General features: G+C 32.8%; 5 protein-coding genes across 7 annotated transcripts in view; 3 read left to right on the forward strand and 2 right to left on the reverse strand.

Moving 5' to 3' along the window:
- The window catches only part of Ts (Thymidylate synthase), a 2,551-nt gene extending 1,431 nt beyond the window's left edge, over positions 1 to 1,120 (forward strand). The window contains exon 3 of the mRNA XM_072524882.1: positions 835 to 1,120. Within this exon, the coding sequence (XP_072380983.1) occupies positions 835 to 1,044 (210 nt within the window). The 3' untranslated portion in view covers positions 1,045 to 1,120. The remainder of the gene's footprint in view (positions 1 to 834) is intronic.
- A 7,466-nt stretch (positions 1,121 to 8,586) lies between these two features.
- Positions 8,587 to 22,505, reverse strand: LOC140437444 (transmembrane protein 245). Its single transcript, XM_072526979.1, has 2 exons — positions 21,717 to 22,505; positions 8,587 to 14,804 (listed from the first exon to the last, which is right to left on the reverse strand). The coding sequence occupies exons 1-2, from the start codon at positions 22,408 to 22,410 to the stop codon at positions 12,841 to 12,843; spliced, it is 2,658 nt and encodes an 885-aa protein (XP_072383080.1). The 5' UTR covers positions 22,411 to 22,505; the 3' UTR covers positions 8,587 to 12,840.
- Positions 22,506 to 23,076: 571 nt separating this feature from the next.
- LOC140437445 (mitochondrial S-adenosylmethionine carrier protein) lies at positions 23,077 to 63,755 on the forward strand. 3 transcript variants are annotated; one of them, XM_072526981.1, is made up of 8 exons: positions 23,077 to 23,455; positions 23,545 to 23,701; positions 39,893 to 40,002; positions 49,676 to 49,792; positions 54,524 to 54,683; positions 55,486 to 55,627; positions 59,082 to 59,164; positions 63,497 to 63,755. In XM_072526981.1, the coding sequence occupies exons 1-8, from the start codon at positions 23,405 to 23,407 to the stop codon at positions 63,529 to 63,531; spliced, it is 855 nt and encodes a 284-aa protein (XP_072383082.1). In that variant the 5' UTR covers positions 23,077 to 23,404; the 3' UTR covers positions 63,532 to 63,755. The 3 variants fall into 3 exon arrangements, with proteins under 3 accessions (XP_072383082.1, XP_072383083.1, XP_072383081.1); XM_072526980.1 differs by having other exon boundaries at positions 23,080 to 23,455; positions 59,082 to 63,755; XM_072526982.1 differs by lacking the exon at positions 49,676 to 49,792 and having other exon boundaries at positions 23,078 to 23,455; positions 59,082 to 63,755.
- A 4,595-nt stretch (positions 63,756 to 68,350) lies between these two features.
- On the reverse strand, positions 68,351 to 73,136 carry Jra (Jun-related antigen). The gene is made up of 3 exons (XM_072526984.1): positions 72,962 to 73,136; positions 72,262 to 72,765; positions 68,351 to 69,594 (listed from the first exon to the last, which is right to left on the reverse strand). Exons 2-3 carry the CDS (start codon positions 72,640 to 72,642, stop codon positions 69,328 to 69,330), a joined length of 648 nt encoding a protein of 215 aa, XP_072383085.1. The 5' UTR covers positions 72,643 to 72,765; positions 72,962 to 73,136; the 3' UTR covers positions 68,351 to 69,327.
- Positions 73,137 to 73,823: 687 nt separating this feature from the next.
- LOC140437446 (dyslexia-associated protein KIAA0319-like protein) lies at positions 73,824 to 119,810 on the forward strand. The gene is made up of 11 exons (XM_072526983.1): positions 73,824 to 74,202; positions 86,190 to 86,429; positions 86,486 to 86,674; positions 89,473 to 89,843; positions 90,759 to 90,972; positions 91,067 to 91,237; positions 92,787 to 93,022; positions 101,175 to 101,478; positions 103,686 to 104,101; positions 105,953 to 106,418; positions 108,331 to 119,810. The coding sequence occupies exons 1-11, from the start codon at positions 74,049 to 74,051 to the stop codon at positions 108,483 to 108,485; spliced, it is 2,916 nt and encodes a 971-aa protein (XP_072383084.1). The 5' UTR covers positions 73,824 to 74,048; the 3' UTR covers positions 108,486 to 119,810.
- The last annotated feature ends 3,241 nt before the right edge of the window (positions 119,811 to 123,051 follow it).

Here is a 123,051-nt window from a genome sequence, read left to right on the forward strand (position 1 = left end):
CTAATCAACACATCTTTAAGAGCTAGATGTATATAAAATTTTATACAGTCATATTCATTGTTTAAAAGTAAAGCTCTGACAAAAAAAATGGAGAATAATATAAATAAAAAAAGTTACTAAGAAGATCTAAACCTTCGAGCTGTTGAATCAGGTTTATGTCTTAGCATAGTAATAAAAAAAAGTAAATAAATAAAAAAAATTAAAAGTAAAACAGTAAAAACAGAGTAAACAATTAGTAAGTTTCTAACATTTCATCTCTTAACTGTCATTGCAATACAATAGTTTTAAATGTAGATACTAACCCTATCTTGTGTAAAGAGAGAACTCACAAATTAACTGGCCAGTTGGTTGTTAAAACCACTGTCAATAAAACACACACACACACACACACTTATTTTAAACATAAATTAATAATTTATGTTTATATTAAATCAATAATTAAATAAAAATATAGCCTTAGTCCAAAATATTTACCCTATATGCCGTATATAGTTACTATGGTGAATATCATTAAATTTTCACATAAGTAAAAGTTCTAGCATTAAGTGATATCAAGTTTTATAGATTCTTTAATCTTAACACATAAAAATTTTAAAAAACAAAAAAGAGACTTAAAGTAGAATTTGCAAATACCTACTAGATTTTTCAAATATATTGGGAACCAAAATGCCATTTTTATACAAAAAGACATATAAACCGTTTGAAATGTTGTTAAAATATTTCTCTTGAGAAAACAATATTTTGAATGAACCATAGTTGTGACAGAAAATTAATTTTACAAAACTTAAGAAAACTTTTTAGTGATTTGTTTCATAACTATTTAACATTTTTCAGCCTGGTGATTTTGTCCACACATTAGGAGACAGCCATGTATACTTAAACCATGTAGAGGTCCTCAAAGAACAGCTCAAAAGAGAACCTAGGCCTTTTCCTAAATTGATCATTAAAAGGAAAGTGGAAAACATTGAAGATTTTACTGCTGATGATTTTGAAATAAAAAATTATAACCCACATCCCAAATTGAATATGCCTATGGCTGTATAAATGTTTTGTTGATATTTTTTTATTTGAAAGAATTGGTATATATATTTTAGTTTTTACAAATACAAAGTTTTTTTTTTTCATAATGTTTTATTTATAAAATTTTACCCTTATTCCATATTTCTATTTTGTGAACAAAAGTTTTAAAACCTCAAAAATTAATACTAAATATTTTAACCCATGCTAAGTAGAACAAATATAAAACTTTAGGACAGACTGTAAAATCAAATTATTTATGTTGATTTGGTGGAAATCACCTTATTCAAAAATGCTTCTTATTGGAGATATAGTTCTAATAATTTTGTTAAAATTTCTAGTGTAGTAGTTCTTATAAGAAACTTAATTATCAGTGAGTGTATAATATGAGTGCCAACCAGGGGGGTGGTGAAACCCCCCAAATTGGAACTCAACCCTCATCCAAAGGTGACATAGATGTCCCAAATATTTGGGATATGGACGTAGAATCAAATCGTAATGTATTAGATAAAACAACAATAGAAAATATCAATAGTCCAAATGTAAGTACAATAATTAATAATTCTAACGTAAAACATACGGAGACAACAACAGATATAAACGAAAAACCAGTACGTATTCCAAGTTTTTATAATAATGTAGATATCGCTCCTTTTTACGTGTATGTTGAAAATAGTCTAGATAAATTTGATGGTAAATTAAACGCAATTAGGATAGGAGATATTTTGTTCAAAGAACATCCAGAATTGGATTCCAAAATTAATTGCATAGATTCGATAGGGCGTAATAGGTTGAGAATTAAATTAAAAGACTATAAATCGGCAAATAATTTATTAAAATCGGTTAATTTAAAGAAATATAATTTGTTGGCATATATTCCTAAATTTATTACACATAAATTTGGCATAATACGAAATATAGATTATGAGTTTGATGAAGGGTATGTTAAAGGGAAAATAAATCCAGTTGATATGCATTGTAAATTTAGTGTTGAGGCAGTTAAACGAATGAATCGCAAAGTAATTAAACCGGACGGTACTAAACAATACAAGCCTACAAAAACCTTTTTTGTTACTTTTAAAGCATCTAAGTTACCACAATATATATGCATTAATCATGTAAGAATCCCGGTAGAACCCTACGAGCAAAAGGTCCTACTATGCTTTCATTGTTATAGATACGGTCATTTAATAAAACAATGTAAAAGTAACGTTCGTTGTTTAAAGTGTAAAGAGGGACACGAGACAAAAGACTGTAAAAAAAATTTGGTAGAAAAATCATGTTTCTATTGTAGTGGAAAACATTACACAAATGAAATAAAAGAGTTTCTATAAAAAAGTATCTTCCAAACAGTAATTGTCTTTTAAATGTTCGTTTATTTTGTGACGTGTAACTCTAAAATACAGCAAAAATAGGATTCTTTAACTTGTGAATAATTGTGTGCAATGATTAAGTGGCATGTTTCTGCTGTTTTATTCATGACATTTTTGACCTAAACTTCATCCTATACATTTACTATTTGTGATCTTTTTATTAAACATTGCTTTCATCTGAAGTTCCATTTTGTAGTAAGGGCAAAAACAATGATGGCAATTAAGCATGCCATTTGTTTTTACCTTTGTAAACTTTCTTTCCAAGTAACTTTTTTTTCAATTCCTAATCCATTTTTAATGATTTCATCTGTATAGATCTGTTTTTGTGTTGTGTTTTAATCAGCCATCTGCTTTAGTGCACCATAAGTACTTGGAAAGATACCTATACGAGAGAGTTGTCCAGTGACAACTCTTTTTAATCATTATAATAGTTTTCATTTTAACACAAATGTTGGCTTCCTCAATTTACTTTTAAATCCAGGACTAGCTTTGTTAAAAACTAAATGGCATACAAAATTTAAATAATTAAACAACTACTACCTAAGTATTACATATCCACCTTTGAAATTTGCTGTATGCCTATAATATACATTCATTTCCAATGATAATAATCAAGAAAATAGCAGATTCCATAGTCACATAAATGTTGACACCAGTAGGACAAAAAGATTGATTATGTTTCATATATAACTAGGGCCCCTTGGTGTTATAGTTTTAGGAAACCATCGACACATTAGATTAAAGTTGACCAGACTGAAATTGTTAAAAATGCCTAAGATATTTTTATGAAAGAAAAAATAGCGACCTATCAAGCTATTCTTGGGCTGTTTTGTTGCTTACATACTATTAAGTATAGAATACATTTCTAGTATTTATGATCTTGGTATTTCATGGTTTGGAGCAACCCTATAATTGGATTTCCTAGGACCAAATTGCATATTGCATTTCAACAATAGTAGCTTGTTTTCAGAAGAAAGTCAAATTTTGGTTTTAAAATTAAATTCAGTTGAACTATATTGACTATGGAGTTTCATGTTAATATTTTATCAAGTATTACACCCAAGGATTTTATTGCTGTCTTTTCTAGCAATTATTTGCCATTTATGAATGCTGCATAACATTCTCTTTTGTAGTTAGTGGAGATCACTTTGATTTGATCTCATTCTCTTTCAATTTGTTAAACCAGATTTCTAATTGGTTCAGATGATTTTGTATATGCGTAGATGCAGTTATAGAGTCACTTATATAAATAGGTATATTTGTGGTATATATTATGATTTAATAGAGAAATATGCACAAGTCTTCACATATGACCATCACATTCTTCAAAATGAGATTTTAGGATAACATAGTAAGGAATTGGAACGATATGTTTGTCAAGTTATGGACAGAAGACTTATTGGATGATACGATAAAGATCTATTTAAAGCATTGATGATTCATTAAATCTACATCTTTTAAACATAATGTTGATTTTTGCTGAGTTCTTCGTCTTTAACAAAATTCTCATATTTGTTTCTGATCTCAAACATTTTTCTTTTTTCCCCAGGCAAAGATTGCACACATTTTAAATTGGAAAGCTTACTGTAGCGCTTTGTAACATTATTATAATAAATAAAAAGGGATTCTAACCACATTAAATTGTATGAAAACAGTTTTATTAACATTTTATTTTATAAAGTATAAAACAAGCAACGTGTATATCAAATAATTTTGGGAATAAATGTATAATAATCACATCCTTATCAATAAAACATATTAACTCTGTATTTTAACACTAATAAAATATATTCGGGAAGCAGGATTTTCATACAAAGCAGTAATATTCGAGATATTATACTTTAAATAAATTTTAAGTTTGTAAGGGACAAAAAACTTTTTTATTTGACACAATTTTTTTGAGCTGTGTTGTGAGAAGTTACTATGTTAATCGCCAGCTAGGAAGAACCAACGACCGCGCATATTAATGTAGCTGAAAAGTGGTTAATGAATGGATATTTTTAACCACATCGGTCGGGTTGAAGCAATTCGAAAATGAGGATGTCTGGTTCTTTCTAGCTAGCATGTATTAATGTATAAAATATAATATAATGTTTATATATATATATAAACTATACTTTTATTCCCCAATATTTGATATTTGTAAATGCAACAAGGAAAATATATTTTAACAATGTATTAAAAATTTAGTGATGCAATAAAAATATTAGTAAAAACAATTTTATAAAATATCTAAAGCTCCTCCTAGATAAGTCACAATTAACATCGATATATTACACAATATTTGGTTGTTTAATATTACTAACCGTTTGGTAATCATATCTATCCATCGTGTTCATAAAAAAATAAGGACTTAATAATTATTGTGCAACCTATGGCTTGTCACGTGCAATCTTCAAAAGCATGTCACATTACATTACTCTTTTTTTAATTTCTGTCTTATTATTCTTCACTAAGTGAAAACAGTGGCTTCCACGTGAATGAAGATTAACGTTTCATCCCTGGATAAGTTGAATTATGATTTTTGTGCGCGAATCCCCTTCCCAAATGTTGGTTTTCACAACTGAATAAGTTGAGTACTTGAGTTCACGTGACCAACAGTCTACCCTTCCCCTGAAGAAACTACCAAGTCGTGTAACAAAACGTTGAGATGAAACCACGCATGATTCGCCCAGAAAAGGCACAGCCAAACCCGAAAGGGAATTAGTTGTGCAAAAAGTAGCTAAGTCTATGTTTTTCTTTAATTGAGTTAAGTGGTGTCATCTATACAAACACATTTATACTGAAGCTTATTAGTTGGCGAAGTCAGATTTGTAACAAAAAGCGTCCTACTGGTTAAAATTCTGTATGTTGAAATTTTAATCAATCATTTCAGTGCAAGAAGTCGCTAAGTGTCAAAATCTAAGTCTACGTACCTACTTGACAACTTTTGCTACTGACAATTTAATTTTTATCTGTTTTTTTTTTAACAAAAGCTAGTATAAAGTCTATATTTAAAAACATTTTTTCTTATAAATAAATAATTTCTAATTATGTGGTATATTATGTTAATATAGTCCGTCTAGAAAGTATCCGAAATTTTAAATTTTTCCTAATTTTAATAGATTTCCTTTTTGTAACATTTTAAGACAAAAGTAATGCATCAAGTAGGTTATGGACAAAATCGCATTACAACACTATCTGTCAAATATTGTTGTTTGTAAACAGACTTAAGATTTGTGAAATAATGTAGCAAGTAGAAAAAAGAAAAGTGGTGGAATATTTGTATAGAAAGGGTATCCGAAACGTTAAAAAATTAGTGCAATTAACTGAACTCGGAAAAAGTGCAGTCAATGAGAAAATAAAGAGGATAAAAAATGGCATGGATATGAGACATAGACCAGTTTCGGGTAGACCGCGTAAGATTCGCGGAAACAATTTAAATGCTTTAGTGGCTTTAGGATGACAAAATCCGCGTCTAGGGTTTCGAAAATTAGCGAACAGATTTGGAAATCAACGAAGAATAAAAGTGTGCACATAAACTGTCCGCATGTCACTGAATAAGTAAGGCTACATATCAAGGAATTCAAAAAAAAAATCCCTACAATGACACCTCTGCAAAGGCAACGAAGAATAGATTTTTGTCAACGTTTTCGAGAAGATAATTTTAATAATGTCTTTATATATGATGAAATTTGTTTCCAGCTTGGTGCAAATCATCTAAAAGTCAAAAGAGAAAATGTTCAAATTTCCCACTAAAATAATGGTTTGGGGAGCAATATTTCAGCGTGGTGCTACATCTCTCTGTATAGTTGCTGGTACTGTTGATAGTGCGAAATATTGTGACATCTTAAATGGTTTTCTTCTTAAAACGGCTCATGTTTTATATCCAGAGGGGTGGCGTTTTCAGCAAGATAATGCAAGATGTCAGATCTTAAGGGGGCTAAGATCCAGATCTTAGCCCCATTGAAAATATATGGGGACTGATGAAGATTGTAGTGGAACGAGCAGCGCCACGAGATAAAGAAGGTTTGTATCGGTCAGTTGTACAGGCCTGGAACACCATTACCGAAAATTATGGCCTTGGCCTAGTTTCGGGTGTACCTTTACGTTTAGTTAAGTGTTTAGATTTAAATGGAGGTTGTATAAGTAAATGAGATGAATTATTTGTTGAAATTCTATATTTCCAGTGATGAAATAAATACCGTAAAATTATAATTCTGCTTTCTTTTTTCCGGATACTTTCTAGACGGACTATATATAACTTAAATGAGTATTTTCTAGTTTAGAAAAATTACACGTGCTGGTTTTTAATAATCTAGATGTGGAAACCACTTGAAACTTTTAAACACCCACATATAACTCTGAAATATAAAAATATGACAACCACTTTTTTGCACTGACCCCTTCAATAGGGTTGTTCTCTTGAAAAATGTATAATACTAATGCAATATCCATAAAATTTGTTTAATTTTTATTCCACCTATTAACTGTAGAACATTAGGCCATAAAGTAAACATATTGTACGATAATATTACATTAGCGCAATAATTGACCACAAAAGTATCAATGATTGTGCAATATATTGACGTTGTTGATCATCTAGGGACTGTTTCTTTGAATTTATGTGAATATAATTCTAAATCGTCGTAGTATAAAAGAGATTCTTTGTAAATATTGTTTTGCTATTTAACGCAACACTTTTAGTACCATCTAATACTTCAACACACCATTATCTTTTTTTGGATCTCGGAAGACCAAAGAGATTCGAGTATATTTTTGCTAGAAACAGTTTAAGGACAAAACTTTATATTGCAAATTTAATATTTAATAGAATTAAAATTTATAACTTTTAAAACATGGCAAATGGGTTCAGTTCCCGCAGTCATCACAAAGAAGGAAAAAAAACTTTTATAACAGAACTGAGAGCTGTGTTAAGATAGGCAAGGATATCAATGTCCGTTTAAAGTTAACGCAGCAGATCTGTTTAAGGACCTTACTGTTTAAAACTAAAGAAAAAAGAAAGTATAAAAATACTTGAGTTGGAGAGTACTGTTTGTATATACATACTCTCTTATTTACAGACAACCAGGTAGTGGTTGTTTTCAACGAAGAATATCTTGGAAGCCTACTAACTAATGTGAGTATGGAATATACACAATGTAGAATTACACAGGAAAAGCGATGCTTATAAGTGTTATACACAAAGCAACAGTAGAACTAATCGCAACTCATGTTATCGAGTATCGAACCATGTCAAAGAGAGAAAAAAATGAAAAGGACTACGTCAAAAGATCATGTATATTGTAGAATTAAGATATAGATTATTTCTGTTTAGACAACTCCTGTATTATCAATGACAAAATATTAGTAGGTAAAATTTTCTCAATAACGCCGAAAACTTTAATCTTACGTGACTATTCCGAGAATTCATGTATGTTTAAGTAATATCCCATACCTATTACTGAAAAACAAAATTAATTGTGATTACTTTTAAACAATATATTTATGATCATCGTGACGAATATAATTCTGACTCAGTTAATATAAACTGTACAATATGAAAACGATTAATGCTTAAGGATCAATAACAAATATACCGGGTGTGCCAAAAGAAGCGAGACAGTCATATATTTTGCGAAATTTTCATTTTATCGAAAAACTGAAAACACTTGTCCAATTTGTTTCAAAAATCTATCGAATGACACCAAACCCGATCCCCTATTACCACCCTCTTTTCGTAGGGCGAGAGAAAACTTTAAAATATTAAATAAATCCCAAATTTTTATTGCAGATTTGGATTTCGCATGAAAAAATAAATAACTTTATAAATAACGGACTAGTTTTTCGAATTGTTGATAGATGAGAATATACAGTGATAAGTGCCTTAAGAACCGGCAAAATAACGCAAAAGATAGAAAACATAATACGTTGTGACATAAAAAGAGATGAAAGTAGTAGAGGTGGGAAATTATCGATAGAAACCTCTAATTTACATTAAATTACATTAGGACTATCGATAGTTTTCCACCTTTAGACGTTAGCTTATGGGCTAGTTGACTTCAGTCATAATATTACAAGTATGACGTCGAACATCAACCATCTCATAAGCTAACGTCTAAAGGTGGGAAATTTTCGATAATTCTAATGTAATGTAAAGTAAATATAGGTTAATATCGATAATTTCTCACCTCTACTACTTTCATCTCTTTTTATTTCACAACGTATTATGTTTTCTATCTTTTGCGCTATTTTGCCGGTTCTTAAGGCACTCATCCCTATATATGAGAACTATATATGAGAAAAACGATTTATCCTCATACCCTAGAAAAATGATGAAAACGGTCTAATATCTCGATAAATAAACTTGGAAAACCCCATTTTTGATCGTAGATTCAATGAATAAACAAGTCTTATCTGAAAATTTTTTTTGATTCGCGAAAAAAAATTTGCATCGCAGATAAACAAATACATCACAAAAAATTTATTTAAAATCCTTTATAAAAGGTATATATGTAATTAAAATACCCAATCGGGCTATATCACAAAACGTTTTCGGAATTTGTATTCCATCATCAGTGTTTCCTAGAAGTATAGAACCACTTTAATTAAAGAGAACGTGAAATTTAAATTTTGACCAAGGTTAATACAAAATGTGATTAATTTTTACTAGGTGTACATGTTTTGAACCACAGAAGCTTCTGTCAAATTTAGACATATACCTTAAGTTATACTGACTGCTTTGTTCCGATTTCCGTCCAAACATGTCGATATTGTCATTTCAATCAGTTGCTATCAACAAGTCCTCGTAGACACTTTGTCTCAGGACCAGCAACCTCACGTTGACATATTATAAATTCCACTGGCAACTTTAACATCTTAACATATAAGATCGAATTATGTAATCTAAATTTAAACTAATAATAACATTTAACGAGTTTTTAGTAAGTATTAACCACATTTTGTATTAACCTTGGTCAAAATTTAAATTTCACGTTCTCTTTAATTAAAGTGGTTATATACTTTTAGTAAACACTGATGGTGGAATACAGATTCCGAAAACGTTTTGAGATATAGCCCGATTGGGTATTTTAATTATATACATTATATAAAGGATATATACATATTATATAAAGGATTTTAAATAAATTTTTTGTGATACATGGTATACAGCCTCCTACAGGAACTTAGTTTCCTTGTGGAAATACATATCAGATGTCTGCAAACGGTAAAATTTTTCAGGGCATACGCTTCAGTAGACAAAAATAGTATTTTTGAGAAGGCTATCTAATAATACGACATGAGCCGATAGATGGCGCTCTAATTGCAAAAACAATTCGTCCTCGTATGTGAAAATATTTCTACAGCTAATATGAGATTAACGTCTTTCGTTGATTTTGTATCTAACTTTTACTAAAAAACTACGTTAAGCTTAATCGAGAAACAACGAAATGGATGTATTGGTTTTTTGTTGCTTTTGGGGTGCTTGTTTTTAGTGAGTCCTCTTATTTATCGGCAGTGGCAGACACCCGAGGGGCGGAGACTGGGGAAATTTCCAAGATGGTCCAAAATTAAACAAAACGTATTATTTATGTCTTTTATGTAATTTGGGTTTAACTTTTTTATGTCTTTGATGTTGGTGTTTCATTGGTAAGTTTCCCCTTCCAAGGCATATGTCTAGATCTGCCACTGTTTATTGGGGTGCTTGCTTCAGGTGATAAGATACGCGAGTACCGTTGCTTCTCACAATTGGCACCAATAAATTCATTGCAGTAAATGCTTTAAATTGTGCACCGTTTGCTTGCTGGCAGTGAGTTAATCGATGGTAAACAGATTCGATGGAATTGTTTAAGTATTCTGCAAATATTTGGGCAGCTACAAATTATTCTCTGACGCAATTCATCAAAATGTTTAGGTTTTATTCCGTAAACCCGATTTTTAAATAACCCCACAAGGAAAAATCAAGTGACTTTCAATCTGGAATCTGGCAGGCCACTCGATCGAACCTCTTCATCCAATCCAACGATCAGAAATATGTTCATCTAAATAATTAGGAATGTTACATCCGTAATGACTTACAGCACCGTCTTGTTGAAACCAAACGTGCTCCAAGTTATAACCAGCAATATCCCTTATTGCTGGAATTATTTCATTTCGAAGCATGTGTTCTTACCTTTGAGCAGTAAGATTATCATCGATGAAGAATGGCCCAATTAAATGAATATTTATTCTTCTTTTTTAAGTTCCATCTTCTATCGAAGGTTGGAAATCATCATGGCTATGCGGACTCTGTTGACTGCCGCTCTAAAAAGTTCTGCACTACACTGCATTGCACTACTGCTTCTACTATTCTTCGTCTTCACACATTTCGCTTTCCTCGGATTTTGCCTTGCATAATAAGTTGTAATAATGCGTATTTTTGCCCTCTCATCACAAGTCCTAAGTACTCAAGTTTTCGAATATTTATTATTCCAACCCAAACGTTTAATAGATATTGGGTTTTGCTCTCTCGACTCCAATGATGATTCTTGCCTGTCCAATATTCAATTGAAATGTTGCTAATCTGAGAATACAATGTTGCAAAGAAAGTCTGGAGTTAGAGCATGGAGAAGAGTTGCCAAAGACAGGAGTGAATGGAGGATTGTTCTGAAGAAGGCTTTGGCTCATAAAGAGCTGTGATGCCACTTATGATGACGATGAAAGAAAGTCTGGATCTTGATCTATTTTAAGCATCATGTCCTCACAAAATTCTAAGCGTCAGTCGAAATTATCTTCATTTATCTTAAGAACAAGTGTAGCTTTGTCAGGATGCAACTTATTTATTACTTTTAAAAATCCTGCGGACTGAAAATGTACCAATTTCTTGAGCTTGGGTAGTTCTATAAAGACTACTGTGAGGATTTGCCGTAAATGATAATAAAAGATTCAACGCTTCTTCTTCGTTTGTTGTTGTAGCTTCAAATCTTGAACTATTCTCTTCAGAGACGATTTGGCGATATAATCCATTTCAATTCGAAAGGTATCATGGAAAATATCTCTTGCTTCCGAGTATGACCTTTTCCTATCGCTTCAGCCTACCATCATTAGTAATGATATTCTTTCTTGTTCATTCAGATGAACCATTTTGAAAGAAAAAATACTTTTACAAGTCAAATTTTTTATGAAAATACTGTTGGTTAATTACAATATTGCATTAAAATATTGAATATAATATTTTAATTATTTTAAATATTTTCATCGAAAAAATTTATTTTCTCTTTAATTTTAATTCTGACAGTGAGTGGAGCTGAAAATTTTTATAATACTGAATACAGTTTATTACTGCTCACGTAGAATCCGTAATAAAAAATGGGAGTTTCCATTTAAAGATTTCAAAGTTGCCCCCCGCCCCACCCCCAGTGGTTGGGGTATCGTTTTTAAGGTCATTCAACAGATTTTAAAAAAATATTGAACACGTGTTTTCCAGTTTTTTGATCGGATCTATATTTCGGGAAATATTCGACACTCCCGCTGCTTTTGGCACACCCAGTATATGCTATTCTGAAGCTATTTTCTTGTAGCTCTTAATACAATTTACTATTTTTACTGGGAATTTTGATTTAAAATATTTAGAAAATATTTTAAGCAAAAATTGTGAATTCCAGTAAAAATAGTAAGCAAATAATTATATAATAAATATAATAAATAAATCTGATAATGCCCATGGGCAGTTAAAGTAAACAAAGAAGAAATTGGTACAAATGTCTGTGATGTGATGAATTAATAAACTTCTTTGGTGCGTGTCATAGAACTTAAGGCCATCTTTAAAAGTGATGTATTTTTAACTGTACTTGGAATAGTTTCAAAGTAAATCATTCATTACAAGATATTTAATATCTAAAGTATGACGTTGATAGAAATACCAATCCCTTGGCGATGAATAATATTATCAATTTATTGGTGGTATGATGTTGAATGGACTACTAGTTCTTATGTGGTCAATAATATCACTATTAGTGATATTACTGACCGTCAAGATTTAGTGATTTGAAGTATGAATTATTGAAACATCCTATCTATTAGCCATATTTGGCTCCATCTGATTTCCATCATTTCCAGATCTTAAGAAAATTATGGCTAGAAACGTTACAAATTAGCTTTTCACTACTAAGCTGAAAATTTTATATATTGACCTCATATGATAATAAAGCAATGAAATTAATGGGGAGAAAAATTAATTAGATTCGAATCTAGAAATATGGATATCAAAACAAGAAATCAATATCCAACATTGAGCTTGCAGAAGACTGGATCGCGATAAAGTAGGAACGAAGTGTACAATGTGAACCTCAAGTTAGAGGTATATCTTGTACATTGCGCGTAAAAAGTGATAATTATAATCATTGTAATTTAATATACAATTTTTTTTCTTTAAAGCTGTAAGTAGTGTAAAAGCCTTATTTTACCAAAAATCAAAACGAGATACAAAAACTCAAGTGCTTTGCAAATGCCTCAACCTCAAATTCATTGCCTCGTCAGAAGGCGTTTCTTTAAACAATGTGGAAGATAAGTCTATAGCTACATACAGTCCACACAACAGCATCGGGCCTATAATAGCCCCTTCCATTCCTAAACAAAATATGCCACCTGCTATAGCTAAACCGGTTAAGTAGGGATGACCGCCCCCTTTTATTTCTTTATAAATGGTAGTGTCAACAACAGAGGTGGGTAAAAACTGTACTCCAGCAAAGATTATGGCCTCTATTCCTCTATCTTGAGCTAACCAAAGATCCAATACTGCCGGTATACACGCCAAGTAAGTTCCAAGAAAAGGTACCGCTCCTAAAATACTTGCAAAAACTGTAGGTAAATACACGATTTTAACGCCGAACAAGTTATGGATGAACCACGTCCACATGCCATAAAATGCTGCCATCTTGAGGGAGGCCGAGAAAACTCCTATAATCGCTCCTTCCAAAGCATGCCCAAAACGTTTCCCACTCGGAGAGAAATTTGTCAATAAGGCAACAGGTTTATAGAGATCCCCACTACAATTCAAGAGGTAGAACAGAGTTGTTAAAAAAACTACTACATTTAAAATAAAATTCAGTACAGCAGTACCGCCACCTAGCAAAACCGAAACAAAAGTACTGAAAGATCCTAGAATCAGACTTATGTTTCCTTTCAAAATGCCCCACACAGATTCCATTAAAGACATTAAAGTACCAATATTTTGTTTGCCAAAATCCATTATACCGTTCAAGTTAAACATCTCAGGTGATTTTTGAATGTCTTCAACAAAATTGTTCCATGTAGTCTGTACAGCATCGTCAGTAACTTTAGGGCCGTTTGAATCATTCGTAGACATCCAGTTTTGATAGACTCTATCCCACAATTCCAGAACTTGTTTCTCTAATTTCTCTGACTTAAGAGGATCAACATCGGACACCAACCCTTTGACTGTTTTGGATATACCCTCTCTGCCATACAAATAAGCGTTATCTAAAATCGAGTCAACAGTATCATCCCAAGCAGGTGGCAGAACTTGTTTCAGTTCTGGATTGTGAACAACAGTTTGGTTAATAAGAGAACCAGTCATTTGAACCAACATTATGGCTTCTGCGTAAATTTGTACCGTAATAAAAAGGAGAGCACAAGCTAGGAAGATAATTAAACCGAAGATAACAACGCAGCTAGCAACAGTATCTATACTATCTTTGACTGCGTTTTTTAACAACTGGTTTACTTTGTGTATAATGTGGTATAAGCCTCTAATTGGCACAGGTACTAAGGCATCGTGCCTTTGGTGGCACCAAGATGCTACTATCTCAAATATATCACAGCATTTTTCGTACATGTAATTCCATAAGCCAATATAATAACCCACGTATTTAACAATGTAAAATAAGATGGGAATTGGTAGAAGGAACAATAACATAATGTTCTTCCAAAACAACATTACAACGCACGCCCACATAACTGACATTAAGTAAAAATTACTTTCATAAGTCTGTGTATCAATAAGACTTGAATGGGAGTATCCTATTTTCCTACCGAATTTGAATGCGGAATCACTAGTACCCTTAGAAGAAAAATAAGGTTGAGATAACGATCTTTTTAGAGGAGGTTTAGTCTTAAATATATTATCTTGTCCTTTCTGAGAAGTACTGCCTACTGAAGTACCATTGTCAAACAGATCTAAAGATAAAGGATCCCTAGGATTATTAGATGTAGTTCCTTGTTTTTCTTTTTGGCCATCAGGTTGAACAAATTTTGGAGGTTCTGGTAGTGCAACAGTGTCAGCGATTTCTTCCGGGTTTTCTTGCTCTATCGTCTCGATTTCTTCATCAGCTACTTGACGTTCATTCAATACTGAAGATACCGATTCTAGTAATGTGACGGACTGACCTTCTTTGTTCATACAACTGTAGTATTCGTAAACTTCCGAGATAAACCCTTAAACAATAAAATCATAATTTAAATGCGGAAAATATGATACGGTACGAAAACTTAAAGAAAAATGTAAACTTAAACAACGAAATATCAAAATTGAATTTTTTAATCGAATAAGTCTATGAATTAAATGCACAATGTACAAAGTTTGGTTAAAACTTTTCTCTTTTTTTCTTTATATGATATTTATTGAACTCTCGAAATCGGTATTTTATTATCGGTATCTTTTATTACAAATTTCAAATGATACGTGCAGGGATAAAAATAAAATGACAGTTAAAGAATTTAAGAAAAACATACAAACAATATTACGACATACATAAGAAATTTATATGTTATATTTGTAACAAAATGTACAACATGACAGCAGGATCAACTTAATATAATATTGAATTATTTTTAAATTTCGATATTAATATAATACAATTGGGAAGATATACAAACATTTTGAGGCAAGGATCAGGTAGGATTTTGAGTGGATAGATCACTTTTACTCTGTTTCACAAATAACTGAACAGACGATGGCTTGTAATCAAGATCTGCACGCGGTATGAAATATATTGACTTAAAAAAGGGATAAGATTCCGTTTCGCGAATAAAACTTTGTGAGGCTCTCGAGCTAAAGAACATAATCGTTCATCTAATAAAAGCACTGCGACATTTATATATGGACAGCTTTGCTCACGTTAAAATAAGAACCAAGATAAAGTAGGGTGGCTGTCTGTCACCAACATATTTGGAACAAGTACTAAAGACCTGTGGATTTTTTTATATACAAAAATTGGACTTATATGTCTTTATTGTTCTTGGTTTCGTTCATGATAATACACGCCTAAACAACTATACCTGGCACATACTAAAAGTAATACAAATAATAGAAGAAAATCAGATTTTTGGGAAAAATCAATATTGTTTTTCAAAGTATTCGCCTTTTAGGGAACATCCATAAACTCCGTCGTAGATTAGAGGGAGTGGGGACTTTACTTATTATGATTGTATACGATAGAAGGGAGGATGGCCTGAGTTCATATCCGACGTCATTTTTCTACTAGAGGACCCAATATTAATTACTAAATATAGAGAAGTATCTGAAGTTTTGTGCCTTGTGAAAGATTCTGATGAATCTGAATATTTAGAATGGATTGACGTAGAAAATATAGATCCTAAAGTAACTTTTCCCGTAGAAAATAAAGAAGAACAACAAAATAATATTAATAACATCGGCGAATGATTGGGATAAGACTTTTAAAATTATTAATTTATATGTTTGCTATATTATTAAGTATGTTCTTCACTAAATACTGTGTTCATATTTTTTTATTAAATTAAATTATTAATCTTAATTAATTATTCTTGTTATGATACATTCGTAAATAAAGTTTTATTGATAATTTTAAAACTCCAGGAATAACACTAAATTTAAAAAAAAATCACTGAAAAGGGGGGCCATGAGTTGAACTTGCGATGTCGACAGGAGGGAGCGCCTCTACTGTAGACGACGTTTTACGACGAGGGAGATGGAGATCTTTGTATGCTTCGACTGCCTCATCTGGCATCTTAAAACGTTTTTGATTCTCGTGAAAGCAAATATATTACACGGTGCTAAGACAGGACTTTATGCAATATGGCCCACCAAATCAGTTGTTTTTGCTAAATGTGATAGCTGATATTGTCCTGGTGTAAGAGGGTGCGACGATTCCAGTTGTTGTTTTTGGTAAATGTGATAGCTGGCATTGTCCTGATGCAAGAGGGTGCGACGATTCCGGTTGTTTTTACAGTGCGCATCAATCACTCCTGACAAACAAATAGTTAAATTCAGCATTGATGTCCTGTTTTTTCCAAATAAACTAGCGACCATTTGTTTACCAACACTGAGAGGGCATACTACTTTTTTTGGCTTTGGTTCGTCTTGAAACACTCATACCGTTGATTGGTTTTTCGTTTTGGGCTCATAACAATATATCCGTGTTTTATGAGTATGGCGCGGCACAAATTTACACGTGCCTTCTTATGGGCAGCGATGAAATGATAAGGAATCCAACGACTGCACATCTTTCTTACTGCCAAATAGTCGTGCAAAACTGTTTATATTTGACTCATGCCTATGTTCAATGATGCACGAATCTCATGATAGATACCTTCTTCATAGGATAGGTCTGCTTCAATCATGTCGCGTATCAACGTATTCCGGAGCTCTAGCCGGACGGCCTTCACGGAATTCGTGGCTTACGTTGGTGCGTCCACGCTTGAATTCTTTAAACCATCTGTGAACACTTGGTAATAGTCTGGTGCCTTATCACAAAAATCAAGACGAAGTCGATCGACTCATTGTAACTTAATTAGGGCAACTTTAAAATCGTATAAAGTCATCGCACGAAAATGTTCACGAGAGATTTCCATTTTTTCAAGAAATTGTTTTGAAAATTTGTTGCTGCTAAACCATGCGATGGATTTTCAATATGCCAATGTTATTTATCATAAGAAATGTCAAAATTTACAAAAATTGAGTAACTTCCACTAGATGGCTATATACAAATCTTTTAGTAAGCCCCGTATTCTAGTATTCCCACAAATTTTTACTACAAAATAAAAATATTTTTGTTAGAAAACGATTTATATGATAAAATACTACAATTTAACAAGTTATTACTTCCTATGAATATGTACAGCTATTAAGTTTAAAGCAGTTTCTAGGTTACAATTATAATTTGCTATATTCATTTTTTATATTGTTTTTCTCCTTGAGTTTTATTCTACTTGTTTATGATCAGTAAATAAAAAATTATGACACTGCATATCTTGAATGTTTTTCTTTACCATATTATTGCGGTGACATTACCATATTATACAGGGTGTTACAAAGTATGGCACTAGATTGTGTCAGTGTTACAAATATATAATTTTCAGAATTTAGTGTTTTGAGATATAATTGCGTATTGCCTCTAAAAGGGCCACAGTATCTCGTGGGATACATTAGTGTAGTAAGTTTTAAATGCATTACGAAAATAACTGCGATAAAGATAATGCCAACATAAATGTATAAGTATATTTACATCTTCAAAAGTAATAAATTTAAAGCAAAATTAGATGTTACAAAATTTGAAAAGACCTGTGTAAAATAGTCCATTCGAGATCTTTAAAAATAGCAGAGGCTTTGGACATTTTTATTTAAGATTTCTCTGCTGGCCCTTTATTATGTATGCCATTATTCGTGAATTATTTTTATATGATATCTCCTTTCTAGTTACAGAACCCAAACTAGTTAATAGAATACCACATATGATGAAGGACAGTGATTGATACCTTGAATTTTGAGATTGACAAGGTCGAAATGACACAAAATTTTTTATTATAAGTTAGTAGTTATCATATTTTTCAAATTCATTTTGGTTCTTTGAAGTTGTAATTCTTTTCATACCTTTTGAATGATTAACCTTCATTTAATGCTGTATATATCATATAAAATAATATTCAAAAATAAATTAAAAGCATGCTTGATCCAATTATGCGTTTACAACCTAAATGATTATTTTGACTTAATAAAAGACTACAGGGAATGAGGACCGACGGGTTCAGAGACGCTCTATATCGCATATCTTTTTTTTATATATTAATCTATATTTTATTGATTTTGTTTTATGTAATTGTCCTATATAACTTGTTGATCATGCTTTATGTACTATATGACTTGTCCTATATCACAATGTGATCTGATGGGATTAATAAAGAATATTCTATTCTATTCCGCTAGCTAACTCACGTCGTTTCTGTAAAATTTTGATGAATTTAAGTTTGTCGATCTTGTAAGCTACTAATGTGTCACGTCCTGAAAAAGCATGGAGAAACAGCAAATTCTCTGCAATGACGTGGCCATATATAAAATTTGAAGGACACTATAATTGATGCAACTTACACCCTTTTTAATGCTATGTTAAACAACATTGGACTGCTCCCTTCCTAATGCCGTGAGCGAGACAAGAATGTCAATGTCCTCTGCTACGACAGTCACAGTAGCATAGACTTGGAATGTAGCAAGCGCAGAACGGATGATGACTGTATCTGCGCCAGATTCAGCCTGATCGACACTAAAACCCACTTCTGATAGAGCAGTTTTGAGAAGGTCTATTAAGTTTGTTTTGCTTTTTTCATTACAGTAGAGTGTCTTGCCATATTTACATACTTGCATATGTATTTATATCTTTAATGACAAATAGAAATGAAACAAAAAAGTGCAGTCTTTGTAACAACACATATTCTAGGTACAATATTGAAGAAAATTAAAGATTTTTTAAGCTTTTAGTTTTTTAAGGACAGGTCTTTTTCATTCCAACATCGATGAGTTGGGGCGTTATCAAGAAGTAATAATTTTGTCTCTCTTTTGCCACTTTTTAATTGATGGGCTTTGACAGAGGGTATAAAAGTTTCTATATATGGAAATTGTACTATCCGTCCAAGCATTCTTTTGTGAAGTGTAAATGATAGGCATAGCAGACACATTAATGTATTTAAAACAACATGGTTTCTTGCTTTTACCAATGACTAGCTTGGGCAATCAGTGGCTGCCAGTCGCAGTAACACAAGAAAAGGTAGTGATATGATCCTTACTTATTTTAGGTCCAGGTGCTGCTAAATGACAAAGTGGCACAAAAGTTTTCATGGTACAGCTTTCCAATTGAGCCCAGTTTCCCCTGCATTATAAACGTTTTGGAGGGCATAATTTACTTCCTTCAGTAACTCCCTTAATTTAATTTTGAATTAATCTGCTGCTGATGAATCCGCACAGTATTTGAAGCTCAGGAATGACATGTTTCTACTTAAATCGTTTTAACCAGCCTGTGCTTGCTTGACAATTTGACAGCTCTCCAGGTTTTTGGTTGAATTGAACTGCTTTTTCATGCAGAATCAGATCAGAAATAGGCTCTCCCTGGAATCTTCTTTGAGTAAACCACTTAGATACAGCATCATCTAGATTCGTGTTTGAAGCAAATTTAATCTATTTATGGTTTGTGATCCGTCAGAAGAATCAAGCTGGGACACTAAGTTACTTATGCTCGTCTTTTTTCGGAAGTCGGGAGTTCAGATAAGCGGTCGTTCAGTTGATTGAAATTCGGATAAACTACGCTCTACTGTAACAAGAAATTTATCTTGGAATAATATTGGTACGGTGCTCTTATTAAACTTTATCTCTGTCCATTGGTGCTTTTTCATGCAACGCAAGCGCACAAGGTAGGGTAAGTTTTGTAGTAACGGAATAGGTTGATAATAAATTAATAATAACATAGGAATGTTAAGAAAATAATAAATTGATTTAAAATGATATGAATAAAAAATATACATAATAGAACACTAAGTCTAATGGTTCGTTTTTATTTTATTCTTACAAGTAATCAAGGACCCAGTCAATTTAACAACGCTGTAAAACCCAGAAAAATTAATGAAATTATACAAATTTGTAGTGAAAATGATAAGTTGCAAAACCCTCTATAATTGCTTTGACATCATTTTGTTGTAAAATGACTAGAAAAAGTTAAGGCCAAAAGAAAATTTGTTCAAAAATTTTTAGTTAATTTTTGTTAACTTTTTTATTTTTCATCTTACGATAAAAAGTAATAGGAATAAATTTGTAGACAATTTAATTTGCTACAAACAATGTCTGATAAAATTTTCTGTAGTCTTGCTGGTTTATGAGATACAGTGCAAAAACCCTTTGCACACCTTATTCCAAGATAGCAAGTATTCAAGAACACAGCTAATTTCAGTGCCCTGTAAAATCAGGAGAAATTAATGAAATTTAATAAAATTGTAGTGAAAATTATTCCACAAAAAAACCTTTTTTGATATTGCTTTGCTGTAATTTTATCGTAAACTTAATTGCCAGAAGAAAAGTTATAAGTAAGTAAGACCCAAAAGAAAATTTTTTCCAAAATTTTGTTATTTTTGGTTATAACTTTTTTATTTTCCATTTTACGATTTAAAATAATCAAAATAAAGTTGTAGACAATTTAATTTGATACAAATAATGTCCGATAAAATTTTTTGTATGGTTGCTGGTTTAGGAGATACGGCACAAAAAAACATTTCCCCCTTTTTTGCAAGATAGCAGCTGGGGGACAAGGACAGCGACCACACAAACTTGAACTTATGCTTATACTTACTCTGTCAACACATCAAAAAAATAAAACTGCGTCGTCTAGGAAAAGCATGCTAAGGCATAAAAAATGTAACCTTTCAATGGACTATTTTGCAAATATCAAGGTTGCAGACATAAATTAAAAAGTTAAAAAAGTGAGGAAAATTTAATGTTTTTACAGTTTTTTATTAATTATTGATATTTTACAATCAGAGTAAATGTTTTTAACATAAACATGTTTTTACCATTTTAAATAAATTTATCTGGACTTTAAAATGATACCAGATAATTAAGCTGTAAAAATAATACAGAGATGGAAACCCCCTAGCCAATAGGACAAAATGAAGGCCCTGTAAAAGGTGGATAGACGATATAAAGGAGAATCTTAAAACCACAAACTACAGGCAGTGGCAAAGGAAAATATCTGACAGGGCAAAGTGGAAGAACATTGTTAAACAGGACAAGACCCACAAAGGGTTCTAGCGCCATTATAAGAAGAAATAAATTTATCTTATGTAAAAATAAGTCCCAAAACCTTTTTTAAACTTTCTTCTAGCAGCAATACCTTTCCAGTGATAAATTATTAAAACACAAGAAATATGGTTTTTTCTTTCTGTAGTGGTAGATTGTGTGATAGGAAAATTGTAATGAAAGTGGTCATTCACTAATATATCACCTTGGTCATTCTATATAACCTTGTTAAAAAATTATTGACATTTATTTCAGCAGATTTTGTAAATAAAGTATAAATGAAAAATAATTAACAAACTTTCAGTTTTACTTACCTCCAAAAAATATTATCTGTGCTACAATAAAAACAGGTAATTGATAGTAGTTAAATTGTTTGGCTAGACAGCTTGAACACAGCAACCATATCCCTATGGAAGCATAATGGAATTTCTTATTGTTATCAGGTCTCCACATCAAAAATACTATAGAGATGTATCCTATCAGCACAAAGCTCACTAACCAGAAGGAAGATATATCTATCAAAAAATTAAGGGAGCTAAAAGTATACAGCACTAACTGCCATAGTATTCTTACAATTAACCTCGGAGTATAATTGTAAATAAGAACAAAAATAGGAAGTGTCACCCCTATTAATATAATTAATTTTAGACGTTTCCATATATTTTCTCCAATAAACTCTGAAATATCATTTACAATATTTATTGGTACAAGAATTATACCAAACACAATTGGAGTATTATTAGCTTCTAAAGTTTGAAACCATGTTTGAAATTTATCCCGTAGATACCGTTTCATAGGATGTAGAGCTGATCCAACCAGAACAGCCCACATTAGGGGCTTTACGAAGGGTTCTAAAATCACAAAAACTGCATATCCTGCTGCACAACACACGCAGAGTAATAAGAGAGCTATTGCATTGTAGAATGCTTGTTTTAATGGTTTATCGTGACCCTGAGGTAGACTTCTAATTGCACTGAATATATTTCCTATTGCTGATCTTTGATCCATTTTTAAATTTTCAATATTAATAACTTTTAAATGACTAGAATCGACAGAAGAGTTTTGTTTACTTATTTTTACCTTACCTCATTTTTGACAGATTAAATTATGTTGGTACAACCGATATTCAGTAGAAATTTTTGACACTTAGGTCTTCTCATGGTACAATGAATACCATGAATCATTCATGAATACAAATACACACTTCTCATCGAGTTTAGATTCTAACTCGATGGTCCTTCTCCTGTCTAATAGATGCACAAATCAGATAGATATCATGAGATAGATGTAAATAAAAAGGGTTTGCTTTATTATTTTCTCCATTTGACCTATTTTTTTTTAATTTTCATGTTCTTTTAATTTTCCTCTTCACATTTATTGATGTTTTTCTTTTTTTTTTAGTTAGCGAATAAACCCAATATATTTAACTCCAAAATTAAACAAAAATAATTATTTTCTTGTCTATTGCACTTTCTTATGTAAACCCTTGAATAATTGCTGCACCTATAGAAAATTGTGTTAACAAAATCATATCGCCGTAGTCTATTTCAAAATTATTATAATCCTACAATATTAATTTTGATCTTTTTATAAACCTATAATTTTTTATCCCCTCTCATCAGCGCTTGATAAAATAATATGTTTTTATATTATAATAAATAATGACAGTATCAGCATATCAGTATTCTGTGTTCTAGTTTCTAGTGTTGGTGAGTTGGTGACACTGCTTTATTCTTTCGGCATGTTTTAAAAGCAGCTGGTTAGAGGCAAAATTGAAATAGTTTTTATTTTAAATTATTTTCAAAATGCAGCACGCGTGGTTAGTAATAGATAAGTGTGTAAAGTAATGTAGTGCTTTTTATCTTTGTATCATCACAAATATTTATATAATTTCTGAATTATCTTTTCCAAAATTCACGTGTACTTGTTTATGTACTAAAATTATAAACAAGTTTTACTAAAGAATGAAATTTTTTTTAATAATTAAAACTATATTAACAAGATGGATTTGAAACCCAAAGATGAAAAAAAATTGTACCTGGCTTCCTTCGTTGTAAGTAAAACCTACTTTTTTGAGAACATTAATGAATTTGACCTCCTTCTAAAGGTCTAGGTCAAATTTTGCATTCTTTCCTTTTTTAGGGTGGAGGGGTGGCAGGGTTGTTTGTGGATATGGTGTTATTTCCCCTGGATACTTTAAAAACAAGATTACAAGCACAACAGGGTTTTACAAAAGCTGGAGGTTTCAAGGGAATATATAAGGGTATTGGGCCACAAGCTATTGGAAGTGCCCCTCAAGGTAGGTATAGCTGAATGTTTAATTATTTAGTTTTACTAATTATCTAATATTTTCTTGTTCCTGTATTTTATTCTATTAATTTAAACTGTTTCTAAAAAGCCTACTATAGTCTGTTCGCTCAGCTTGGGAATATTTTGACAGGTTCAGTGTCAGAAACATTCAACACAAAAATTACTACATCTCAGTATTAATAGCTCAAATCAACTGTTGCAACTTTTTTCAGTGAAAAAAGAAGAATAATCATGAATAATGGGAGTGTATACTCATTAGTTTTCATTAAAAACTTGCCATTTATAGTCGGTTCACTATTCCCAGTCCGAACTGTCTAGTGAATTTAGTTATTATTTTTTGCGAAGTTAGTTACTTTTTGACAGACTAAAGGTGGCTGGAAATTACTATACAACCAAGCACACTTACTCATAGCCAATATTAATAGTAAACAAAGTAAATAGTAAATAAAATAGAACTTTACGAATTACCAACAATCAATATTTATGTATCTGCACCATATAATGAATAGTTATGTTAAATTATAACAACTGAAATATATTTTTTAAATATATACTACCCAAAATTTTATGGGTTTAGTATACACTTCCATTATTTATACTAATTCTTCTTTTTTTAATGAAAGAAGTCTGTAATAAAAGTTTATTTAAGCTGTTAATACTGTGAGCTAACTTAAAGTTGGCCCCTGTGATCAACAGACATATCGTCGTTGCGCGAGCAAAATCTGCTATGTACACTTTTTGGTGAAATTGAGTTATGAACACAGAAATTCCCAAAATTTAATTTTTAACACATTGGTATAATCTGCTCTAGGCTATGAATAGAATTAACCAAGTTATAAACTTATGGTTAAAATCTGCTATGTGTTCAGGTGAGGTAAAATCTGCTAAGTACTAAAATTGCATATAACCGAAATTGCTCTTTGTAAAAGTTGAGCGACTACGTGCACTTAACAGATTTTAACTTTATTAAATTCTCCGCTGTAACTATATTTTAGGCACTTGTATATTAAAAATACATTCTTTTGTGTTAATTTCATTATGAATTTGACTGAGTATGTACTTTTTACACACAATGCAGTATTATACGGGCGATTTATAAACTTTTCGCTGCCGTCCGCGTTCGCAGTTGGCGTTGTATTGGAATAGTCCATTATTTATAAACTCTAGCGGCCGTGCGTCGCTACCACGCAACACAACTTATCTGTTCTATGGTGCAGTGTGTGCATATTGTAATAACTTGTTTCTTTTGCATTCTTTCGCAATTTTAAAATTAGTGTTTCTCTTCAGTTTATAATAAACTATTTCGATAGGGAACTTATAAATCAAGGTTTGTATTAATTTTTTAATTCATTTGCTAATAAAATCATTTCAAAATTTTATTTTCTCTTTTGAGGTTAGGTGCATCATGAACTCATATTATAGCCTTGTTATACATTATTTTTCTCAGTTACTCAATTATTAGGCTCCGAACTAAATTATTTAATAATTAAATTATAATATAAAATTATGCATAAAATTTATTATGACCATTGTTTCAGGACAATGGCTCATAGAAGCAATGGTAGAAGGCGTTTTTTAACCTCTGCTGAAATGGAACAAATTTTGAATGAAAGTACTACCGACAACGAAGATTTTAGCTCGGATGATGACTATAATGATCCAAATTGGACGCCAATCCTAACCACTTCTGTCCAAGTACACTCGCGTCCAAATTCTGCTTCTATATATATGGGGGAAACAACTTCGGTCAATCAGCCCCCAGACAAACCAGCTGTCGACAAGCCTGAGAATACAACTGCGGTCTATCAGCCCCAGGATACGACTGCTGTCAATCAACCTAAACACACGCATATGGTAAACCAACCTCTCGACACAGCTGTGGTCGAACAGCCCCAGGACACATCTACGGTCGACCAACCCCAGGACACACCTACGGTCGACCAACCCCAGGACATAGCTGCGGCCGACCAAACTGAGGAATCCATTACTAGGTTATCCAGGAAAAGAGCACCAGCTTATAAAAGACGGACAGCTAAAAAGAATCGATTGATGGGAAAAACATACATTGGCTTCGAGAAAAATGAAAAAGGAAAGATAACTCAGGCAGTAGAAAGACAGGAGAGAGGTGTACTGCCAAGATGTAAACATGACGATGTCCAACAGAAAACAAAAAGAACTCATTTATGTGCCCAAATAACAGACGACGAAAGAAAATAGATTAACATTATGTTTTGGAATTTAACAAGTTGGGAGGCAAAAAGAGTTTTCGTACAAAGTAATGTTGACATACACTCTCCGAAACAAAGAAAAAGAGGTAATCAAAACAATGTCAAATCGAAGAAAGACTGTTCACGTGATTGACATTTAAAATCACCTTCGTCAGGCAATCGAATCTTTGTGTGTCGAATGTTTTTTCTAAACACACTTAATCTTAGTCGTGATACATTTTTACGATGGACGGCACCAGCAAATACTACAGGCACAAACGATGTAACAGAGCCAGCTGTAGAAGAAGAAAGCAACTCTGTATCAAATCAGAAATTAATCGTAAAAATGTTGAAAGTTGGATTGAACTCTTACCGAAAGTTCCAAGTCATTATTGCAGGAGTCAGACAGAATATCCGTATGTTGAAAGTAATTTTAAATCATACAATAATATGCACAAAATCTACAAACACTGGTGTGTAGAAAATAATATTGATTCAGTGTCACGTAAGATTATGTGCCAAATATTAAATAAAAATAAAATCTCCATACATCATCCTCGCAAAGACCAATGCGACAAGTGTATTGAGTTTGATACTAGAAATATAAGCAAGTCCGAGTATGATCTTCACATTGTAATGAAGAATGAAGCACGTGAAGCCAAGGCAGCTGCAAAAGAGTCTGCTTCAGAAACAAGACTTGTAGTAACGATGGATTTGCAGTGTGTTCTATTGAGTCCAAAACTGTTCGCATCTCTTGCTTACTATAGGCATAAACTTCAGTTGCATAATTTTACATTATATAACCTGAAATCAAGAGATGTATTCATGTACGTATGGCACGAAGCCGATGGCCAGGTATCATTAAACGAATTTACGTCATGTATTGTGGACTTCATTCGTAACTGTCCGCGTAGTTATACAGAGTTCGTTTTGGTATCCGATGGTTGCAATTATCAGAACCGAAACAAAGTTTTGTGCAGTGCTCTAAGTGATCTGGCTAAAGAATTGAATATCACAATTGAGCAGATCATACTTGAATCTGGTCATACTATGATGGAAGTAGACTCGGTTTACTCGACACTGGAATCTGTGTTCATAGCTCCAATATGGACGCCATCTCACTATATAACACTAATGAAATCAGCACGACCGCGCCAGGCTTATTTTGTGAATCAAGTACATTACGAGTTTTTTTTAAACTATGAAAGTGTCCCATCAAATTTCAACAGCATAAGACCGGGGAAGTCTGTAGGAGATCCACGAGTTGTCGACATACGAGCACTCAAATACACTCCTGATGGGTGTGTATACTTCAAACTTCGACATCCTGAGGACTATACCTAAGCTTTACAAAATGTTTCAGTAAATTTAATGTTTCGTTTAGAAATTTCTAATTTTTGTTTCTGTTTTTGTTTAATTCTCAATAAATATAGTTGAATATTCATTTGTTTTATTTTTAAATCAATAATAAAAGAAACAATTTGTTTGAACATGTTAGGCAAAATCTGATATTTACTAAAATCTCCCAAGTAAAATCTGCTATGTAATTTTTTTTTTCACAAAAACAAAAATAAATCTCAGTGCCTATTTCAGACTTAGTAAAATACGCTTTTACATTAACCATATGATTATTCTACATATATCTTCCATAAACAACTATCTTACACAACGTACCATTTTCAAACAAAACAGTTTTATGTCTCCCCTGTAAAATTTAGTTTTCTACACATAGCAGATTTTGCTCGCGCAACGACGATATAAAGCTCTCTCCAGAGATATTCAACGAAGATGCCGAAAAGACAAACAAGAATACATCTCTGAAATCTGTCAAGAAATAGAAAATCACGGATATCAAAATGAAACCAAAGACTTCTTCGGGAAAGTGAAAATTCTTGCGAGAGAATTTAAACCCAAGAACTATGCAATAGAGGACAAACATGGTATTATCATAAGTGATATCGACAGAGTGTTGGAAACATGGAAAAACTATTGTTCAGAGCTCTACAGGGAAGAACACGTAAATCTAGGCCACACTTCAGCCCTCGAGAACATCGCATACAACCCTGAACCTGAAATTCTGCTGTCCGAGATTGAAGAAGCTGTAACTCACCTCAAGAAGAATAAATCCCCTGGCTGCGATGATATCACGGGAGAGCTCCTTCAGAACATGGGAGATAAAGGATGTTACATAATGTGGAAACTTTGTAATAAAATTTGGAGATGCGGAAAGTGGCCCAGAGAATGGCGCACATCATTGTGCATACCAATCCATAAAAAAGGAACAACTACAAAGTGTAGTAATTATCGTACCATCTCACTGATTTCCCATCCAAGCAAAATATTACTAAGAATCATTAAACGCCGTTTGCAACAATAAGACAAACAAATTCCCCAAGAACAAGCAGGCTTTGTCAAAGGGAAGGGTACGAGAGAGCAAATACTTAATATGCGGCAGCTCATAGAAAAGGCCCGCGAATTTAAAATTCCAATAATAATCTGTTTTCTAGACTACCAAAAGGCATTTGATTGTGTGAAGTGGGAAGTTCTCTGGACAGTTCTTTATGAGATGGGAGTTCCAGATCATTTGGCAATATTAATTAAAAACTTATACGAAGATAACTCAGTTAAAATAAGAATTGAAAACCAGCAATCTGATACCTTCAAAACCAGCAGAGGTGTACGACAAGGGTGCATACTATCTCCAGACCTGTTCAATTTATATGGAGAATACATAATGAGGAACGCACTCGATGGATGGAGAGGCGGCATCTCCATTGCAGGAAAAAAGATCTCAAACTTAAGATTCGCAGACGATACAACACTGATAGCAACATCTGAAGAAGAGATGTCGAGACTGATAAAGAGAGTAGAAACCGAAAGCAACAAGTGTGGGCTCAAGATTAATAATCAGAAAACAAAAATCATGATTGTGGACCACGCGAATATCCTCCAAACAACAGGCGCCCTAAATCAATTCGAGAAAGTAGACGAGTTCACGTATCTAGGATCTTCCTTAAGCAATGCAGCCTCCTCCCATACGGAAATTCGCAGAAGAATAGGGATGGCCAAGAATGCGATGAGTCGACTGTCAAAAATATGGAAGGACCGCTCTTTATCCAAAAAACTCAAAATGAGACTGGTACGGACACTCATTTTTTCAATCTTCAGTTACGGTGCCGAAACATGGACAATAAAATCAGAGGATAGGAAAAGGATTGACGCATTCGAAATGTGGTGCTGGAGACGAATGCTACGCGTCTCGTGGACGGAGCACAGATCCAATCAGTCGATTCTCGAAGAGCTAAACATTCAGACCAGACTCTCCTCTCAGTGTCTTGCAAATGTTTTAAAGTTTTTTGGCCACATTGCGAGAAGAGACAATGACAACTTAGAAAGACTAATTGTGTGCGGAAACGTAGAAGGACGTAGAGGCAGAGGACGCTCACCTATCCGATGGTCAGATCAAGTACAGAAAGCCACCGGAGAGACGTTTTCCGAGTCCATGAGAGCAGCCCAAAATCGCAAGAGATGGAGAGAATTGACAGCCCGCATTGTAGGAAATCACGATCCTCAGCAATGAGGAAACGACAAGAGAGAGAGACTGTGACCTAGGAACTTTTGTGTTGTAGGTTTCCAGCTATGAATCTGTCAAAATATGCCGGAGTTGAGCTAGTGGACCTTATAAGTACTAATCTATAAACAACTATAGAATTAAAAAAATAAACTTTTGTTTTAATTGAACAGTTTTATTTTGTTAATAAACTGCATGTGATTATTTTTTTTGTTTAAAATATTGGCTATGAGCATGTATGCTGGATTGTGTACTAATTTCCAGCCAGTCGATTAAAATTTAACCAACTTGACAAAAAATAATTATTAAATTTACTAGGTAGTTGCTACTGGGTTCAGCAAACTGAGTATAATAGCCTACATAAAAATACATCTCCACAAAGAATTTTTTATTTTTCGTTTTATTTCATTCATCTTCGTCTAATTTCATTTTCAACAATATTTTAATTGGTAATTTTTGTGTGTATAATAATTTTGTGAGGCTCATGTTGGTTTTGACTTGTATTTCTAACATCTATAAATTATTTTTAGCTCTATAAGATGCCTGAAAACTTTCTTTTCCTCTTTTTCTACTTGTTATTAGTTAGTCTAGTTTGGTTAGAATAATATCTCAAGTTAATCTTCAGACTTCCTTTTAAAGAATAAAGAAACATTAATCACTGAATCTTTGGAAATATGTACAGAAAAGATAATAATCATGAACACCAACATTATTTTAAAAGAAAAAAATTGCAGCTTGTGTATAACATTTTTGAAAAAAGCATGGTTGAATGTGCAGTTTAATGACAAAAGTATTGTACAGAAACTTTTGTTATTCTGTTGAATTGTTCATTGTGTCTGTCTTACATCAAGTAAGTAAGTATTGCATTGTCTCTTTGGTGGAGAGAGAAAGAGAGAGTGAAAAGTTTCAATGCACTAAAAGGGAACAGATCGAACAAATGCAAGAGCTCTTGTTGTCAGTATGTGCAGCTGGTATGCTTGTCTATGTTAATATATATGTCTATGATTAGATGCTCAATTAAAGCAATGGTGGCAAGCGTGTTAACAAGTGAAGAAATGTTTTACTTGTTATCTTGCATGATTGCTAACTTATGTGGTTTTCTATCCCACTTGAAATCAATTCTTTGTGACCAAGTAAACAAACTATTATCAAGGGCTGTGGGATGTTGTACCTCACTTGATAACTTGATAAAAATGAAGCTTTCTACAATGTGTACATCAAATCAGTCATTATCTTATATAACTTATTTTCTCTGATCATTCATACCAAAGAACCATTCTAATGCCTTGTATCATGACTCCATATTTGCTGTTTTGCCATTTTGTTGTTAACTTACACATCACCTCCACTTTCCAACAAGGTCACATAAGTGGTGATCTAACCATTAATACCAATTGCCCTTCATTCTATAGAATCTTATTTTTTTTTTATTTCTGTATATTCCTCTTCATCTTCCTTTCATTTGTTATGTAAGTAATATGGTTTTTTCTAATCTTTTGCAACAGATCACAACACCTGCTTTACTATTTCAAGGTTCATTAATACCAATGATACAATTGATTACTCTTTTGGGTACATACAATATTTACTTTTCTATGTTGATACATTCCTTTTCTATCCACTTTCATTTAATATCTGATAGCCTTTCTCTAATAATTTGTATTGAATAACCCTTTATAACATATTTTTTCACAATGCTGTCTTTGCTTTTTCCATGTCATTACGAGTATACTCTCCTATATTTTGATACGTCATAAGCATTTTTCTGATCATTTATACTGAAGAACCATTCCTTTTTGGCATGGGGAAATATTTCTTCTATGTCTTTATATTTCCATCTTCTCCTGTGTGATTTAAAATTTCAAATTCCATTATTGAATCAATGAGATTGAAGAACCACACAGCCTTTCTGGTATGACATAGTCTTTGTTTTTCCATGTTATTATAGTTTCAGACTATATTATTATGTCATTAGTTATGTCATACACTTTTCTTTTTATAATATTTCCTCTCCCTTTGATTTGATATGTCTAATCTATTTGGGTCATCTCTATTTAATTCTTGCACTGAATTCATTTTGTAAGGATGCCTTTTATGTTTATTATGTACTTTATTATTGAAATTTGACTGGCTGATGTCATGATTAGAGACCAAAGTTCTAGAACTTACTTGTGGACTGTCTTGTGCGTCTATTAGCATGTTTAGTTGTAAAATTTTGTTACCTTCTGCCTTGTTCCTTCTGCGTTAAGGGGGAAATAGTGACAAAGAATAATTATTGAATTATCTAGTTTATTATTAACTTTATGTCATAACTGTACATAAACAACAATGGAGAGAATTATATTTTATACAATTTTGATAGGTATATTTGTTTTTTGCTAAAATCAATATTTAAGGTTGTACATAAGCGGTAAGGGCGCGAGCGAAGATCTTGCAGAGATTGGTTTATTATTAACTTTGCGGCATAAATGTACATAAACAAAAATTAAGGGATTGGAGCGAGTAGTGTTATGTGTGGAGAAGCCACAACCGAAAATAATGTTGTTACAGTGAAACAACGTGGTGTAAACTCTTTTATTTTGGTGGTGATATCAAAATTGTATAAAATATAATTGTCTCCATTTTTGTTATGTACGTTTATGTCGTAAGTTATAATAAACGGTATAATTCAATAATTAAATTTTGTCACTATTTTCCCCCTTAACTCGGAAAATATCGACCGCACGAAAAAATTTGCACAGAAGAAATTGTAGGAAATTGCATTTGCAACAATTTCACTTCTCACAATTTTTGTTAAAAAGTTAAAAATGGCTGAGATATTTAGCCAAAGCGATTTTCCTTTAAATTAAAGGGTGGCGGCTAATGCGGCGGCGGAATTCAGTCGCGATTTTAAATTTACACTCGCCATGCAAGGTCAAATGACATCCCGACTGGACTAAGAGGAATTCAAACTTTAATTCAAATTACAAATATACAACCTTTCTATTTTATTATTACGATGAAATTCCATTTTATGCCAAAAAGATGGAAAGGTAATTTTTCATAAATTTCGTAAATAACTTTCATTGTGATGTGATGACGTACTTGTTAAGAAGGCTGAAGTAAACTGTGTGAAATATTTTATACGAGTTTTTAGGTTTCTATGTCACTCGTGTAACAATTAAGTTTGCATGGTAAGATCGCAATGTGTGGTTGATAATAATGGTACAAGTTAGGATTTCTTAAAATTTTTAAATTTTGGAGGTCAATCTTAGAGTTATCATTGTAGGTTTATGTTGATAATTAAAATAGTTAATAGTAACATTAAGGAATTTATTTACATGCCAAAATAACAAAGATAAGTTAAATTATGTTGTTCAATCCTTGCCGAATTTTAAAATATTTTGGAATTGGCAAAAAAAACCAGCTTACGTCAGATATTTGGACTATCATAAGAAATTGAATAACAAAATTTATTTTATATCACTAATCCTACAATTGCCCAAAAATGGTGAATTGGGGCAGCACTATTCCAAAATTCGCATTTTTTAAAGGAATTAACTTTGTGTGATCATTTTATTGGAATTGTTTTTGTTTCTCTGGATTTTTTTGAATTCTCAAGGCAATTAGGGATACAAGATCCTTGGAAATAGAAGTAAAACAGAAAGAAAAAAGGAACATTCTAGTGCTTTGAACCTATCACCAAATAATATGGACGCATATAGAAGGACGTTTGTCCATTTCAAATGGGCGATTTGGTCACGGTTATCATACTTCAGAACACTCTTGAAGAGGGCGACTGCATAAACTCAAAATGTGGCCGTCGGCTTAAAACTATATCATGAAAGATAGACTTAGGTAGACTTCTCCCACTAGAGAAGTGGGAAAGGAGTTGTCCCCCTACGAACGAAGCTATGTAACTTATGCATCAACGATTAATAAAATTTCGACGCCAGTGATTTGCAAACTGTTTTTTTTTCAGGGCTTCTACATCAGTCGCTCTGACGAATCTTGCTAATACGAAATACGTATAAGTGGATAGTAAAGGAACAATACGTGACATCAAATCTTAACTGTCCTTTCTATGTTTTTTTCATAATAAAATCTTTATTTTTATTATATTAAATTATTTTTAATTTTAAAATATAAAAAGGTATGAAAATTCCAAAATTTTAGTATTTATTTTTTATTACATGTAAATAAACTTTGAATTAAAAATAGGTTTAATTATTCAAAATTGTTTCAAAATATGTATATTCAACTAAAAATTTCATATTTCTCAAAACTTTTCGTTAAAAGTTTAGACTATTTTCGAAATTATTTCATTGAACAATTGTTCTGTTCAAAAAAGTATTCAGTAAAACTTTTTACTAAATTTTGAATTTTTCTATTTCGCCGACATCCAAAATCTTTTAATAACAACTAAAAGCATTCCAGGATTATTTTTGAAATATTTTTATTGAAATATTATTGAAACAGTATCTTTTCATAAACACTCTATGTGAAAGTTTTCACGCTGTATAGGTACTATTTAATAAGGAAAAGACAGTTAAGATTTTATTTCACGTATAGGGAGCTTGCGCATCCGTTTATACGTATTTCAGCCCAATAGGCATCATCAGAACGGCTTTCGCAAGCGCTCTGAACGTGAAATAATTCTTCTCTGTCTTAGGAAGCAACTATAACATGGCTTCGTATAGACGCAATGTAGCGACATCTGATAATAAAATCGTAGACTAATTTTCGAAACCAAATTCAAGAATTCCGCTTTAATCTGTGCCTTCTAAGAATTGCAAGGCAAAAACAGACGTTGATAAAGGTGTTAAGAGAGACATGGGGAATCTAAAACTTGCATTCCACAACATATCTTTTCAACTAAGCAAAATTCTTAGCGAATTGGTTTCTAGTACTCGTACAGAGTATATCGAAATAACAAGGAAAAGACAGTTAGGATTTTATTTCACGTATAGGGAGCTTGCGCATCCGTTTATACGTATTTCAGCCCAATAGGCATCATCTACTATTTAATCTTCATTTAAAATAACAACTACTAGTAAAACATAATCTTCTTAATGTCTCTATACTTAATTGAATATAAACTGATGATATTAATTACAATTAAAATAAATTTTATATATAAATGTATCACATTTACTAAAATATAATCTTCATAAATGATTTTTTTATTCATAGATGAATGAATGAATATATGAATCAATGATGGGTCCTTTAATCGCACCTAAACAATATTCCAGGTCTGCCTGATATGTTTCCCAATTTATTTTACGATAAGTTTCCTTGATAGGCTCATTTCCTGTTATTTCAAAATGTGTCGATAGTCTAAACAAGATACCTCATCTAAGACATGCCATTTTTTAACACTTTGGTGTTTCTGTCTTTCTGGTGTGTCACTCTTTCATATTTTAGAAGCAGTAGTAGCGCTCCCTAGTGGTACGGTAAGGAACTAAAATATTTTTTAACTTATTGTATCGTTTTTAAATAAAACGAGCGGTTCTAATTTATATAAATATATTAATTTATAAGTTTACAGCATGAAAATATCTTATCAACTAACAAAACTGTCCTCGTTACTATATATATATATATATATATATATATATATATATATATATATATATATATATATATATACAGTATACTCCCTCTATAACGAACACGGTTATTACGAGGTTTCGCTTATAACGAGGTACATTAGATGTCCCGTGAAATTTCTATTGCACTATAACCCTCTATAGCGAGGTAAATTTGCTTATAACGAAGAAAATAAGATTGAAAAACGTGTTTTTTACGTTTTGGCCCGGCCGTAGCTATAAATAAATACCCTTTTTAACTGCGGGCCGCCCGCAATAAACTTCTTACAATTTATGATTCTTAGTCGGAAATGTAAAATTTATGATTCACAAGTGTCATTGTAGAGGGTTGACCATTCACACCTAATAATATGGGTCCTAATAGACAAGATGTGGAGAGTGTTTAAAGGTTGTCAGAAACTTTATCCAAGGACAAAACGCAAATGAGGAAGCATAAAACTGTTTCACATCTTTAGAAAATATGATAGATAGAATACTGGACAATTTAAAGCAGTCAAAAATGACAAAATAACTTTATACGCTTTATACCTATTTACAGAATACAGATTTTTTGTTTTAACGTATATCATTGACAGTAAAAGTAAACAACTCTTTTTTGTTATAATGCATTTCATTGACAATAAAAGTAAACAACTTTGTTTTAAAAACGCCATTCAAACAATATTTATTAGCATCTTATATTGCTCCGAATGGCTTCACTATAGAAAGTTAATGTTTTAGAAAACTACATATTCATATATATGCACAGTATTATTGTTGTTGGATATAACGAGATCCGCTTATAACGAGGTAATTAGTTTGCCATTTCAGTTCTCGTTATAGAGGGAGTCTACTGTATATATATACAGGTTATGTACTAGAATATTCTGGAGTAGTCCACCTCTATTCTTCACGTGGGAAGCGCATCTTCTCCATGCCAACGATCGAATAGTCTAGATGCATACTTCTAAGAACTGTGACACGTACCCGCATCGGAGATGGGTTATTTCGTTACATTATGTAATTTCAGCCGAGACTAAAAAATGAGAGTGAAATGTCCTTCTATATGCGCCCATATTCTTTGCTATCAATATTCTATTTTATTATTCCTCCCCACCATCGCGAACTAGACCCTATTAATTAAACTTGTTTAAGTTTAGAGAAAGTTTAAAAATGATTCATTAAACTTGTTCTCGTAAGTAAATATAATATATCTATAAAAATTATACATACAAAATGTAGAAATATTTTATTAATACGGTTTAAATAAAAATATGTGCAAATGCCATTAAATGTCAACAAGAAGCTTTTTTGCTTTACAAAAGGCAGTCAAATTTAACTAACTATTTAAAATATAAAAATCCAGTAGCAATCGCAAAAAAAATAATATTACAAAGCAAAAAAGATTCTTGGCAAAATTTTTGTAAACAACTTAACAGAAACACACCTATAAAAGATATATGGAAATATATAAAGAAAATAAAAAATACATTTAATCCTCCAAAAAATAGGATCCAGGTAGGGGAGTGGGTAGAAATGTTCTTCAATAAAATTGCTCCAAGTTGGGTGGAAACAAATATTCGGCCGATTAGTTCACTGAGCACGGATGATATAGATAGGGAATTCTCAAGTATGGAAATAAAACAAAGCCTTAAAACTAACAATAATACAGCGCCCGGAGTTGATAACATTTATTATAAAATGCTCGCTAGTTTGTCAGAATCAAGTATAGAAATGTTTCGCAAAATAATAAATACAACATGGAATCGGGCAGAATTTCCAACAAGCTGGAAGGAATATTCAACAATCCCAATTCTAAAGCCAAATCGAGATGCGGAAGATCCAGATTGATATAGAGCAATTTCTCTAGCTTCTTGTGTCTTAAAAACTTTAGAAAGAATGATCAAAGTCAGACTAGTTCATTGGCTTGAAAACAATAAAAAATTACCTAAATTACAGTTTGGCTTCAGAAGAGGATGTTCAACCATTGAAAATGTAGGTAACCTAGTAAGTGATATAAATATCGCTTTTACTAACAACAAATCATTTCCAGCAATTTTTGTAGATATAGAATCAGCATATGATAATGTAATATTAGACATTCTCTATGAAAAAATGGGAATTTCTCAAGCTTTGACCTCACGTATCAGATTACTATATTCCGATAGAACAGTTTCAATAAATATAAATGATGAAATATTGGGCCCTAAAACGACCAATATTGGGTTACCACAAGGAAGTATACTAAGCCCTGTACTATACTTAATATACACAGCAGATCTGGAATGTAAAATTAAATCTGAGAACATTTCTATACTACAATTTGCCGATGATATTTGTATATATTCACCATGTCAATATATTGAAGAAGGGTGCAAAAAATTAAATATAGCTTATAAGAACCTCAATAAATGGTGTAATGAAAACGGTCTAAAAATTTCCAGGAAAAAAACAGAAGTTTGCATTTTCACGAGAAAAAGAAAAAACATTCCAACCGAATTAACATTGGATACAACAAAGTATAGCATACGTGCATCAGTAAAATACCTAGGAATGCATCTAGATAAAAAAATGACATGGAAAAATCACATAGATTATCTAATCAAGAAAACAGAAAAAGGAGTTAACATCTTACGGTCAGTATGTGGAACAAAATGGGGATCAGATCCAAATGTAGCAATCCTTCTGTACAAATCCTACATTAGGTCAATACTGGATTATGGTTGTTTCTTCTACGACCAAGCTTCAAAAAGTCAACTAGAAAAAATAGACCACGTAGTAAATAAGTGTCTAGGACTATGCCTAGGGGCTTTAAAAAGTACACCAATTGATTGTTTATTTGCAGAAGTAGCGGAAACTCCACTAAAATATCGCCGAAAGATTTTAGCTTCCAATTTTATAGCTAAATTAAGCTCCAAAAAAAGCGACTTAGTCCAAAAAATTAATATACTGTTGACATCGGATCTTACCCACAGTTATTGGAAGTCGAAAAAAAGTTTAACTATTACAGAGTCATATTATGTAATACATAACGTAATAGAAAAAATACACTCTTCAGATATAGATCCATTATATAGTATAAATATTTACAACATCCATCCAATGAACTGTGTTTTTCTCCAAGATTATTCAAAATTTCACCCAAGAATTAGACAATACATATTTAAGCAAGATTTAGAAAAGTATCTTCCCAGATGTCGCTATATATTCACCGATGCATCAAAGAGTAACAATAAAGTAGGTTGCGCTATATTTGATTCACATAATAACATTAAAAAATCTTATAAATTAAATGAAAAACTAACAATATATACGGCAGAATTAATCGCCATATTAGAAGCTCTTCTATATATAAGTAATATGAAAGTTACAGAAGAATCATTTGCAATTTGTTCAGATAGTAAAAGTGCTGTTATCAAAATAAAAAATATCCACCAGGTCAATAGTAATTATATTTTTACCAAAATAATTACTAAACTTCATGAACTACTATCTCAAAAGATTAATGTATCACTTGTTTGGATTAAAGGGCATTGTGGAATAAAAGAAAATGAAGAAGTAGATGAAGAAGCTAAAATAGGAAGTAGAACAGGAAAATATTTAAAGTATAAATGTCCTCACAATGAAATTGCTTGCCACGTAAAGCCCATATTACTAACAGAATGGAGAGAAATGTATAGAAGCAGTCCAAAAGGAAAATTTTATAAAAACATAGTTACCGAGCCTCCTAGCCAATCTTGGTTCTCAAGACTGTCGGGAAGTAAGCGGTTTTTCTCTGTATTGTGCAGATTAAGGTTCAACCATGTTTTAACTCCGCAGTATAAATATAAAATAAAATTAAGTGATTCTTCTAATTGTACATGCGGAGAAGAAGGTACAACAGAGCACATGATATTAGGCTGTTCTAAAATAAGTAATGAAGTAAAAGTATTAAGTGAAGAAATAACCAAAATACCCAAAATCGCCAAACCATATAACCTAACCCAATTATTAAGTTCAGAAGATTTTACTATTTATCAAATTTTGTATAAACATATTTTATGTATTAGATTAAGTTTATAGCCTATGTTTTTTTCCCTTCGTGCAAAGCCCTAAGTCCATCCGAGGTCCACCTGTCTCGTCTAAATGCTCTGATCGACCCCTGAGCATCAAATTGTATCCTAGTCTAATATCCCAAATTATATAAGATAAAAAGATAAGAAAAAAAAACAAATAAATAAATATATGTGCATATATATATATATATATATATATATATATATATATATATATATATATATATATATATATATATATATATATATGTATATATAAAAAAAAGGAACACAACAAAAGGAAATAATTCAAAACAAGCTGAATAATATGTTATAAGAGAAATAAAAATCTAAGGTATAATTGTAAAATTAGATATATAGGAAATATTTCTTTGTAAAATTAGAGCAGGACTATGATTGTATAGCAAACGAGTAGAAAGCAAGGGTCACTCCTTTAGAGCTTCCGAATAAAAAATACAAAATAATCCCATAAAGGTAAGATGGCGAATGGACAGAGACTCCGAAGCCAATAATGCACAAACACACACACACACACACAAATAAAAATATTGATCTAGTGAATTATCTGACTTTAAAAATGCAGTTCTAAAATATATTTCAATTGCATTCGGACGTTTTGCAGAGTCAGGAAGCAAATAAAGAAAACTTGGGGCGAATGGCAATATAAATGAGAGCGACCGATGGCGTCTTTTATGCCTATTAAGTTACTAAGTTAAGGGTATACATCGGCATTATTGCAAATGAAAATTTGATAAAAATATTTTTCGTTTGTTGTAGCTGCTCTTTTCTTCCTCACCTATGAAACTATTAAACATTATTCAGAAGGGATAGTACCAAGCTACGCGGCACCAGCAGTACACATGTTTGGAGGGGGTGTTGCCGAAGTGGTGAGTATAATTATTAGTTACTTAAGTCAAAAATACAGTCGACAAGGCATAGTACTGACAATTTTACTCGGCTAAAAACTCTTTCAAACACTCTCCATCATTTGTTGTGTTGCAAATCAAATGTAGAGAAATAAAGTATTGTACTTTCGTGGTATAGGCTGTTCTATACAAGTGTTAATCGCTGAAAACTCTTTTGAAATAATTGGTCATACTGGTCATTTTGGAACCAATAGAGGTCATTTTTGTCAGTAACTACTCCAGCTATAAAAAGATGACGATACACGCCGTACTTCTCTATTTGTACTCTGTCCATCGACAAATATCTTGACTGATTTCATTTGCGGCAAAATGCAAAGAGTAAATAAAGAGTAAAATAAGAGTAAATTTTGTTTAAAAAAATGATTTCAAGCGCTGTTTCTGAGAGAACGGTTCATTCTACACAAAAAGTTTTAATAAACTTTTTTGTTCAAAATTATCTCAGCTACATTTCTTATTTGAAACATTTTTTTCTAAGGCGTGCAGATTCTTGGTAAATCGATGTTTTCCGTTTCTCCCCTACGAGGTAGGTTTTAGAGGACGTTGTAGGAGTGGCAAACTTTTTTGCATTTTTTTGTGGTCCCAAAATTGACATTCTGAACAAAAGTCAGCTTGTTCGTATCGTTTTTAGACGACTGCGCTATTTGAAACAGATTTGAATCATTTGAGATATTTCTTAGCTGCGGGATTGAATTTTTGTATTAGAAAATGAATAATATTTTCAATTGGACGAAGAGTACCCATGTGCATTTTAGAAAATAAAACTTTTTGGAATAACAGATTTTTTATAGTCTGCACATAGGTTCAACTATACCATCACCATTGATCGACTACAAAAGTTATATTTGAGTAAATGATGAATTTTTGTAATTATTTTTGATTAACAATGAAAACGAAAGCTCTGTTCTTAAAAAATATAAATACTGTAAAAACGTAAATATAATATTATCTAATAGTTGTATTTAATGTCGAAACATTAGTCCAATAATTAGCCTTGTCACTTTATTATTTATAAATATTTTAATACGTAACAATTTTATCTTTTATTTTAAGGATAACATTTTTCTATTTGTCTTTCCTTAATAAACCTTAAAAATTAACGAGATGTTTATATTAAAGTTAGATTATTGTCAAATTAGCCGTGTAATTGGCAGAATGTTACACAATTTTCTCCACGTGGAAGCATAGGCCATAACACAAAAATGTGATAACTATAAAGAAATTTACATAAAGATTATAGATTCTACAAAATTTATTACTGTTTAACTTTATTTGGCTATAAGCTTAATATAAACTGAGATAAGTATTACTATTTTAATTGGGAAAAAGCCACAATTTAAGTTTAAAATAAGTTTATTGACGTTTCAATTTCCACTTCGAAAATCGTTCTCAAAATACTGAAGTGATTTCCGAAGTGGAAATTACAGCGTCAATAAACTTATTTTAATTTTAAACTTAAATTGTAGCTTATTCCCAATTAAAATAGTAATTGCTTTAAGATGCCACAAGATAATAGCTTCAATACAATATTATGTTATAACTTATAACTCATTAAAGGTGAAAATTTCGTATTTAACAAAACATTTTAAAACATATAATAAAAATAATTAATTTTTCAATAGGCCAAGATTGCACACATTATTTTTCTTTTGAGGCCATTATAGAAAAAGTTGATAATTGATTTTTTTAGAATATTAAAAGACTATATGTGGACATAAATGTGTATTAGTATTTTAACGATAAGGCTACCAACTAGAATTGAAATGCTATTATAAAAATAATACTTCAATCAACCATGGGAGCTTATCGTCTATGCTTCTCCTAGCTCAGTCTCAAGTGTAAATTCGTCTTGTCTTAAACTAGGAATTAAACCATGAACCCTCAGCTGATAGCAAGTAAAACAATTATTTAACTAGACATATTTATTTAAAATAAAAAAATAATATTTAAGTAGCAAAAAACAACCCTGCCAATGCTTTACAGCAAATAAAATTTGGACGATTCTTATGGTATCATGGCATCGATGGGCTGCTTGCTACCAATTATCTGTGGCCTCCCAATTAGACAATTTGGTCCTCCTGACAGCTGCAGTTAGGTCCTTCAGAGCATGTTATTCCATATATTTGTGTGGTATCCCAATTAGGTGGTTAGGTCCTCCAAATAAATTCTTCAATAATACAGCCAATAAAATCTTGAATACAGCCAATAAACCCAAGAGAATTCTGCAGACCATAAAAATGAAGCTGATAATAATTTTTGCCTTCTTTTATAAATTTCAAAAACAGGCAAAAAATTATATTCCACTACGTTAGAAAATTTGATTGACAGAAATTAGGGAGACTAAAATGAAGTTTGCACAGATGACATAGGACGTATGCCCATGATGGAATTAGCTCTTCTTGTAACAAAAACAAATGAGGAAGGATGTAACAAAACAAATAAATTAAAGCTGGCTAGCTGAATGTGCCGGAGAGTGACTACTTAACACTCAAAAGAGGATTCGGCAAATTTGCATGCCCTACAGAGACCGTAGAATAAAAAAATGAATGACAAGGTAATAAACAATCTATAGGTATATAACTGAGGTAAATAAAAATGATTATAGAAGTTGCTCCAAAATGTGAGTGGGCGCCAGGAAAGTATTAACATAAACTTTCCAAGGTATCTTGTAAAGCTATTTGCTGAAATACAAAAAAAAGGATACAGGTATGAATTGAAATATTTAGTTTTCACCAAAAATTTAATCCCTATCCAATATACAATCTAAATTTACCCTAAAATACCCACCACCAATTATGTACAGTAAACTTAGTTAATTATCTACAAAAAAAAATAAATGCCCTAGTTGTACGCAACTGATCCTTGATGATCTAAATTTACCAATAATAAGATATAGAAAAAATTGTAATGATTGACCTAAAAAGGTAATTACTTGCCTCAGAGATGCAACTCTGTCATTTGGCTTTCAATCGAAGGTTGTAATAAAGTAATGAGGACAATATCCTGAAGGGATAAATGTCCAAAGGTTTGAAAATATAATAATAATAAAATCTTAATAAGTAACTCTCTGATTAGATGTGTACACATTAAATCTCACAAATTGAGTTAAATGGGAGGATTTAAAACTTCGACCTGGACGTGACAATTTTACTGCATATATATTATAATTATTTAGAAAAAATGACGGGTCTTTATTATTAAATGAAACAGTATGATTTAAGATTGGAAACAAAATATTATAAACAAAATTATTAACAATTAATGAATAAAAAAAAATTAAAAAAAAAATGAACAATGTTCCACCCTCTAAATAAGGGAAGTCTTTCGGGCTGGTATCCTGAAGTGGTCCGAGAGTAGTCTGAGAGAGCTCTGGACCTCTGATGGAACAGACGGGCAAATGGGCAAATTCAAAAACGCAAATTCTTTTCCTCCTTGTAAAAAAAACCCCAAAAATAAATGAGAAAAAAAAATCCTCGATCCTGGATTTAACTTCTTGGGGTAGGCTAAAAAGAACAGTTGTGTTACAATTCCTCCTTACGCTTAATAAAAAGAAGGGAAAAATACAAGGTTTATTAACAAATGAAATAACTTGAAAAATATTACAAAAAGTTGCTGGGAAGCTTGTATCAAAGAAAAAAGCTGTAATGATTTTGTAGATAATGTGACCTTCGCATGGTCTGACAATATTTGATGTAAAATAAATTGATCAAATAGATAATTTTTAACGAAAACTTGCTACGGAAATATTTTTGAATGTAAAAGAACGATATGAGGCAGAATATTTTTACAGATAGACTTTTTTTTTTTTTTTTAATGGCATAGGCAAGTGCCATACAGCCAGTCACAACATGAAAATTTTCTACCCAGAAAGAATAAAAAGATAATATAAATTTCAAACTTAAGTAGCATTACAAATTTTAAGCATTAAAATTATTATTAAGGATAGGATAGGGATAAAACATGGACACTCGTTTCTCGTCTAGGGACCCATCAAGACATTGCTTTTAAGACAAACTAGATTGGGTCACGGATAAAAGGTAATAAGAAATGGGGTAAAACAGAGGTTAGGTACAGATAGACTTAATAGATAATGGATAGTTTTAAAAATGGATACCTAATTATATGTTTTTAAGGCCGGGAAGTAAAATAGAAAATTGGTATGATTTTATAACATTACTATATCTAAATCCAGAATGTTTCTTAATGAAATAATGTGATAAATGACAGATAGATATATCCCTAACGAAGGGAAAAATGACGATATTATAGAAGTTAAAATGGCTGATGGTTTTTACACTGTTATTTATAATTGAATCAACTTACCGACTAGAAGTGGCTTATAAATCAACGGGTATACACTACGAAACAACTAAAACTGTATATATTCTTCCTTCCCAACGAAATTAATATTCTTTAAAACAAATTTAGCCTTCTTCTGTCGCCTACCCCTTTTTTTTTGTTAAACGATGTTGTCTACCAAAAGGTTAAAACCAGAATGAGCTCTAATTGCTAGCCGGATGATCATGTTGCCCTACATCATCGTAGGTGTCGCTGTTTAAGCCAACTTAGAAATTCAAAATTCAGAAAAGCATTAAGAGGATTGGGATTTTAAAATTGTATTTAAAAATGTTTACGGATTATTAAAGTAACGGACTCGTTACATTCTGTCAACATGGAACAGGGCAAATATTAATTCTACGGGACAGGAAGGGGAAGAAAAGAAAGACAGAGGGCGCCAACTACATTTTAAAGAAAAAATAGTAAAAAAGAAACTAAATGTAAAGGAATTTTTACATTAATAAAGAAATTAAAATAAAATAATTATTTAAATATAAATTAATAAAGATTTGACGTTTATAACGTTACAGCATGTTTTTTTTTATGTTTTATACCGTGAAACACTCGTGGCGTACGGACTACATTTTTACAGACGCCGCGCCGTGTGTACCACAGGTGTATCAGATTTTTATTGGCTTAGAATAATGAACACTAATATTGGAATTATCATTCTAGGTTTTATAAGTTCAATTTGATAGACTGGGTAATTTCGGTTGATACTGAAGACCATCGCTGATAACGAAACGAGTCATAAAAATATGTCACACACAGAATATTTAGCAGTCAGTCGTTTCTTCACTTCTATTCTTTTAATCTAACTCTAACTTCACTTTTATCTTACCATTTTATGATTTCTACATTCTCACTACTTTGGAGTGAAATTATTTCTCCCCTTTTTATTTTTTTGGGCAGAATATCCCAGTGGCGGATCTAGACATTGCCTTGGTGGGGAAGTTCCAATGAGACACTAACCAAAAGATATCAAAAAGATAAACCAAAATTATATAAAAGGCATAAATAATAGGTTTTTTTTTTTAATTTTGGAGTTTGGACCTTCTGGGGGGGGGGGGGGAGGATTTCTCCATTTTCCCTGCCCGTGTATCCGCCACTGGAATATCCTTAGGAGTACCTTTACGGTTATATTTTAGAATCTCTACAAGATGAGTAGAGGATTTCATTAGAGTTGTCGTCAGTGAAACACTCGTATACCAATTGTCGGTGTACAATGTTCGGAGTGCGTTCAAAAAAGAATTAATTAAGTTCATAACCACTTTCTGTGGAACGCCTACACCTCACGTAGCTTCTTTTCCGCAATATATCTGGATATTCCATGTATATCGACTGGAAAGACACAGTTTAAAAATTTTAACACCATATCGATGTCTCTTGTTGGGTACATATTGTCGAAAACCTAAGCGACCGTTTCCTGGTGTATTATAGCAGTTTGAAATTTTGGTAAAAGTAGGTCTACGAATGATTTTACAGTGAAAAGTCTGTCTCCAGGTATTGCAGTCTCAGTATTCGCTGCATGAAACATTCGAAGTAAAATTTCAAATCTGTTGCGGGACATTATTATGCTAATCTTGTTAGAGTATAATGTATTATTACTCCAGTAAGAAGCTAAACTTGGCATTTTAACTAGTCCCATCCACATAATAATTCCAAAAAATTTTTTCATCCCACTTCTGTCAATATGTTTCCACGGTTTCATTCGAGAAACTCTACTAAGCTGCTGAGTTTATTTTTTGATTTGTATAACGATTGGTCTTGGCTACAAGAAAATCTATAATATTATCATCGACAAATAGAGCATTTATTTCCTCAGGAGAATTATCCCAAATTTATTTCCCCAAATAGGAATTTGTTCCACAACATTTTCACGTATAGGTACACTATCGTCACTATCAGGATTATCCAATGTTTCACATCACAAAGAACATCAATAGAAACGGACATACTAACATACAGAGAACAAAAAATACTAAAGTGGTATGGACATGTAAGAAGAACTAGTGACAGCAGATGGATAAAGAGAATAACCGAATGGAGCCCCATAGGAAGGAGGAAAAGAGGACGACCCCGAAAATCCTGGAGGAACGAAGTAGACGACGCCATGAGTAAGAGAGGTCTAAACGATGGAGAATGGAACAACAGAGAGTGATGGAAACGGTTGAGCGAGGGAAGGCAGTGAATACTGTAGAATCCCTGAATATATATTCACTTTCAGATGAATCAACAGTGGAATTTAAATCAGATCTTGCAGATACACAACTTTGTTTAGATGTGGATGGAACATTTTTATTTTACTCTGTATCTTCGATTAGCTGTTGGTCGTTACATGCTGAAATCTCATTCATAAATGTCTCATCATTACTGTCTTCAGAATCACTTTTAATATATTTCTGTTTTTTTTAATCATGCACAATTGGCTCATACATCGGTTCATTAAAAGAATCAGTTTCACTACTAGTTCAGCCTTAATCATTTCCATGATTGTGTAAAGCAAATGCGCTTGCTTCTGCTATCCATTTTCAGAGTAAAATTGTTTTTAAAACAAATTTAAAAAGAAATATGTGCGAAAACAGTAGGACACTACATGCATCTAGAAGTTGCAACGAATAACTGAACCCACTAACTTCTAACCAATGTCGGTGTTGCCAGATCAAAAATATTTCCGCGCTAAGACCAGCAATATACATCGTGAGGCCACTACATTTTATTTGGGTGCAAAAGTAGTGTTAGCGTAAACCACCGGTGGCTCACTTGGCCGATCTAACAAACATTACTTGTGATCCACATGGTGGCTCACATGGCCTGATAATACAAACTTTTGTATACCACATGTAACTCACACGCAGTTTGCAGACGTTTAACTGTGAGCCCTAACCTTAGCTCTTATGACAATCAATGGGTTAAATACGAAATTGTCATATTCAAGGAGTTTAACTCGGTTTGTATTAGACTTACAGAAAAAATCAAAAAAGCAAATTATTTGATTTTTTATAAGCTACATTTTATCTATGAACAGTTTTTCGATAAAATGTAAATTTTTTGAGATATTCGTGACAAATCGATTAAAAACATAAGAAAAATTGAAATTTTATAAGTCTAAAAGGTTTGATTTTTCTAAAAAACTTTATAGAACATTTTTTGCTTAGAATATATTTTTCTATCAATTCTTGAGGTTATTTTCGATATAAAGGGTCGAACCTCCCAGTTGGGGTCGATTTCATCCCCCAAGGTAAAAGCACAATTGGCATAGGGCAGATTTTGTTTGTTAATGTATTTTCACTTGCTGTTAAAATTTCAAGAAAATCAATGATGTTGATCGAATTCGGAGTTAAAAACCTTCTACACTGTGCTATATTGTAGGTCATGTCGTTAAAAAAATTGTTCGGCATTGTATAACTTGTTTCAAAGTAGCACTACCTTATAAGTGATTTACCTTTCAAGCCTTAGTCCTTTAAGACCAATATGTTCAATTGAAAAATAGTTATATTAAACATGTTTCTTTTTGTTGAAGGATCAATCAACATTTATGACTGTAAAGCGGATAATATTAAGTACTTAAATTGTTTCGTTTACTAAGGCAATATATTTAATTCTTAGTAAATGGAGTACTGAATGATTCTTAACAGCACTACGACATTGTATGGATGTTATTTGCATTTCTCTTTAGTATGGCAATGACAGCCTTTTTAAGGATTCAAAAACTAATTAAATCGTCGTTCCACGAACAAAAATTCCTATATTACTGATAGCTTAACATCTGAAGAAACTCATTCTATCCCCTCATTAACAACAAGTTTGAATAGTTCCGTAGTATAAGCATTTTTTTAGCCTTTTGGTCAAATTGTGGTATATCCCAATTCCCGGCCTGGTCCTGCTAAATCCCTATGATCTACTCGCTTTCACGCCTGCCTATATTCGTATTGGATTATCCCTAAAGACGTAAAAGCTACTACCTACTTCTTCTTCTTCTACAGCACTACAGCCCAAATTAAGCCTTGGCCTCCTTTATTTTTGCCTCCACCCTTGCTTGTGTGTGGCTGATCTTCTCCATATACGGACTCCTAAAAGGGCTTGTGCGTCGCTGTTTTCTGTGTCTTCCCAGCGCTTTCTTGGCTTTCCAACCGGTCTTTTCCCCTGCATTATAGCATTCAGTGCTCTTTTGACATCTGACAGTGGTGCTTCCTTATAAAGTTGATAAAGCTCGTTGTTGTATCGACTTCTGAAGATTCCGTTTTCCCTCACAGGTCCTAGTATTCTCGTCAGTACTTTCCTTTCCAATGTATCGAGTTTGCTTTTGGATGTTTCTTTCAGGACCCATGCTTCACTGCCATAGCATGCTATTGGTCGTATTAAGGTTTTATAGATTTTCATCTTTGTATTTCGGTGGACATTTTTAGACTGAAATATATGAGAGAGGGCAAAATAAGCTCTGTTTGCCTGGGTTATTCTCTTCCGTATTTCTCCATCTTCTGATCCGTTGGCATATATTTCTACTTCCAGGTCTGTAAACTTTCCAACCGTTTTAATGTCATCGTCAGGTATAATGTTTTGTGGGACTATATTTCTTCTTGTCTGTATCATTATTTTTGTTTTTTTCTGTGTTAATTTCCAGACCTTGCATTTTTGTTTGTGTTTTTAACGCTGCGTATGTTTCCTGTGCTCCTGTTGATGTTCTAGTCATAATATTAATATCATCGGCATAAGCGGCCAGTTGAACCGTTTGGTTGGTCAGTAGGTTTCCTCGTCTAGTTTGCATTTGCCTAACCGCATACTCCAGTGCCAGGTTAAACAAAGTTGGGGTAAGCCCATCTGGCTGCTTTTATCCCTGCGAAATTTTGAAAAAGTCTGTTCGTTGGTTTTGTATTCGTACACATGTCTGAGTTTCATCCATTGTGACTTTAATGCTACTCATCATCACCATTTTGGCTTTACAACCCTGTGTGGGTCCTAGCCTCCCCAAGAATTTTTCTCCAGTCGTCCCTATCCATCGCCTTCCTCCGCCAAGCACGTACTCCCATATCCCTCATGTCTTCATCGATGTTTAATGTTGCTACTACCTACTACTAAATACCTATTTCACAATGGCAAATACTGACATAAAGAAAGTAAGTAAGAAACATCCAGGATTTTAAACAGAAAAGCAAGACTTTTTAGAAATGTAAAACTATACAGAGCTATGCATATAAGTTATAGTATAAGTATAAGAGCTATAAATTTTTTTAATATAGTAAGTCCATCTTTCTTGAACCAAAAATGTTGATTTATTTATTAATATTGCACTTTTTAGGCAGCATGTTTAGTGAGAGTACCAATGGAAGTCGTGAAGCAGAGGAGACAGACTCAATCAGGAAATAAACCCTCTTTAAAAATTGCCTTGTCGGCGTATAAACACGAGGGTTTGAGGGCAAGTAAACTTTTTAATATACATTAATAACCTCGTACGAGAATAGTCCCAACATGATCAAACTTCGTAAAGAAAACACGACAAATTTGCAAAAAGGTTTTTGTCGTATTTTCCGATTGTTTGCTATATATAATTTGTAGAGCTATGTTTAATAATTTTGATATCTTATTTATAACAAAATCTTACAACATTAACACAACATTAATTGAGGACCCTAGAAGTAAAGGGGTATAAGTGACAAAAAGTAAATTTTGAGTGAACGCCGCTCAAAGTTGAGCCTTCGCTGTAATTGCCATGATTTTTGATCTTGATTCAATTAAGTAACTGTAGGCATTATTATTATTATTATTTGTAACAAAAACAAAAAATCATAATTTTATTTACTTTACTTATTTTGAAGCTAGTATTAGGTTGCTAAGTAGCACTTGTACTCTTTTACTTCTAAGAAATGCAACACAAAGGTTAAAAATATAAAAAGATCATAAAGTTTCTGTAAAAATTTATTCTTCACCATAACACTAATACATAATTGACTTTGATTCATCGACATCAGTGTCGTTATGGTGATCCAAATTGTCATTTTCGACATCTGCTTCTTCTAAGTTTGCTAGTTTTTCAGCTTGTTGATCATGTCGCAGATTTATGAAAAACTCATGGTACGTAGTTGACTAACTGTTAAAGATTCGAATATTTAGCTTGCTTAATTGAGGCCTTTTGTCAATCGGTACTGGCAAGAGATCTGGCAGAAGGGCAGAATTTTTGCTAGCTCGAGTGGGTTTCATAGATAGCTCACTAAACTCTTGTATAATACCTCCAGCTGTTTTCTTGTAAAACAGGGTTAAAGGTTTGTCCTGTTCAAAAAGGTAACCATTGCATGCTCTGTATTTCACTTACGCTCTTCTTGAAGAATGGCGCAAGTATTCAAAAGTCTAAAAAATCATCTTCCATTTGCACTATAAAGGACTTTCTACTTGTAGAAGTTACCAGTTCCATTTAATGTTGAGGTACATACAGGTTCTTTTTGGTTCTTTATTTTTAGCTTTATCAAACCAAAGTCACTCATTATAAGAATGACCACTTATAAATAAAAAAAGCGATGAATACTAGCTACTGTTTGAATATTAGTGTTTCTGACAATGTAGAACTAAAATTTGACTGTCAGTTGACTCTTTTTGCCTCCACTTATTGTTGCTAAATCCAGATATGTGTTTCACAGATGGCTGAAAGCTTCTGATATATTTTAGGAGACAAGATGATATTTTCTGAAATCCACATGACGCCTGACCTTCATGACACATAAAGAGATGGGTTATTTTAGTCTGTAGGTTATGGACCCCTAAGTTATAAGTCCATAGTTGCCTTGAATAATATACTTTAAAAGTTGATACATCAGGACGTGACATAGCTTTTGGTAAGTCGAAAATGATCGCACCTTTGCTAGCATCCTTTAGGTCATGACTGTCATCTTTTGCTGTTCTTATGGCTTTCGCCTTATGCAAGTAAGTCTTTTTCTGTCTGAGCTAAAGCGTTTTCTTCTACCGAATCATGATTTATTTTTATCTAAAATTTGTCGCATTTATCACAGGTGTCTGTACTTACCCTTTTGAAACTAAGGTTGAACTGAGTATTAAAAATATTTTTGTAAAAGCTTTTCTTTACAAGTTCTTCTTCCTGTTTTTCCTCCTTACAGAAATCACAAAATTTGTACATTATACTTATTTCTACTGTACTGGCTTGTGTACCTAGGGAACTTATTAATATGCTCTTTTATGATTTCAATTGCCTTTCAGAAATTTTGTTTGGTGGTGATTTCTTTCCTCTCTTGTCTATGCCTGGCACACTTGAGGAGACTTTTTTTGCTTTACACTACATTTTGTAAACGTTTATTGAAGACATCAAGAGTTTTCATTATAAACTGTTATACAACACCTCGTTGTAGCTAACTGCATTTGGTTTTTTTCTTTTTATAGGCTCAGTCTGTATGGATATATTTAGAAAAGCTGTTTTGAGATTCCAATGCCCAATGCTCAATACTCTTTAAAAATTGAAAGTCTTTGTTCTTGTCAAATATGATTGGTACATTTGTTCCTAAAATGACGATTTTCAAGATCTCGGCACTTATTTACGTTATTAGTATTGTATTTAAAACTCTTCTTAAAAACACTGTAGTTTATAATAACGAAAACGCTGCAGTTTACATTAAAGTATTACTTTAACAACAAAATGATATTGCTTTAGAGGATCTATACCACTACCCATCCAAAATGATAATAAACTTAACTAACAGTCTGACACAGTGGAAATGGGGTACAAGTGCACTTGTATCTCTTCTCTTCCAAGCCCTGCTCATGGTTGGCTTGGAGGCTAAATAACTTGCCGCTAGAAAGCAGCACATGTTAGACTTATCGCTTAGATCTCTTTACCTCCAAATAGAATGAAAGATTTCCAGTACAGTGATGCAGTTTTCTCAATATTTACAAAAATGTCACATATACCCCTTTACTTCTAGTGTCCTCAATTAATCTTATCTTCAATTTTTTAAAAAACTTTAAGGCCGAGCTTTTTTCAAATTTTAGACGTTGCAAAATCAATTAATTAACAATTAAATCTGGTGAATTTGGTGGTGAAGAAGGAAATTCAAACTATAATCATCGTAATATCGAATATGTGAACTGTTACTTGCTTGAGTTGAATCAATTAATGTTTTGTTTTGCCAAATGCTTCTTCTTGATTTCATTACTCAAATGATGCCATAGTTATCATAATAATCGCCATTGATTATTTTTTTGAAATACTAATGGAAATGTATTTCATTTGCGTTTTTATGTTTTTTCAATTCAACATATCATAGCTCAATGATCTTAATGGTAGGTAGAGTTATCCCTTTCTTTTCTCAAACTTTTCCTCCTTTTAGTCCACTATTGGATTCCCTCTTTTCATGTAAATTTGTAGAGCCATGTTCTATTTATGGTAGTTAATCAACGAAAAACTAAGAGTTATTGCTGAAGAATATAGGCAAACACTCTTAGCATTTCGTTGAACTTTAACAAGGCCAAAAACTTACCGATGTTCTTGTCCTAAAGCTTAGTTTACATGAGTCGAGTAGCCGATCAAGTTACTTGTATAAGTAACTTTAGTCAAGTATTCAAGTTTAAAGGGCATTCAAGTAAAGCATTTACACTATTCAATTAAAATAAGTCTGTTCCAGCACCAGACTTTGAATGTTTTGCAATTTTAGCACGTTCCCTGTAACCTTTCGTGCTCAGATTTTTTATTTTGAGGATTCATATGGAGTGTTTCACATCTTGAGGACCAAAATCATCCCCTTTCATTTCTTGTTCTAATTTATTAATAGCACAATCGTTTATTTGTTAATTTCTATACTGGCTACTAGATATATCTCAAAGACACGTTTGTTCTTCGTAAAACTCCACAAACTTCAATGTTGTCTCCTCATTCCACTTCATATTTTTTTAATAAAATTCAAATACTTAAAAATCGACTTCACACGACCAATTCTTGACAGCGAGTACGTATTTACTTGAAGTACTATTTACATGAAGCAAGTGTGAGGTAGGCCGTTCAAGTATGGCTTCGTTAAGAGCGTAGGCGCAAAATTTCGGGCCAATGCTATTTAATGCATTTTTTTTTTCGAATCCTGAGAAAACTAATAAATATTTTTTAAAAATTTAAACGCAGAATGAAGGCTTACATTATTACCGAGGGCCGAAAGTCCCTTAGAATAAATAAAAAGGTTCTTTTGAATGGGATATTTGAAATTAAAAATCATAGTTAATTTTCTCTTCTTTTTGACCCCTGTTACTTACTAAAATAAACATTATAGAAGTTTTCAGGGACTTTCGGCCCTCGATAATAATGTCATCTTTCATTCTGCGTTTAAATTTTTCAAAAATACTTATTCGTTTTCTTAGGATTCGAAAAAAAAAATGAATCGATTTAAAAAGCATTGTCCAGAAATTTTCCTCTTAAGCTATCCGTTTTCCAAAATTTTTAAAATTTATCTTTTACTTTAAACCAATTTTTTTTTTCAAAAATAGCACTTTGAACCGATCAAATTTACAGATCATATAAACAATACGTAAATAAAGTAAATTGTAAAGCAGTAACGATTAATTTTTTTTGGGGTGCTAATTAGGGGTTGATTTTCACGATGTTTTTGCCAAACAAAGTGACCAACTTTATTTAGAGCGTAACTCGCTTAGTTTTGATTCTAGAAACTTAAAAAAAAAACAAAAATAAAGCTTTTTTTAAACACTTTCAGAAAAACCGTCTGAAAACGTAGTTTTTATTTTGAAAAATGAACATTTTCACTCACAAATAACTCAAAAAGTCTTGACTTAGTGAAGAAATTCTATAGAATAAAAGTTGCCTAGAATTAGTCAATTTATCCATTTCCGGACTTATTTTGAACGTATGTTCAAAGTAAATCCAAATTTTCAAGCATTCGTCGTGACGAGGAAAATTACACTCCAAAAAGGTCATTTACTGGATTATTAATGAACATCTGGGATTTCCCTTGTTTAGGCATTTATTTTGATACTTTTTGAGTTTTTTTGCCTTAGGTTCAAGACCTATTAAGCCAGACAATTGGGTGAATACGTAAAAACAACATATATTTTGATACTTATTTTTTAAAATTAATATATTTCTGTATCCCTATTCATTCAATTTTAGATCATAGTCGATGTGTTTTCTTGTTTATTATTTTAGGGTTTATATAGAGGTTTTGGCTCAACAATATTGAGAGAAATACCATTCTCAGTTATACAGTTTCCCATACTAGAATATTTGAAGAAAACTTATAGGAAAAATTTTAAAAATAACATACCTCTCGAGTCTTGGGAAGTTGCAGTATGTGGATCGATAGCAGGTAAATATAAATTACTGAAAATATAATAGTTTTCAAGTAGGCTTTCATCGCATTTGTCTGTGTTTTTATGTAGAAGTGCTTTTTTGAGGTTTCTTTATATTCTCTATATTGTTTGATGAATCCAATATCCATTTCCCAAAATTGCAACAGGCAATAAGACAATTTTTGGCAATTTTAAAATTGTGAAAAAGATACATTGGAACCTGTGAAAAACAAGTCGATCCACTTTTGATACGTCTTTTCAAGTGCATATAAATAATCAGACGGGGCTTTATTACGGGGCCTTTGCCATACTCAATTAACTAGAGAGGGTTTATGTATCACCTTTAACGTCCGGACTAAACCATAGTAATAGACCAGTCTCCGGCGCATCAGAGGACTAAGCTCAACCGAGCTTCCGTCTACTTGCTTAGTACTACCTGCAATAGCATACGTCACGATCTAAACCCACATCGCTGCCCTCAAAATCGAATTACTTTAAAGTCTTCTGGCCTTTTAAGAAATTTTTGAGAGGTTATCTAAGGTGTCCTCGCATAAAGCCACGAGTTCCTTTTAACCTCCCTAATAGTATCCTGAAGTAGTACTGAAGTCCAATAACCGTCTTGGGTCCCAGAGGCAGAACAGGCTCCTTAACGCTCCCTAACGAGAGAACTACCTCTCCACTATCTCGTGAGTACAGATTAACACTGCAAAGATTTAGCATTTATTTGGTTAATGTTTAGTTGCTTCTTATTATTATTATTACTTTTTTATTTCAAGCCCCAAAACATCTTATTAATCTACATTTTTTTATTTTCTCTAGGTGGATTTTCAGCTGCCGTAACAACTCCATTAGATGTAGCGAAAACTAGAATTATGTTGGCGGATAGAAAGCAGGTCAGGGCAGGAGAAATGACAGTTGCAAATACGCTAAAGCAAATTTATCGCACCGATGGCGTCAAAGGGTAATTTTAAATAATAGGTTTCTTTAATTTTCAACAATAAGTTACACGTGTGATAGAGAGTGTAGGGTTGTGCAGAGAAAACTTCAAGTGAAGTTTTTCTTTCTATAAGTTATTCAAAGATGGTATTCAAAGAGATATCGTTGAATGTTTCATTTAAACTATTCACTTCACTTTAGTGCCAAAAAATGATAATAAATAATAATAGGAAATAAATATGACGTGTCTAATAAAATAATAGCTTCAACATGATGAGTGGTAGATATAAGAGGAGGATATACAAGTCTTCGCGTTATTGCTTTACTGGACGTCAAAAGAATCACAGTGAATTGGCAGCAGGAAGCACAAGACCGTTAGAACTAGAAGAAATTAGAGAAGGCTTATGTTCAACTTTGGACGCAGAAGGCTTGATGATGATGATGATTACATATTTGATAGTACTCAGAATTTAATGATCGCTTGTTTTGAAGTCCATTAGTGTCTTGATTTGGTTTGTTCAACGAGGAAGACCGTTCTTTAACCTTACTCTGGTTTATTGGTTAAATCTTTTTGTTTCCGCCTTCCGAATCACAGAGTTAATGTGTCTGCCTAAGTATTTGACATGCTGACTTTTTGATATTTCAATTTAATTTAGTAAGACTGGGCACTTCTCTTTTCTCTTGTTGAAAGCTACATATTACAACTTGGTTTTACTTACACACTTGAATTTTTATTTCAAGTTGCGATAATAGAAGTCTTGAGTTTGAGTTTAATCAAGTGTTGCAAAAGAAGCATATTACTTACTTATAAAGGGAACTTCAATCTCCATAAAAGTGATAAGTGTCTTACTAGACAAAGATAGAAATGTCATAGCAGGAACTCTAAATAAATTACAAAGATGACAATAATATATTACAGGATTTTCGGGAATTCTAGAGAGGGCAGTGGTTATAAATGCAACTTAAGTCCAAATGCAGGTCTAGATTCCAGATGTAATGAAGACAGACATGATAAGTGCAATAAAATCTTTAAAAAATGGTAAAACCCCTGGTCCTCTTACAATTCTATGAGAATAATAAGTATTTACATGGAATTATATAAAATAAAATAATGAATATTTGTAGGGGTCAAGTCACATTTGTATGTTTCTGAATTAGGTATAGGTGTAATTTGCAGTATCAGCATGTGTAATTTGTTAAAAAAAAGTCGATCGACTACAGTACTTTTAAAAATATTTCTAAATATTTCTGCTCTAAATCACTTAGTTTAGTTGCACACTTACACCTACAAATGCCAATTTTCCGACTTCTATTATTTTCTGTAACGGTGCAAGAAATAAAACTGCAATACTTGATAATGTGACAGCATAATATGACTTAACATACATACAGTGAAAAGTATCAGACAAAAGAAGTATCGGAAGAAGACTTATATATATACATCGGTTTAGAACGTCTTTCGACGTTGTCCGATACCTAAACACCATCTCTTCCTATCTTCGCAGTCGTTTGTTGTTAAATTTCTTTCGCTCGTGGACTTGTTTACGCCGTGTTGCCATTCTAATCTGGGTCTTCCTCTTTTCCGTCGACCTATCGGTTGCCATTCTATTACTTTTTTGGGGAGTCTTGATGCTGGCATCCGTTGAACATGCCCATATCACCTTAATTGTTTCTTCTCTATATCTTGAGTTATATTTCCTTCTATTCCCATACGTTGTTTTATTACATCATTTCTGATTCGGTCTCGTCTGGAAATACCTAAAGATCTTCTCATTGCATCCATCTCTACTGCTTCTATTCGCTTTTTGTTCTTTTCACTAATTCTCCATGTTTCAGCGCCATAAAGAAGAGTAGTTTTAATCATGGTCTCATATATATTAAATTTCCTTCCTTTCCTTATCTCTTTACTCCACAGTATACTATTGAGACATCCTAAGACTTTCTTTGCTTGAGTGATTCGTTTTTCTATTTCCCGTGTATCAGTTCCTGTATTGTCAAAGGCAACACCCAAGTAGTCATAGCTCTGACAGCAGGAAATATGTTGTCCGTTTTCGAGGTCTATGTTATCTGACTCGTTTCCAATACAAAGATATTTGGTTTTTGTTGTATTGACATTCATTCCCCAGTCGTTATATTCTTCTATCAGTTTTCTTAGCATGTACTGCATGTCTTCCCTGTCGGTCGCTAGCACTACCTGGTCATCAGCAAACTGGAGTGTATATATACATTCATTGCTAAGCTCTATACCCATCCTATGTACCTTTCTTTTCCATCTTTCCAATGCCGCTGCAACATATATCTTGAATAAGGTTGGTGAGATACAGCATCCCTGTCGCAAGCCTTTTGTAACCAGGAATTCTTCCGTTAGATATTTTCCTGTTTTTATCTGTGCCTTAGAGTCTCTATATAGTTCTTGTACAGCATTTATCAATGTGTGGTTGATGTTAGATCTTTTCAACGTTGTCCACAGTTTTGTTAGAAGACTTATACCCTGATCAATAATTTGAGGAGTGGTTTAGATGTAGTTTAAGTCAACTCTTTAGAGCAGATCTTACAAAGATCATGAAGAAAAAGTACCCAAAAAAGATTATAATAGTGATAATAAATGAAGTGAATAGGGATAATTTAATTTACGTTTTGCCATATTGTGGGTACGTTATACAGATCACGACATTGTTTTATTGACCATACAACACAATGGCAATCTCTGTGACATGTTACACGTTTCCACCTCTATCATTCATTTCTCTGCAAGCATTACACCAGCCCTACTCCAAAATATGAGGAGAAATCTGTATGACAGATTTGGTTACTGTTTAGCACAAGGAGGTGGAATATTTTAGCCCTTAATTCATTAATCTGATTGCCTAATTTTTATTTTTTGTTAGGTACATTTTACGAAGTTTGTGGGTTCTTAATTAGGTAGTATTTTTTATGTTTAAGTTTGGAAGAATTTTATTGTTTTTTTTTTTTATTTAAAAGTACAAACGATTCTTATTCTGATTTTTTTTCTTCTTTCTTGTCTTATTGTTATAAGTTTTGTCCATAAAATTTGTACAATTTTCAGTGACAATAAAGCATATTACCTATTTACTTACTTATTTATTTGTATTGCTATTAAGGCTAAAAAATAACCAAAAAATTAGTTTTAGAGCATTATAATAAATATACTCTAGAGATGGGATTGCAATAAATCTTAATTCCTATGGTCGACAAAACAATGTCGTTATATGTATGCAGGTATACGTTATAATACTCGTTTTTCCAGTACTTTGGCAATTGTAGGAAATACGTTAATTGGTCTTTAAGCCGTAACTTTTGTTATTGGTTTTCCAGGTTTTGAATACGAAATATTTCGGATTTTTTTTTTAATTATAGGACCAATATTTAAGTCACAAGAATAAACAAAAAGATATACACATACAAATCAATTAAACAACAGTAGCTCATTATCATGTAATAGGTATATTTTTTTTCAGGTTATTTTCAGGCTTTGTTCCCAGAGTTACGTGGATTACTTTAGGGGGTTGTATTTTCTTCGGTAGTTACGATTTTGCAAAAGGTACATGCTTGCAATTTATAGATAGAGACATCGAATATTAAAAACTGTATTTTTTCAGTAAAGAATAATCAATTGTTCAAGAGTGTGTTGAAAATCAGTTCATTTAAAACAGTATTTTTAGATTTTTAAATAATTAAACGAGTATATACGATTTTTTCTGCAAATTTGGTTACACGTCATCGGATAGCTGCTTAGTTTTATTTTGACTGTTCAGCGTCGTTAAATTTTCTGTGTTTAAGAAATGCAGGGAAATTTCAAACGTGAAAAGGTAAACTTATTTCCACGGTCCAACACGATTGAAAAATATATTTTACAATCTAGAATTGTACTGATATTGTATTATGCACTTTTATACTACTACCTTGAAGTATAACATAAAAATATTCATAGAAAAAACGAAAATTATAGAAATTGCAAAAGAGCCTATTCGTTGCCATCTGGCAATTGAACATAAGATAATTGAGGAGCTGATTGATACTGAGTATCTACTAAATAAATTGTCCACTAACTGGAAAATGGAGAAAGAGGTAAGACAACAAATAACTGAAGCGAATAGAATATCTGGAAGCTTGCCGAACTTTCTTTGAAGAAATAAGTTTTTATCAACCGAAGAGAAAACAAGAATATATAAAACCGTGGTAAGACCAATAATGTAATACATCAAATTTCATTTAAAATAATACAAATTTATAAAATTATCGTTGATTTTCTAACAGACCTGCAGCTAGTTAAAAGCTATGTTTTATTAGTATCTCTCCACGGTGCTGAAACATGGATCCCTACAAATGCATCCACACAAAAAATAAGGCGTTTGAAATGTGGATTTATAGTATAATCAGAATTTCTTGGAAGGACCATATAATTAAAGAAGAAGTAAGAAAACTAAATAAAGATATGGAAGTATTTGAAGAAGTTCAAAAACAAAAGCTTGAATAACTAGGCTACTTAATACGAAGTGACAACAGGTATGAAGTGTTAAAATAATCTAATGAAAAATACCTGGTAAAAGAATATTCTGATTAAAAATCCCGAGATAATGGTTTTAAACAATTACTACATAGGTTTTCCGTGCAGCTTCCAATAAACTACGAATGGCCATGATGGACGCCAATATTGAGTAATGAAACCGCATTCACAGAAGAAGACATATGATTAGGCGAAAGTAACCGTGGGTGTTGCAGCTAATATTAAGCAGTAGTATTTCGCAGCTAAGACATAATTATGATATTAATGACTTGTAACAGAATTTGTAGAAGAAAAACGATATTTCGATCGTAAGTATAGTCAATTTTTTTTGAAATGGGAACTGCTTTAACAACGCAATGGCATGATGTAGTAATCTAATTGTATAACAATTTGCATTTTGTGTGTTTTCATGTAGTTCGTTTTATTATATTAGTAATTATGATTATTGTTGGAATTTTAATCAAAATTTGCATCTTTATTCTAACTTGCAATCGTTTAATGGAATGATTTAATTATTTATTATAGATATATTAATATGGGACCAACAGCAACTTTAAAATATTGTGCTTTGTTACATTTAATGATTTAATGTCTTTTTTGTGTGTTATTTGGTCCAATTTTCCTAATGTATTAGAATTTAAATAATTATTTTATCCCAAGTGGTAGGTATCCTTAAATATCGTCCACTTACAAGTTGGCCTTGGAAATGTGGACTATGCGAAGAATGTTCCATCTACCATGGACAGATAGGGTGAGAAACGAGGAAGTCTCAGAAGGACGAATACTGAGGTACGGAAAATTGAATATCTGGGCCTTATACTGAGCGCAATTCCTCTATTAATTATCCAAGAAAGCTTTAGGACAATAAATGAGCAGGTCGAAAACAAATGTCATGGCTACAAAATATAAAAAACTGGACAAGCTTAAATAACACTGCCGAGCTTTTGTATGCCGCAAAAGACAGATGTCTGGCCTTAAGATAATTCGCCAACGCACCATAGGTGCACAGCACTATAAGAAGAAGTGGTATCCTACAAAAGTGTTAAAATTTTACGTTTTACCTACTTTGTTGTATGGGATGGACAATTGGACATTGAAGGTAGAGCAAATAAGGAAGTTAGAAGCATTTGTGCTGCGGTTTTATAGACGGATGCTCTAAACACCATGGATTCAAAATGTTACTAATGGGGAAGTTCTGAGACGATTACAAAAAGAGTGCGAAGTCATTAAAATAAATTATATATACATGGCACATTTATGACATGATATTTTATAGCAAAGTTCTTTTATGGTGGACGCGAAATGACTTATTTTACCGGTTACCGGGTTCCCCGATCCGTGATACGATTTGGAATGTATGGCTTGTTTAGCATGTCGACAGAGTGTTAATTACATCTAAACGTTATCTGCTACTCAAGCATACTAACGCACACCACTGCTTTCTTGTTTCTAAAGTGGGTCTTTTTAAAATCTGCTTGACGAAAATTCGCCATAACTGATGTTTGCTGCATTGCATTGAAAGTGCGCGTATTGTGTGTACCTCTCTATTTAACTACTGTGTACAGAAATAACTATAATTTTTAATGTTTTACATCTACCGAACGACCCATGATGATCGATTTGTTTTGCAGTAGAATAAGTTTTGAATTTTTTAATGACGATACTAGTCTCAATGTTTGGAATCATGTTATTTCGTTGTATCTTTTCCACTTTGTTTTATTCTTTTCTATGCTTATCAATTAATGGGAATGGGAAATTAATTTCTAACCAATGACAAACTGCGACGACACGACACATCCACCGCTCAGTGCGATCAGAAACTCATGTCTAACCAATGACAAGCTGTTGCGACCCGACACAGCCACCGATAATTCCGAGCTCAAGCTTCTCTTCTGCTGACCTCTTTAGAGCAGCGGCGTCGAAAGTGCGAATTGTCATGATGGTTGCCAACCTTCTTAGAGGAGATGGCACGTGAAGAAGAAGAATGTTTAATTATTTTGTTCCATATCTCGTCATTGTCTCCTGTCCAATAAATGTCCATATAAGTTTAGCTACATTTAAAAAGATTCTGAAAATTTTATAAAAAACGTTAATAGATATGTTTTTTTATCGCTATAACAGTGTACTAGCACTTCCTCCTAATGTCTGTCTACTGTACATTGCACATACTGTACAGTATCGTCGCGATTAATGAAAATATCTAATAAGGACACGCATAACGACACTGATATATTAAATAATTTTGACAAAATCTATTTTGATCACAAATCATTAAACATTTCTCAGGTTATAAACAGTCATTGCATTTATTTAAAGCATGAATTACTAAATATACAGGGTGTCCCACAAGTGACATCTATGCTTTTGAGATTTGGTTTAAATACCGCTACAAATTCATCTTCATTTTATATTTATGAATAAAAATACCTAATACTCATCGAAAACGGTCTAATTTGGACTCCAATTAAAATAATTTTAGTCTACATACAGTTTAATCTCGATTCCGTACTACTAAGTATTACGTTACCAAGTAAAAGGTACAGTACTAGACCAAATTACTACTCCGTAGTTTGCAATTGGAGAGACGACCTTTTTAGTGGGTCTATTCGTTTTGTTTTCTGTTTGTAGTGGGAATCAGACCCGCATCATTCACCACCACAGACGGGTTTCACACATGAACGGTTTCCAAATTTCCTTAGTACTTGGCTAACCTGATCGCTGAGTCTAATTTTCCTTTATAGTTCTATATGAAAGAAAAAGTTTACTTAGTTCTAACTTCTATAAATTTTTGTAGTTCGACTTTACGGTGTCAGTGTGTCTCGTCAGTAGAAGACCTCTTATAGAAATAATTCAGTTCTATTTGAGTAATTTAGTGAGCTCATGATTTAAACCACACGCTGGCCAGAAAAAATTTAGACGTAGTAATTTGGAAACCAAAAATGGATCTGCGATTTTGAATTTGAATACGCGAGTGAATCGTATCTGCCGATGGCCAAGTAATACAGTGAGAGCTGGAAGTTGCGGCTCGTGGTCACTGATTCCATTGATCCCTATCGGAAGTTGTTGAAACGCTAGAAAATCAGAATATAGTTAGATGAATAATACTCCGGGACTTTCTTAAGTGTAATTCTTTTATCAGAATACCTGGATTATGAAAATATTCGGCCAATTTTGTCGTATTAATTTTTGATTTGTAATAGAATTTGGAACCAAATCGCAAAAACTTAAGACATTAACTTTGAACCCCCTGTATATAAAAAAACATTCCATTAAAACAAATTTTTAGATTAATAGCATGGCACGTAATGTGACATTAAAAAAACTTAATGTATTAGTAATCAAAATATATTTTTTTTGCATTCCTAGTGAAATTTTTTAAGTGTGAAGACATTTATCAATAGAATCGGCTTCAAACGATATTTCCTTTCTGGATCGTCAAGATTTAATAAAGTGAACTAACATCTTGCTGAATTCTTGGTAAATTGAATATTCTTTGATGGATTTTGTGGAGTATAACAAAAATACCTCGTAGTATCTGCTTACCAACGTACTGTGATTCAAACTTTTTACGATTTTAGCCTTTATTAGTAAATTGTTATACCAAATAAATGTTTTTGAGATTGTTTATTGTATCGTTTTTATTGAATTCCTTTCTTTGTCCTTTTTTATTGAGTATTGTGAAGAGAATATGCATACTGAATCTGAAAGCGCATGCTACACAAAGTCTTGCATCTGAAGAAACACTAACCGACAAGAAGAAAACCGCCTACTCGCATTGCATTTTGATCAACGTAGCTGGAGAGCACACGTAGCCTTTTAACAAGAATCAACTTATCGAACAATGTAGTCACCATCCAATAATAAGCGAATTGGTGCGGTTTGTACTTTAAACATAGATAGGAATTTTGAAGAAACTAGTTATTGAAAATTATTATAATTCATCTAAGTTTGCAATTATAAACCTGATGTTTATGGACAGAATAATATAAAACATGATGCTGAAACAGCGGAAAAATAATGGTATAAAAAATAATATTAACAATTGCGTCCAAAATTCCACCATGAACAAAACAAATGCAATCAAAACTAGAGTGTCTCATCCTAGCAAAAAAGGCAAATGATTTTCCTTTGATCTTTTATTGATCTCAATGTACATATGTCAACATTATCAACCAATATACATATTATAAAAAGTCATTCAGAGTCTTGTGTAGTTCTCTTTTTCAACATATAGTTTTTTCTTTTTTTTTGTAGGATAAATATTACCAAATTGTTAACCATATTTGAAATGATCCGAGCATAAAATTGAAGTTGTTTGATTGGAATTGTACCAAGAATCATTATTATAAGAAATTAAATGAAGGCATAAGTAATACACAAATGAGATTTAGGAAAGGTCTGCGAACACGGGATGCACTGTTTGCAGTGAGTGTTCTTTCTCAGAGGTGCCTAGATAAGAATCAGGAAGTATATGCCTGTTTCGATGATTGTGAGAAGGTATTTGATAGAGTGCAGCATAATCGGCTCAAAGAAATTTTGTTAAATAAAAACATAGACAGTAGAGACTCTAGAATTATATGTAGGTAACCTATATTGGAATCAAATAGCTAAAGTGAAAGTTAAAAATGAACTGACTGGGGATATCCAGATTCGCCGTGGGGTGCGCCAAGGGTGTATTTTATCACCATTGTTGTTTAATTTATATAGTGAAGCCGTTTCAGAATTAGCGTTGGCCGAAGTCAATGAGGGCCTAATAATAAACGGTGAGCCACTTAATAACATAAGATACCCTGACCATACCGTCCTTCTGGTGGGAACACTAAAAGAACTGCAACACTTTGCTTAACAACTAAATATATGTTGCAACGATTATGGACTAAAAATAAATTTGAAGAAAACCAAGTTCATATAATTTACAAAAGCACAAAACATCAAAGTTAAGCTAGTTCTAGACAACACAGAAATTGAACAAATATCTTCATACAAATACCTTGGAGCATGGATCACAGGAGATACTGATCAAACAAAAAATAACATGCCGCATTGAAATTGCACAGACAACTTTTAACAGAATGCGAAAACTTTTCTGTAATCGCAATGTTATATTTTCTCCGCCCTTTTATATGAGGTTGAGGCCTGGACACTGAAACAATCCAATATTAAAAACCTGGAAGCATTCGAAATGTGATGTTTTGGTGTGTGAAGCGGCGTATTCTGAAAATATGGATGGATCACAAAACAAACGCGCAAGTTCTCGAACAACTAGGAAATTATACAGTTTTAAATTCCATAAAAATCAGGAAGATGCAATACTTTGGGCACATCATGAGAGGCGAAAAATGCTAACTATTAAGGAATATAATGCAGGGCAAAATCAAAGGCAGAAGAAGCGTAGAAAGACGTAAAATCTCGTGGCTACGCAACCTCTGTCATGGTTTGAGTGCAGTTCAATTGAACTATTCACGTGCGTAACAAACAAAATTATAATTTACCAGAATGATTTCCAATCTCCGGTAGGAGCGGAAATTGAAATAAACAAATCACAAAACCAACCGTTGGAAGTTTGCGGAATTAACTTATTGAGTTTCCATGTTTTGTGCATGAACAATTATTCGCGTGTCGTAAAATCGTCATCGTTGTATATTTATGCAACGCAAAAAAAATAATTTTATCAGAAAGCATTAAATTTATTCAACTTTTTCACGTCTAATATGTTTAACTGGATAGGTAGGCTAGTTTGTAGTATTCTTTTAATTTCTCAGCTATTTGTCTGATTTACAGGTCTTCCGTTTCCGAATTTTTATTCTATATTAGATATTTTTGTTAGCTCATTTGTTAATACATTTCTTGATAGTTTCAGAATGGTGTTTAACAGGTTTATCCTGCAATTACAATTTTTTTTGGCTTTCTTAAGGAAGGTTATCATATGTATTATCTCCATTCCTCTGTCATTCTTGACATTTTTAATTATTATTAAATTAACCTTTTCACTGCGGGAACCGGATGTACACGTAAAATAATTTCGTGCCCGTACAACGGGAACCGGCTAAATATGCGTACCCTTTTTCGGCATTCGCTGCGGAAACCGTATGCATCAGATACTGCTTACGTATTGTATGTTGCCTATAGAAAAGAGTTAGGCATATTATATCAAAATTTACAATACATTTAAAAATTTTATGCTTCACTGCGGGAGCCGTACAAATCCGCACCTTTTTACACAGGGACGCACTACAGGAATTTACTTGTAAAATCTTAGGATTCCCTTTCGCCGTATTTATGTACGATAGTTTTTAGCAGCGTATTTTAATTTATTTTCTTTAAGAATATAATTGTGTGAATTACTACAGCTGCTGATAAACCTATTTGAAAAATAGGAAAAAAACCGTCGAATTATGAGTTTTAGTAAATACAATAGAATTGTTATCATATTTCACAGAATGGTTAACAGGTAAGAAATATTCAAATTGAAATAATGTTATTACCTATTGCATTAATTAGCTAATAGTAAAGACGGTTCGAGACCGCTTGTCATATTGTAGGGTATTGTTAAAAGATTTTTATTTACTACCTGAAATTTAAGATATAAATATTTTAATATTATTCAAGTTGGATCGAAATGAAAGACTTATTGTTGTCAAAACATATTTTTTGGATTAGTTCTATAATAAAAAGAATTTATAATACTTGACCATTTGAAAAACCTTTTAGGATAATAATATTTTATGAATATTCAAAGAAGACGTAAACTACAGACTTGATAATGTTAAGATTATTTCTTTTAAGCCACAAATGAATTCTGCATCTCTCCTCCGGTTTGCGTGCAGCATCTATTTCTATTATGATCATAGTGTTGTACACCATTCTGTACTATTAGTAGTGTATTTTTTTTACAAAAATAAGTGGGTGCTTCTTAAATTTAGATTTCTCATACATTCTTGACTAATAAAATCAATTGCTGAGTGAAATGGCTCGTATACGCAAATATCTTAGCGAAAGTGAACTATATGAAATTTTAATGGAAAGTGACAGTGAGAATGAGTGTATTCTTAAAGAATCTGATGCAGAAAGTAATGAATCTAGAGAAGAAAATGATAATGAAGAGACTCTACCATCATCAACACAGGTTAGTGAAAATAGTGCTTTAACTTTGGAATCTACTTCTCTTCAACAAGCTAAATGTGAAAAGATTCCGTTATATAAATGGAAAAAGGGAGATCTACAACCAACAGTTCATAATTTTAATGACAATACATCATAGTGTTTGAATGAAAATTTAAAAAGTAGTCCAAGTGTTTTAAGTAGTTTCAAAACATTTTTTGCTTTGACTTTTATGAAAGCAATGGTTGTTGAAATTAACAATTTTTACATATTCGTTGTGGAACATAGTGATATTGAACAAAATTCTCGTGTCGCAACAAATTAGAAAGACACTGATGTGGATGAAGAGTATTGTTTTCTAGCTTTGTCGTTCCTTACATTGTCGTTGTTACGTTTTTCAGATAACAATAACGTTGCCAAAGAAGACTCCCTTTTTAAGCTGCGAATCGTTATAGACCATTTAAAAACCGTTTTTCGTAGATTTCTATATCCAGGCTAGCATTTAAACAGTATATACCCTCTAAAAGGCACAGATTTGGAATTTAATTTCACTTTTAGGTGACTGTGAGGGAGGCTACAATTTGTATTTTATCATTTATACTGGGTCTAATACTGACATTAAAATCTTCGATAAAGACCTAAAAAAGACATAGTCTGTAATGTGCCTCTATGCATTACGCCATGTTTTGAAAAATACCATTGTATAACAAATTTAAAATTTTCCTTTTAATGTAGTCAAAACTTTTATTTATATTTTGCATTTGAATGTTTTGTGTACCATTTGTTTGTAGTTTTTTACCTTGTTGCTACAATTATTAATAATAAATAAAATAATGATAATTTTTCAGTATATTTAATTTTTTTTATTTTTCAAAAATCTAACAGCAGCAAATTTATAGTTACTTTTTACTTCTACTAAATTGTAAATACAGTCCTGAATGGACTGTATTGATACACTGCGTGAACCGTATTTATACGCCATAGTAGATCATCGACTGACTGCGGCAACCGTGTTGATCAGCACGGGCATGAAACAGCCGTACCAGAAACCATACTACTTTTATAACTAGCCGCAGTGAAAAAGTTAAGATGAAGTAAAAAAACAGAACTATATGTATAAATACTTTATTTTAGCATTACTTATATAATTAATATAATTTGAAAGGCATACAATATCGATTCATATGCTTATGGTAACATATCATTTAGACAAAGTACAAAACCTTAAATCTAAATTTATATAAATATATCTTAATACTCAACTTTATAGATAAACCAAAAATATTGCAAAAGAGAGACATACCATAATTTAACATTTTTTCACAGAAAAATATTTTATATCAAGTTAAATAATTTTGATATACCAACAATGATGTTAAAAGAATTTACACTTTATAAAGTTACATGAATGCAATAAATCTTATAGTAACATAATATACTTAAAAATAGTGTAATTATTTATTATTCTTTAAACTGTATTGTAAATACAATACTTCAGAAATTATCATATTCATATATCAATGCATAAACCAGAGGATGGAAGGGAAGCATCAAATTGAATAAAAAGGTTATTAACAGGCTTCTTCAAATTGACACCTGTTATTCAGTGTAATTTCTGATATCACAAGAATGGCATTCAAATATTTTACAGTTTATTTTTGCAATATTTTTACAATCTTGTACAAATTGTACCAAAATATAATTTTTGTAGTCAAACTAACAAATTTTTTACTGTTGACAAATTATTCTTAAGTACTATGTACTTCAAAAATCACAATTCAGTTTAATATGACTAAGAAAATTGTATATTTGAGATGTTTGACAAATTTAAGTTGAAAATTATTAAACAGATGTCTCAAGTATTACTTACTGTACTTTCAGTAGACTTCCAAAGGTTACCAAGAATTTTAGTAATGTTTTGTTTAATAATCTTCTCTTGTTCTTGACCACAAAAGTTTTGGAATACATTGGACAGGGATATTGTTTATAAAATGATGTAATTTATCATCTATCAAACAACTGTTATAAAAATATGCAAACTATTAAATATATCTATATTTTCTTAGCACCAACAATAATTTTTTGTAAAATTATACCTAATACATATTAATAATAGGACAACCAGCCTTATTGTGTTCAATGACCTCCAGTTTAAGAAGCCCTACAGTTTCTTTGAGTTGATTAACAATAGATCCAAGTTCTACATTTTCACATTTCAGCAATTTAACTTTGTCTTCCAATTTTGAAATCCTTTCCAGTTTTCTTGATCTACATTTGGAGGCAGCAAGGCGATTTCTTTGTCTTTTTCTTTCCAGTTTCATGCGTTCTTGGTATTCCATATCAACAGGAGACATTGGAGGGGACTGTAAAACAAAGCACAAATTAATCACTTGGAAGTTGATTCAAAAGCAAGAAAAGATGTATTAAGAGTTCTTCAGCATGTTTATTTTGCAAAAGTAAATACAGATGCTCACATTTGCAGGATTTGTTATAGATTGAGATAAACTCAATTAACACTACATTTGGAGATATTTATGTATAAACCAATAACACTGATTTTTTATTTTAAGATTATGGCATTTTAAGCCATAAGAACAAAAATAGTAATTGATGACTAATGATTATCCACTAAAATAAGTGAGTCATTTTAAATACCTAGGGTGTTACACAAGTTTCAAGAAAGCTAGACACATTGACAGGTTTCAGTATATATGAGGAACAATTCACAGAACATTTAAGAACAAGACAAGAAACAATACAATAATAAAACTTGATAAGATAATGACCTTCTCTGTTATATTATGTGGAATCTGGGTCAGACCATAACCTTCTTGTCTCAAAAATGAGACTGAGAGTAAAAAACATAATAAAATCCAAAAGTTCCAAGGTGAATACTCAGTTTCTTAAGATAAACGAAATGTATAAATCAAGAAATGAAAATATAAACATTAGAAATGAATAACAATGAGAATGTGAACAGACACAAAACAAAACTCGACAAAAGAAAGAAGAAAGCTGAAAACCTTGGATGACTCTAGAAATACTGGAAATCATGGAACAAAGAAAAAAATATAAAAACAAAATCCCAGATAAATACAAAGAAAAACAAAAATTAATCATTAACAAAATAAAAGATGCTAAGAAAAAGTGGATGATGGAAACATGCATTGATATGAAGGAATTGCACAATAAAACATTATCATTATAATTTACATAAAACAGTAAGAGAATTATCTGGAAAATCACCAACAAACACACCTAACCAATTAATTGACAAAAACAATAAACCTATTAATAACCCAATTTTAATAAAACAAGTATGGACTAAACATACTGAAGATCTTTTCATGGACACAAGAAGAGAACCAATACAAATTGATAGCGAAGAAGCTCCAATAATATTAATTTTGGAAGTCAAACATGCTATAAACAACTCAAAATCTGGCAGAACCCCTGGGCCAGATAAAGTTCACATCAAGCTGATTAAACTTACAGATGAAGACAATTTCAGTGCAATAACTGAAATTACAACCTCTTTAACAACATATTATACCTTTGTTCTCTAAAAAATTTTTAAAGGTTATAAGTACATGCAAGAATATTCAGAAAGCGTGAAGTAGATATGAATAATAGACAGTTTGGCTTTCATAATGGCTTTGGAACAGTAGAAGCTCTGTATAGTTTCATAACTCTTGCTCAAAAATGTTGAGACCAACAAAAAGACCTTTTTGTCACATTTATAGACTGAAAAATCTTTTGACAAAATAAAACATAACATTCTCATAGAATGTCTAAAGCGAAAAGGACTTGACAAAAACAATATTAACATAGTGAAAAATCTCTATTGGAACCAACAAGTTGTGGTAACATAGAGGGAAATAGTACGGATGCACAACAGATAAGTAGAGGAGTGGGACAAGGCTGTGTATTTTTACCATTACTGTTTACTATATGCTAAGAGTTATTTACACAAGTAGTTAAAAACTGTACAGACAGGATCAAGATAGACAATCAAAAAATATAAATAACATTTGTTATGGTGATGATAATTTGTGATAGTGGGGAACAGTTTGGTTTAACAATAAACATAAAGAAAACAAAAAACATGGTTATCAGTAAGAGGGGTAAAGTCATATTAAGGATCCAGATAAAAAATGAAGATATTGTACAAGAGGACAAAATGAAATACTTAGTAGTCTGGATTACTGAAGATCTAAATCCAAAATCAGAAATTTGATCAAGAGTAGAGCAATCAAGAGCAGCCGTTTTGAAGATGAGGAAATTTTTGAGTAACAAAAGACTCAATCTACAGATCCGATAGCGGATGGTAAAATATTATATCTACTCTATTCTTCTTTATGGTGCCGAAGCTTGGACTTTAATGTTGGATTAATGAGAAAGCTGGAGGCTTTTGAGATGTGGTTCTTTAAGAGAATTTTGAAAATACATACCATGAACCAATCATATTACAAACAAAAATAGTGTTGCACCATTAAAGGGAGAAAGAGCATATTTGAGGCACATACTTACAAATGATAAGTACAAGTTGGTAAAGCTCATTATGAATGGTAAAATCAAAGGAAAAAGGGGTCCTGGTAGATGACAAATATCCTGGCTCAAAAAGCTGGGTAAATGATGTAAATAAATAACTAGAACTGAAGATAGGCAAATGACATTTCCTAGAAGAGTGGCATTGCAATATCTGATAGAGAAACATAAACTGAATGTAAATTCAACCAATCAGGAAATAGAAGAATACAAAACAAAATGGAAACTACATATAAGGAGATGAAGATCAATACCAAAAACAAACCAAGAAGTGTAGGGCACTTTATGGATCATCTATGAAAAAATGAAGGGAAGTTTGATTCCAGATTATACAATAAATAAATGCTTAAACCTGGAATGGAGAAGACTAGCAGACTATTGTTTGTGATGTTACTTAATTGAACTTTCGTTATTTGTTCCAACTAAATCTGTATATAGGATTATTTGCTCAGTATGCTAATAAAAAATGTATAAATACTCACTTGATTAATATTAGGAACTGTTTGAGGTTCTTCTTTTATATGGGGTATAAATGAATCATTGTAGATTGTGCTACTATTACTGTCTGAACCTTGCTGGGAATTACTGTTATGTAAGTGACTTAATGCTTCAACAAAACCACCAGCAAACTTTTCTTGTTCAGCTGTAACAGCTCTGGGAAACAGTAATGAAGGTGTTGGTGTGTTAGTCATCCCATTAGCTAAAATCATACTCTCTAATTCTGGAGTATCAACTTTAAGTAGATTCAGATCAGGGGAAGACAATAGACCACTTGTGGTGGGCAAACTTAGTTTTTTTTGGTTTAGGTCTAGTGTAAGGTTCTTTTTCATGTTTTTGAAAGATAAGTTTAGATCTTGACTCATTCTTCAGTTGTTTTTAAATAATTCCCAACCTAACCAACTCCACAAAGTGAAGAATAAATATACTGGAAGAATTACAAGACTCAGGAGACTGTAGTAAAGATTGTCACTTATATCCATACAAGGCTGAAAAGAAAAATATTTTTAAATTCTTCACACTTTAAACTAAGATTAGAAATTATTATATATCTACTATTAACTTTGTTTAAAACTATTATACAGAAGTATGCATAACTTTTTTTACACAGTAATTATAACATAGTAAAGGATGCAATCAAGCATAATTGGCTATATTGTAATAAACAACAGTATAGGTACTTACTTTTTATTGTCTTAAATAAACTTGTCATGCGTTGTATTGAAAACAAAAACAATGTTTATTCTGGTAATTGTTCCAGTGTGTATTATGATTTTTTCTTTGTGTTGAATAAAAAAAACTATTCTGTATCAATTTGTGTTGTAGAAATTCTAGAATGACATCATCGATGTATGAGTCATCCAAAAGTCGTGACAGTTTAGCCTTGATTCTAAATGGCAACATTGAAAATTATGTCAAGGATTTCCCTTTTGTTTTTTTTTACTAGTTAAGTATTTTTAAGTAATCTTTAACAGTATTTTATCATTTTTTTTTTGTAAAACTGATGTTTTGATACAAAAAATATTATTTTTGATAATACACAAACTTTTGAAAAAATTCCTGATGGTCTTCTTCAGTATAAGAAGTCAACCACATTTCATAAAAACAAAGTTGATGGTCATTGGTATACGTTAAAAAAGTTGCAACGGTGTCACATTCTAAAGAAACAAAATTAAAGTTCCAATGTTTTACATCACAAAATAAACTTATATTAATTAATTTAGCATAAATTAAGGAACAATATAGAGGATATGTCTAAACCACATACTGTAGTCAAAACTTGTTTAAGTTGAATAAATGATTTAAAAATAATTATAAATATTGTTTTAATTACATGTTTAGGATAAAACTAGGTTTCTTTAAGCAAATACTTAGAAAATTTATCGTTGAAATTACAAGATCATATGACTACAACATCCATTAATTTTTATAAATTTTCTGTTATTAATGTTAATAAATAATAACTTCTAAATATTATAAATCTACGCATATGGTGAGTCGGGTTAGTTGTCAATAATGTGTACACGTCAATTCGAGAAATTCTCGTTTACCCAAAACTCTTAAATGTTATTTATTAAATTTAATTGTCATGTTGACAGGTTTTAACACTGGCAGGTGATTCCAAGTTTTTGTTGTTATTTGTGAAAGTGTCGAGTCTTACATTAATTCTTATTAATGCATTCGGCAATTGTAAATTCACATATCAGTTAAGTGTGCAAATTTTAAGGGTGTATTGCCAGTATCACTAAAACGTTTTAAATCTTTCCATGACATGGAGTTCCAAAAATTAACTGTTTTATTCATTTTGGCCTTATGTTTAACAAGTTGCGAATTATACAGGGAATCAATAAATATACAGGAGCAGTGTCCACAGCTGTATGAAAAAACTTTCACAGGTTGTATACCTAGAGGAAATATCAGTGCAGGTAATTATTTACATGTTTATTTTAGGATACCACAGCAAATAATAATAGACGTTAATGTTTATATTATATAATGATTCTTAATGAAATCATATGATTGTATTGTGCTTGCACAGTCAAGGCTAAAATATTTTGCACAATCTCAAATAGTTTTGTTAATATTGGTTTCAGACAGCAGTCAACAGATAACTATTAACTATAACAACTTGTGATACTATTATATTATTGAATATTCACAATGGTTAAACATGTTTAATGTATGCTACATCTTTTTTTAAACTCATTTATTATAAGTTTGAACCTGTGTAAAGCATGATAGTCATGGCTGATTATTATTCATATAATACAAAAATATGTTTTCATAATTTAACTTGATAGTTAACACATAAAAAAGATGGTGGTCTGTATAGAGTATAGACCAATGAATCAAACTTTGGCCATAGCTGTGGAAATTCCTAATAACCCTGTAGTTTATTTTATTTTTAATACCTTACCAGTGAGCGAACTAGTATACAGTAGGATTGTAGAACAGTAGTAGGCTGTCTCAAGGTTGCCAGCATTTTGTACACTTATAGGAGCTTTCTTTTGATAAGAATTAAGTTGAATATTATATAATGAATGGAAAATAGTGGAAAACATAAAACACTGGACTAGAGGCTAGAAAAGAAAGCTTGAGCAAACTGAAATATGCAATGATTGTAAGGCACTTAAACTAGAAAAATGAAATTTAAATAATACAATTAAGTCTTTCTGTGAGCAGAAAATATTACAGTTTAATTTCATGTCACTTCATATTTTGTCAAGTTCTTGAATTCTTCTTAAATTTAATGAATGGCTTTTCAATGTTTTGATTGAACTGTTTTATATTCTATAACAAATTAGCCTCGTTCAGTTGAATCACAAATAAACCTGAAAGTTTTCCCACAATTTGCTCATTAATATTTTCTGCCATGTCTTGAATATGGCGACGATCCGTATTGTTTGAAAGATATAGAAGAGATCAACCGCTGCAGGTAAGATCAGTTCCCCAGCGATCGTATGTGGTTTTTTACATTTGGCAACCCGCTAAGCTACCATGTAAGAGGCGAACAATGCTTTGGTAGGAATTGATGCTCTTGAAACCAAAGCTGTGGTCCTATGTTTTAGCTCTCGCAATTTTTTTACAAAAAAGTCTCTTGGCTTACCTTGTAAATGTCTGTGAGTTGATTCCAAATGTCGTTTTAGTTTATTAGGAAGCATACTTTCAGCTGCCAACAGTTTGTGATAAACGATACATTGTGGAAGTTCTACATTTCCATTAGTAACGCAGATAAATCCAAAATCCAAATATTGGTCGTCATATTTCCTATATTTCTTCTTTTTACTTAAATTAACATTACTGCTCTCACCCGGTGCGGTGAGCCCGGTGTTGCCAATGTCCGGATAATTATCCGATTTTCGGATAATTTCGTGGACCATCGGATAATTTTCGGATTGAACAATTTTTTGAATAATTTCGAGTTAATGGTTTTTTGGGTTTATCGACTTAATGATATATTTTTTATTTGATTTATTTATTAATACATATATTTTATCTTCTTCTTAAGGTGCCTTCTCCATTACTGAAGGTTGACTATAACTACAGCAAATTGCTGTCTATCTTGAGCTGTTCTTAGTATCGAATGTGTGTCCATGCCTGTCCAGTCTCTTACATTCTTCAACCAGGAGCATTTTCTTCTTCCTGGACGTCTTCTTCCTTCCACTTTCCCTTCCATTATAAGTCGAGGAGAAAAATACAACTTCCTACGACTTATAATATATTTTATAGTCATTTAAAATCTAATAAATATATTTTCCGTATTAAAAGTCCGCGCTGACACGCGACGCCCCTAGGACAATGCAGCGACGCCCCAGGACGTCGCGACGCAGAGTTTGGGAAGTCCTGGGCTAGGCTGTAAGATTTATTATAATTGCATGTCCACCCAAAGACTCATGATCCAGTACCATGGGCAGTTTTAGAGATAGTATAATTCTGTTAATCTTTTCAGTAAAGACTAGTTCTGGTGTCATCATATCTGAGTTCATCATAAGGATGGATCTCTCAAATATAGTCCCAGTAGTATTTGAGTGGCTATTCAATATATAATTTGGCCTTTAAGTATTGAAGTAATGTCTGAGGGGGGAAGATGTGGAGAAGTAGCAAACAGCTATGAAACCATATATATCACTATATATATATATATATATATATATATATATATATATATATATATATATATATATATATATATATATATATATATATATATATATATACATGTGTGTGTGTGTGTGTGTGTGAATGTTCCCCCTATGTGGAGTGATTCATTGTTGAAGCAGTCCCATACATGTTGAATAGAATTGAGGTCTGGGAATTGTCCTAACCAGGGCAATACATCAATACTCTCGTTGATCAATCAGTTTGACACAATACAGGAGACATGTGGATGAGCATTGCCATGCACAATCTGAAAGTTTCGCCAACGACACCTACAAATGGATAAATGATATGTTGAAGAATAGTATCAGGGTACAGCTAAGCTGTCAGAAACTGATTTGGAAAAACGAGGTCAGATGTGTAGACCTCCTACACATGCTCCAAAAGTTCTACATTTCCCTATCTTCTCCATATTATTATTCAATGTGATTTCTTATGGTATTTTGACCTATATTTGTGCCATATCTCGAAAACAGGTACTGTAATTGTTAAAATTACTTATTGTACAATTTGCGAGTCATGAAATGACTACTTACTTTTTTATTCCAATATTTTTATAGAAGTTCAATTCATTCGTTTACAGTTTCTGGCAAAAATCAATTTGGATTTGTCACCTATCAATGTATAAATATTTCCATCAATTAACAAATTGATTTTTAATTTTGGAAGATGACTATGGAAATCAAAGAAAATAATAATTGTTCATAATATCAAATAACTAATATTTTCATACATTTATTTTGTATACCGTATCTTACCTTATCTTTATTAGGTTTTTTTTTTAATAATTAGGCAATTCACGTATGGTTGAATGTGTTGAATGACTATTTTCTTTATCATTAAAAACCCCATTAAATTCTGTCCTCTATTTTCCTGTAGCAGCCTTTGAATATTTTGAATATCAAGATAGGCTTCTAGGAATTACCTAAGCAGATTCGGCTTGTTTTTCTAAAAATATAAACATATTGCCAATTTGTTTCTAAAAATATCTTTCTCTCTTTTTACATGACCCAATTCACTAATCAAATTCATGTTCACTCTAGGACACTCACATGCTTTTTGAATTTGGTTAAGATGCATAATTTATTTTAACCAAACAATATTTTGAGATTTTCAATTATAATTTATTATTGCTATTATATATCATTTTGACGACAGCATAATTGATGTTGTTTTTGAAACATTTTCTTCATATTGGTTCAGGTACACATTCTGTTTAATACTAGTTTATACTCATTTACTCCAGTCGTCAGAGACGAAAATGCCACCACTCAATCTCTAAAAATCATACTAATAAGCTGAATTTTGATGATAATATCAATTTTGGGATCCCAAAAAACATTTGGAAAAACATCGAAAGAATCAGTACGCCGTAGAAAACAATGTTTCAAACAAGAAATAGAGCTGAAATAACTTTGAGCAATGATGATTATTAGCACTTTTTGCTGTAAAATGAACCGTTATCTCAGAAACAACGCTTGAAGCGACCGGCGATTTTGAATATCAGTTACGCGTCAGAGTGTCCTAATGACAAAAATCAAAATGCGCTTTAAAGGTGAAGAGTGCAGCGTTCGTATGCAATTTTAGAATTTTTCCGCAGATGAAATCAGTTTTTGGAAAGCTGTTAAATAAAAATTTTATAAATAAATAAACGTTGCCCGCTTTTTGCAATTTCTACGATTTTCATGAGATCAATAAAATGTATCACTTACATTGACAAGTCACTATAGAATTTTCATTGTTACAGACTAATCTTCAGAACTTATAGCATGAAATTTCGATGTTTAGTTTTGGCAACAAATATGAGGCATTTGAAATATGCCTAAAAACGCTAAATTTAAACTTTCACATTACAAACGATCTAAAACGTTTAAAAATGCTTGTTTTTGATTGCACAAGTACGTTTTTCAAACTACACAACTTCAGCCTCAAATTCTACTCAGTGCTGTCTTCGTGGAAGGATCTCCCGTGACGTGAGATTTAATTGACGTAATTTGCGGCAAAATTCAAAAATTGGATATTAATTGTAAAAAAATACAAATTGTATACAGTCTTCTTTTTGATTTCTGTTGATAGGATACTCTGATCAAAAGATATCGAATTTTTACTGTCGAGATGATACAAATTTATTTTAAAACACAACGCGTAACTGGCACGGTTAAAATCGCCGGTCGCTTTAAGCGTTGTTTCTGAGAGAACGGTTGATTCTACACAAAAAGTGCTAACAAACATTTTTGTTCAAAATTATCTCAGCTACATTTCTTATTTGAAATTTTTTTTATGGCGTACGGATTCTTGGCAAATTGATATTTTACGTTTTTCCCTTCCCTTACGAGGGGGAGGTTTTAAGTGAAAGTCTGGGGGTAGGAGTGGCAAACTTTTTTGCTTCTTCTTTGGGGTCCCAAAATTGACATTCTCACCAAAATTCAGCCTGTTCGTCTCGTTTTTAGAGGTCAAATCTCTGACTACTGGACTAATTATTATAAATTTGTTAGATCAAATATGTAGTAGGAACCTGTTAAACCCCGTTGAATTACTTAATTCGCGTAGGATCTTTTTTAAAAAAAGTTATAGCTGCGCAAAACAATATTCCGCTAACTTTTTGAAATCAAAAATCTTGTTTTAATAGGTTGAAAACAAAAAATCCATTTCATAATTTAATCTTATCTGATTCACGAAATCAAGACAACAAGTTCTCTTGTTAGTAAATCGTGAATCATGGTGAACACCAGGATAAAATGAGTACGGCAGATAAGATTTAATTCTTAAAAAAAATTGTTTCTTTTATTTAAAACGTAATATAGTTTATTAAATTTTAAAAACTTTATTTGGAAGTGAAATATAAAGCGAAATTTAAAGTCAAATAAATATAGTTTATTTTATTCATATCAAAGAAAGATTTGATAAAAACTAAGATGTCATAAGGAGCTAGCTTCAGAACATTTCTTGCAATTTAATTTCATTATCTTCTCTGTCTTTATTCGTGTAAGGGTTCAGCTTCGTTAATTATATTTCTCGAAAAGTCTAACATACCCTGTCTTAAAATATGTTCTCTCATTTTGGCATCAATTAGTGCCAGACCCAGACAATACCTAATAAATTGATTTTTAATTTTAGGTATTCTCTTTTGTCACTCCACTTAATAATTTAAGCATTTTTTTCTGTAACTTGAGGTTTTCAGACGGCATAGTCCTTATTAGGGTAGATCATGCATGCCAACTTCCTCGAGACCTTCAGAGCTTTTGTACACGACCTTAAAATTGACTTTTCTAAAACACAATACATGACCAACCTTGTAGGTAATATTTAGGATTGGGCACTCGAAAGTACATATTTAGAAATCCCTTCGGCCGAATGTTTAGCTCTCTAGGTCCCCAGGGGTCCCCTATCGAAAAAATGTGTTTTTTTCAAAAAAAAAAAAAGATCCTGAGTGATCTTTTGCTTTAAAAAATTCTGAAAAATTGGTAAACATGTATTTTAATGACCAAAACACTGATTTTTTTCTGATTTTTTGGACCAAAATTGACTGTCCCAATTAATTAAGAACCAATTTAGAGTACCTACGTTTGGGTCTGAAAACGGCCAATCTGACTCTGCTATTGGAAAAACGGAAAAAAAAGAGACGAAAAATGTTATTTATTCATACGCAGTTGAGCTTATCTGCTAAAAACATGGGAAGAAACACCAAAAAAATGGGTTTTTTTACAAATTTTGAGGATTTTCCGGAGAGAAAATGGCATATCTGACTCCTCCATTCAAAAGAACGAAAAAAATACTTAACGGAAAGAAATAATTATTAAAAGTTTGCCAAAACTTACCTACATAACATAATTTTTTTTTAAATTCAAATATTTTTCTTTGGCTCAATTTTGAACCAAAAAATAAAAAAAATTCAGTGTTCTTGGGCATTAAAATGTATGTTCCTGAACTTTTTTTAGATTTTTTAAAGCAAAGTATAGCTTTTTTTTATTAAACACATTTTTTGCGATAGAAGACCCCTGGGGCCACCTAGGGAGCTAAAAATTGGGCTAAACGGGTTTCTAAATATGTTAATTTTAAGGTCAACTCGTGTGCAAGAGCTCTGAAGGTCTCGAAGAAGTTGGCATAAATGATCTACCCGGTTTGCAGTAAGGACTATGCCGTCTGAAAACCTCAAGTTGCAGGAAAAAATAAGATCCCAATCCTATATCCTTTACATTGATTCATCAAAAAAATGAGGAACACGTGTCAATATTTTTGTACATATAATATTTTTCAAAAATCTATGGAATTACACAAAACACGACACCAGACCTTCTGGGATTGGACGGGCTAACTTTGAAATCTTGAATAAGAATATCCATTTTTTATTTCACATTTAGATTCCTTATGCAAAAATAAGTAACTTTTATTTGGGATATTTTTTCGAATTGTTAATAGATGGCGCTATAATCGGAAAAACTTTATCCTGATAAGCTAGGAAAATTATGACTCGTGTTTGGTGTCATTCGATAGATTTTTGAAAAATATTAAACACATTGTTTTTAGTTTTTCATTTAGAAGTGCATTTCTTGAGACATTAGAACATTTCCATAATTTTCCTAGGATACCGGGATAAATTGTTTTTTCCGATTATAGCGCCATCTATAAACAATTCGAAAAATGTTCTTAATAAAGGTTACTTATTGAAGTTATACTTCTATACGCGCGCTCCACGTTGGAAATTTGTATGGGAGTGAATCTGTGAAATCATTACATATGTAAGATAATGAGTAAGAGAAAGACAGAAGATATATTTTCTCTCTCTTCCTCTCTTCCTCTCTCGAATATAAAAATGTTCCTTTTGTATATATATTTAATATTATATATATATATATATATATATATATATATATATATATATATATATATATAATAGAATATTTATTAATATTATTATTTATGTGATATGTTTTGTATTATTTATTAAATGTTCATAATTATATTAGTCTTTTGTATTTCAAAATAATAATCTAAATAAATCACTGTATGACCCAGAACTGTCAATTTTGAAATACGTTTGTGTCATGTCCCCGGTAGTATAGTAGTCAGTATCCCCGCCTGTCACGCGGAAGACCGAGGTTCGATTCCCAGTCGGGGAGGACTTTTTTATTAATATTATTACATGGTAAATTAAACATATGCGTAAATAGAAAAGTTATGTATATTATTGTCATTTTTAAATACTTATGAATATTGCATATTAATTTGTATTGTATTATTATATTGAATTATGTTGCAATGTATTGTATTGTATTTTTATATTAATAACAAAATAAACAATTAATTTTACTGCAGAGTATGTGTAAAAAAATTTTTGCATTCAACTCCTTTCATACATATATGAAAATAAAAATATACATTTTCATCAAAATATTGATTCAATCCTTCATTTACTATACTCCTATTACAGGTCAAATGTTGTTTATTAATTGTTAGTAAGTTGTTATTAATTCTGTTTCTCTTTCTGTTATGTCTTACCTATAGCATTACATATGTAATGATTGTGCAGATTGTGCAGAATTTGTAACGGCGAATGCGTGTATAGGAGTGTAACTTCTACCGGCAGTCCCACTGGACTGCCACACCCGTTTTTTTTTATGAGGAATCCAATTCTACAATAAAAAATGTGGATTCTTATTTAAGATTTCAAAGTTGCCCCCACCCCACCCGCAGCGATGTGATTAAGGGTTTGTGTTTGGTGTTACTTGATAGATTTTCGAAAAATAACAAAAATATGTTTTTCAGTTTTTCCATCCAATTTCGCGAAATATTCGTCCGACCCAATTCTTTTGGCACACTCGGTATAAAAATATGAACAATTTTCTGACCAATGCTTCAACAATGAGCAATGAAAAATTTGATTTTCAGATTACTAAACAGTTATGGAATTTTTGGTGTCAGGACCACGTTTTAGACAAGGAATTTTCAACCATTTATTTAATTTTGATAATGAGTAGGTATTTAAATATTTCTTCACAAATATGAAACCTTGAAATTTCGTTGTGAACAATATTGCAACAAGAAAAATACATTTTAAAATCGGTTTTATATTGTTACATTTATCTTTTTTATCTAAACAGCGGAAAAATACGTGGTACTTTATTTATTTGCTTTTAGTTTTCTATAATAGAGTGCCAACAATACTAATATTTATTTATAAATTTATACGGGATTGTTCAAGAAGTCTTTAGAAAAAATTATTCTAATTACTATTTAAATGGGAATAAGCCACAATTAAAGGTTAAAATACGTTTATTGACGTTTCAATTTCCACTTCGGAAATTGAAACGTCAATAAACGTATTTTAACCTTTAATTGTGGCTTATTCCCATTTAAATAGTAATTAATTTAAAATGCCACAAGAAAATAGCTTCAGAACAATATTAAAAAATTATTCTAAAACAAATTATTTCAGATATTTTTTTTAATTTTCAACATAATCATCATAAACTTAAAAATTTTACTTATACATAATTATCAGTAATATTGTTCTTAATATGGAAATATTCATGAAATTGTTTTTTATTTTTGAATTTTGATTCGTCCTATAAATAGAACACTGGGCGTTAGTGTTATCATAATTGCAAGTATGTATATATGAATAAGTTAAAAACAGTTATGGGAAAGTTAAAATGAGTTATGGGAATTAAATTTTTTTTACAAGTTTATGTTTTATATTGTTTAAAACAATTTTTAAACAATTTTACATTACATTTTCCATAGTATGTTAGTGATTTCGCTTTACAATTTTCTCTTGGAGATAGTTTCTGCTATTTACGTTTCTTCATGTGTTCTTTAAAGAAATACTAAGAGAGATGCTAGCATTATGTTTCCACTTAACAGACAGAGATCAAATTCATATTTCCTTCTAATCTCCCGATTGAAACCCGAATGTTTCCGAACGAATTTAGGTGTTTAACCCCTAACCGGGTTGTGGGTTGGGGAGTCTCACGGACTCCTTTTTTAAAAATAAAAAAAAAAGAGATATAAGTATTTGAAAAAATTTCACTAAAATAAGTTACAACTGGATGAATTTTATTCGCTTATAGGTATATAAATATTATATAAACAAAGTTATTCAAATACCTTTATATTACAATGGTTTAAGGGAATACTAATCATTAATTTTTATGCAAAATAAACAAATTTATTCAGTAAAAAAATTCTGACAACAGGTGAACGACACTAATTTTAAACAACATTTATTTTCGTTACGATTATTTTGAAGCACATTTTGTGCATATTTTCTTACTACATGATAAACGTAGGCTTTTTACAATCATAGCATAAGTAAAATGTCTTTCTATGAAGTATAAATGGGCATAAATAACTTATATCTAAGCTAATTCTAGGATTTTCAAATCGTTTCCTCATAAAAGGTTCTGTCAGGCTTTTCGCTAGTGCCTTCATGAATTTGATTCGAGATGTATTTTCATTATATTAGACATGACAAGTGCATTGACACAACTCATGTCTAATATTTGATAAAAAATAGCCATTGGCCAACGTCGAATTCTTCTTGATGAGCTGTAAATGGTGCATTTTTCATCTAGTGCATCAACGCCTCCTTTTGTTAAATTATAGAATGATATTATTTCAGGTTTGTTACTCTCAACATCAGTAGCACGACAGTGATGCATATGGGAAATGAGGATTACACTCTTGTTTCTCTTAGGAATATATGAAACCAGCGTTTCATGTTTTGAAAATCCATGTAATGCAGTAACAACTTGTTTTTGTTTGTTTGCCTTAAATTCTGGAGGTATTTTTTTTTTATTTCTCATGGTTCCAACATAGGTAAGGCCTCTGGACTGTAAGTATTTCAATAGCTGAAGAGAAGAAAACCAATTATCTGCAGTAATGTTCCTATTACTGCCAAATAGAAGTTTTGATAGACGAATTTTTTTTCTGAATTTTAAAGACCAATTCCATCCGAACCTTTTCTGATATATATATATATATATATATATATATATATATATATATATATATATATATATATATATATATATATATATATATATATATATATATATATATATATATTTATCGTGGCTTATTTGGTATGTACATCCGGAATCCATGCATCTCATCAATCATGGAGTACATCTTGACAATTTTCAAAACATATTTTAAAAATGTCATTAATATGAGCCGCTGGTGTTTCTTTCAGTCTTTCTTTCCTAGATGTGGTATCATCAAACCTCAAGCAATTTATCAAAACACTAAATCGTTTTCCGCTCATAACAGTACTAAAAATCTCTCTTCCGGTTCCACCTGGAGTAAACAAGTCGTCAATATCTTCATCATTAGATTTATAGATCGCGGTATATAGTAGGCCCATCAAAGCTCGTATTTCAGTACAATCCGTATCTTTCAAATCTGTTCGTGTCTCTACAGCAAACCTTGTTCGAATTTCTGTAATCTTTATATTTGTATACTGCACTATAGTTTTTATCATAGCTTCAAAGATGAGAAGGTTCCATATATCTTCTGGAGTGGCTTCATCTCCTAGAGTACGAGTAGGACCTTTTAATCCTGGTAGGATTATGACTATATTATGTTGTGGAGTTCGCACATTCTTTACAAGTTCATTTATCGCCCACTTTTTTCGATCTTTCCCATAATAGTACTTTTTTCCAATTTCATCCTCATTCTCTTGGTCTAGTTCTTCATCAATATTTTCATCATTTGAAAAAGATTGATTTTTCGATTTCTTCGTCTGACTTGTCACTTGTTGGAGCATAGACCTGAATAATATTTAGTTTTCTCTGAGTTGTTTGTAATTTCAACATTGCTACTCTATCATTTAGAGGGATGAAGTCTGTGACTGATTAAGCAATTTTGTTCGACACTAATATAGCAGTACCATATTGATATTCTGGGTCGGTTCCACCTGAATGGTATATGTATCCATGTTTTGTTTTTTGTACTCCTGATCCAGGCCATCTTACTTCACTCATCTCCAAGATGTCTATTTTCAGTCTTACCATCTCGGCTTCAGTGTTTGCCAGTTTCCCGGACATAAATAAGCTGCGTACGTTCCAGGTGGCGATGCGTACTATTCGGTCGTATATTTGTATTTTCTGTCCACTTTCTTGGGTAGTTGACGGGGGGATTCTTCGTACCCTCTCCCCATTTAAGAGATGCTCCGGACTGAGGGCCATTTTCTTTTTCTCGTCTGCCATTTAGATTTCTGGAAAATATAATGGGGTGGTTTTCCCGTTGCCTTCCCCATCGCAGTACCACAACCATTTAAACTGCTCCAGTCATGCTTGTGGTAATCCAGTTTCAAACCGGTCCAGGATCATTTCCTCTACGCCTTGATTGCTGCTGCCCTTCACCAGGGAGGGATAGGAAGTAGGAAACTAGATTTTGGAAGGATAAAGGAATGGGACATGATTTCTCTCAGTAAGGAATTGAGAGCAAAGCATGGTTCGCGTGGGCAAAGACGCTTCCCTGAAGTAGACCTATTTTCCACCAGAATGGTAGAAAAGTGTCTACCCGCTACCCTTAAAATAACGTCTACCGAAAAATACTTACGAAATGAATTGGTTTGGTGACTCCGTCTACTAGCAATGCTGTATCGTTTAAAATATGTTTCTCTCATTTTATATCGATTAGTTAGTTAGATTTCTTCTAACTATAATTCTTTCCGATACTATATAGTATATGTATAATGTCTTATTAGATAGATGGTTTATAAATACTAATTTATACTTGTTTGTTTTAGGAATCTTTGAAGAGGTTGAGGGTCCAAACAAATTAAAAACTTGTGTTTTGGAATGCTGTCTAAAAGATAACTGTAATGTAGCATTTATGCATAATGATAAGTGTTTCCATATTGCTTGCAAGAATGATGAGGTTTGTTTACCAACAACCACTACAAATTTGAACAAGTCTGATCGACTTTTCTTAGTTTTGGTAAAGCCTGTAGATGATCAGTCGTGGGACGATGTTTTACGACAACAAGGTAATTTGCAAAATATCTTTGTAATTTACCCAATCTTAAATTTTTTGTAATTACAGATTTCTCGAGGAACCAAGAAGACAAGGACATCTTTAATATTTTAAATGACAGAAAAAGATTCGAGGACGTTTTCAGAGATCTGCTGAAGGAAGAGTCTTACGAACGAGGGATGTATTGTGAAATGGGAATCGAAAATATGTGCTTGGCCAATGAAGAATGTGTACCAGCTCATGCCAAAACTAACTCAGGTAATATTTAATAATTATGTTTGATATCACAATATTTGAATGACTCGAAACCATTAACAGTTCGTATATTATCGATCTTATCTTCCTTGTTGAATCGAAGCGTTGTATTACTTTATCTCTATAGTCATGCGAGCGCCACGGAAGAAGCGCCACGTGACGGTGTCACGAAATAGCGGTCTTCAGATCGATTCACTACTTTCCATCAATTATATTTTGACGTCTCTAGTCATCATATATGTATTCTAAGCAGGTTTAAATTAAAAAACAAATTTTCTTTGTTGTTACTTGGTGAAAAATTCTTCTAATAATTTAATTTTATAGGACTCATTTATATTGACAATTCAGACATATTATACATTTTAAAGTAGATATTTTCTGACGGATATTCTTAAGTTAAAGTTGATTTCATGTAATCGAATGAACTATCTTACAATAAAGTGGTCCCAGGAACGCAACAAAAAACAAAATTTGTTTAATTTATTTTTTTTGTATTTTAAGAACGATTTCCGAAATGGAAATTGAAACGCCAATAAACTTATTTTAAACTTCAATTGTGGCTGATTCCCATTAAAATACTAATTACTTATAAGATGTCACAAGAAAATAGCTTCAGAACAATTATTATAATGATTGTAAAAAATCAAAAAATGATAAGTTGTACTCTGGCATAGCTTTCTTATCGTCTACGCACGAAGCCATGATATTTAATTTAATTTATTTTATTCGATTCGATTTTACTTAATTTTATTTTATATTTACTTAATTTTTTTTATACAAATATCTTAAAATCAAAATTAGCCAAATCGACCGGGTAGTTGTTATAAAAATTTATTATTTTTTTAAACTTTTTGGGAGAATCGCTCACGTCGTATGAAATCGATCTACGTACAAAAAACAGAGTATGAGACCTTTTTATATGTAAACCAAATAAACTATCATAAAGCTTTAAATTATTTTGCGAAATAAATCTTACCTTAAAATTACAGCAACCAATATTTTTGGTAATTTTGTGAAAAATTAATCGTATTATTAATTATATATGTAATTAATGTGTATTAATATATATATATATATATATATATATATATATATATATATATATATATATATATATATATAATTAATATTATTAGTATAGTAATATTAATTAAACCTATCATTTCAAGAACCATTTCAAGAACCATTATATATATATATAATTAATATTATTAGTATAGTAATATTAATTAAACCTATCATTTCAAGAACCATCTGGCCTCACCACCCTTGACCCACCTAATCCAAAAAATAATAGAACAAAACAGAATTCCTCAAGAATGGAGATCAAGCATCCTAATACCTCTCTTCAAAAAGGGAGACAAATCGGACTCGGAAAATAACAGAGGAATTAATTTATTAAACACAACACTAAAATTAACAACTAAAGTGATAACAAATAAACTGAATGAAATATATAATAAAATGCCCAAACGGGCTATATCACAATTACATTACAGAACGTTTTGGGAATGTCAATTTCCATCATCAGTGTAACCTGAAAGTATATAACCACTTTATTTAAAAAGGACGTAAAATTTAAAATGTTGACTAAGGTTTATGCAAAATGTGGTTAATACTTACGAAGTATATATGCTATGAGCCACTAAAATATATGGGTAAAAACCCGTTAAATGTTACTCATATATTTTACCCAAATGTTACCCATATATTTTAGTGGCTCATAGTATGGATACTTCGTAAGTATTAACCACATTTTGCATTAACCTTAGTCAACATTTTAAATTTTACGTTCTTTTTAATTTAAGTGGTTATATACTTTCAGGTTACACTGATGATGGAAATTAACTTTCCGAAAACGTTCTGTAATGTAATTGTGATATAGCCCGTTTGGGCATTTTATTATATACCTTTTATAAAGGATTTGAAATAAAAATTTTTGTGATACATGGTATACAGCCAGCTACAGGAACTTAGTTTCCTATTATATGGAGAAATAAAAATATCGGGAAAGAAACGAAAGGCAGAATTTACAAAACAGTCATCAGACCAATAATGACATACGCGGCAAAAACAAGACTTGACACAGAGAGGACAAAAAGGATGTTACAAACAGCAGAGATGAAAACATTTAGAAAAATATATGGTAAGACACTATGGGGCAGAGCTAGAAGTACAGATATACGACGTAGATGCAAGGTGGAGAACATCAAGAACTGGGTAAAAAATAAAAGAGTAGAATGGAATCACATAAGCCGAATGACAACAAATAGAGTAGTAAAGAAGGCAAGAGATGGTTCCCCAATAGGAAGACGATCAGTACGAAGACCACTAAAACGATGGAATGACAACTTACTGGAGGCACTTTGAGAAACAGACAGAGTCATGTCTATATAAAAAGAAGAAGTTTCAAAAAGAAAATGTGATTTACTCAATGGGTTGAAATGTCAGTTGGTGGTTCAGTTTTCTTTCTTAGGTAGCGCTGGGACTTTGAATCTAAACTATCATAAAACTTTAAATTATTTTACTTCTTATCTAAAAATTACAGTAAACAATATTATTAATTATATTAGTATGGAATTAATATTATTAGTATTATTAATTAAACATATCGTTTCAAGAACAAAATATGATTGAAATGTCAGTTGGTAGTTCAGATTTCTTTCATAGGTGGCACTAGGAGTTATCCTATCGGACAAACACTGTGAGTTTTCGTCGTAGCCTTTTATATAGATAGTTAAAGCTCCTTTTATATGGAACTTAGTTTGTTGGTGTTTGACAATAACATAAATATTTTTTAGGTACCTGCCAATGTCTCGACGGCTTCATCCGCGGTCCCAAGGGCGACTGCCTCCTTATGTTACCAGAAGAAGCATCCGTTCGAGGCCGTCCTAGTCTTTTGACTGACCGTATTCTGGAAGTAGAAACAACTACCAACAAGTCTTTGCCGGTTACACGGAAAGTACTTATAGTTCAAGCAGCGTCGAAAGAAGTTAGGCTGCCCGTCGATGAAGTAACTTTAGATGCAACAGTTGTATCGGATAAAGACGACAAGTACCAATACGAATGGACATCATTGCAACAGCCAGACGGAAGTACGGCTGTTGTTAAGCACCAGAACGAAGGTCAACTGCGTTTAGAGAAGTTAACTGAAGGCGTGTACTCTTTTAAAGTAAGTGCATGTTTATTCTATTGTACAAAATCTGATGCAAATCTTGATTAAGTGATTAGAGATTTTCAAGAATTGAAAAATTGATTAGTGATCATTTTCTTCACCGTAAAATAAAATTTCAACTTAAGTTATTAATACTCCGTCCTTGTTTTGTGCAAACCTTTTTTTGTAGTTTTGTTAGCATGTTAACATCAATTTTTAAGAATAATTAGTCCTGGCGATGTATCCGAGGTTTCGTTAGTGTACCGCCAAAAAAAGGTTTTAGCTAATAGGCAGGAGATATGCCCTTTCCTACCCGGATCCTGCACCAATCATGGGTAGCCATCTAGAGTCTTGGACTTTCAGGGAAACACTCCGTAGTGTCCACGAGAATTTCCGCTGGAAAAAAATTCGGTTTTAAATTTAAGTGATACGTTAGGTTACGCAGTAGTGTTACGGTTCTTGTAGAATGCTAGCTGAGCAACTGTAGGCTTCCACTCGTCCATTTATAGCACAGCTACTAAAGTCGGCAACACATTAATTGAATATTTCTACATTTTCTCCTTCATATTCTATTTCTGGAGGCTGTAGCAAAACACCTGACTTTAAGTTTCCCATAGGAATTCTTATTCCAATGTTTTCGCAGAAATTATACTGTAGTTTTTAGTAGTCAACGATATATGTCCTGTATGCTAAAAATATCCCTATTTTTCTTCTCTTACTTCAATTTAAATTCACGCCATTGCAGTTTCACTGATATTCTTACCTGTTATTTTTTTTCTGTGTTTATGACCCCTAATTCTCATTCTTTTTTTACGCAATTGAAGAAATAAATAGAATAACCAGGATTCCTTTTTTAGGACAGTACCATAGTAGGACAATTTTTCTTATATTACATATTTTGTATTTTTGAGTAATTTTAATATATTTCTTTAGGTTGCAGCTTCAACTCCATCTGCCTATGGTGAAACTTTCGTCAACGTAACAGTGTTACCAGCCAAGAGGATCAATCAGCCCCCTATTATTGTGATAACCCCTGCTAATCAAACTATTAAACAGCCAAACTCGGCTGCCGTTTTAGATGCTTCATCTTCAAGAGACGACGATGGCATTGCTTCTTGGCACTGGGAATTGCAACAAGGACCACTAGGTATATTTTAATTAAATATAAATCATAATAGCAGACTGTTTTATTTAAATCGCTTCCGTATATAGTCAATATAATGTTATTCTCCTTCTATTAGGATATGAACCTCAGTTGAAAGACGCTCCTACATTGCAATTGAATGACCTAACCAAACCTGGAAATTACACATTTAAGCTGACAGTGGTAGATACAGATAAAGCGAGTAGCAGTCAAACAGCTAACATTACTGTATTAGCAGGTACCGACTACCCTCCAGAAGCAAATGCAGGTAAGCATGAACAGTAACAGTAGATTTTATACAATATTACATTTGCAAAACAAAATACAAAATACAAAAGTAATCAATTAATCCAAATAATGTAAAACGCAAAATATTTTTATAACTCTACCAAACTTCCATTTTTCATTAAAATAATCTCTTGCAGGAACTTCTTCTCTTTTTCTTCTTTTTATGTAAACATGACTCTTTGTTTTTCAATGTGCTTTCAGTAAGTTGTCGTTCCATCGTTTACTTGGTCTTCCACTGACGTCTTCCTATTGGGGAATCGTCTCTTCCCGTCTTTACTACTCTATTTATTGTCATTCGGCTTATATGAGCGTTCCATTCTACTCTTCTATTTTTTACCCAGTTCTTGATGTTCTCCACCTTGCATCTACGTCGTATATCTGTACTTCTAGCACTGCCCCATAGTTTCTTGCCATCAATTTTTTTAAGTGTTTTCATCTCTGCTGTTTCTAACATGTTCTTGCGGGAACTCTGGCATCTAATTCAATATTTCTGGTCCATTTATGATTGTAATTCTTATTTACAGTAACTGGTTTTATTACGTCCAGTCTTGACCTCATCTGTCTCCCAAACATTAAAAATTAAGGACTTTTTCCTATCAAAGAATGTGGGCTCTTTCTATATTGTAGCAGTAATTTGAAAAGTTTATGTTCTCTATCCTTTCCTTTTGTGTTCATATATCTTAAAGCTTTTTTTTTAATTTGCACGTAACGTTCCCCCTGATCGTTTGTAGTTGGATGAAAATGAGCTGTATATTTATGAATGATTTCATTATGTATCATAAAATTCCTAAACTTCTTCTTCTTCTAATGGCGCTACAACCCTTTGTGAGTCTTGGCCTGCTTAACAATGTTTTTACATTCTGCCCTGTCGGATACTTTCCTTCGCCACTGCCTGATGTTCATGGTTTTAAGATCCCTCTTTACGTCGTCTATCCATCTTTTACGGGGCCTTCCTCTTGTTCTGTTTCCTTGGGGATTCCATCTCTGGACTACTTTTACAGCTCGATTATCTGGCATTCTTTCTAGGTGACCAAGCCAGTTCATGGTTTTAAGATCCCTCTTTACGTCGTCTATCAATCTTTTACGGGGCCTTCCTCTTGTTCTGTTTCCTTGGGGATTCCATCTCTGGGCTACTTTTACAGCTCGATTATCTGGCATTCTTTCTAGGTGACCAAGCCAGTTTAGTCTTTGTGACTTTACAAATCTAACAATATCTGCGCTCTGCATTAGTTCATCCAGCTCGTGGTTCATTTTAATTCTCCACGAACCATCGTTGCATTGGGTTGGTCCAAACATCTTCCTTAGTATTTTGCGCTCAAATATTCTCACTTATTTTCATCAGTGGTTGAGAGGGTCTACGTTTCACATCCATATGTGACCACTGGTCTAATTACTGTTTTGTAGATTCTAATTTTCTAAACTCAGAAGAAGTAAATTGAATCAGTTTACTTCTCAATAAGATAATGATCAAAAAGAATCAATACTTAAGTGTAATACTTTATATTTTTATATTTACGTGTTGCTTTTAGGTGAAGATAAAATCATTTACCTACCCCACAACTCTATAACACTAAATGGCAGCTTGAGCTTAGATGATCACGCCATAACTACGTGGGAATGGACAAAATCAGCTGACGATGCTCAAAAGGCTGTCGATATGCAAGACACGAGAACGCCTATTTTAAAACTATCGAATCTAGAAGAGGGTATTTATACTTTTATCCTTAAAGTAACAGACAGTGCAGGACAATCTAGTACGGCGCAGGTAAGGTTATTGTCAGAAATTGTGTTATATAATAAAATGTGCGCATTATTACATGACAATATGTTGCTCAAACATATAGCACAATCATTTTGTTGGACAAGTTATTTCTTCTACAGTTAACATGGGAATTCATTTATTATGTATTATTTTCCTTCTATAAACGTATTTTGATATTTACTTTTTTCATTATCAAATCCAATAGTTTACAATATATCTATGACAATTCATACAATGGTTTTGATCTAATAAAAGTGCTTTTTTCGTTTCCCGTTGAAGCGCTGTTTGCATATATTCGCTCTAGAATTACCACATTTATCAAAGTAAATGTGGGTACGATCTAATGAATCACAACTGATTTAATGAGCCTTTCAGGGTTATACCTTAATTCGGCTGTATTAATGGCTTAATCTTTAAGACAAGCATATGACTACTGCAGGATGAAACCAGGATAAACCCTTCAATCGGTAGTAGCGACGGACGGTGTGTGCAAAGGGCAGGGACGTAATCAACTCGAGCTTATGACTCGCGCTTACTTGGGAATTACTACGTTTGAAGAGGTATACTTTCTAGCGCCACGCTTACGAAAAAATTATATGATAAAATTTATATTATACATTTTAATCTATACATGTCTGGATGACTTTATTACTATAAAGATAAGATCATTCCATAATTTTAATCATAATAATTAACCAGTGAAAAAATTCGTCATTCTTTCAAATCAAAATCCTTCGCTAAATTGAAAGCGACACGGTATTCGTTCGGAAAGAGGAGAGTTGTCGCACTTTTATTTATTTTGATAGATCATGAAATGAATCAAAACTTTATTGTTTGGATCGTTTTTGAACCACTGACTTAAAAAGCTTGTAAAGTTCACGATCTCGCTGAAAAGATCGTTTTAAAACTGCTATTTAGACGATTCATATGTTTTTACGAATAAATAGTGCTCAACACAAGTCTCAACACTAAAAATCTGATCGAAGAAAGAAGGAGGCTAAAGGACAGGTATAACACAAACTACGCAGAATTTAGTCAACTCAGTAAAACAATAAACAAAGAAATCCGAAAAGACATACGGCAACATAACATGAGAGAGGTGACAAGGGTGATAGAGAAAAATAGAAGTCTGAAAGTTCTAAGACACAACATGTCCACAGGAAAAAAGAATCTACATAAGTTAAGAAATAAACAAGACGACATTGTGACTGATAAGGAAGAAATAGTGAAAACAGTGGAAGACTTCTACAGACAACTCTATGAAACAAGTGAATCCGATGAAAGACGCCCCTTACCAAAGATAGAGAATCAAGGCTCAGAATTAATGCCGAACATAACTGTTGACGAAATTAAAAATGCACTTCGGGTGATGAAGAACAATAAATCCCCAGGTGAAGACAGGGTAATGACCGAAAGCCTAAAACTAGGAGGAAATAAGCTCTTACTGACACTTGCTAAACTGTTCAATAAATGTCTGTGCGAAGCGATAACACCGACGCAGTGGAACAACGCGGAAATCATCTTACTTCATAAGAAGGGAGATATCAGCGACCTTAGAAACTACCGCCCCATTAGCTTGTTGTCACAAGTATATAAGCTATTTACAAGAGTTATTACCAACAGGCTAGGAAGTAAGTTGGATTTCTATCAACCAAGAGAGCAAGCAGGTTTTAGAGCAGGATATGGCACGAATGATCATTTACAAGTAATTAAGAACTTAATAGAAAAGAGTGTTGAATATAACAAGCCATTAGTCATGATATTTATTGACTACGAAAAAGCTTTCGAAACAAGATACACTATACCTAGCCTCCCTACAAGTAGGATTAAAAATCAACCACACAAAAACACAAATCATGACAAATCTTGTGTTAACGAAAAGATTTCAGTAAATGGCATGCATATTGAAGAAACCACCTCATATAAGTACTTAGGACATGAGATACGCATAGGAAGAGATAATCAAACGTGCGAACTAAGCCGCCGCATAGGACTCACTTGGGTGGCATTCAGCAAGCTAAGCTATGTTCTTAAATCAGAACTGCCTATGTGTCTTAAAAGAAAAGTCTTTAATCAGTGCGTGTTGCCAGTACTTACATATGGTGCAGAGACATTAACACTAACCAAGAAAGTAAGAAATAAAATTTGTGTTACCCAAAGAGCCATGGAACGATCGATGTTAGGCATTTCTCGTAGGGATCGGATCATGAACAAGGAAATAAGACGGAGAACAGGAGTGACAGATGCCATAGAAAGAATTATGACCCTTAAGTGGAACTGGGCGGGGCACATAGCTAGAATGTCGGATAACAGATGGACACAGCGAATAATACAGTGGAGACCGAGACAAGACGCACATCGAAGTAGAGGTCGTCCACCAACAAGATGGTCTGATGACATAAAACGGATCGACAAAAATTGGATGCAAACAGCACAAAACAGAAATACATAGAAAAGACTGAGGGAGACCTATATCCAGCAGTGGATAGATCCGGGTTAAATGATGAGTGCTATTTATAGGTTTTACGTATAAATCTTGCTCAAACATCTCAGTTGTTGTGTCTACGGTGTGAAAGGAGAATTTAATTTATACTTCGTCCTTTCACAAAAGGAAGACAACAATATGCGGTGTTCCCAAGCGGTCATCCATCCAAGTTTTAATAGCACATGACACTGCTTGACTGTGTGACTCCGATTATTATTTGTCGTACCGTTTACACAAAACAATCAGATACGTTCAGACAGTTATAGACCAGAGAAATTAGCAAAAAAGAAGCCTTTTTCGTGACACTCTTTGATACATCTAACAACATCTAATATGTAATAAAAAAGATATGCAAAATATTAAACTTCATTTTTACTTATAAACAATATATAAACAATGAAAGATCGATATTATAACTTATCTAAAAATAAAAAAAATAATAATTTCACGTAAGTATGGGGACAACATTACAAATATTTCAAGAAGTTTCACTTATGATTATTAATAGTTATTGCAGAATTGAAATTGTCTATCTCAGAAGGCTTTTATGTATCTACAACCTTACTATTCGTAAACTGTTAGGTATACATCAATTCTGAAAGAACTAAATTGAAGAGAAAGGCTTATGTTATCAAATTAAATCATTTAACGATTAAAAAGTTAAATATTGTATTTGTATTGTATTAATTAAAGGTTAAAGTACGTTTATTGGCGTTTCAATTTCCACTTCGGAAATCGTTCTGTTTTCTGTTTCGGATTTCCTCTTCTAGTTGTAGCAAATATCCCCTGGGATAGAAAGCTTTTTTAAAATCTTCGCTGAAATCTGTCCATGACTTCCAATTTTTGTTATTGTTTCTGTACCATAACAAGGCGTGGTCTCCTAATAATTCTGGTAATGCTCTTAGTAGATCTTGTTTATCGATCTCGTAGGCCAAGCTTAATTCGTCTATCCTCTCTAAGAATTCTATTGCATCCGAATGTTTCTTGTCGAAGTGTGTGTTCCACTTTCGTACTTGATTTAGCAATTCTGGTTGCCCCATTTGTTTCGTTATTGTTAATTCCTGTAATTGTCTTCGGATGCCCGAAATTTCCTGGGCCAGTGTGTCGGATTCTGTTCCCTTGGAAGTTTTTTCTTTTGGGATTGTTCCTGTAGCTTCCTCGCGATTTTTAAAATAGGTTCTGAGTCGTGCTCTCAATTCGTCGACGGTTCCCTTGGGATCTAAGCCGTATTTTTCGGCCTCGCTCTGCAATTCCTCTTTGCAAAGTCGGTTTATCCACGACGTACCTGTTACTGAGTCTGTGTCTTTATCTGTCGGCATGTTATTAATTTTGGCTCGGGCGCCAGTTTGTGATGGGTAGCTCTTTCGGGGCGACAGACTCAGTAAAACACAGGTTTGAAATAAAAATAAATCTATTAAGTATATATATACAATAAATAAAAACTAAAAAAGGAATTCTACGTTGTATACTTATAAAACAAAAATAAAATGAATTCTACGTTTCCGTCTGGGTCCCGCGATGAATGAATTCCCCGGCAAACGTCTATAAAAGAAAAGAAACTAATTATTACTAATGAAGAAATGAAATAGCAGACCCACGGTAATGTTCAATACACAAATACCGATGGGTTCCGCTTGGCTAAGGACAGAGTACGATCCTCAATACGGAAATCTCTCTGTCCGACTTGGCTCTGTGCAGATCCACGGTAATGTTCAATACACAGTACCGATGGGTTCCGCTTGGTTAAGGATAGAGTATGATCCTCAATACGGAACTGTCTCTGTCCAGAATGGCTCGCAGGTTCACTACACCGGCGAGTCAGGGAGCCTAGAGCGCTAGCTACAAGACTGTCTAATTCCGCTATTCACACGCCTTAAATAGCCGTTCTGATTCCCACTTCGCCGTCACGTTGTAGAAGTGGATGCGCAAATATTGACACTCCCACGGTTCGAACTGTTAAACGATCAGAGCATCGTTACAACAAACGTAAATTAAACAAATTTTGTTTTTTTGTTACTTGGTGAAAAATTCTAATAATTTAATTTTGTCTGTCTCATTTATATTGACAATTCAGACATACATTATACATTTTAAAGTAGACGACTTTAAAATGATATTGCCAATATTGTTGAATTACGTTCCTGGGACGACTTTACTTGTAAGATAGTTCATTCGATTACATGAAATCAACTTTAACTTGAGAATATCCGTCAGATAAAATGAGATTTTAAGCTTATAAACATTTAATGTAACTCGTATCAACATGTAGCAAGTTAATTTTTTTTATTGAAAATTTTGCCATTCATTAGATACTTACATTAGAATATTATATTAGAAAGCAGTTATACAAAGCAGATACCTGTATCAAATAGTGTCTTGGGAAGATCGTTACCCCCTGGTGTATTAGGTTTGAAATAAAGTACAGATTATTATTTGTAAATATGATTTTGGTGAAAAGATTTTCCAAGGACGAATTGACAAGTATACAGTACGTTAGGAGGAACGACACTAATATAGGTATACAGTACGTTAAGTTTTGGATTAGATATTGCACACTACATACAGCGCTAAAATCGGCAACATTGCCTCGTACGAGGTAATTGTAATTCTTCGATCCCCTCCGACACCTAGACAGAAAACGAGAAAATCATTAATAATACATAACAACGCATGGCATATGCATCTCCTTTAATTAAAATACACTGACCTTTATAAGGTGGTGCATTTGTATCGGTTTTTAATAATGTGAACATTTTTTTGTGGTTGAATTAAAAATAAAAGCACGTTTCTTTAAAAAGATAAAACAAAAAATATACTGTTGAAAATAAAAAATAATTTCTGATAAAATAAGAAATAATTCTTTATGCCCTACATACATGATTCAAATAATTGACCTACGTCTGAACAGTATCCCAATCTGTCATAAAAACTTCTGTAAACAGATGTAAGAATTTCTGCTGTAACAGAATTGGAGACTTCTCTTATTCAGTTTTTAATTCATCCAAATTTTGGGCTCTAGCCTCAAGATGATCATAGATGATGCTTTTTAAATGTTCTCAAAAAAGAAGTTCATGGGTGTAAGATTTAGAGATCGCGCAGTCCACTTAATATCGCCACTTAATAATTCCACTGATAACTCGATTCGGGAAAGCATTGTTTAAGTACTCCATAATCGAGCGTTGTGCACAGAATAACCGTCTTGATGAAACCAAACATTCTCTAGATTTACATCAGGAAGATTAAAAATAGCGGGAAGAACATGATTCTGTAACATATCGAAGTATACTCTACTATTCAAGTTGCTCTCAATAAAAAATGGATCTATTATGTGGTCTCCTAAAATGCCAATCCAGACGTTGACTTCTTGAGGACGTTGAGTTCGGTAAACAACACTTCTGTGCTGGTTTTCCCGCGTCCAATACCTCGTAATGGAAGCATTGTGTCTCCCTACTAACGAAACAGAAGATTCATCAAGGAACAAGATGTTTTTAATAAAATTGGGTGCATCATTAGCCTTCGTTATTAGAGTTTCACAAAACTCCATTCTTCGAAAGCTGCTGCGTTTTCGAATATTTAAAACTCTTGTAACCGTGCTTTTTCCATACTTTCGTTACAGTAACATTGCTAACATCTTACTCTCTAGTCCAACTACTGAACACAATCTATTCCACAGGAATCATTCCACCTGAAATGCTGACATCAACATTTATTTGTCTACCAAAGAAAGTAAATGCCAAAGAGTGTAGTGATTATCGAACGATCAGTCTAATGTCACATACCTTAAAAACCCTGCTAAAAATCATCCATAATAGAATATGCGCTAAGCTGGAGATGGATATTAGTGATTCCCAGTTTGGATTTCGGAATGGAGTGGGCAAGAGAGGCACTATTATCTTTTAACGTGCTGACCCAAAGATGTTTGGATGTTAATCGAGATCTTTATGCATGCTTTATAGACTACAACAAGGCATTCGATAAGGTAAGGAGAGGGGTCAGGCAAGGTTGCATACTGTCGCCGTTATTGTTTAATGCTTATTCTGAAGAAATCATACAAGAAGCTTTGGTAAACGAGACAGTCGGCATAAAAGTGAACGGAAGTTTAATTAACAACATTAGGTATGCCGATGATACAGTCATAATAGCCGACAACTTGGAAGACTTAGAAAGAATAATGAACAAAATATTAAGATATAGTGGAGAATACGGACTCTCTCTTAACATAAAAAAAACCAAATTCATGAAATTAGCAAGAACAACAGTACAAACGAAATATTAACGGTAGACGATCAGCAGATTGAGAGAGTAAAAAGATATACTTACTTGGGAACGATAATCACAGAAAATAACGATTATACTGCAGAAATAAGAGTCAAAATTGAAAAAGCACGTGCCAACTTGTGCCAACGTGAAAATGAAAAAGATTTTATGCAGCAAAGATCTGACATTGGCACAGTGTACTCTACTATGGAGCTGAATCATGGACATTAAACCGGAATACAATAAATCGACGCGTTTGAACGCGTACAGAAGTGTTAAGGAGAATGGGCAGAGAGAGGGAAATGGAAAATACAATAAAAGAAAGGAAACGAGTTTCCTGGTAGAAGAACCTGAGAGAGTGGTTTGGTTGCAGCTCAAGGCAATTGTTCAGAGCAGCTGCCTCGAAGGTCAGAATAGCCATGATGATTGCCAACCTTCGTCGCGGAGATGGCACTTAAAGAAGAAACTCTCTAGTATCGCTTCTACTTGAACATGTTGAATCTTCCTTGAGAAACTCGCAAAATTTTTTACAATATTATGAATTGATTGTACGCAGGGAATTGATCTCCCCTCAAAAAACACAGAAAATAAATCTACACACTGTTGTCCATAATTACCACCATAAAACCATTTTATTATTTGAATCCAGGCATCGGATATTACTATATTCGCCCTAGAAAAGATAACATAATATGCATAATTTTGACATTTTGGTGAAATCGTTTTTTACACAAAGGTCAAACACAATATATAGATAATAACGAATATATTTCTAGAAACTTCAAAGAACCATTCCTACTAAAAGCGACAAAATTCTGAAAGAATGAACACCAGCGATTAACTAGTCCCTAAGTAGCCGTAGTCATTTATTTGGAAAATGACGATAGATTGCTGTCGTTTAGTAATTTTAGATGAACACTTTCTGGTTACATGAAACTACGTTAGATTTATGCTTGTGGTTTAATGAGCCATTAAGTAGTACATGCCATTCCATTTTATACAAAGGTTAACATAATAAAAAAGACCTACTCACAATCTGTTTGCTGTACTTATTTTTAATTTTGAAAACCGGTTTCGAGGTTAACAATTCACACCTCATCTTTGAATCAAAAGTACATGTAACTAACTAACCTATAGCGGTACAAAGGTTGTTACGATAACCCATCCTAATTTTACGTTGCTCAGTATTGAATGAAGCAAGAGGTATTCAGGAAGTTCTTGAGGAAATAGGAAGTCAGATGGTAAATTACATGTCATGTACATATGACTTGAGGATTGAAGTTTAAATTTTAGTACTCGAAGCAGGTCATCTAAATACAGTAAACATATTTTTTACTGTATTTAGACACATTATTTAACTGTATAAATTTATTTGGACAAGTGAATTACTATCTACGATATCCTATTTTGTAGGTACATGTATTTGTCAAACCGCCTACCAACAAACCCCCAACGGCAAATGCAGGCCAGAACATCACAATCAGTTTACCCCAAACTTGGGCTCTTCTAGACGCCTCCAATAGCACAGACGATAATAAAATAATGGAGTTCAAATGGGAATTGCTGGAAGGACCGTCTTCAGTTACATTTGAAAACGCCAATTCTAGCAAAACCAACGTTACTGGACTTACGAAGGGGACGTACACGTTTAAAGTTAGTGTAACGGATGATAACAAGAATGTTGCTAGCGATAAGGTGTACATCATCGTTAATCAAAGTAAGTTTTTTTTATAATCGTATGGGTTTATTATTTAACTTCAACATAATATGTACATTTTTTTACGAATCTGAACACAAACGAGAAGGTTATCAACTCAACTTTTATTTAAGATGTTTTACCTTTGATACCATTCAATGTATTCAATTTTTTTATTCTTGAAATAATTATAAACATTAGCTTATAAATCTGAAACTATTTTCTTTTGGAATGTTTACGTTATTTACTTTTTTTAATGGAAATTAACCACAATTTCAAATATTTAAATATTTTATTTAAATTATTGTGGTTTCAATTTCCACAGTCCCTAATGCAAATATTCGCACGTATTATAAATGCCATACATGCATACAAATGCTGATTTATCTGATCATGCAATATGTTGCTTTTCTTCCCGAAGTAATCAGGGACATAAAAATTTTTGTCTAGAAATGTTTAGAAATGAAGCACTGAAAAATGGCTTTGAAAAGAACTACGCTCAGGTGCAAAAAAATCGATCCATGGGTAATATTTGCTGAAAAAAGAAAACTTTTGTAGATATTATAGTTTGTATATATGTAAAAGTATATGTTAGATTAAAATAATTTTTACAGATTATCCAAAAAAAATCATTTATTTATAGAGACATACGCCAAAACTCAAAAATACAATAATATTCAAAACTTTCTGAAATTAAGAAAAACATTGATAATAAATCAATATCTAGTATTTCCCCCTCGGTCCTTATAACAGCCTGTACATATCTAGGCATTGAGGTAATTAACCTCTTTATATCAAATTGATCCAATTGGTCCCATATTTCTTGAAGAGCCGCTGTAAGTTCAGCCAAGTTGTTTAGACGGGGGACTCGTGCTCGAAGACGTCTTCCCATCCTATCCCATAGATGTTCTATGGGATTGAGATCGGGACTGCAAGCTAGTCAGTTCATACAGACAATTCCCACCTCCTCTATAAATTGGTTGACGATTCTAGCACGGTGAGGACGCGCGTTGTCGTCCATAAAAATAAAATTAGGTCCAATGAAAGGAGCAAAAGGTACCACGTGCTGATCTAAAATACTTGTTATGTATCTTGCAGCAGTCATAGAACCTCTATCTACAATAACTAAATCAGAATGGGCTTCTGAACTGATACCAGCCCAAACCATAACGGAGCCCCCCGATAACTTATTCTTTCCGCAATATTACATTGAAAATATCGCTCTCCGTGTCTTCTTCAAACCCTTTCTCGGCCGTCTGGTGACCTTAGACAAAATCTGGACTCATCTGAGAACAATATATTGCTCCAATCTGCATCACTCCAGTTTTCATGTTCTCTTGCAAAAGCAAGGCGAGCTCTGCGATGTTCTATGGATAGTATTGGAGATAGGGCTGGCCTTCTGGATAATAAATTACCTTCTACAAGTCGTTGACGAACTGTCCATCTGCTTACATCCACATTTCTCACTTCGCTCAGACGATTTGCCAGTTCAACTGAAGTTAGATGCCGATTTCTCAAACATGATGAGACCAGAAATCGATCATCTCTTTCGGATGTTACCCTTCTACGACCTGATCCTGGTCTTCTTGTGAAGTTACCGGTGTCGCTAAAACGCCGAACTGCTCTTTGAACCGAAGATCGACTAACACCCAACATTTCAGCTGCATAATATTGGCTACGACCATCTTGAACTAAAGTCACAGCCCTTGCAGCATCTGTCGGAGTTAGAGACATTTAGCAAGGATAATTAAATAGAAATATAACACGTTTTGAAAATAAAATCACTACACTAGTATGGTTGTTAAATTAAAAACAACATTCAATAAATATCTACTTGCTTCAGACCCTTTTTGACAAAAACCTGAAATACCAATATGTTTTAAGTAATATAAAAAGCAATATTAAAAATATTATTTTATTTCTCGTATACGAGGATACACCTAAATTTACATACGTAATTTAATGTCTCTAAAATGATACAACTTCAAATAAATAAGAAATAAGGAATGGATCGATTTTTTTGCACCTGAGTGTATATCATGGAAATTGAACTAAAAATTAGCTTCATCAAAAGATGGAGTTAAAACACAGTATATTGTAAACTAGCAAACTTATTTAAATAAATTGTTGGTTTGTTTTATCCCAATGCTGTTGAATTGTTCCAATAAATTTTGTTTTTCTTTTCTTTTTAAGGGTTTTTCTATACAGGCCTAATTATGTCTTTTCAGATAAAAACCAAAAACCAACAGCTGACGCTGGAAAAGACTTCGAGGTCGAGCTTCCCAAAAACATCATCATGTTAAACGGTTCAAATTCAAAGGATGATTGGGCCATCGTCAGATGGAAATGGGACAGGAACGCAAATTCTCTAGCTATTGGCAATATTGCCGAAAAAACGGATGAATCTCCCGTTCTAATTTTAACAGATCTCGCAGTGGGAAAATACATCTTTAATTTGACTGTGTACGACGAGCAAGGATTATCCGATACAGATTCTGTGTCAGTGATTGTTAAAAATGACCCAAAAGTGTTTTATTTTGTGGAATTAACGGTGGATTTAAATGCGCAGACCTTAACGCAAGCGCAGTATGATTCTCTGATAGGTAAATTGGCTTTGCTTGTCAAAAATGGATCAAAGTTACAGGTAAGAGTTCTGTGATATATAATATTGTTATCTTACATTGCTCTAATAAGTGAATCGTTCTGCAGTTTTTTTCTGTATTATGATTTCAATATTTTTGCATGTCTTATTTTTTATCACGTGATTTATATTTTCTACATCATTCTTGATTCTTCCCTTCTACGTCTGCTAGTAAGTCATCAAATTGTGTAACTATCTTAGTCATACTTTGACTCATTAAATATTAAAAATATAAGACATATTAAGTTTAATCTTCAAAGTACTATACGAGATCTAGCAATTAAGTTCCAAGACTGATTGTTTTAATAACACCTGTGACGCGAGAAGAATGAAAGGGGCGAGGTTTAGAACTGTGTATATTCTTTGACCTCGGATAAAAATTTCGAGCTGCAACAAACCGTTTCTTTCTAATCGAAAAATAACGAAGGTGAAAAAATTGTTCGCGTCGAAAAAATGGATAAAAAATTAAAGAAACAATGAACTTTTTGGTAAAACTGTATAAAAAAGAACTGTAGAGTTCGGAGAAATCCGCGGCGGAAAGCTATGAAACTGTACGGAGGGTTTACGGGGATGATTGCACATTTTTTTGAGGGATAGAGAGTGTTTTTGAGGGGTACAAACGTTATAAGGAGGGGTGAGAGGATGTTAAATATGACGAGTGGTCTGTGACGTTCAAAAAGTGACCGAAATGCATTATAAAAGACTTAGCCCCAAGCGGCAATCCATGCAATGTAAGACTTCAAACTCTCTGAGTCAAACAAGCAAAGATGGGCAAGTCCAAATTCAATGCGATGTTGACTGTTTTCTTCGATATATGGGGTGTAATTCACATGGAATGGCTACCAAAGGTCAGACAGTTAATCAATATTACTATTTGGAGGTTTTACGAAAATTCCCAAAAAATTCCGAAAAAGAAGACCCGACATGTGGAAAAAGTCCCGGATGCTCCATCACGACACTGCGCACTCTCTCAAGGACTTTTTGAAGAAAAATTAGGTCGCAATCATGGAGCAGCCGCTCTATTCGCCAGATTTAGCAAAGACGACTTCTGTCCCAAACATCAAATTCTGATAGAAAGGAACTCTCCACGAGTCATTATAGGAGGTAAAACAAAAATCGGCGCAACTACTCAACGGCCTGTCGGAAAATAACCTGCAGTACTGTCACACAGTGGAAGATGTCACACAGTGGAAGATTCGCATAGGGCGCTGTAGGGATGCGGATGGAGCGTATATTGAAAAGCAAAAAATGGAAAAATTTTAAAAATCTAAATAAAGATGTTATACCAACAGTCCCAGAACTTAATTGCCAGACCTCTTATAACGTGCATGTGCCACCATCTTGTTATCCTTTTGGATATTTCTGGAGCGCATAGACACTATATTTTTCTTTTCATTACTTAGCAGCAGTTCAAAACTGATATTAGCAGATAAAAATCGATCATTTCACGTAACTAGAAAAATTCAGTGGCATTTCTTAAATGTCACTTGTTCTGGTTTCACATTTTCTTGAACAATAAATAAAAAAAATAACGCAGAAAAGACTTCGTTCACAAAAAGAAAAATGCTCCTGTTACGCCAGAACGATTTACTTTCCGTCGAAGGCGGTTTTGCAACGGGAAAATATAATAATTGGATCTATAACTTGCTAAAATATCCATCCAGCTTCCGGGATTTGACTTTTCCTGATTTTTTTTATTCTCAAATCATTGAAAGTTGTGGCCGGAAACTTTTTCGGTTATGATAAAGAAGTATTGGATGATTGGAATAGTTTTCAACCTCCGATTATTGAAGATTATTTGTACAAAGTGTATTGAATGCATCCAAGACTACATAGAGAATATATATGTTTTAGGTTAGAAGTGTCCGTCCTTCCAAGGTAACAGGAAACGCCCTCATTACCTTCTACGTAGATGACTCCACCGGCAAACCAACCCCCGCCAACGATGTGGTTCATTATCTCCGTCAAAAACTACGCGTCGACGCCAGTCTTTTAGGTTTTTCAGTCGAAAAACTTCAAACCAGCATCTGTCAGAACAACTGCTCTGGACACGGCGTTTGCGACGAATTGACGAGGAAATGTAAATGCGAAGCTTTTTGGATGCAGGACATGTTTAAAGTTTATCTCAAGTTTGAAGGAGACTCTGACTGCAGTTGGAGCATATTATACGTGGTGTTAGGTGTAGTTTGTGGTATTTTGTTGTTCGTCGGCACTCTATGGGGAACGGTGCATCTATGCTATACCTTCTGTATAAAAAGGAACCGTAACGGCAAACCTACGACGTATAAACTTATCGAAGACACGGAAGATGTACCATCATGTAAGTATTAGGTTAGGTGACTGATTTTTTCTAAATTTTATCATAGTATCATAGTTACATCTCACTGACAACTGTCTACCTTTGTCAGTTAACGATTCTGTGAAATTGTTTGAAGCCAGTAGAAGATAACAATTATACATCTAGGAAAGAACTTAAAGTTTAGAATTGTACTTTAACTACTAATTTATTGTACTTTAATTACTAATAACGAAAGCAATCTTCTAAACGAGGTGTACAAGCCAACCAGTACCCACTAGCTTTTGTCTATGAACTGTATCGTACGCCTTCTAAAGATCTCTAAATACCAAATGTAGCCTTTTCGCCTTGCCCTATTTCTCTATCAACTGTCTCAAAACAAACGAGACATCCGTCGACGTCGTCCTCCTTCCTGGCATAAACCTAAACTGTTCTCCTCCTCCTCCTCAGTCTTAATCCCTTTTGGGATGTGGTGACACCATCAGGCCTTTACAGTTTTTTCACTATTTCTCTCCATCCTTCTCTGTCCTGGGCTAGTTGTTCGGCTTCATGTAACCCTTGATTAATCAGTATTTTTGTTTGATCTACCCAACGGCTTGGAGATCTTCCCCTAGGTCTCTTTCCTTTTGTTTAAGCAATTTATCCTTTACTTTAAGTTGTTCTAATATCGATACGTTAGTGCGATGATCAATCCAGGATATTCTCAACATGCGGCGGTATACCCACATTTCAAAAGCGTCCAGTTTATTTTTATCCGCTTTCTTTAAGGCCCACGTTTCGAATGCACATGTCGCTATGGGAAAAATGAGCGCCCTTACCAGCCTTAGTTCTGAGTGTATTGTTATGCTAGAATTTTTCCAAATTGCTACCAGTTTCATCATAGCTGTTCTAGCAATAATCAACCTTCTACGTATCTCTCTGTTACACCCTCCGTCATTTGTTATTAGGGACCCCCGGTATATGAAACTATTTACTACTTCAAAGCCCCCAATTTCTTTAATGTGTTGAAGATTATTCCGAGCTCTGTCTATTATCATGATCTTTGTCTTACTCCTATTTAGCTGTAGTCCATATGTTTTGTTTTTTTTTCTCCAGACGTCTCATTATGTCTTCCATTTCTTCTTGATTTGCCGCGTGTCATCAGCATATCTCAAGTTACTGATTTTTTGACCTTCTTGATTTGCCGCGTGTCATCAGCATATCTCAAGTTACTGATTTTTTGACCTCCTACTGATATTCCACACTTCCATCCGTCTACTACCTTTCGCATAATGTGTTCGCTGTAGACATTAAACATAGTTGGCGAGATTATGCATCCCTGCCTGACACCTGCCTCTGTTCTGAAATGATCGGAATGGGCGTTGTTTATTTTTACTGTGCACTTATTATTTTCATATAGACTTCTGATTAGTTGAATTAAGTGGTGGGGTGTTCCCATTTCCGCTAGTAGAACCATAGCTGCTGCCATTTGACTGAGCATAGGAGTATTGAATTCACGAGTTTTTTCGATTAGCTGTCTGACATTAAGGATGTGTTCTCTTGTGCCTTTTCCTGGGACAAATCCCGCTTGTTCTTCTGATATCTGAGGCAATAGAAAAGCTTTTAGTCCTTCGTGTATTACATGAACTAGAACCTTGCTTGCATGGGATATTAGGGTTACCGTTCTGTAGTTGCTGCAATCTAGCGGAGTTAGCAAATGTTAATTGTGTGCGACATTAACTTAATCGTTATATAAAAACTTCCTACTCGTCTCGTAAAATATCACTTTCGGAACTTGTTACGTAAATTACTATTTCTGACATTCCATACATGACATCTCGATCATTCTAGACTTCTTTAATATGTCTTCTTTTTTATCAAGGGACTTTTCTATATAGAATAAATCTCATGGAACTGCTGCAACAATACTAATTAATAAAGTATTATGTTTTTTTAGATACATCGAAAAAAGCCAACTTCTCGGACAGCGATACCGATTCTGACGTAGTCTTCGAATCCCGATCGAAGCCTCCACGTTTTTCGGACACGAGAAACGGTCACAAACCGAGCAGAAACGGGTTTCCGAAAGGGGGACGAAGGATAAAAACTTAGTATAAGTATTTATTAGACGGTATGCGCCAAGTTGATAACGATTTTCACTTTCCTATTTAGTAATGTGATTTTTATTTATTGTGATTCTATTTTAAACATACTTTTTATGTTGATCTATACTGAATTATTGTTATTTTAGATTTTTACGAAAAGATAAACTTTTAGTCTAAATGTTTACGTACGTAAGTAAATTGGACATTTTGGTTCATTAGTAAAGTTCTATATCTCAGTAGCAAGTACAATATGTGATTAATAATATTTCTTTTAAAGATGTGTTCCGGTTTCTATACCGGTGTTAACGAGTGTCATTATGCAATTCGGGAGACCCAATCTCCCACCATACTAGTGTCCATCGACGAAGTCAATTATCTCTCGAATTCGAATTCAATGCGCATGTCTTTTCTATGTTAGCAATCTACTAATAACTAAACTATTCACATGGAAGTGAGTTATTGAACCGACAGTATTTTTTAGCTTCCTAATTAAGTAATTACTAGAAAATAGTGGTACAAGAAAATATGTAGCTATAATCGTTTTCATCGTTCTTGGCGTGTGCGTGTAAAAACACTTGCAATAAGTTGTTTCCATCTGTCTTTCCTTGTCTAAGCTCGATTCGATTACCTCCTCCAGTGGTGGAGCAAATTGTAGCATGTCAAACGAAATAATAGTTATAAAAGAAAATTATAAATTATTTTTCATTAAATTTCTAATAACGGAATATACGTATAAATTGCGAAGAAGTATTTTTCTAACTTGCAGTACAATAGGACAGGATATAACGAAAAGTACATTTTAAAAGGATTTTGAAATATACCCAAAAAAGTGTTAATTATTTAACCCACTTTAATTAAAAAATGATACAGATTTTTTAAGTTTTAAGCACTGTAGCGAATTCTGAACTGTTACAACGTACTGACCTTGATTAATTAGCTAATCAGTCAGCGTCTTCACTGGAACTGTCTTCATCATTGGAATCTTCCGCCAAATCGATGATAATCCTACTTTCATTTTCATCATATGTGACCATTTTTGCCCAGTCGTCCTGAATTAATTTTTCAGTATGGTTAACACAACTCGCCCACACTGCAGGTGTTGCCTCAGCTAATGCATCGCCCCAAACTTTTTTCACTGTTTCATCTCCACGTCCATGTTCTCCAATATGACGATCATAGTATTGTTTAGAAATGCCCCAGACCAACTCAATCGGATTATATTGACAGTGATATGGAGGCAATCTCAAAACCTGATGCTCATGTTCTTGGAGTAGCTCGTCTATAACGTACCTGGTATTTTGTGGTTTATTCTGGCGACAAAGACTCAATAGCTCTGTCTTGTCCGAATCGTCGTCAAAAATTATTTTTTTCGCTCGTAACAATTCTTGTAAGTCCGATTTTTTCCAACTGGCATTCGGTAACTTTTCTACTCGTATTAAAGAGCTATGGTATGAGGCATTATCCATAATAATTAGAGATGGTTCCTCCAACATTGGTATCAGCTTTTCGGAGACCCACTTTTTAAAAGACTCTTTATCCATAGAATCATGATAGTCTGCACTCTTCGATTTCGTAGAAAACAGTAATCCAGCATCTTTAACAAATCCTTGCCTACTTCCGGCATGTAAAACAACAAAGCGTTTACCTGTATTTTCGTGTCCTTTTCTGATGCTTTTCACACAGTCATCTTGCCAAGTACGTTTATATGCCCCTTATAGGAATATCCATGTTTCATCTAAAAAAACGAACTGAAGTGGGCTTGGACTTAAAAAATTTCTCATATAATGCCTCAAAAAATACAGTCGTTTGGAGACAATACATGGTTTCTCACATTGCACTCGTCTACTATTTTCTAGTTTGTATGAAAACCCACAATTTTTCATAAGACGCCACAAACTTCTATCAGAACCGTCATAGAGATGCTTGTTTCTTAATTGTGTATTTAGAACTTTAATTGTAACGTGCTCTCCTTTTTATTTCATGCCATAAAGTACATTTCTAATCTCTCCTTTTATAGTATCGCTGACATCATTAGTCTTTTTTTTGTACATTACGTGACTCTCCTGGTGTAGTAAGAGCTGCCCCTGTCTTGTATTCACTCTTTATTCTTGTCACTTTGCGAAGACTGATTTTCAAAGCGTCCGCTACTCGTTCATGTACCGATGATAACGAAAGCAAAGGTCCGTTTTTTTCTTTTTTAAAATACTCCAATAAATGAACTACACATTGTCGCATTTCTCCTGTTATCGTTTTTCCCGGCATTTTTTTTATTAAATAGAACAATTAGTTATTCACAACAACAAGTAAAAGTGTTCGGAACAAATTCCAGCAATGACTGACTAAAATCGACTAAAACAACATAAAATATCAATGGTAATTGCTACAATTATAAACCTATTAGCCAGCTCATTCAAGAACAATGCCACAAGTCATTATTGCAATGGGTATCGGAAGAGAGAGAGTTAATTTATAATAAACTGGAATTTTTAAGGTGTCGCGAGTATTATTTTATGTAATGGAATTCCACACAGAAAGAGCTCAAACTATTAATTAATTAAAAACTGTTTACTTATAAAAACTATTTCATCAGCTACTTCAAACCTGCACAGATCCGGGTAACATGTTAAAAAAAACACGTCACTGCCAGCTATCTGTATTCGTAAAGAGGCCGAACTTATCACCGACACCGTATCGGCCAAACGCATCGGTGTTATTGCTACAATACTGGGAGACGTGAGTGGTCTCTTCATTCCCTTCTCATCGCACTTTACCATGACGAACGTGACAAACACAATTGAATTACGCATCTGTGTATCAGAGAGAGAGTCGAATATTAAAAATTCCGTAGTAGCTTATTTCAGGCACACGCCAAGAACGATGAAAACGAGTATAGAAGCTCCCAAATTGTGAACTGTTTAGAAAGTTCGCGGTGCTAAAACCTGATACTGTTAATTAAAAACAATTCTGACGTGCAAAAGGTAAACAAATGTTAATTTATGACATTAGTTGCTTACTTGGATTCACTACATCTTTTGTGATCGATAGAGAACCATATATCTATATCTGCTGGTTTTTGTAAAGACTATCGAAAAATATGTATTGAATATATTATAACATATTGTGTAGAATATACGTTATTAAAGTGATCTAAAGAAAAATCTTAAATCACCAGGAACTAAAAATCATTAAGAACTTCTATGGACACCAAATAAAAGCAGCAAAGCTTGAAAACAACGAAATTGAACGCTGCGTACCGATTCCTACGCAGTCGATTATGTAATCTTAAAATTATATTACAGAAGGCACAAATGGAGAATAGTAGGATGATAAATATTTTTTCTATTTTTATTCGAATCTCTAATTTCACGAATTTAGAAGGACCAGAGACCGACAGCTTTTTAAACGATAAGAAAGCGGAAATTTAATGAGACATAATAAGTAAGAATTTCTACAAGATATTGAACTTTACTATTTTACTGTTATGTGCGTTTGTTTTATTTGGGTAAATCATTCCAGAAAAGGAAGATAGTTTGATAAGTGTAACTTAATCCGTCTGTAAAAAGGGTTTGTTAGACAAAGAGCTCTTTAAAAATAATTTTTTAGTTTTTTAACGCTACTAGATCTGCCTAAGTGCATCAATTTAATTTCCAAAGCTATTGTGGCAAATAATAAACTAAAACTTGTACTTGGCTCAAATGTACCAGTGTTGTAGATCATATCGAGAGTGTTATGCTTAATTTTTATTTTAATAATAGTCTCAATATTAATCGATCTTTGAAAATATGAATTTAAATTGAAAGAGTTATTCAATTCAAATTGACTTCCATCTTCTTCACCGCAACTATTAAACCTCTAGCTCAATGGCTCGCGTAATTAGATTATGCCTCCTAGTACATGATTAATGTGTTTCAATATAACCTATTCAATTTCCAAGAATTAATGGAATATATGCGTGGGTACCCAGGGTTAATAAATTTGATGTTTTTATGGTAAAGTATTTTGAGTTATTTAAGATTATAGAATAGATTGTAATGTCGCCTCCTTTGTCGTATACCGAATATCGTTGCCACATTAACTGCATGTCTAGTTGTCCCTAGCAATTAGTATACAGGGAGAAAACCGGGACTGACCGTGATTCGACTTTCCCTAGTAATTTTGCCTTACAATCTATCATCTCATTAAGTATTCTCAACTGAAACAAAATATCAAATAATACCGCAACAATGGTACAAAGATTATGACCTAGAAATCAATAATCCATAAAATATATTAAATGCTGCATATACCCTCGAATGGTTTAATGCTTGCGTTAAAGGAGACAGGAGAAAAAGATTAAATCAAAAGAATAAACGTTCAATACAATAATTATTTTTATATTTTTTTTTTGTACTTAATTTTACATCTTTCATTTATACTTTAAAAGCTACTTAGGCGACGATCTTTTAGTTAATAAATTGATTATTCTAATCGGTTATATATACTGGGGTGCAACTGCAAAATAAACGCCATCTAATCATTCACCAATCAATTTTTAAAGGCTGTTCATATTATTTTTAGTGTTCATTTTTCTAGATTAATAATTAATTAGTGTGCAGTATGTTTTGTCTAATATTGTTATATATGTTTGGATGACGTTTGTTTTGTCTGTTATATACGGTGTTTGGATTTATGCCAAAGATATTTGGGAATATACTGTTTTGGAAAACTGTTCAAGAAACACACTAAGTAAATATCTAACATCAGTATTATTACATATTAGATAATTTTTGAAATACTATGCTGGAAAGGGCGAAATAAGAAGAAAGGGACGAAGATAAATCAATGTGTTTAAAAAAATACTACTCCATGCCTTACGATGAATACATTATTTACAACTACTTTATAGAAGGAAAGGTGACAAAAGGAGAAAAAATTCGGCAAAAACAGTCACATGCGATGTCTACTGATAATTCTGGATTGTTCAAATGGAGCCCTGATCCTATTACCTTCCTTGTATACCGTTCGCCCAATAAAGAGCAGAGTGCACCACTATACCGTTATGCTTATCTAGCCGTCTAAAAGGAGAGCGTTGTAAAACAGGAAATAGAACATTTTTACCTCAAAACAATGTTCCAAAATATAGTATATTCCCAAGACAAAAGTTGTAATTATATTTGAAATAGAGGTAATTACGTGTGCCAGGTCAATTGCGAATACAGTGTTTACCAAATTTCTAGTCTATTTAAACACGGTAAAAATGACAAATTCATCGGTAAAAATTGAGTTACTGTGATATTTGTTGAATTCACATAGATCTAGTACCTTCCCACCCTATGATATTTCTTCGATTTGTTAATGCAGAGCTTTCCTATTAATATAAACTAATTGAGACATTTCAAATACTCTACTTTTATTTTTTTAAAGTTTAATCCAAGATGCTAAACCTGAAAAGACAAGGGAACAAACTGTTATATAACTCTCGGGCGGATCTAGGACAGATCTAGTTAATTCATTACTAATTCTGGTGGGTTGACAGTTCGGAATAGTACAGTAAAGGCCAATTTTGGTGAACCAACAAATATTCACAAATTAAATACAATCGGAGGCTTTTAAAGGCAAAGTCGAAAAATTAACTAGTCGTGTTCTGGGTTTGTACCGTGACGTATTTGGACGTCCCGTATGTAGGTCCATCTCAACGTTTCGCTACTTTTGTAGGTAGTTTTAGCAGAAGCAAGGAAGGAGCTTGGTCACGTTAACTCGAATACTCAACATACCAGAAGCGAAAAACTACAGCCAGGAGATGGATTCACATTTATGATATGATATACAATGAGCAATAATACAATATTGAAATCGCTTGACTAGCTGAAACACACTGGCTAGGAGAGGCCCATTTCAAAACACAAAATAGCAATTGTGTCTACTTCTCTGTCAGTGAGACCCAGAATTTCACTGGTGTAGCTATTTTGATTACACCAAGATCACAAAAATCAGTTCTTGAATTCCAAGCTGTTAAAATAATTCTCCTCAAACTAGAAGCCAAACCGCACAACTTCAACATCATTTAAATTTATTCGCCAAAAATTACTGCAGACGACACAAAAATAGAAGAATTGTGCGAAAAACTACAGACCACTATTCAAAATATTACGAATAAGGATTTAAGCTTAATCTGTGGCGATTTTAACGATAAAGTCAGCAACACCACACAAAATGACAACTTAAAGGACATATGTATTTGGAAAATTCGGCATAGGTGAAAGAAGATCGATTAGAGAATGAATTCGCCTTTACTAACACCTACTCTATCATGAACACCCTATTTAAGCACCACATACGAAGACTCTTGTTTGGGAATCAACAATCCAAACGGTGAGAACCTGTCCTGGGGCGATATGTCGATCAGACTATATTCCCTTGTAGCCAAAATAAAGCTTAAACTTAAAGCCCGCGATAACCGTACAGAGACAAAGAAGTTAATAATAAGAAAAATTGAAGACCTTCTCCGAGAAGTAGAAAAAAACTCTACCCTTTATTCTTAACGGTGCAGTACATCTAAGGAAATATGGGAAGCTGTCAAACATTGTGTCAACTACAATAGTTAAAATATTTTGGACATGGCACGAGATCAGACACAGACAATATGTACCTAGATACTCATCATTCAAGGAAAGGTAGAAGACCGAGGACCACGAGGAAGATCTTCAACGGGATGGATTGACCAAATCACAGGAAGTTGAAAAAGACCTGTTCATGACCACTACATTCCCTCCAGAGGGACAAGACTGAACAGAGAGATAAAATGATCAAGTCGATTAATACCAGATATAAATAATTATATTTGATAATATCCCGATGTTTTATATTCGCCTAATTAAATATCTAGGTCCTTTCTATCAGTTTGGTATGGTAACGAATAGATATATTGCAGACATCCCTCTTATCCTTCCACTTTGCTACATATATAACATAGTGTCTTCTCCAGATGCTATGTGACTTCCCTATGGTTATTTTCATATTCAACAAATGTCACGAGGACGAATTACATAATAAATGCTAGAGTTGATTGAAAAATTCTTATGTGACCGATATATAATTTGTTTTTCGTACAACCTGATTGATGCTGTTTAGTTTTTGATAGAAATAAGAGCAAGTGTAAAAGTAAAAACATATGTAAATCATTTTCAAGTATACAATATAAGAATTTTTCTAAAAACCTCCCTCTATTGGTTAAAACTAAAATTTAGGGCTGGTTAATTTGTTAAGTATACATTATATACTTTGATAAAATTGATTACTTATCGAAGGGATAACTGAGGGTGCCAAAATTATTTGAAGTATGTATACATTTTCTTTGGTAACTATGTGTTTTATAGTTTTCTTAACTATTAACCAAAAGCTGCACGTGGCTTCTCAAGATTGCAATTTTATTTGAAATGAATACCATATTATTTCACAAACTAATAAAACAAACTTGAGCGGTGAAATAATCTAAAAGTTTCCATTATATAAATTAAAATACTGAAAATTTTGTCTTTTAATGGTATTCGTCATTACTTTGGAAAAGTTATTATGTAGATAAAAGCACTAAGCACTTTTACACTAAGGATATTTCATGAGGTTTAGCTAATTGTTGCAATGTGGCTAAGATTTAGAAAACTTACGACGAGGAATTGAAAAAATTAAAAATACAATGAGCTTTGAAATGTTCTAGCTAACTCGTCAATGAACTTAGAGATAAGAAGTAAGTATTTTTATTCTAATACGAGGGCTACAATTATTATTTTTTTACTATTTTCTCGTTTAAAAATAAAACATGAAATATAAGTTCACTTTTCTTTAATAATATGGTCTTACTTTCTAATAAAATTACGGTTTTCTTCAAAAAGAAAGATGGAGTATTATAAACTTACTATTTAATATTACTTACACGGGGTGGTCCTTAAGTAATTGTACAAATATGCAAAAACAGTAGATTCTACGCCGCTTTAAAATATTACGATTTAAGCCAACTTGCTTTAATAAAATGTTGATATTAAGAAAGGTACAGGGTGTTGAAAGTTGAAATTAAAAATTTTATTTTTCACCATACCTTTCATGTTTGTGGACATTTATATATACTCATTTATTACTTGGGGTTTGAATATGAGGAATTATAATTTGGTGCATACTTTGATGTAGCTGATACAGGATATAAATTTGCGCTTAACCTTTTTGCTATTTAAGTTTTGTTAAATTTTTGTTAAAAAATAATAAAGATACATTATTTCAACAAAAAAAAAGATATACCTGTGAATAACTTCAAAACTCAACAGTTTTCGAGATAATCCCATTTTATAAATCAGCTGCGTAATTCTGATTTAACGCAATTACTTTAAGCAACGAAGGAAACATAGACAGAAACACCAATACCTCTGAATTTTGGTAATACCTTTAACTAAAGTTGCTATTTTCCGAAAAGTTAAAGAAAAAATAGTATACGCTAATATTTTTTACATACATCAGTAGGATAATTAATAAAGTGTTATAGGATTTGACATGAAACATTTTACGTTTTATATTAAATTAAAGTCATAATAAAATACATTTTATTTACAAACAAAATTAAGAAATAGTTAAACTGAATAACAGTAAACTTTTTGTCAAAGTAAGTTTTCTATATATCCACCATTTTCTTGAATGCTTGAGTGTTTGTGGGATACTTGTAGTCACGTTCTTTCATTGCGCCACATACACCAAAATCGAGCGGATTAAATTCTGGACTACGTGGTAGCGAAGGAAAATGGCTACCATGACCAATGCTGTGTTCAGGAAAGTTGGTATTTAAGTATGTTCTCACTTCCCTCGTATAATGTAAGTGCAAACCATCTTGCATAAACCACATATTTTGCCTTAAGTTTAATGGCAATTCATCCAACAAACCAATAATTCAGTGTCCCAGAACTTATTGTTCCTTAAATTAAAAACACCACGGCGTGTACATGTAGCTTCGTCCGAAGATAATACTCTATCGACGAAGGAATGGTCAAGATTTTGCATGTTTCGGATATCATTTGCAAGTCTGCATCTTAAAGGTAAATCTGCTGGAAATAGTACACAGCTGTAAAATGGTAAGGGTGAAAATGCTTACGGTGTAGGGATTTTAGAACTGATGTTTTGCTGATTCCTACCGCTAAAGATAAACGTCGTGTACTTACTTGAGAATCATCCTCAACGCGAAGTTGTCACGTTTAGGGCGAAATTAACCACTTTAGCCTAAATTCCAAAATATATGTTTATATGTTTATAGCCTGTTTGAGTATCTTCCTCAATATTCCCTTTTTGAAGCACGCCCGTTAAAATGTTGCTGACAATAAGTAACAATCATATCTCTCATATCAATATTAGAAAAAATATTATGTCTTGGTATTTTCTATTTTTCTTTAGACAACTGATTTATCTTGTCTTTCTAACAAGACTTATTTTTAGTTGTGAAAAGCATTCGTGACATGAGCCTACTATGTTAAATACATTAAATAATATTGGGTTTGTTTAACGATAACATCAAAACTGGTTTCAAATAAAATGTTTAGCAGCCGTAACGAACCATTTTGTGGTGTTACATAACCATTTTTGAGCTGTTTTTATAAGAATAAACTATTAATTATGCTTATTCCAAAGGTATTCAGTACACAGTTAAGAATTATTATGCAACTGATTTGTAAAATGCTATTATCTCGAAAACTGTTGAGTTTTAAAGTTATTAACAGGTATGGTTTTTTTTTGTTCAAATAATGTATCTTATATATTTTTTTGACACAAATAGCTATAACTTAAGGAGCAAAAAACGCAAATGTATGCCACATATTATGAGGCATGCTCTATCAGCTGCATCAAATTATAATTTCTCGTACTCAAAGGCCCCCAGTTATAAATTTTTATACATAAATGTCCACATACGTGAAAGTTATATATAGCGAAAAATAAAATTAATTAATGTATCTTTCTTAATATCAACATTTTATTAAAGCAAGTCGGCTGAAATCGTAATATTTTAATGTATAGAATCTACTATTATTTTTTATACAATTACTTAAGGACCACCCTGTATACCGGAGGTGGAGAGTTGAAACAAATTGGAGATATTTGAGATGTATGTAAGGATCTTGAAAATCTCTTAGAAGGAAAAAATAACTAACCCGAAATTACTCCAACGAGTAAACAAACAAAAATGGGCAGCATTGTCAGTCAATTTAAAGTACATTTTACACCTGAAGATAAATACCAATCGCTATAGTTGAGTAAACAAGGAAAAAATCAGGCAAACGTAGCATTGAAGTGTTGAAAAACCTAAGACAATTGTTTCGTTCAAGTTCCTCTTCAAATCCGCTTCGAGAGTTAAAATTGCCATGATCATAACCAACCTTCATAGAGGAGCTGGCAACTAAAGAATACTAAGATAAGCGTTAACAAAATGATTAGAACTCCTTGGACAAAATTCAAAAGGTTTCATTGAAATTAACTAAATATATTCATAAGTAAAATTCAATCTACGATTCGTAAGGTCCGAAAAATCTGATCTAAAATAAAATACCAAATTAACAGGTAGAATAAGAAAAGGTTTTTCATTGAGTATACAACTAGATATTAACCTTAACGCTTATAGAGTTTTAAAAAGCAAAGTTTCTAGTTTGTAAAGATAAAGAATAATATAAAATTAAATTTTAAGAATATTTAGCTTACTAATGATTTATTTATTAAAAAAAATGTATTTTAAAATTGGCATTTTGTCTGGAAGAGGAAAATTCATTTATAAGGTGACAATAGGTGAGCTAAGTGAGTGGTGAGCTAAGTGCTAAGGTGAGGTAAGTCTTGCTTTACGCGAAGCGAATTGTTTACTTAGCTAACTACAGTACTGCATTTCTAAATTCAGTATGCTAGATAAATTGTTTCAAGAACTTAAAGATACCTGGTAAAGTTGTTTGGGTTTAAGATTTCCTCTGCAAGAACGTAAGCGTTTACTGCGCAAGTTCCAGTACTTGATCACTAAGTTCAGTGCGTTACATACATTATTTCAAGACCTTGGTACAAACATTTATTTAAAAAGTTTATATTACTATCAACTTTCATATCTACTAACAAAACAAAACCTTACTTAAAGTATTGGTTGACATTCCGTACCATTTTTAGCATGTAACTTACCTGTTTGAACGTGTTGATGTAAATAACAAGTGAACTACATTATTACATATTTTTGACACGAATTGGTGTTAACAATAGTGATTTTATTTTGATGTTAGATTGTGAATTTTTCTTTTCTTTTTAGATGTGAAACTATTAGATGTAAAGAGTACTTAATATAATTAATGCTCTAGTGTTGTGTTTTATTTATTACATTTTTTTGTTAATTATCCAAATATGGTTAATATACAGAACTAAACATATTTTTTACACCAATAAAACGTTAAAAAATTATAAACAAGACAATCTGACAAGAGTTCAGCATTTTCACAAAACCAAATGAATATTGCCAAATATCAGGTTGAATTCTTTTGTTCGGGTAAACATTGGACCAGTTGAGTCTCCCGAAAGAGATATCTGGCGTGTGTTGGATTCAGAGTAAAAGTGCATTTCTCCTCTTGGAAGTCGTGCTCTCGGGTGTGTCCATGATACCCTGCCTTCCGTCCAAAACCATCCTCAGACACGAATGCTGGGCTAGGGCTAGTCTTGTTTAGACTGTCTTTCTACTCGTCTCCTTAGCGTTTATGTCTGCTGTCGTTCCCTTTCTAGGATATCTCTCTTTTTATTATTTTAGTTATTGTTTCCAGAATTTCTTTGGGATAATTTTCTCCTTTTCCGGCCACTCTCATTATATTATTAGCCTTGACTTAACCCAACCTTGTCTCGTTCTTGAACTTTATGCAATCGAGCACACAGTGTTCCGCCGTGTTGTTCACCCCGCAGTCTACGCAGTTGCAGTTTTTTTCTTTCCTATCTTTAGGAAAGAGGTAGGTAGGATCTGAGGGATCCATGCGTCGTACGGAACTGTGTAAAGAAGTAGTTAGTCTCCCTATGACTATATCCTACCCAGTCTCTCATGTCCGGTATGATTATTTTTTTTTTCTTCCCACTCTTCTTGCCATTTCGCGTTGGTCACCCTTTCTCGTCTGCTTTGTCGTTTTCACTCATGCCATACGTGATTGCTCTTTCCCTCGCTAGTAGGTGAATTGGTGGCACCTCTGCTTTCGATTGAAAGGCAACTGACCCAACAGGGTCTTTCTCTGAGCCTTCTCTAGAATACTCCTATATTTTTGTGTGGTGGAATGGACCACTTCTACAAGAAATCTTCTACATGTCCCTGGACCTTCTACGTTTGGCATGGTCTTTGTTAGCGATGCTGTTCATTGATCGACTTTTTTCGCGATATGTATTACGTGTTCACCGAAGCTCTGTTTGGTGTCCAGTATTATGTCCATGGGCGATGGACAAAGAGGTTATTGGAATGGAGGCCAAGGGAAGACAAGAGAAGCGTCGGTCGACCACCTACAAGATGGACTGACGATTTAAGAAGACTCGATAAAAACTGGATGAGAGCGGCGCAAGATAGACGGGGTTGGAAACATGAGGAAGAGGCCTATGTTCAGCAGTGGACTCTTGAGGCTGGATGATGATGATGATGATTATGCCCAGATATTTGACTTTTTTTGTTAAACTGACTTGATAAGTCATATTTCATTGAGGTTTTCAGTAATACGTGTTCGTTTGTTATTTGGCTTTGTTATATTCCAATTGGGTTTGTTAAGTGTCAATGATTTCTTTTTTTCATGATAAGAATCAAAACAGCTGATTGACCGGTATTACCCTATGATATCGGGCAAAGGCGGTCTTAGATTAGAATAGCTCAATTAGAATAATTATACATTATATTTCATTTATTATTACATATTAATACATAACAAAAATAAATGAACATAGCAAATCATTCAAACATTATTTTACCATATTCCAGCTGTTCAAACTTAATAAGTCCCACAATGTCATGTTTACTGATAAATATGTACCCTTGACCTCTATATATATGCATAAACTTCACTGAAATAGAGTTCTTCCTCAGTTCAACCACTTTAGCAGGAAAATTCTTTGCTTTTTCATTTAAAACGACCACAATAACAAAGTCACCTACGTTAATTTGTTACGGTAGTTCTTTCGGACTAAACCCTTTGGGTACATTATCTTCAAGTTCATCTCTGCTGTCATCGAAGTGCACTGAGAATCAGATGAATCAAATAATTTTTTTAACATAATCACCAACTTTAAGAGGACATTTTGTTTGATACATAAGGTTACAAACATGTCTAAGATTTGTTTTCGTTCTTTTAGTTAAACATCCTTCACGTTTTTCTCCCTTCTTTTCTAGCTCATCTTTGAATGGTGTTGATGTCAAAAGTTGCGAGTGCATCTGTCTGGCGTTATTTGTTCCTGCTTCAAATAAATCGAACATCTTGAAACGTCACCGCTTGTACACCATGAGATGGTGACATTGCAGCCACCTTCTCAGATTCTAGAGTGAAATCCTCTTCGGAGAATATATGGCAGTTTATAGGGTATATTCCAGTGTATGCAAATCCTTTCGGTTGGATAGCTCTTCATGAAAAGATCACATTCCCAGTTAAAGACCTCCTTAATAAGTCCAAATAAAACGACATCGAGAGGCTGTAGATGATGAGATGAATTGGGAGGCAGCGACAGCATCGTTAATAAGTTTTCTTTGCAATATTCATAAGTTTCTAGGGTGATATGGCTACCACGGTTGTCTAAAATTAGTAAAACTGGTTCAGTTTCACTGGAGTTGGCATACTTTAAAATGTTTTAACCACTGCATAAAAAGTTCCTCATTAGTCCAGACGTTCTTGGAATATTTGTAAAGAGACCCAGGTGGTCCATTCTCTTTCAAAAGTGGTGTCATTCGTTGTCTAGTATAAATAAAAGTAGAGAGAACACCTGTGAACACAATGTACACATAGCTGTAGTACTTTGTCCCCTTTAACCAGATGTTACAGCTCCTATTCTCTTTTGTCTTTTGCTTCTAAAATTTTGTTAGTTGGTGTCGTGAATAGTTGTAATATCTGTTTCGCTTATAAAATAGATGTTATTGGGTGTAAATTTAAATTTTTGCATCATGTTTTCGAAAAATGTTTTCACCTCGGTCTTGTTGAAGCCTTTTATTCGGTTAAGACTAGTTGCTTCAGGTTTCCGCATTGAAATAGATTTCTTTGTTAAAATCTTTCTAGCCAATCTTTACCAGCTACCCTGCTTATTGTGTTAAATCTGTGGTGAATATTCAGTTTTCCTGCAAATTCAAAAGCAACTTTTTTGAACTGTAGAGATGTCGATCCGTAGTACATCTCGACCAAAGTCTTAAAGTGTTTCACTATGCTGGCTTCTTGGTCAAAAGTGAAGATAACTTTTCCCTTGACGTGGACACGTTACAGACATTTAAGCGTTTCTTGAAGGGCACCGAAAGGAATAGCATGATCCTTAGAAGATGTTCTAATAGTTCCCATTTCCGTGTTCCCATTTTGCATCGCGTTGATAACTATTGATAGCTGCTCTGG

Source organism: Diabrotica undecimpunctata, chromosome 3, assembly GCF_040954645.1.
Source record: "Diabrotica undecimpunctata isolate CICGRU chromosome 3, icDiaUnde3, whole genome shotgun sequence".
In the NCBI taxonomy this organism is placed as follows: Eukaryota; Metazoa; Arthropoda; class Insecta; order Coleoptera; family Chrysomelidae; genus Diabrotica; species Diabrotica undecimpunctata.

Excerpts from the sequence above, each read along its gene's own strand:
- LOC140437444 (XM_072526979.1), bottom strand. The coding sequence starts at position 22,410 with ATGGATCAAAGATCAGCAATAGGAAATATATTCAGTGCAATTAGAAGT. Across the intron at positions 14,805-21,716 it reads ACAGATAATATTTTTTGGAG|GGTTTATCTCGGAAGTTTAC; the intron begins GTAAGTAAAACT and ends TTATTGTTTAAG.
- LOC140437445 (XM_072526980.1), top strand. The coding sequence starts at position 23,405 with ATGGATTTGAAACCCAAAGATGAAAAAAAATTGTACCTGGCTTCCTTC. Across the intron at positions 49,793-54,523 it reads ATAAACACGAGGGTTTGAGG|GGTTTATATAGAGGTTTTGG; the intron begins GCAAGTAAACTT and ends TTATTATTTTAG. Across the intron at positions 54,684-55,485 it reads AGTATGTGGATCGATAGCAG|GTGGATTTTCAGCTGCCGTA; the intron begins GTAAATATAAAT and ends TATTTTCTCTAG.
- Jra (XM_072526984.1), bottom strand. The coding sequence starts at position 72,642 with ATGAGTCAAGATCTAAACTTATCTTTCAAAAACATGAAAAAGAACCTT. Across the intron at positions 69,595-72,261 it reads CAGTTCCTAATATTAATCAA|TCCCCTCCAATGTCTCCTGT; the intron begins GTGAGTATTTAT and ends TTTGTTTTACAG.
- LOC140437446 (XM_072526983.1), top strand. The coding sequence starts at position 74,049 with ATGGAGTTCCAAAAATTAACTGTTTTATTCATTTTGGCCTTATGTTTA. Across the intron at positions 86,430-86,485 it reads CGATGTTTTACGACAACAAG|ATTTCTCGAGGAACCAAGAA; the intron begins GTAATTTGCAAA and ends TTGTAATTACAG. Across the intron at positions 104,102-105,952 it reads AAAATGGATCAAAGTTACAG|GTTAGAAGTGTCCGTCCTTC; the intron begins GTAAGAGTTCTG and ends TATATGTTTTAG.